General features: G+C 35.4%; 3 protein-coding genes across 3 annotated transcripts; 1 reads left to right on the top strand and 2 right to left on the bottom strand.

Annotated features, from left to right (window-relative positions):
• Positions 1–39,169: 39,169 nt before the first annotated feature.
• LOC121412267 lies at positions 39,170–40,395 on the bottom strand. Its single transcript, XM_041605166.1, has one exon. The coding sequence runs from the start codon at positions 40,393–40,395 to the stop codon at positions 39,373–39,375; it is 1,023 nt and encodes a 340-aa protein (XP_041461100.1). The 3' UTR covers positions 39,170–39,372.
• A 5,542-nt stretch (positions 40,396–45,937) lies between these two features.
• Positions 45,938–55,569, top strand: LOC121411696. Its single transcript, XM_041604525.1, has 8 exons — positions 45,938–46,142; positions 48,805–48,956; positions 49,960–50,194; positions 50,606–51,443; positions 51,997–52,893; positions 53,659–53,882; positions 54,490–54,561; positions 55,300–55,569. Exons 1-8 carry the CDS (start codon positions 45,975–45,977, stop codon positions 55,429–55,431), a joined length of 2,718 nt encoding a protein of 905 aa, XP_041460459.1. The 5' UTR covers positions 45,938–45,974; the 3' UTR covers positions 55,432–55,569.
• A 6,857-nt stretch (positions 55,570–62,426) lies between these two features.
• Positions 62,427–125,317, bottom strand: LOC121411695 (endosome/lysosome-associated apoptosis and autophagy regulator family member 2-like). Its single transcript, XM_041604523.1, has 24 exons — positions 124,997–125,317; positions 117,074–117,197; positions 107,107–107,287; positions 104,682–104,829; positions 103,894–103,983; positions 102,943–103,121; positions 101,928–102,010; positions 99,588–99,676; positions 98,470–98,650; positions 97,809–97,913; positions 96,047–96,332; positions 94,036–94,140; positions 93,195–93,284; positions 84,770–84,837; positions 81,252–81,399; positions 80,313–80,448; positions 79,193–79,293; positions 78,266–78,385; positions 77,524–77,630; positions 76,096–76,140; positions 73,791–73,932; positions 72,877–73,044; positions 71,895–72,063; positions 62,427–68,287 (listed from the first exon to the last, which is right to left on the bottom strand). The coding sequence occupies exons 1-24, from the start codon at positions 125,153–125,155 to the stop codon at positions 68,201–68,203; spliced, it is 3,111 nt and encodes a 1,036-aa protein (XP_041460457.1). The 5' UTR covers positions 125,156–125,317; the 3' UTR covers positions 62,427–68,200.
• Between the last annotated feature and the right edge of the window lie 1,602 nt (positions 125,318–126,919).

Here is a 126,919-nt window from a genome sequence, read left to right as displayed (position 1 = left end):
TATGCTTACATTTTTAAAACAAATTTAAACGGATGTACTTTATGAGAAGCCGCTTAAATGGTATTTTGTCAATAAGACAAATATCTTATCATTTAAAAGAATATATATTTTTTTTACATGAACATCCTTCTTAACGTAATTAATAAAATAGAATGAAGTACCGTCTGATCCAGTATCGACTCATTGTAGATTGTGTCGATTAGCCCACAAAGTTTTCGATGATGCCGACAATACAATTGGTGATTTCAAGTTCGATGTCGGTGTTGGTGTTAGTGTTGGAGGCACATTTTGGATTGTGTCTCCGAGCACCCAAACCTATTCTGAGTTGTAACAAATAATCCAGATCACATTATTGACAGCTCAACACCTAAGTGAGTGACTTTTCAGGACCATCTTCATTTTATGTTTGGTTTTATACTCATGTAAAAATTGACCTTATACCAACACCATGAGGTCAACACTGAACTTTAAAATAACCCACTGCAGTCTCCTACCAAGATCAATCATGCCAATTAATTGCTCTTATGCCAGTGCCCTTTTTATCCCTGATATATTCCTATTTGACCCAATCTACGTTGTTGATAAGACGCATAGTTATAAATTAGGCATAAGGTCTTTTTAAATTTTCTTTTCTAATTTTCCCTTCTTTGGCCCAAGAGTATTTAGTTTAAACGCAAATTAAATGAATCAAGCGTCAGTGTAAAATGAAGGATTATGATTGGATGAAATAGAATTGTGAATTATTTTTTTAGTTATGTTTGATGGTACCTCTTTCTTGAACGGACCCCTGATTAGTATCTTGCTAAAATTGTGCAAAACAAAACAAATGAAACAAAAACGGACATTTATGAAACTATCAAAGATCAGGGCCCAGTCTTACAAAGAGTTACGGTTGATCCGATCAGCCTCAAGTTTATGGAAATCCATCAATGTCATAACTTTTCTTTAGGAAATTTGCTCATTGTCCTTTGAAAACTAATAGAAGCATACTAAATTGTCAAGAAAAAAGTGAATGTATGAATATACGCCATTTCTAGAAAATATTTTGAACAAACATGTATTTCAGATGTTGACGTTGCTGGCTTTCCATAGTTGCGATTGATCCGATCAATCGCAACTATTTGATAGACGGGGCCCAGATCCACTAAGGGGTAGAAACGATGTGTTATGATGAGAAGAGAATGCAATAGGATCTAAATAAGTCTCAAATTGGTAACACAGAATTTAAGGACCCATATACCTCCTCTTTTGGTGCTCTTCTCCCCATTTTTATCCTTATTTTTACTACTACTTGATAAATCGGGAGGGGGGAGGGGGTGATTGCCCCCACCCCCAGTGAACAAAAATAGAATTCCCTTAGATTCTCATACACTTTGGCAATTTACTTCTCCGAGCCGAACGTCAAATTCCGATTGAGGTTGCTTTTACGGAAATTTCTATCAAAACAAAAGATAATGTATGCACTGGCATAGCAACGCACAAGGCTCGATGCATAACAATTTGAAAGTGTTTTAATTCTTCTATTAAAGCCCGTGCATTTATGGACCACCATAGGTTATATTGATTTGGAGTCGAAATCGCTTTCTCACTGTGTTAAGCAGGTAATTTCACAAAATTTTGCCTTTGTATCATATGATATTTTTTTATTTTTACGATGTATTTTCAAGTCCAGTCAAATAAGCCATACAATTTTTTTTACTTGGACCGTCGCTGATAAGTAATGATCATTGGTCGTCTGTTTGAATGATCCATGAACATTTTCACGAAACAGGTAATAACACATTTTTTTAATAAACCGAACTTCAAAATTTTATAATCAATTCCTTCTTTTGCCACCGTTTAAAAAAAAAGAAATTTCAATGTCATGCTCTTGATTATTTTCATTCAATTCAAACCAATGTTTTATTGGAATTGATTTTTCCTTTAAGAGTCACATAGATCTTATAGAGATATACTACAATCACTGCAATATAGCATTCGTAAATTGTTTTGAGTATTTGGGTACTTCATTTGTCACATTATAGCTGGGGGGGGGGGCGTTTCATAAATCTGTCCCTCCATCGGTATTTTTGACTGGACTTGTTTGTTATTAAATGACTCTGTCTGATTTCGCCTCTGTGTATTTATTTGTTGTTTATGTAAAATTATTCACCTTGTCGTGAATTTTTAGTTTTTTTTTTATTAATCACTCTTCATTCTCATACATTTGGCACTCTCCATTCACTCTAATGCTCATCTTTACTACACGTTCAGCAAGAAACTTATCCACATTGTGCTGCGCTCAACCAAGGTGAGGTGAATGGGTACCTGGCAGGAATTTATTCCTTGAAATTCCTAGCGCTGGAAAGGCTGCATGCTTGAGCTCAGCCGGGTGATAATATCCAAGTTCTTTGAAAGCGTGTGGTGGACGTTATTCATAATGTTGTTATGCGCTATACAAGAATGATTATTATTATTAATATTATCATTATTACTATTTTTATTATTATAAAAAATATCTCAGTTCAGATTTTACCTCGAAATTAGATAATCTTATTTTAGGGTCACATCCTAATCGCGTCAAAATGACCAGGGAATTGTGTTGCAGAATTCGAGCGGCTATATCTGATCTCGTCAATAATTTTTTTTATAATTTTTCTTTACTAATTAATTACCATTTCAACAACCATATACCGATATGATGATATGATTATTGTTCAATTTATCTCAGATATTTTCAAAATTTAAAAATTTCGAGCAAAGTATGTATAAATATGCGATTTGCTCATTTTGGCTTTTCATTTGTTCATTGTGATACTGTTTTCTTATTATAGTCATCGAAATAAACAATTATGATTCGTTAATAAAGCGCTCAAACGATAACAAAGAAGTATATAATTCGCTTTAGGCTATATAGCTTGCAGAAGAAATGTGCTTTGACTTAAAATCATTCAATGATTGCGTTTTCTTTGTTTCGAATCGGTATACTTATTATAAAGCCATCGATTTTTTAAAAAGATGAGTACATTTTTTTTTACGGAAGGTAATTTCAACTCTGTTGAAAATGTTTGGATTTTACCCCCCCCCCCACCATTTACACATTTTGGTAAGGAACCATAGAAATGCATATACAAAATAAAATTTATCAACATTGTATGAGCATGCATCTACCATGATTTATTTCCTTCAAATACATATGTGCTGTAAAAACAGGACAAAATATTAGGATTTGTGATACCGTGTTTGTAAGGGATATTAAAACTGCACTGCAGTCAGGACCTTATTCCCTCAATCTCTTCATTACTCATCCCTTTATTCTCCATCAAGTTGTTGTCATACCTCACTCTTTGTCTTTGGCACACACCTTTCTCTTAGCCCTTTTATTCTGCGTCCGCTCGCACACCTTATCTCTGCAACCATCACATTGTATACCTTATTAAGTAAGTACGTTGAATGACGAGAATGTTCCCAAGAACGCTAATTAATTTCAATACGAATATTGATCTATATAGAAATATAGAAACAAACAGATCTACCAAATTGATTGCTATTCTTCGTATGTGGCAACAATATTTTCTTTGTAATATGACTTTTTTCCAGACAAAATATCAAAAGCGGTGCCAAAGAGCTTTAATCTTTTACCTTGCATGCTGAAAATTTTGAATTTTATATATTTGATTGCTCGATTGAATTCAATTGTAAGGTATTATAGCCTGCCCGTGATTTGTGTGTGTGTGGGGGGGGGGGAGTGCCTTCCACCAAATTTCGCACATCTTTCGAGACTAAATTTGCAACGCTTGGGTCCGCTGATCCGAAATAACGCAACATTATGTAAGTGAATGAATGTCCAAACTAAATTGCTCAAAAACGTGATATCATAGACGAGTCAAATGCCAATTCTGGATCTAGACATATTCGTAAATCAATATTTCTACTGATTAATTAGCAATTTATATATAAATGAAAAGCTGTTGTTCAGGAGATTTAAGATGATTTGCAACCAAATTCTGATTATATGCATTTATCAATTAACATAATCAATTAGAAATGAATTCAAGTTATTTTGGAAAAATACAATTTTGCCGATTTTTGTCGCAATCACGTGACCAACAGCTGAGGGTGTGGCATATCAGCGCCGGCCTCCGGGTTATGCAGTTTAAAAAAATACACACTCGGGCTATATAGGGCAACGTTCTTCGGAACATTACTGTCAGTGAAAAAAGAAAGGGAAGGAAAAATGGTGAAATATAAAGCTTCTTGAAAGATACTATGTCAATCTAACTAATTAAATTTTCTTTTTGAATTTTCATTTTAATGAAAAATTCTAAATCGTAAAAAAAATGTATAATTTTCTCCGAATTCAGAAAAGATAGATCAATCATATTGCACCATTTTACCTTCCATTTTTTTCTTGAACTTTTTTGTGACCTCACATGTGAATATTAAGCTCCACTTTGTTTTATTAATTCCAATGCAAATTTCTCAGCCAAAATCTTTTTCTTTACAGTGTATGTCGTCACATTGTTTCTCGCATGCCTTCTGAGGAAAATATTATTTTCATTATGGGACTTTGTGCAGTTTTTACTACATGGATGATATATGGAGGAGTTCACAAGGTCACAAATCAAAGCTTGAATAATTCAAACCTTCTTAAGGCCACCGCACACCTTACGACTGGTCCACAGTCTGATTTTGGAACAATCGTATTTCGTTTATTTTCATAAAATGTTCAAAATAAGAAAAAAATCTCTTTATTACAGATCAAAATAGCTGAAAGATTACAAATATAACAATTTCGGATGATTGCAAGCCTTCATTTTGTAGGAAAGGCAAAATTGGTTTAAAATCATAGCCAATCGTATCTAGATATCAATTTAGCTTTTATTCTAATACGGATTATAGCATGGTGACATATTATTGTAACATTCGTACGGTGATTTAGAACATTACGCATAAAGATATTCCACGTTTCAGTATTAGCATCAAATTCTCGCAAGTTTTGTTCCAAAATCAGGTCGCAGACCAATCGTAAGGTGTGCTGTGGCCTTTAGGCTTATATTCACTAAGGAAGGTTAAATCATTATATTAGGCTCATTATTCACTAAGGGAGGTTTAAATCAGGAGGGGGTAGAAACCATGGACTATGTAGATTTAATGTATAATTGTTTTAATTCAGCTCGTATATAGCACCCTTCTAAAAAAAGGGGATATCTATGAGAGGACCTTTCTCGGAGCACATGCTGAATCGGGCACTTTTCTACATGAACCTGCATAGTCCATGTTTTGTCAGTGGCAGCACCAGGCATCCCCCCAAAAAAAAAGACCCTTTGACCTTAACAGCTCCCCACACACATTTTCATTGCCCCTTTAACCGCACCTCCCCCTGAAAAATCCTGGTGTTGCCACTGGATTTAGTCCTGAGGGGGGGGCAGTAAAATGTATTGCTGTACTCATGAATGACCAAATTATTTCCAACACCCCGAAGTTTTTTTTTCTCTGTGTTCAAAATAACCCCCTAAAACAAGTTTTAAATATTTTGGAAAAAAAAACATACCCTAAATACATTCATTGAAAGTCTTTCAAAACCACCCCTTTTTCTTGAAAATCAGTGTTTTGGTACCCTTGACGAGTGCATGCGTGGGCCTTGTCAAAACTGAAAAACACATTTTGGGGGTCACACATGTTTACAGCAATATATTTGACTGCCCCCCCCTGGGATTTAGTACCCCTCTTGGTTTGAGCCTGGTGAATTTGAGCCATATTTCTCACATTCCTTTTAAAATCCACTTGGTGTCGGGGTGGACTTCCCTGATAAACCATGGTTTATGATATGCAAACTAAATCATAAAAAAATGGACAATATTACAATATCAAATAAGATTTTATTAGATTGCAAAAATCATATCAAAAAAAAAAATGGCAGCCCAGAAGATTTATTCAAGTGAAACTATCCAGAGCAAGTGACCTTGATCTTGGGATGGCTGCTGACCCTCACAGATAGGCTTGCTGCCCGGTCCAAGTTGTAGTCTCCCTTCCAAACTCACCCATTTTATGACATCGCTATCCAAAGAAGCCCTTTTTCATAATGCACAGAGAGGTGTAGATAACCCCACCATGCATGATGTGCCCCCTCCCCAAAGTCAAGTGCTTCAATTGTGATTCAATAGTTGCTAAGAGTATAAGAGACAATGCAGTAAGTTACCTTGCAATGGTCGTTACTGAAGGCGACAATTACGATATGTCAAATTCTCTGTTCTCCAAAGCGTATTTGAGTGGTTGATGAAGTCACATTCTGATCAATTGGTCCCCCCCCGGTGATTTGATTTCCCCTCTTAACATCCCATCCATTCTCCTTCCCAATCCCTCTGATTATTCCTCCCATTGTCCCTCCATCTGTCAATCTCTTCTATTACTCTATCTACGCCATCCTCTCTCCCATAACCCTCTAAATCCCTTCTCTTTTGTTACCCCACCTCCACAAATCTCCCCCTTATCCATTCCTACATCCATGAATTGTTTACCCTCTGTACCTTCCTATACTACCAAATCATCTCTGCTTCATATCTCTCCATTCCTTCCTCCACAAATCCATCATGACTGATATGTTCTAGCATGTTTTATTTGTTTTTGTTTTAATTTGTCTTGTTCTTGTTTTGGTCTTTTAAGTTAGTGTGTCATAGTATCAACTTCAAACAATATTTTGCCTATTCAATACACTCTTTATACATGTCATGATTATGTTGCTAAGAATTCCAATGGATGCCCTGTCTTAGGATTATTAAAATTCATAAAACATCTTTTTTAAAGAAATATCAAGCAACTGTTTCTGTTTGTTTTGGTGTGGTTTTGCTTCTTAGTCATTTACTCATTTGGTATTGCAGGATAACCCAATGATCGTGCAATGGAACAGCATGATTCATTCCCACCCCGTAACTCAAGGAGATAATAAGGAATATAACACCGGAAAAATAAATACAGCTCTCACCATAGGCTAGTCCAGAGCATTGGTACTACAGATTCCATAAGTAATTAATAAAGCATGGTACGTGTATCAAGCGGTGAAGTGCAATGTCATATTTGCGCAAAGCATTATGGGGGAATATAGCATGAAAGCAACTGGCACGACTTTATTTTGAAGTGTCATCTTAGACACTTTCCTAATCCTTGGTATGTGAGGTACTAGAACACCAAAAACCTTGAAACACAGTGTTCATTCACAGAAATATCTTCTGAAAGAACAAAGTCCCCAAGCATGAAAATGGTGCAAGAGTTCCTAATTCACCACACATTTGAAAGAACGACAGCAACAACCCTCTCACCCAGGTCAGGTTTCACAGGCAGATTCAACTTCATACCTAGCATAAATATCCAAATCTTAGGACAACAGGAATAGCCAAGTCGAAACAGGTTTCATGGGCAGATTCAACTTCATGCCTAACATAAACGTCCAACTCTTAAAACAACAAGAAGAAAGGTCAAGTCGAAACAGGTTCCATGGGAAGATTGAACTTCATGCCTAGCAGAACTGTCCAACCTGACAAAGTACAAACCATTACACCTACAGGTGGATCAGTCTGATTCCATCAACCATCCTCTAAACACATAGAGTGGGTCAAAGAGTAAGCAGAGACACATGAACTGTGATGCCTGAGATCAAGGTGGTCCTTCACAGAACGAGTAACTTGTTCCAAAGTTTCAGTTGAGCGCTGTCAAGACCAAAGTTGAAAAACTGAGTGACTTGGAGAAAGACACTGGGAATAAAAGGGGATGTTTTACCAACTAGAAAATAAGCTGAATTTCCTCAAACTTTCACAGCAGGTTACATGTCAGATACATGTAATATCCCTGGTAAGTGTTTCATAAAGCTGTTCATAAGTTACGAGCAACTTTATGAACTGGTGATCCTTTCTTAAGGTTTATCATTCGCACCAAAAATTTAACTGGTGTGGATTTTGTTCCTGAGAAAGGATCAACAGTCGTTTGTAAAGTCGCTCATAACGAACAGCTACATGAAACATCCACCAGGTAGAGCAAGACTATCGACGATCTTCTTGTCTTTATGATGTAAACCACACCCGCACACAGACTGCCAGCAAGAATAGAAGTCAAAACCGTAAATCAATGACATCTTTGGAATATTTGGTTGCAAGGATGGAAACCACTGCTGAACCGAGGCAGTAAAAATTAACATCTATCCTTTTATCAAAAGGGATGGTGCAAAATGCCTTCTTAACACTGGAGAAACCATAATATACCAAACAGGCTCAACCTAACACTAGAACTTGAAGATGTTTGGCAAACGACTGTTCTTAAACAAAGCAGGGGCCAGTTTCCTATGGAGATACAACTAGTGTAACTTTGCAATTATGGCAACTACCATGGTAACTGGGCTCAGTAGCCAATCACAATCAAGCTATCAGGGGAAGTTGCAATAATGGCAAATTTACAATAGTTGGGACTCTTGATGAAATGGGTCGAAGTGTTGACATCAGGTGTTGGTGTAGGGCCATTATTTTTACATCATCCACAGGAACCAAAGAAAAGTATTCACTGAATGGTAAAGACACTTCTAGTCCAGGATTTGCGGGATCCCAGGGGGACATATACTCAGAATTGGAAGAGTCAAGGCATCAGTTCCTAGATAGTCAAGATGGTGGGTTTCAAGTGAAAGTGATGTCAAAATGCTGCATCTAAAGCATTGATATTATAGAATATTTAGTATTGCAGGAAATGAGATGGTATCTTGAGTCCAGAAGTCTGCAAGAAGCAATGGAACAATATTAGCCATGAAATATTGGGCCAGAATCCATCTACTCCATGAACGACATCCAAGTTTGTACTGAATACTTTGTACTACACAGATTAAATAGATCTCCATTCTTGAGGAGGAGTATACCAACATGGAGAAGTCAATACGTACTAATTTGTATGCCATTGACACTGACATTTGCATCCTACCGGGTACCTCAGTGGGTTGCAAATTCAAGACCTTCTGAATGCAAGGGGAGAGCAGGTCACTACCACTACAGTAAAAACCTAAGTGATAACCAAATGTGAATTGTTGCCTTGCTAAGGGACGCTAGAGCCTCAGTGGGCGGCAAACGTAAGACCCTCTGATTACAAGGTGTGATACCCAGGAAGCGTTGGGTCAGAAGTACTCCAAAGACAATCTCAGTTTTGACTCAGATAATCGGCAAAGAGGAAAATTTGTAGAAGAGCCAGGCTTGCAAGCTTCGCGCGAAACTACTACACATGACATTGCACTTCACCAAGTGTTACACAAATAAGAGTTCTGGGTAAAATTGATGCAAAATTTTACATTTACATAAGGGAATCATTTTCTAAGCACTCAATGCTCATAAAGTATGTGGCCCAATGCATTACCCAGAAAATTTGTTTCTTTAATTTTGACAGACAAGCCCATATAGATTGAGCATCGACCCTAAACACTAACAATAAGCAATTAGAGAGTATTTACGTTCCAATGCCTTAGTTTTACAACTTCACTCCCTACTCCCTTATAGAGTATGAGGATACTTGAAAGATGAAGTTCCGAACATCGAAATTACCCTGCTTGAGACATGAGCAAAGGACCAAGTTTTTTGTTTTGGTTAAAGTTATCTCAAGGAAAGTATTTTATTGGAATTCGTAGGAAGACAATCATAACATGTTTGCAAGAGAGTGTGTATTATGAGCAAGATGGTATCTTCTACTTATTTTTTTTTCTGAATGATGAAAACCTGACTTCATAGAACATTTGATCAGTCATGATGGATTCATGATAAAAGGGCATGGAGGGGGAGAGTGGCAGAGAGGGTTGGTGGCAGAGCCATCTTGTCAGAGTTCAGTCAACTCAGTTGCTTTTAGGCACATCATGGCAGGTACAGTGTGTATATACCATGGTGTGCCCAATAGGAACTGGATTGGCCAAAATCTTCTAATCAGGGGCTCGGGTGAATAGCACAGGAAGGTGACGAGAGATTGCAATCCATGGATTAAGAAATGGAGAAGAGAGCGAGAGAATAAGTAAATGTGGGAGAGGTGGATAAGACAAGGTAACTATAGTGAAAAGGGCCTTGAGGATTCTGAGAGGGAGGGCGGTATGAAAGGAGTTACAGAGAGATTGTGAAAGACTGACAGATGGAGCGAATATTCAATGAGAAGATGAAAGAGAGAATGCAGAGGAGAGTCTGGGTAAGGTAATGAGATAAAGAGCTGGTTGGGTATTATCTGAAGAAGATCAAGACAGAAGGATGATGAAGAGTCAAGTGGGAAGATTTTAGGAAAGTGTATCAGAACAAGTGTCTGTACGTACAAAATGTCCCACAAAGTTACTTGTTTGGTCATTATGTAAAAGCCATCCAATAAATGCTACCCATATTTCTTTTGCTACATGTACTTTATGATCAGAATATGACACAGACCTAAATTAACCATCCAAATATGCTCTGAAAGCTAGAGAATGTGAAATAGTTACTGTTGAGGACAATTCTATTCCACAATTGTAATTGTCGCCCTCTGCAACTGCACTGCTAAAGGAATCTTAATGCATTGTCTCAAATACTCAAAGCAAATGATTAAAATCACAATTGAAGCACTTACTTTAGGAGTGGGGTGCATCATGCACGATGGAATCATCTACTCCTCACTGGGCATCATGAAAAATGGTTCCTTTGGAAGTGAAGCCATAAAATGGGTGATTTTTGAAAGGAAGACCACAGCTCAGTCCAGGCAGCAATCCATATCTGTGAGGGTCAGAGTCTATCCCGTCGATCGATCGGTCGGTTGCTCTGGTGTGTTCCACTTGAATAAATCTTCTGGGCTGCCATTCAAATAATATATTAACAAAGAGATAATTAGGACATAGAATTATACACTGTTGATATAAACATGTACATATATCATCTGAGCAATTTCAAGTGTGGTCATAGATGCTACTGTTGGTTTGATAGGATAATTAGGGGACCTTTACAAAAAAATCAAATCTGACAAATTTTGATGAAACACTCCCCAGGTTGCTTTGCTCCTTCATGATCAAGTTTAGGTGTAGAAAATTTGTAGCACCTTTTGAATCTCAACACCAAATTATATTAATCTAAATTAAGTCCAAAAACCAGCTTAATAAATATTGCAGCTGGTGCTTGTTTTGACACAACACCAACGCCAGCTCTTAACACCACACTTGATATCACCCATTACATCAGATGTTTGTAAGCCTAAGGGCAGGTCCAAGCTACAAAAATATCACATATGATATACATGTGTGCAAAATAAGTCAATACATGGATGATAACCAAAGGAAGTTAGCATACCTCTTGTAAAACATATCATACGATATGCAAAATAGATCAATACATGAATAATAACAAAATAAAGCATACCCCTCATTGAATAAAAAGATACAATTTTCAGAAATGTGAGTTACACCAAGACCTAAATTAAACCAGACATCAAAATATGGTCTTTAATCAAGAAACTATCCAACCCAAACATTTTCCATCAAACACACCTCATGGCAAAGTAATATTTATGATATTAATGCAATTCAATTTTATGTTGCATCATAGTCATTATGATTTCCTAGAATAAGTATTTTTCTTGTTCTTCTTTCCAAACAATATGGAATTAATCAGGGTTTTAGATATCTAAAGTACTTTGAGCAATCCTGCATCTTTTGATCCAAAAATTAAAAAAAGTTGATTTTACAAATACATTAAACAATGGTACTGTGTTTTCACAATACACACAATCATTCGAAGATATTTTGTATATCTCCGATAAACTCTTCCTATATATCTTTATCTGGTGGTTACTTTCAACAGTCTCTAAACCACAACAGAGTGAAAGTTTGAATAATTATTGCCAAATTATGATAAAGATTAAGAAAAAAAACCCATCAAGGATTGTCAAATATATATTGTACATACATTGGAATTCAATAGAATTCTCCAATAGAAGAATAAATTTAGCTTGGACCTGCCCCAACGTTAAAACATGTGTCTTACAATACAAATGAGCATGAACATGCAAACAAATAATAACATACAATAATACAGGCTTTGAGAAAGTATAGAGGGAATTAATTGGCTTCGTTTGGAGTGGCAATATTTCCAAAATTTCCAGTCCAACTTCGCACAAATAATTGCCTCTTTACTTTCTAAACAAACATATATATGTTATATTTGTTATTGTATTCTATTTGTAAACTTTCTCTGTTGAATCATCCCCAATCTGGACCACAATAGTCTAGATTGTGCACTGCGCTTTCAAAGCCTGGGGGGTGTATAACAAAGATTTAAGTATGACTTAGAGTCGCACTTAAATGTCTAGTTGCGCGTAGTATAAAAGGCATGACAGCATTGGTCAGATCATGCCAAGATGACGTGCACTACTGTGTATTGATCAATAACATGACACGTTGCATATCATGTACGCTTCCATATTTAAGTGCTACCTAAGTCACACTTAAATCTTTGTGAAACACCCCCCCTGGTTGTGCTTAACTGATGAGTTCACTGCCCTAAAGTCATTGCGCTCAGTGGAATTTGATTAATGTCTGTGTTGATGCATTTCAGGTCTTGCCAAAGAAAGACGGCTCACTGACAGGCACTTCGATCTATTCTAATCGAGAGGTCTAGAATGTCCATTTAGGTCGATTTGGTCGACATCAGGTCCAGATTGGTTACACATCAACAACAACATGTATTGTTCAATAACTGCTAGCTATTAAATGAAGGGATATAAAACAAATTCAGGCATTTCTTTTAAACAGCATAGTAGGAATTGCTAATCCTTGGTTGGAATTGCAACATCACTATTTTAATTTGAAATAGAAAGTGCCAGACCATCCTTGGATCAATAATACCCACTACACTTTCTAAAAACCTGATATATTTGTATACAAGAGTGGATTCATAACTCAGAGTGCTGCCATTGGCAAGCCCTTGATTTTTGTGACTTGTTGGTTGGCATATACACATATTCAACCAGGGAAACACAGCAAGGAAATGGCCAGTTATCAAATCTTCAGCATGATAATAAACATTGTTGGAATATTTCTGGAATCCACACAAAATTTCACCCTGAATATGAAATTTATCAAAATCCTCCCAACCAAAAATGATGAGAAACAAAAAAGACTTTCATTGCATTTGCAGCTTTCTCATAATGCATCATGAGAACTCTCGTAAAGCTGTTCCCTACTGGATCTGGGCATTCCCCATGGATACAGTGGTAAAAATGAACCATGGAATTTAGAAAACAACAGATAGGACTAGTGTTGCAGGGCAGCACTGTGAATAATGAATCCACTGCACAACATTTCATTAAAATAACATCGAAATAATTTCATTAAAATAACACACCTCTATTCTCAAAAGAGGGAATAGTACCATGGTACAAACCAATGTTTATGCAGCTTTAACATATTATAACGCTTAAATCATGTGCCCTTTTTGCCAACAGTGTGCATCTATGATTGAACTTTCCTTAGCGAATGCAATTAGACAAGTGTAATTATTTCCACAAAGCTGCATAATTCATGGTTTTGTACCATGGTGCAATTGAACAACTCTTCTGAGAATCCAAGCCCATAGTCCTGAGAAATGTAAAGTTAACAACCCTGGGATCCTGTTTGATGAAAGCGACGTAACTCCAGCACAAAGCGATCTCTATGGAAAGCCAAGCTAGACAATAATCGTTTATGAATAGACTATGTTTTCAAGGTAAAAAGTCCATGCATCTGCATTTCGTCCATTCATTGTAAAGTTTGGCTTTCCATAGAGATGGCATCGAGATGGAGGTATGATGCTTTCAATGCAACAGGCCCTTGAAAAGCTACACTTTCTGTACAAGAATGTATGCATTTAGCACCTCAAAGAAAGCTTAAATCTATGAAAGCAACTAAAAAGAATTTTTTCAGGCATACTACAATTTTGGAGAGAACAGAAGAAATGATGGACAACTGTAAGGTTCTAATACATGCATCCTGATTCTGAGATATGTTTTGCACAAGCTCTTATTTTTTGGGTAGATTACTTGGTGCAAAATAATTCATGTGAGCACCCGTTTTTTTTTAATTTTTATTTCATTTCATTTGTGATCCCAAATGGTTGCCAAAGATGTAATACCTGATTTTGAGGTTCTTTGAAGTTACTTTTATTAGGAGTGGGCTATACATGGGTCAAAAATACTTTTTTTGTAATTTCATTATGGGAACAGTTTTTTTTTATTCCTTGTAATGTATCTCAACATGAAATGACAATATTTTTTGTCTCGGGTCCGAGAAAAAAGTGTGCCGGGCCAAAATCCAAAATGGCCGCCAAAACCACCCAAAATCACAGTTTTGGCCACAACTTCTTTATTTGGTGGTCTTTTTCTTTGGTTTTGGTGTCTATTCATATGTATTTGGGGGCAGGCAATTTGTTTTTCCTATAATTAGTACTTTTAAACCATTATTTGTAGAGTTAAAAGGTAATTATACCTAAATTTTTCAATTTTTGTAGCCTTTTTTCAGCCAAAAAGTAGATTTTATCGTCCTGGGGTTCTTGGATATTAAATGGTACGTGGTCATCAATAGCAAGCAGCTTCATAGAGCTATATCGCTTTTATTCCTCTACTATGGGTTTTACGGATATTTGTGAAATATATCTTAAATTAAAAAAAAAGTTAATTATCCATAGGGGCTATACAGTATACAATGTACTGTACATACTGCACTGCATAAATGCATTGGCCACCATGACAAGGCATGTATAAACTATAGTGTTATACATGTAGAAATGAGCTCTTAGGTTTAGAATTAGATGCCTCATAAATTGAAGATATGTTTTGTCTCAGAAACTGATGACATGTTTTGTCAAATATGCTAATTCAGGGGGGGGGGGGGCAGGAGAAAGGTAATCAACCCCACATCATGGCATTTACACTGTAGATATTCTGGGCCCCGTTGCATAAAAATTTACCATTATGTTAACTTAATGGTAACTTACAATGTACATGGAATCCTTGGCTCTGATTGGCTGTTGATCAACGTTACCATGATTATATAGTTACCTGACCCCATAAACATAGGCCAGTTAGACACCACAACCAGGTAAAAAAGCCTCCAAATGAAGAAGATATGGCTACATGTAGATATGTGATGTACGTATATGATATGTGATATTTTATGTGCAATTTACGTTGCTGGTTTCATCATGTACATCAGCTGACAAGCTATCAAATTCACAATCTAATTTTAAACCTTAAGAGCTTATTTCTATGTCCACTAGTTTATATACAGGCCTTGTCATATGTCATGGTGGTCAATGCATGGAAATATGCAGTGTAGTATGTACAGTACACATTGTATACTGTATTGCCCATATGGATAATTACTTTTTTTTTATTTAATAAGATATATTTCACAAATATCCGTAAAACCCATAGTAGAGGAATAAAAGCAATATAGCTCTATGAAGCTGCTTGCTATTGTTGACCTCGTACCATCTAATATCCAAGAACTCCAGGACGATAAAACCTACATTTGGCTGAAAAAAAGGCTGTAAAAATTTTAAAATTTAGGTATAATTACCTTTTAACTCTACAAATAAAGGTTTAAAAGTGCTAATTATAGGAAAAACAAACTGCCTGCCCCCTAAAACATATGAATAGACACCAAAAACAGAGAAAAAGACCACCAAATAAAGAAGTTGTGGCCAAAACTGTGATTTTGGGTGGTTTTGGCGGCCATTTGGATTTTGGCCCGGCACACTTTTTTCTCGGACCCGAGACATTCTCGACCCGAGACAAAAAATTTTGTCATTTCATGTTGAGATAAGGTAAAAGGAACACAAAAAAACTGTTCCCACAATAAAACCAAAAATCACCCATTTATAGCCCACTCCTACTTTTATACATTTAGCCTTTTGCAAATTACAATCAAATACAGGTCAAGTATATTTCAGATGGTACGCTTGAATGCATAATGTAATACCAATATACATACATCTATTTCACCATCAAGGCCTATTCAAATATGGTGAAACAAATTCCCTCCAACGATTCTCAGTATGTTCACATACAGAAGTGCATCAAACCACCTCAATGAAGTTAGTGGATGCATATTAAAACATCCACCCTTGATTTTAAATGTTTGTCCAAAGTTACACAGATAAATAACATAATATTTGTCAGCAGAGAGTGATCGATCTTGAGATTTTTGTTGCAAGATGGCATAAAAATTAGTCATTTTAGCTCACATGTTTTAGGAAGAGTATTGTTTTGAATGTTTGAACAGGCTTTCCTACGGTGATCAGACCTTTGATCTACCAACAACTACTCATTCATTTAAAGGGGCAAGTCAACCCCTAGAAAAAAGTTGATTTAAGTAAATATAGAAAAAAAATCAAACAAGCTTAATGCTGAAAATTCCAACGAAATCAGATACAAAATGTTTTCACATAACTGTTATATACACAACATATTGATATGCAAATGTGAAAGTTAATGTCACTCACTCACTCACTACTACTTTTGTATTTTATTACACAAATTATACCATATTTTATACTTTGCAGGTGTTTAAAGTAATGAAACTCTTCATCGAAGCAAACTAGGTTGCATCAATGGCAATTCTAAGTGTTCAGGGCAGTATCATATTTTGTTGCACATCATAATGAGGAAAAAGTTAAAATATTTCACATTTCATATGATAAAATACATATGACATAGTGAGTGGTTGACGTCATTGATTTCCTCAATTTGATCCCCCCTCAGATCTCAGCAGCTTTGCATGCGTATAGAGCCAGATGTTAACTTAAAGACTGTATAGTATTTTCCAATTACTTAATTATGCAAATAAGCGTATGAAATTTGCCCTAAATTTGTGTTTTTGTGTATGTTTTTGCCTTTAACTCAATTTATATTGCTAGTAGAATGCTAATTTTAGGTGAGAGTATCAATTTTTACATTTTGGACAAATATCTACAAAAGATAATTAATTTCTTATGTATTTAATTGTTTTTTAAATTCTTATGTATTTCTTTATTTTTTTAACCTTTTTTTTATTGTTTTTTCCAATGAAATTAGTCAGGGACCCATTTGCTATCTTAAATAGCATAAAATAAATTCATTTAAACCAACAAAAGTAAAAATAATCATTCATTTATGATTTTTGGTTGAAAAACATAATTTGCATTGACTTTGTAAACTGAATCAAGTTTTTGAGCAATATTGGGTCTGACATGCACTTACAAAATGTTGTAATTTTGGAACCGCTTACCGGGCGTCGCAAATTTGGTCTCAAAAGATGCGCAAGATATGAATGTAAAGAGTCAGCGAGCGGCGCAGTCAAAAACATTCACGCAACGGCATAGTGACAAAATTTGTCATTGCTCTTAACTTCGCAATTAATGGTGACATCATGGGATATCTTAATAATTATGTAAAAATGCATAAAATTTACCAATTACTCTTTTTTTTGTTTCAGAAAGATTCTTTAAAGGTCACATCCACTCCAACAAATAGTTGATTTGAATTAAAAAAAAGAAAATCAACACAAGCACATTGAAAATTTTATCAAAATCCAATGTAAAATAAGATATTTATTACATTTTAGAATTTTGCATATTTTTCAAAAAAAACATTTATATGCCAACACAGTGATATGCAACTTTTTTTTCTTGATTGAATTTTACTATATTTCTTTTTTTTTTGCCAGATTTGACAATAACAAGACTTATCATTAAATCATTATATAACAATGACAATTCTAGATGTTCAGGAGAATTCAAACATTCTATTACATTATAATAAGAATGAACATATTTCATACTCATATTATAGAAATAAAAAAGAAATAGTGAGTGGATGGTGTCATCAGTTCCCTCTCTGCATACCAGCCAGAATGCACATATAACTGTTTTGTGATATTAAGCGAAATTTCAAAATATAACTTTCTTATTTAAAATCCGACTTTGATTTTCGGTATTACGCTTGTTTGATTTTGTCTTTTTATTCAAATTAACTTTTTGTTGTAGCGGACTTGTCCTTACGAAAGCTGGTCTCATGGTCTCAATCTTGATCTCTGATGTTCTGTTAAGCCAACCGCACACCATGTAATCTATCTGCGACCCAATTTTTTAAAACATCATATTTTTGCACTGAATATGGAAGTTGAAAAAAGTAAAATGATCTTATAAGAAGTTTGGAACAATGCCAGGAATATGAAATCAAAATATTGTTTCACTGCAAGCCTCGTGGTCAGAGTAAAATCCAAATTGGCTTCAAATAGTAGCCGATGGTAAGATTTGTATGCATCGCTACGATATGGAATTGATTTATTGGAATTTGATTTATTCCTTCAAAGGAGGCTCATAATTGATCGAAATTTCAATTTCTAGATTCGTTGAGATTTGTAAGTTGTAATGTTAAAAGATCAAACGCTATTACAACTTTTTTTTCCAAAATTGGATCGCAAAAAATTGTGTAGTGTGCAACAGGCTTTGTTGATCTGGGGCCTGTTGCAGAAAGAGTTGCATTTAATTGCAAGTCAAAATATCAAGCGCAAGTCCCGAAAACGGGTACTTCATTGACTGAAAATCAAGTTGCGAAAGATTTTTTGAGTTGCGTTTGATCGCAATTCTTTCTGCAACCGACCCCTGGAGCTGCAAGGCATGATCTCAAACCTTCTGGTCTTTAACAGAATACTAGAAGTTCTCTTGGAAGGGATCAATATCAAGCACAAGGAGAGCACCTTCCACGCAATCTATGTCATCTGTCGCAACCTCCTGTTGATCCTGAGACATTGTATCTCTTGTCATCTGTCGCCTCTAGAATGATGTGACGTTGCCATCCTTGTTGTCCGGTAGCTTCGCATTCAGCAGTAGACCTCTGTTAAAATGGAGAGATATTGGTAGGACAGGAAGTTTGCTAAACATGCATTGAAATATGAAACATTTTTCTCTATTTCATTTTTATCTTTGAATATACATATGTAATAATCCAAGGCCATGAAAGGGCAATGTTTTGGATGCGCTGTTGACTGGGAAATATTGACCTTATATCTTTAAATGACATACATGTACGACCTTGAAACTCGTAGGCCCGAATTCACAAAAGTGGTTTTTAAACCAACGGTTGAGTCCATGGTTTATGCAGATTTCCTATATACATTACGCTTATTTTAGCATATCAGGCATGTGTATAAAATATTCCAATGCTGATGCGCGCTTTTGTCACAGTGTGCCAAATTGATGCTTGTTACCATGGTTAGATACACTATTTTATTCATGAGTCCACTGTTTTTATGACTGACTGATCAGTGACACTTGATTACCCTTGTGTCAAAAGATTACGAAATAGGTCCTTGTATTTCCAAGATATGATGACATTCTAAAAACTCAACCTTGGTTAAAGGGAAATGAAACCTTTGGAATAAATAGGCTTGTGTCGAAACAGAAAATCAAAGAATACGAACAAAGAAATTTTGAGAAAAATCAGACAAATAATGAGAGTTACATGTATGAGCATTTGGATATTGCAATCACTAATGCATTGGAGATCCTCCAATTGGCAATGCGACAAGGATGTGTGATGTCACATGTGAACAACTTTATTACTTATGTATTGGTATATATGCACATAAAAGTTGACCAGCAGCACAAGCTGAAAGGGCCAATTTACAAAAATTCATGAAGTACAATATACAGATATAACAAAGCAAATGAATGTAAACGTAATCACATGTACCAGTATACTATATCAAATCTTAGATCCAATTAAAAGATGTCATCGTAAAAGCAGTGATCTGCTATGCAGGCGAGACAAAACTCAGGTATTGGAGGATGAATGAAAAAAAATTATATATAACACAGGCTTGTACTTTGTATATGTATGGCACAGTCAGCGGCCAAGAGCTGAAGTCCATGCGCCATCAAGGATCCCCCATTCCTCAATTTCTCAGTAGCAGCCAATCTATTTACAGTTAAACTCAACATACCTCTCATTGACGAATTCCTTGGCAGCATTCTCAGATTCTCTACTCTGCATGTACAGGAATGACAGGTGAGGTTTGAAAGTGGTCTGTAACTTGCATCGTAAGGAACTGCCTAGCTTGAGTGATCTCCCTCATGTGTTTTTTGCACCTCTACTGGGTCCCAGAAGTATAGAATCACTGATATCCTGCACACATGAAACATTGCCAAACTTGATTCTATGTACAACTGTAAACAAAGGTTCTCTGGGTGGATAATAATCTCATAAAGGGAAGCCAAACTTGAAAGAAAGGAATCAGGAAATATATGACATGAAACTCGTACCAAGTGATCAGAGGAAATTGATTACCCGTAAGACAAGTTCAAAATCTTATCCTTGTTTAAGATTGATGTTGACGCTGCCGACAGAAAAGTGGTATCTATTATCTTGCTCTGATATTCAGGTGAGACAAAAATCAGATTCTGGAGGAAGAATTACCAAACTTATTATAAAATACAGAATTATAGTTTGTATGGCATTGTCAGTGGCTAAGAGCTGAAAACCATGTGCCATCAGAGATTCCTCCAACCCCCCCCCCCCCGCCAAATTTCTCAATTCCCTCAGTCTTAGCTGATACATTTACACAGGGCTCCACACTAACCCATTTTTTCTACTGGTCCAACCTATTCATGTCGGACCAGTAGATACCCAGTTTTTCAAATTTTTACTGGTCCGAACCTAAAATCTACTGGTCCCAATAAATAAAGAAAACATTAAAAAAGGTGCATGTTTATTTTTCTAGCCTTTCGTTGCCCCCCCCCCAAATATAAAGGAATGAAGGACAAAAAGAAAGCAAGACAGAAAGGAAGAAGGAAAGAAAGAAGGAAGGGAGGGAGGGAGGGAGGGAAGGAAGGAAGGAAGGAAGGAAGGAAGGAAGGAAGGAAGGAAGGAAAAGAAAGAAAGAATAAAAGAAAGCAAGGAAGGAAGAAAAAAAGAAAAGGTAAATGTGAAGGAAGGAAAAAAGAAAGAACTAAAGAAGGAAAGGAAGGAATAAAGAAGGAAGAAAGAAAAGAAAAAAAAATGAAGGAAAGAAATGAAGCAAGCAATACAGAAATAAAAAATAAATCCAGAAAGTAGTAAAGGAAAAAAAGAAGAAGCAATAAAAAATAGGGTAAAAGGAGAGATGGAAAGGACAAAAGAAAGAAAGAAAGAGAGGAAAGAAGGAAGAAACAAAGGAAAGGTAAAATGATAGATAGAAGGAAAGAAGCAAGCAATATAAAAAGAAAAAGTAAAAGAATAGATGATAGGAAGAAAAAAAGAAAGACTGAGAGACAAAGGAAGAAAAAAGAAAGACTGAGAGACAAAGGAAGGAATGAAAGAATAAAGGAGAGAAAGGAAGCAAGCAGTCAAAAAAAGAAAGGAGAGGTATAAAAGGATAGATTTAACAAAGGGAAAAGGAAAGAACAAGACAGAAGGAAGGAATGAAAGAAAGAGAGGGCTGAAAGAAGGAAGAAATAAAAATACAAACAAGAAAGGGTAAATAAATGATGGATGGAAGGAAGAAAGAAACAAAGAAAGTAACAAAGAATGAAGGAAAGAAAAGGGTAAAAAGAAGGAAGGAAAGAAAGGAAGAAGAGAAGAGATAAAATAGGATGGATGGACTCAAGAATTAAGGAAAGAAAAATATCAAGAAAGAAAGAAAGAAAGGAAGGAAAGAACGAACTAAGGAAGGAAGGAAGGAAGGAAGGAAGAAAAGAAAAAAAAGAAAGAAAGAGAGAAAAAAACAGAAATAGAGTAATTTTTTTTTTATAAGGATAGAAAGAATGAAAGAACAAATTAAAGAACAAAGGGAAAATAAAAAAGAAAGACAGTAACAAAAAAAATGAAAGAAGAGAGGAAGAAACAAAGAAAGATTGAAAAGAAAGGAGGAAAGAAAGATAGGAAGAAAACAGAAGAAGAAAGCTAAAAACTATCATAAATAATTAATCAGTATCTTTTTGGCTCAATTAAAATACCTACGAAAGAAAGTCAGAAACGAAGTGTATCAACACACACATAAATGCATATGTGGGGCTCATCTGTATTCAGACGATATCACCCGAAACCCGATCTGTTTGAACCAAACAGAAGTGAAAATTTATCCTTTTACTGCTTACAAATGACAGTTACTCCAATTTTTAGGAAATATGGACATTATAAGAGCCTTTCATGAGTATGAACCATGAATTTTGACAGTTCTGTGAGAGATTTCTGCCAGAGTTTAGCCAAGTTTCGTTCGCGCAGCCAGTAGAGAATTTACCACGAAGGTTGTGTGGCTGGCTATATATGTACACTGTATCTACTCACGTGCGATTCATTCTGTGTGTATTCTGTGTGTGAATGACAGAATTTGTCGGGGGAAAATGTTTGCAGTGAATTTGACCATTTCTGGAAAAGTTATTGGCCCAACAATGGTTTTAATTACTGGTCATGTCGGACCCTTAAAATCTTGCTATTTTGGGAAAAATTACTGGCCCGACAATGATATTTTTACTGGTCATGTCGGACCAGTAAATCTACTTGTTTCTGAAAATCTACTAGCCCGACAGTGATTTTTACCGGTCTGGGACCGTCGGACCGCCGCTAGTGTCGAGCCCTGATTTACAGTTAAACTCAACGTACCTCTCATTGACAAATTCCTTGGCAGCAAAGATAAAACCCATCTTTCAGTGCAAAGTGCATGGTAATTGGTTCCAGAAATTCTCTGAGTGCACAGGAATGACAGATGGGGTTGGAAAGAGGTCTGTAGCTTGCTTCATGAGGAACAGCCTAGCTTGGGTGATCTCCCTCCTTGTGTGTTGTCTTGCACCTCTCCAGGGTCCTAGAAGTTTTCAGTTGAATCTCTGATATTCCTGCACACATGATACCATGCAAAATTTGATATTATGTCCCTTGCTTAAGAATGTTGTTTTGAGAGTGTACACAAGGAGAAAACAAATAGCTTAACTTGGAAAAAATGTTTGCCATGAAACTACAGCTTCTACATACCATAGCTGAATTTTACATCAGCTGCTCATGCAAGGTATCCTGGAAGCATGAAGTAGGTTCCTCATTTCCTGTTCATCAAGGAGTCAGGCAAAGGGAAGTACTTTTCCCCATCCTGCTGTACACTTCCTACATCAATGACCGTATCAAGCGTCTGAGCGTCATCTTGGCTGTATGATTGGTAACCTACATGTATATGTTGGGGTCATAGTCTTTGCTGATGATATTGCACTCCTTAATAGCAATGAGCATATGAGACAAAAAGAAATGCTGAACAACACATTTCAGTATACCCGGGAGTGGAAGTACAAGATCAACCCGAAAAGAGTGTCATCATTGTACTTAATCAACATCTTCAAAGAAGTCTTAACTGCAAGGTTAGTATAGCATACTAAACACGCAGTGGTCTGATTGGTTAAAAGGTAAAGTTCATGCTGCTTTGAGAGAATAGGTCACACAGAGGAATCTCCCAGAAATCATCTCTGAAGTATTGGAGGGGAAAGTCTGAACTCAAGTTAGAGGTACTGTATCCTGCCGGTCCAGTCCAGGATGGCTTGAGACAAGTATTGCTACTGTATATAGAGCACAGGTCCTTTCTGGGACATAGGCCTATCTAGTATAGGAAAGAAGATGCAAGATTGGAAAGAGTGTGAACTCCCTTTGTCCCCTCTGAAAGCTTGAAAACGAGACACCTGAACAACTTATAGCATCCTACATCTTTCTTGAAGCTTTTAGAGATGATTTCATACTGAGTCAAGGAGATACTAAAAGATTATTGTTGGTATTTGGAGCATTTTTCTAATAGAGCAGCTGATAACTAGTTACGACAACCTATTGGACATGAAAAGAGTAATATGAATCAAGAGCAAGAGGCAAGTGAAGGTGCTGCAAACAAGCAACAACCTGAACATGATGCAGAAGAAATGCAACCAGGAAATGCAATCATAACACATGACCAGATTCATGGTACTGTGGTAAAAGAAACAAAAGACTTTGCCTCTGAGAAACTGCATGTAGTAACAAATCAAGATATCCATCCTCCTCTTATGCAAGAAGGTAATGGGAATAGAAAGAGCAGTCAACCTAAATAGGAATAACATTCCCAAACACTCCAGCGATATCAAAAATTGAAGGATGGGAGATGTAGTCACCATCCACCAAGATTCCTGTTAGGAGTGATGTTGCCCCGTACCTCAACACGTCTTCAGACAGTGTTGAGGTCCTGAATGCCATCACTCATTCCCACGAAGTGCATCGATGCACGAGAATAATCTTGAAATTACCAAAACATGGATAATAAAAAAGAAACCCAAAATACGACAGCTAGGATTGACCTTATCTAAACAAACTGGGTTCAATATATGTTCTCCATATATTAAGAGAATTCGATGGAATTGTTCAATAGAGGATCCATTTTTGGATTTCGTTCGAATCGCCATGTTGAAGGAAATGAAAAAGATGTCTGTGTATGCGCACATGAATATTTATTAGATATGGTCATTAAGGTTTATTGAATATGTATTCAGTTGCAGACAGGGTCTGCGTTTAAAAAATAATTTTTCTCATTTAGAGATGTAGAATCTAGGTCAATATTATCAAGAGTCGACATCGACGCCAGAAACAAAGTTCACGTGGTAAATATGGAGGCTGCCGGAGTACAAGAACTTGAAGAAGAGTTTGGAATCAAATTAAAGGTGCCCCAAGAAAAGCGCTGGAAGAGGCCAAAAGAGGAAAAGATAGTCTAGTGATTCTTCCTATGGGATTTGGAAAAAGCATGTGCTTTGCCCTCCACCACAAGATAATGAAAAATTAATAATCACAAAGAAGAACCAGTTTAAACTGGACCAGTCTGACCAGCAGAAATTCAACTGGTAACTCTGGAAATTGCAACATCGGTTACTTGTCTTACTGTTTATATTTGTCCACTTGAAATTAGACTGGATACATGCGTCAAAATTGTGTTCTTATTTGTATAACTGTTTTTTTTTCATTTAAACAGATTATTTGCTGATCACTCACTGATTCAAATTAACAAATACATTCCTTTATATGTGAGTATTCATTCTTTTCTTTGTTTATTTACCTATTAATTCCAGAGATTCTCTGCATGCACAGGAATGATGTGTGATGTGTGAGTCTTGAAAGTGGTCTGTAGCTCGCTTCATAAGGAACAGCCTAGCTTGGATGATCTCCCTCCTTGTGTGTTGTCTTGCTAGTACTGGGTCCTAGAAGTATTTTAATTGAATCTCTGATATTCCTGCACATATGATACAATGCCAAAATTGATACTATGTAAGTTCTGTAAACAAAGATTTTCTGGGTGGAAAATGATCTCATTAAGGGAAATATTTTTTTAAATTTGACCTTAATGACACTGAACCTGACCTGAAACCCATTCCAGGTGATCAGTGACACTTGGTTACCCTTAAGCCCACGTTAAAAAAAATTAAACTTGTTTAAGATTTGATGCTGTCATCATATAAGCAGTGCCTAAACTCAGGTATTGGAGGATTAATAACAAGCAACAGCCTGAACATGATGCAGAAGAAATGCATCCAGGAAATGCAATCATAACACATGCCCAGATTCCTGGTACTGTGGTACAAGAGACAGAAGACTTTTCCTCTGAGAAACTGCATGCAGTAACAAATCAAGATATCCATCCTCTTCTTATACCAGAGGAGTCAACCTAAATAGGATTAACAATCCCAAACGCTCCAGCGATCTCGAAAATCGAAGCATGGGAGATGTAGTCACCATCTAGCCAGATTCTCCTGTTGTGAGTGATGTGAGCTTGTGGCTTTTGTCTAGAAACTCAAAGCATGAAAAACAGTGTAGAAACTGAATGAATAGATATGGAAGAAAAACGTATTGGTGAGTTTGTTTAATTATGAAACTGAATGGCAAATCCACTGACCTTTGTTTTTTGATGCATCCAAAGATACTAGAAAATTATTCTGTATTTGAGAACATCGAAAGAGAGAATGAAACAAGGATCTGACAATGCAGATATTGAATCTTCTGATCTAGAGACAGATAGTGACGCATTCTCAGAGGATACAGACAAAGAGAGTGAAAGAAATTCGGATAACATCAAAACAGGCAATGAAGAAGACTTAAATGATACAAAGACAGACAGTGAAATAGGCTCAAAAAATAGCGATAATCTTCTCAATAAAATGGATGAACTGTTATTGTTGAAGAACATAAACATGATATATGCTGCTATATGCTGCTACTCCTGTTCAGGATATAGAGAGTGATTTCTGTGAACAGATAAGTGAAGAAGTAAGAGACTACTTCAAAAGTTTGCAATTCAAGAAGTTATTCAAAACTTCCTTGGGAGAGGCTGTACATAATGAAATGATCAAGCTCCAAACTCGACTGGAAGAAGCAGAAGGGAAAGTCTTGGAGATGGAATGTAAAGTGGATGAAAAGTCAGCTATCATTGAGTCACTACAAATACAACATGAGCGTGATTCAGAAGACATTGAAAAGCTGAAAAGAGAAATGAACGATGCAGAGCAGTATTCGCGTCGTAATTGCTTGCGGTTGTATGGAATCACTGAGAAGCAACATGGCATGCATGAGGATACTGACCAAGATGAGGATACTGACCAAGAGGTGATAGACCTAGCAGAAAAGAAACTGAACATAAAACTTGAACGACATGAGATTGACAGGTCGCACCGAATTGGAGCTCCAAGAAATGCACGAAGTACTGAAGGGAAAGCACCATCACCGAGACCTATCATCGTGAAATTCAGCACATATCGTACAAGAGATGTCATCCTGAAAAGTCGAAAGAAGCTAAAAGGAACTCACATCGGAATAGAAGAGGACTTGACGTTGACGAACCGCAACCTGTTGAACAAAGCAAAAGATGAAGTGAAAGCAAAGGACAGATTAGTCGCTGCCTGGTCTACTGACGGCAAAGTCATCGTACTGATGAAGACGTCGAATGGATCAACTGTAAGGAAAAGAGTATCATCAATAAGTGACCTGAAGAAACTCTAAATGTTAACTGAGAAACTCGAAATGTGAACTTAGAAGTCAAACAATAGGAAAAGCTATGACTATGAATACCAACGTTTAGCTACAATTTCTTGTTGCACCCTCATTATATATTGTGGTATTATTATCTACTGATATTCTACTTGTTTGTAATGTCACGTGAATGTAAATGTTTTTTATGTCGCAGGCATCCAACTTCTACTTGTGAAAATTGTATATTGTGTAAGAGTACATTTCAAGATGATTTCTTGAATGATGACAATGATCATTGTTATGACTATACTCCTTATGATAATTATCGTCCTCAGATACATATTGAGAATGAATACTATACACAAGACGAATTTAAAAGTGATGTTTTAAAACATTACAACCGATCCTTTTTTAAGGCATATCACTTCAATTGTCGTAGCCTAAAATCTAACTTCGATGAATTTGTAAGTACGGTTGATGTCATACAAGACCCAATGACCATAGTAGGAGTGACAGAAATTTGGCTAAGGGACAACGAGACGTTATACTATGGCATACCCAATTTTGAATTTGTTGCAAACTGTCGCCAGGTCAAACGAGGTGGTGGAGTTGGATTGTATATCCACGAGAATATCAAATTTAAAAGGAGACAAGATCTTGATGTTCTTTGTGAGAGTCTGGAAAGCATTTTTATTGAACTATATGCTAAACATAAAAGATGTGTAGTTGGTGTTATGTACCGTCCACCAAATAGTAACTTTCAAGATTTTCTAGAGAAAGTTGTTCAAAACCTTGATACAATTTCAAACGAAAAAAGGGAATGCATTATTATGGGAGATTTTAACGTAGATATAAATAACAGTAACAACCCATTTATGTTTGACTTTCTTAATACATTTATTTCTTACTCCTTTGTTCCACAGATATGCAAACCAACTCACATTACAAATACATCTTCTACAACTCTGGATAATATTTTTTATAATAATTCTGATATTGCTGTGAAATCTGGAATTATCACAACTGACTTCAGCGATCATTTAACACCCTTCATGGTCACTGAATTTGATAATGTACCAACCAATGACACCCATAGTTACACTAAGCTTGATCTAAGTGAAACAAATATTGCTTTATTTTGTACCAAACTGGATTCAATTAACTGGGAATTCTTGAACTCTATACAAGATGTAAACAGTATGTACGATACCTTTATACTCATATATAAGCAATTGTATGAAGAATGTTTTCCTGTTATTACAGTTCGCAATAGATTGAAGCACTGTAAGAAATTTAAGCCATGGATATCAAAAGAGACTAAATTATTGATAAAGCGTAAAAATAGGATATTTAAGAAGTTTGTAAAAAACCCTTCCCCAGACCTGCATGAAAAATACAAAAGTTGTAGAAATTGTGTGAACAGCAAAATAAGAAGTGAAAAGCGCACTTATTATTGTAATAAATTCGCCACCGCTAAGCGTGATATGAAAGCAACTTGGAAAAGTCAACGATGTCTTAAACAAAAGAGAAACAAAACAGAACAGTATACGAGAAGTTGAAGTTAATGGGGATAATATTTCAGACAGACTCGACATAGCTAATGCCTTTAACAATTTTTTTGTACGTATTGGACAAACTGTCCAAGATAAACTCAGTACTACGTGTACAGAAACTGAAAATGATACGCATATTAATATTTCACAGTGGTTAAAAGGAAATTATAGATCCTCTGTATTTATCCAACCTGTTGCTACTAATGATGTTATATCAATCATAGATAAGTTAGATCCAAATAAGAGTCCAGGATACGACAATATTCATCCAAAAGTTCTTAAAAAATCAGGCTATGCAATTGTTAAACCTTTGTGCAATATTATCAATCTTGCCATTGAGAAGGGCGTCTTTCCTGACTCGTTAAAGATTGCCAAGGTGATACCTATTTTTAAAAAAGGAAACAGATTACTTTTAACTAATTATCGTCCAATATCAGTTTTATCAGTTTTTAGCAAAATATTTGAAAAAATAATTTACAATAATTTGATATCTTTTATTGATCAAAATGACATTTTATATCGTCGACAATATGGTTTTAGGCAAGGTTATAGTACTTTCCATGCACTTATTGATTTTACTGAAAAAATTGCTCAATCTTTTGAAAGGAAGAAATTTTTAACTGGTATATTTTTAGACCTTTCTAAGGCTTTTGATTGTATTGATCACGGTATTTTAATTAAAAAATTGTATTTTTACGGTATAAGGGGTATTACTTTAGAATTAATTACAGATTACCTAAATAATCGAAAACAGTTTGTAAATATTGATAATTTTAATTCTTCTTCCTTAGACATTTTACTTGGTGTTCCTCAAGGATCAGTACTAGGACCCTTATTGTTTCTTTTATATGTAAATGACTTGCCAAATGTTAGCAATATTTTATCATTCATCTTATTTGCTGACGATACAAGCCTTTTTCTTGCCAGTAATGACCCTTCAAACGTAGGTTTTTTAAATCAATTCTGAACTAAGAAAAGTACATTCCTGGTTTCTTGCCAATAGATTATTGATTAATCTTGAAAAAACTAACTATATAATTTTTAAAACAAAAACAGGAAAATTAACGAAGACTTGATTAAATTGCATATTAATAACAAAGAAATAAATAAGGTAACGTCATTAAAATTTCTTGGTGTTAAGATTGATAATAACCTTACATGGAAAGATCATATTAATGAAATATCATATAAAATGTCATGTGCTGTTGGTGTTATGAGTAGACTAAAGTTCACATTGCCACCTTTTATTCTCACTAATTTATATAATACAATGATCTTGCCTTATATAAACCTATTGCAATATAATATGGGGAAGAACCGCATCTTATTTATTACAAAAAATATTTTTAATACAAAAACGTGCAATAAGAATAATCACCAATTCAACATTTCTTGCCCATACAGACCCATTGTTTCGAAAGCTTACAATTTTGAACATATATGATTTACATCGCTATTTTGTTGCTTGTTTTATGTATTCTTATTCTAAAAGAACTTTACCTGATATTTTTAATAATTTTTTCACCCTTAATAGTAGTATAAATATGTATTCAACAAGAAATATCAATGACTTTTATCTGCCAAATTATACATATAATTTTTCTAGAACTGTTATTGGATACAAAGGACCTGTCATCTGGAATGATTTGCCATCTGAAATTAAAACTTGCCCCTCATTATTGACTTTTAAACGGAAATATAAATCATATCTTGCCAATTCACCGTCAGTTTTTATATAAAAGGGAGCCTTGTGTTTTTTTTTCTTTGTTTGTTTGTTTTAATGTTTTTTTTTTTTCTCTTTTGCCTGTTTATGTTGATGTTATAACTATTTAATCGCTATTAATTTGTTTTATTTTAACCAACGCGCGGAACCAAGGGGGATTGGCCTCGATAGGTCTTTGGCCTTTGCCAATCCCCCACATCCACCGCATGTTGGTCTTACTTTTCTATTTTGTAATCATATTGATTTGTTTATGTATTGTTTTTTATTGTTCATATAATATTGTATGCTGTATATTTTTCTTTTAATGGATGTGAATAAATTGAATTGAAATTGAATTGAATATATCTGTTTGTGAAAGCCTTCTAAAAATGCACAGTTACAGTAAACCAACATCACACAACTTCCAGATAAACAACTCTGTTGTCTTTACAAATATTGGAGAAGAAAGTGTGCATGGAATTGTCACTTATGTTCATGAAAGCTTTGCAGATCAGGTTAGAGAAGTCAGTTATGATACAAATTTCACTGAATATGTTTGGGTCAAGGTGCAACTGAGAGGAAGAGACTTACTGGGAAGTATCTATCGCAGCCGAACTCCTCTAGACAGTAGAGATGATGCCAGCTCAGAAAATTTGAACGAACTACTTCGGGAGGTCACTGATACATACCGTAAGGGCACTACATGTAGTATTTAACCCAGCATAATTCAAAGATTTTTACATATTTCGGAAAGTATTTAGAAATAGGGAATTTATCTTAATTTCATACCTTTGTTATTTCCAGGGTAACTGTTGTCGGTATTTTCTTTATCAATCTGTCGACTGTATGCACAGAGGATCGAATTATGCCGCGATGGCCTTTTGCATTGAAAGGCACTAGTATTCAACCTAGTGAGGATAGATAGCAAATTTCAAAAGGGTTTAGATTGCTAAATGAGATCTAGATGTAGATGTAAGTCTCTGGCTTTGATTAATTCCGTTTGGTTTCATCTCAAATGGTCTAGTCCATAGTCGGATGGGACAAAGGCAGATTGAGAGACAGGGCCATCTTTCATCGCTAGGTTGAATACTAGTGCGGACGGATTGAATACTAATGCCAAAAATCATCGCCGTATAATTTGATCGCCCGCGCACACAATCGACTGGTTGAAGAAAAAAATTACGCAAAAAGAATAACCAGCATTTGCTCTTGGAAATAAGACGGGTCTGAAATTCAGGTAAATTATATATTTCTATTATAATTAGGAAACTCTCCAAACGGGTTGAATACTAGCGCCCTTGGCCTTAGAGGGTACATAGGCCTACTTGTAGAAATCTCTCTCATCTTCTAGTGATGACTCATACATGGGTGACTCTACCTCGAGCGAAGTTCGTACAGGCTCCACTCCACTTCACTACCGCTATACTACGCTCCACCTACCCGAACTTCGAGATCGTGAACTCGATCTGATATTCCGAGTGGGATTTTATGGGGGGAAAATATAAAATTCATGCAACATCACGATCTTTAAAAACAATTAAAACTAATATTCTTACTTACAAAAAGTTTCACTTCTTATCCATGCTTCTATCAGTAGAGGCGCACGGCCAATAGGGGAGACAATCTCCCACATTGGAGACTTGCTTTGCAAAAGGACAAAAGAAACAACACCAACAAAAGCACAATTTTTTCCACCCAAAAGTTTGTCTTGCTCAGGTCAGAAGCCCACTTGTTTTGTGTGTGGATGACAACAAAAATCCTTATCAAAAAAAAAGTAGACAGTGAAAAGCTGTAAATTTTCATGAGGAATCTGCTTATCACATTTTTATTTGCCGCCAAGGTAATCCTTTTTCCGCAAATGTAAACAAAGGAAATTAGTCTCCAAAACTGGAGACTGTCTCTGAAGTTGGAGAGGCCTACCCAAATTCTTTATAAAAGTCTCTGATATTGGAGATAATCTCCCACATTGGAGACAGTCTCCAATATTGGCCGTGCGCCTCTACTGTCTATCATTCTCAAAATTGGTGATTTAGAACCAACATGAAGTTCCTCACACATATAAATAATTCGCTGCTCCTCTCGCATAATTGTCGCAAGGCCTAGATCTAGGGGTCTAGGCCTAATAATTGGATTTTTTCACTGGCCACACTGAATTGACTTCACATCGTTTGGTAAGTTTCGAAGGACGAGGACTAAGGAGGACTTCATTCTGTAAGTCCTGACATGTCTGACTTAAGTCTTCTTAGTCTACTCTTACTTCTTAGGCCTATTAATTTTTCATAAGTTAATGGCGTTTGTTGAAATGCGCCGTGCCTTCAATTTTCCTGCAGTTGGCGGCAGAGAATGAGATAGGGTAGCCATGGGTGGGTTGTATCCCATGATTTATTTTTACAACTATTCTAATTCTTGGGCGAGATCTTTTAGAAGGAAAGTAGAAATCTCGGGGAGTCGGGGGCGACTGTTTAACTTTTTTTCGCGGCAGGCCTACACGCACATAGATGGGGTTTGGGACAAAATCCCTGGCGTGCACTCGCGCAGAGTTACTGCGGCAGCCCGAACACGTGTCGAGGTCCCCGGGCGGCCCGGGGCAAGCGCAGAGCCAGAACAGAGCCCGGCTGGCAGAGGGCGAGAGGCGAGTGACGAGATGGTCGGACAGAAGAAATTGCGAATTGGGACTTACTTTATCATGTATAATAAAATTATTTGCATTAAACTGAGATTACCGGTACACTCACCTCTAAATTACCCTCGTATTACAAGAAAGAAAACAGTAAAACAAAATTTTACGGCTTCTGGCAAGTCACTGATCTAATTCAAATCTGGCGCGCGGCGCTTTAAATCCAACGTACCGTACCGCGCCGCCGAAACGTCAAACGATGTTCCAATTTTGTTCACGAAGCGGACGAAGCCCCAATGGCCAACAGCACGCAGATTCTCGTGCAACACCTCCGCCACCGTGCACCACCATCATCATAATCATTTTCTTCATCTTAATCACTCTATGATCGTCATCATTTTCATCACCGTCATCATGATCATCATCATCACCGTTGTGATGATGATCGATATCATCATCATTATAATCATCACCACCACTATCATACCATCATCACTATAATCATCATCATCATCAATATCATCATCATCATCATCATCATCATCATCAATATCATCATCATCAGCATCATCTCCATCACCAACACCATCATGATCATGATCAGTTTCCATGATAATGAAGATGATGATCATCATCATTATAATGATTAAATTATGATGCTCATCTTCATTATCACTATCATCATCACCATCATCACCATGCACCACCCCAAAGCACAACAACCCTCCTTCCCCCTCCATTATCATCATCACCATCACCATTGTTATAATCAAAGTCATCACCATGGTGATAATAATGACATGATAATGAAGATGATGATCATTATAATGATTAAATTATGATCATCATCATCATCATCACCACTACAATCATCATCCTATCATCATCATCATCATAATCACCACCACCACCACCACCATCACATCATCATCATCCTATCATCATCATCATCATCATCATCATATCATCACCACCACCATCATCATCCTCATCCCCGGTCCCCACACTTTCCTCTGTTGACAGTTATAGTAGAGTTTGATTTTATTAATTGGTTAATTTAATAATTTTTTTCCCGATTCAGCACACAAATTTGAAAGATATACATGTACATTCAAATCAATGAGAAAGAAAAAAAAACCCGATGAACTTACAGATGTTAATGGGTAATGTCGAAGAAACACAATCATAATTCCTCAAGTATATAGAATTATACATTGAATATTTTTGAAAAAAAAACATTTGCGGTGATATATCATCTCTTCATCACCACCACCCGCCATCATGATTATTTCTGCGCTCCCAAATATTAAATTTTCATTAATCTCAGAGAATATTTCTTTTTCCAACATCCTCTCTGCTTCAACCAGGCGACTGGCAATGAAAATCCCCTGCTTCAATTAACAGTGGAAACTTGTAGTGTCTCCTCGACCGATCAGTTAATAAAACTGCAAATAGAATTTGCTCTTTTAGTGAAAGATACTCGGTATGAATATTGATTTCATACATTGTTGGAATACCAAATCAAGCATCTAATCTGCTTGTCCAGTCTATGTGATCGATATCTTGGACCCTTCATCCGAGGTCCGAATTGAGTATGGCTTTTAATTTGTATCAATCGATAAGATAAAACACTGACACTGCATGGCAGAAAGAGAGAGAGAGAGAGAGAGAGAAGGGGGGGTGGGGCGGAGGGAGGGAGGTAAGGGGGGATGGAGGAGGCAAACTAATTAAATTTTGTATGCCAGAACAATAATCTACACAACTTTTTATATAAAATATAACAACTTTTAACAGATCGCTATGAGAGGTCTATAGAAATATTATCAGCAAGATTTTGAATTACTAAGATATCTTAAATTCATATTATTCTCTGTAATAAAAAAATGTGGGCAGAGCTTCCCATCCCTCCCCCATACCATTTAGTCTAATGCCATTCCGTCCATCAACATCTTCATGAGATCATTGAGATATTGATATGGTGATGACTATGATTATAAAAATGGTGATGGTGATGATGATAATGGAGGAAGTGAGTCATGTCATGTGGACTAACAATCTTGTGAATACAAATAATCAATATCAATATCTCAATGATCTCACGAAGATGTGAATGAATTATGACCAGTTTTGTCCAATGGGGCACGAGGAGGTGGAAAATTTGGTAAATTCCCGATTCGTCCACTGCCAACTCGTCCACTCACCACATGGTCTACCTTCATTTAGTCTAATGCCAATCCGTCCATCAACATTTCGTCTAACAACCATTTGATCCAATCATCACTTCGTCTAATTACCAGTTCGTCTATTGCCATTTCGTCTAATAACCCGTTGGTTTAATACCCACTTTCTTTTCATTCACTTTGCACAATTAACACTTCAGTTTGATTAGGCCAAATTGTATATAGTCTGTCTATTGGACCAACTGGTTATTGGACGGAACTTCTTAGACTAAGTGAAAGTAGACCATGTGGATAGTGAGTGACGAATTGATGTAGACCAAATGATAGTAAAGTTGGCGATTGACGAATTGGCATTAGACGAATTGGAAATAAACCGAAAATTAAACAGACAAAGTTTAGCATCAATTTAATGCTGGCGATCGAGACAGTGGATGAATGATAAAGAAAGGTCAAACTGAGAAGAAGAGAACTTTTACATTTTATTTTAATGTTTATACAGTCCCGGTCTACAGTGTTCAATTGTTCGATTTTGTGTTTAAATTAAATTTTACCGTTTTCATAAAAAAAAATCTTGATTTGAATAATATATAATCAGTGGGAAAACTTTTTAAATTTTGATTTGATTTGATTGATTGTTTTTTTCCTGCATTTTCATAGCATTCGTGTATAATGCATTTTCATTACGAAACAAACACAATATATTGGTTATTGTTTGGGGGCATGAATCATGAAGAAAAAAAAAATGACTAAATAAAATGTCATCCTGAACAAATATGACCTACTGCCAAATAATTTATAATTTGAAGGTAAATTATTGTCATTATGAGCAGATTGCTTTAAAAATTTACAACCCAGGATTAAAACTCATTAAATCAAATAATACATTCATAAAACAGAATGGTAATATTTGTTCATAATTCTAAAGATGAAGATGGAGATGATATATGGTGGTGACAATGGTGAAGATGAATGCCATGGAGATAATGATGGCGATGATGGTCATGGTGATTAAATCAACCGAAGAGTGATTTAATGATTAACTGAAATACTGACACAGAAAATTTACTTCAGATATTCTGATAATAACATGGATTTAATGTTTGCCTTAAATTAGTAAAGAGAAGAGCATGTTTTTACAGACTCTGGTAAAGAGCATCGGCGGATCCAGTGGGGTGGCGCCGAAAGCGCCGCTCAAAATAAAAAAATAAAGAAAATTAAAAGAAAGAAAAGGCGCTGCTCAAAAAAATTATACGCTGATATAACATTAGAAACAGTAAAGAAAAGACTATGATAGAGTTCCATGAATTATAAATCTCTGTGCAATAAGCATTTCGGGGGTAATCAAATGAAAATTCGAAGAATTACGCGTACGGTATGAATATTGATGTGTTCATGGTATAAAAATCGTGGAATGAAGATGGAAACATGTTATTAACGTATTTGAACATCAGCAGTAAACTTTGAAATGAATTCATATCAAATATTGTTAGATTCTTTAGTTTATGGAATAATGGGTTTGTGCGTGTGATAAATCAGTTCAAATTCGACTGGCTTTTTTTCTGTGATAAGTTTATGGAATTATGGGTTGTGCGTGGGTGCGTGGGTGACCCAACCCTACAAGCATATACTGCTTCCATGGGCATCCAATTTTACTAATATGTATAATATAAAACGAAGTATTTTGCATTTATTTGAAATTATGATACGTCATTTGTATAATGACTATTTTTTGTATATTCTTGATTTTGCATGTTTTCTAATGGAAAATAAATGAATTCAATTCACTAAGTACATTGCATTAATTTTAGTTTTGCACAGGTTTTCCAAACTATATTGCAGTATATATTAATGAATAGTAAAGTGTGACAAAGGTAGTTTGTGGAAAAAATATTTTCATTTGGTAAAGTACATCCGAAGTTTCTTGAAATACTAGTAGTTAAACCACATTGTCTAAAAAACATATAGTTTATTAGAACTGATAGGAATTCCTGTCGTTATTTTTTCTTCTCAAACAAAACCTAGATTTCCTCTATATGCGATCAGAGGGGGGGGGGGTACATAATCATGAATATATTATGTAGGGCCTAATGTAGAAAATTATCCTAAAAAAGGTTGAATATAATTTTTTCCGTCTATGCAATGCATTCACCCATTCATTTCATCATCAGATTTAAAAGAAAAATGGTTTGCATTTATATTTATTCTTGCTTTCTAATCAGTTGAAGATGTTGCATGCTGACAGTCTAAGTGCTGACATCAATGACAATTAAGACCTCTGCATGTGGTTTAATATTCAGGTATATTTTGATATACTGGCAAAGAAACGGCTGATAATACAAGCTAAATGAGTCATTGGTATGGCATTTTGAGTAATCTTCCTTAGATTAAAAAAGTCCCGATTTTTTTTTTCATTCAATGGTCTATATTCTCTCTTTTTTTATCCTTCTTTATAGTATTAATGTACCATGGATAGAGAGTAAGAATGAGAAGGGGAGTTATGGAGAAAGTGGGAGGGATAAAGTGAGGGGAAGAGGGCGATAGGATGGGAAGAAGAGAGAGGTGGGAGAGAAAGGCAGGGAGAGAATGGTGTGGGTGGGAGGGAGACGGCCAAATTAGATACGACGTACTGTTTTCAACAACACTGCGAGTGAGCAAATCGAACAAGCAATGAATATCCACATGACTTATCTAGCCATGAAATAACAGTTAACCATCGCACACTTTTTCATATTATAGACTGATTCCTTATAAAAAGTACCATGGTTTTACTATACTACTTTTACAATGATAATACCACAGTATTACCATGGTAAAAGTACTATCATATTTACCATGGTTTTACCATAATGGCAAAAACATGAAGGCAGTACATTTACCATGTTAAATCCATGGTAAATTCCCCATTTTAATACCATGCTATTACTGTGGTTGTACCATAGTATTACCATGATTGTATCATTCATTACCATGGCACTTCCATGTCATGAGTCATGAGTACCATATTCCTTCATGATCCGCGTGGGTTGGCCATCTGTGTTCCATGCGGGTTCATTAATAAATAATAACTAGTGTCAAGGTCACTAAAGCACATTTTTACAACTCCATTCTCTAAGCCATATCATCTCATCCTATCCTATAATCTTACATAATTCTAAATCCTATCCTACACCTACACCTATCCACAGAGACCTGTCATTGACTTCTATATTTGAGCGAGTTCACAAAACTTGACAAATTATGGTTAACAATTTTCCATATCTAACCCTCAATCATTCTTCCAAAATCAAATTTCACGATTATGAATAATACGATATTTAAACCATATACTTTTTTTTGAAAGTTTTCGTAGTGGAATCATTGCATAAACCATAACACATTAATTGATATAGATATATTAGCTAAAATTTTGATCACTTATTGATGTAATGAATATTCTTGAGTCCAGATCAAGGGATACAATAGTAATACCATGGTTACTATGATAATACCATGGTACATTTTTACAAAGGATTGCGGTAGCAGTAGCATTATGACAGTCAAACAAGTACCGTACCATGAACGTACCATAGAGGAGTGTGAAAGTACCATGAAGTACAATGAAAGTGTCCAAGAGATCTTAAGTACCATGATGGAGTACTATGAAAGTATCACAGAGAACCATGAAAGTATTATGCAGTACCATGAAAGTACCATATTATGATAGAGGAGTGTGGAAGTACCACAAATTGCAATGAAAATGTCCAAGAGAACTAAAGTACCATGGAGTAAGCCTACTATGAAAGTACCACAGAGAACCATGGAAGTACTATGGAGTACCATGAAGTATCATGTGTGAGGATGGCACTCTGTTCAGTATAGTAACATCAACCATAATCATAACAAATCATTTCATTTTATTGTAATACCGTAACATCTATATATATGGTTCATTCTTGGTAGTACTAACACTATATGGTCCTTTGGATTTTTAAATTGTACTTTCATATTCTGTACGGTACTTTTGTAATAGTACTATGTCCGTACAACAGTACAAATGAATTTACAATGGTTACTATGGTAATACCATACTGATACCATTGTACTTAATGTTACTTTTTTGTTTACAAGGGATTGCCTTGTTTTGGTTTTCCAAGTCAAAATCCGAAGACACGAAAAGACAGGTTACTAGAACATACCCGAATGTGTCAGAAAAAGCATGTTTGAAAATGTTTTTATTTTCCATCTGAATTAAGTCCCACTATAATATTTTTCTCGATCGTCCATTGGTCAGAATGAATACAAAGATATATACAAGAGATGTTACAACAAAAGAAGTTATAGCAGGTGGTAACATTATTCTTCAGCATTTGAACATGAGGAGGGGGGGATGAATAATTAAATTCGAGTGCATATACCTCTAAAATCCGACCAAACTTTCTTCGATACACTTCTAAATCGTCCATTGGTCATAATGAGCACAAATAGTTTCCACCAGAAGCTGCTAAGAGACATCAAATATAACAGATTGCCTATTATAGCGTGGAGAATCTCTGTCACCAGGAGTGGATGGACCGCAACGAACAAAGCACTGAAGATGACATAAAAGTACGAAGTGATGACAAGAAGGATGATAGTCTTAATCCCACGAAAACGCGGTCCTCTTCGATTTCCTAAAACGTTGTCTGAAGGTGTTTCGTTGCTGGAGATCGCATCCTGTGCAAGAACCTTCCTCGAATGCGATATGGACACTGCCAGCAGACGGACGTTGAGGAGGGAAGTGATAAGGGCCGGACAGGCGATGCACGCGACAAGGATGCCGAGATCGACCGACAAAGACGGGTTGTCGAAGATCCCATCGCGACAGAAGAACAAACCACGCGACGTGTAAGGGAATGATGGGATCGGCAGGAAAGTGGCGCAGTTGAGAGAGAGGAGAACGCAGATTGATAAGGTGACGGCGAACCGTTTAACCGTCACCAGGTTGGGATAACGCAAAGGATGTGTCACCATGAGGTACTTGTTAGTAGTGATCAGACACTGCAACCAGATGGACAAGTTGGCAGTGTAGAAACAGAAGAAGAGCAGAAGCAGACACACCTCGGACGAAGGTTCCGCATGATCTACGAAGAAACTTGGTTCAGAGTAAAGCTGAAAGGTCGTACTTGCACATCCACCGAAGATATCCACGATGGCCATGATCCGGAAAAGAAAAATATTCACTTCCCCGATGTCCTCGATATGAGGATGACGGAGAACAGCGAGCATGAAGACGTTGCAAACCACGATCAGGACGTCAAAGAGGACGATGATGACAGCCGCGATGACGCTGATGGTAATTAAGGCAGGTGAGTCGTGGTCATGATCGTCATCGTGATTAGTTGAGTTATCAGAAGTTACGAAATCGCTATAGTCTTCCATCCTAAAGAGGTTCTGAATTGTTTTCTCTTAAAAAAATATTTTAAGACGTATATACAGTGCTACACCTCAAACGATGCACAAACTATGCAGATCTTCAACATATAACATTCTTGCGCTGTTAACGAATTCTGAAATTTGCGTTCAGTGTTGATGTTGCTTAAAAGTAAAGTCATCACGCCCCAAGCCAAAGTTGCATTTGTTAAAGAAAATGTCTACAAGTACATTGTAAAGATGACTTATCAGAACAGTCTGTCCTTGGTGATCATAAGATATTTGACAAAATAGATGGAAACGAGAACGACGTATCATGATGTCGCGGCGTCTCTTAAAATAACCTCTTGAATAAGAGTCATTTTCAAACTTGATAGAAGTGACTCAATTATTGGGTGTCCATCCCGGGGGTGTCCATCAAAACTGATTTAAAAAACCTCAGTGCGCAATTACAGAAAATGTGAGAAAGTCAACACGGATCCATTTATATATACATACACACACCCAAGGCGCTAAACTATTTTCTTTATACAAATAGGAAGTGGGTCACTAATAATTGTAGAAGGCAGAAAGTAACAGCTATCAAACGCCATTCTGAGTTTGTTTGCAATCAAGCTTGGACGATCTCACGATCGCACATCTGACTGACATTTGAAAAAAAAAATTAAGTGCACAAGCGTTGAAGCAAACACTTGGCCTCCTTAAAGGTGTCTATAATAGGCCTACTCGTGACAGATGCATTTGGTCACACCCATTAAGAGCGAAAATGGATGCTCGAATAACTGCATCTTCGTTATGTCATTCTTGCTCAATTGCTAATTGGTCACTGGGTTGTATTTAGGGTATAATAGACAACTCGCAGATGAAACTTGGAAGAAAAACTGAACGAGGCGTGTTATTTCTGAGGTTGGCGTATATTCAGCTCAATATCGAGGTCTAATCAATACAGAAGGGACTACGTTTTTGAAGTCGATTTTTATACTGTATTTTTGCAATCGAATTTCAATAGAGGTACACACCACTTTCTTCAATTATTATTATTATTTCATATATTATTGTTATTATTGTTATTATTATTCATTTATGCATTTATTTATTTATTCATTATTTTGGTAACGTAAAACTTATTATTTACAAACAGTTTAACAGTTCAAAGATCAAAGAATGAACAATACATAATAGAAATAGAGCTTAGCCACTGGAATGTGGTATAACTTTTTTTTCTACAGTCGTATTTATAAAACGATGTAAAATAGCAAAGAGTGATAATGGGAAGGTGAATTGTCACTGGTCATTATCTTCTCTTCCATCACAAAGTTGCTGGGTGATAGCTTTTATAATGATACAGAAACATTTTGAAGTGAATGTTATATACAAAATCTTCAAAATAGGGATATAGTCATGGCCAAGTTCAATTTTTATCTCAAGTAGATATGAACAAATCGAGACAATTTTATAGCACGACAAATTGTAGCCTCGATCGTTGCCTCTAATTTGGAAGAATTATATAAATTCCTTAAAACTTTCTATTTTCTTCAAGTTCTAAATTGCAAATATTCCTTTTCATACTTTTGTAAGCTACATTTCTGTCTTTAATTAAAACAATGATTTCATATGGTTCATCCATTTTTCAGTTGATTGCTTAATTCTACCTCTTTCAGAGGTGCGCTCATATCTATATACTATTGGTAAGAATATAGATTTAAAAATTGCCCAAGCCATATTTATCATGTTTATTTACATCGTTACATTCAGTTACATTGGACCGGTCTGATCGGGATAAATAAGTTGAAATTATCTACATTATAACCTTTTAATCTCCTAATGGATACAGTTCTGTGGTGCCCACAAATACGGGCCTAACAATCTTTTTTGAACAATAAATTAATAAATGATCACCTATATACCTAGGTCAATAACACCACTTTGACTAATATGCTCTACTTTACTACTTGATATGTGATCTCTCAGGGAGGAAGTTGTCTGAGTTGTGCGTGTGGGCAGCTTTACAAGTTGGCTTAAACCACTTAGATTAATGATAAATTCCAGTTTAACGATCTAAAAATGACTTTTTACAGAATCTAATATAATGACCACCCAAGTGTCTGTTTGTATGAATAAAAAATATGTGCCAAAGGATTCTGGAAGAAATTGTGTAATTGCAGAGAAATCAGCAAAATAAGCGCGGATTCGGTCACTTCCGTCGGGTCTTTATTCCAGCAATAATAATACACTGTCCCACGTGTGCCTATCTGTGTTGGTTATCTTCAGTGTGAACATTTTTCAGCGTAGATTTTAAGATTTCACAAAGTTCAGTTTATGTAACTGTACCAGATCTAGATCCGCGATGATAAACTGACAATTAAGCCTTGTTTTACAGACTTTCTCATGAAATCAGTCTTTACTGCAACTACTGGCATTTCTCTTTAAGTATGTATTCTCATATTTCTAATTTAGTAAGGGAATTAGGAAAAATAAGAACTTTATATTTGCTATTCCACCTAACTGCGATCAATTACGGAAATTACTTTCTCTTTTGCATTGAAATGGTATCGTATAATGCTGCAATTCAATATTCCCACTTTTTATTTTTCCTTTAAAACTGATTTGTACCACCACGGAAAAACGCACACGTCTTGATCGATATACATTGTGAAAGTGGGTTTCGGTAGTCATGGTAATGCTTTATCAACAATTATCATTTTCATGAGTTTGAAGAGTACTAGTAATTGATTTCTATACCTTTATTGATCTACCTGTACGGCGCAAGTCTCCCCAGACAAACCCGTTAATGAAATATATTTATTTTTCTCTTTCGTGTCTAGCACACATTAGTTCAAATTTCGTTAATGTTGTGAAAGCATTCTGAATAGAGACGGTTCATTTCGCGGATTCGACACTTTCAAAGGATACTCCAAGACCTATTTCGGCTTTTTTTCTCAAGTTTTTAATTGCCATCAATCCGTCTCCCGTTTTATTACCATGCAGGCCTTGGATATTATGAGACCGTCTACTGGACTGCTGAGTATTGATAGGTGCAAGTTATATAGTGCAAATCCATTTTAGTAAAAGTGGGTGTGGCATACAACTCCAAATACCTCGGCTGGCCAAGAAACAGAGAGGAAGGAGAAAACAAGGGAGAAAGAAGAGAAACATATAGCGTGGAAATTATAAGAAATATATTCTTTAAAATAATGTTATGAAACATAATTTGCTTATCACTCTGGTGCTCGCATTGTTTGTTTAAAATAAATAATCTCGTTCAAGAGAATTAAATGGCACAACTGACCTGCTAAATGTAAAGGAACTAATCTAATCCCTATAAAGCTTTTAGAGTGGAATAAGGGACCAGTCCTGATGGAATGAGATTTCAATCTTTTAAGGGTGAATTTGTATTTTTTTTAGTTAAAGTGTAAAAAAGATGCACACTTTCACTTCAGATCTGAATATCGAAACTTTTCAGCTCTCAATCCGCGCTCGCATATGGTCGCATCATTATAGTTAGTGAAATATGTAATATGATCTTAATGAATTCCTACAAGAAATCCTTAGATTGGCTCTCTTCATCTCTTTATATACAGTGCGTCCCAGAAAAAACGAAACCGAGATTAAGCGATGATTTATCATAACTTAATCACAAATACAATAGACAAATGACCTACCAATGTATATAAAGCTTAGAATCTCCTCTTTCATCTGATATTACTGAAATTATTCCCCATTCACGCATGAGTGAGCAAATACAATTTGAAGAAAGGATACCAAAAACCCATTTGGCGGGGGTATCTGAATTTCAAAAAGAAAATCACATGCCTAAAAAGTTCAATATCTACTCTTTTATTTGATACCTTAATCACAAAAAATGGTCAAGAAGTAAAAAAGTTATGTTCCCTCGAAACAATGCTTGTATTTCCATAATTTGCTATCGCATGGTTAACAAAAGACTTAATGCATGGCTGATCGTCAACAAAACAGAGTGTTAAGTGAGTTCGATCTAGAACCTCTTAATTTTATGAAATTATTGAAATTCAAGCCTTATTTCAAATGACCATAACTTTGTGCTTTCTTGACCATTTTCTGTAATGGAGGGATCAAATTTAAGAGCAGATATTGAACTTTTTAAAAACGTGGTTTTCTTTTGAAACCCATGCAGATACAGCCCGCCAAATGACTTTTGGTATCCCCTCTTCAAATTGTTTTTGCTCACTCATGCGTGAATGAGAAATAATCTAAGTAATTTCAGATGAAAAAGGAGATTCTATAAGCTTTACAATGGTGGGTAATTTGTCTATTTTATTTGTGATTAAGTTATGATAAATCATCGATAAACCTCAGTTTCGTTTTTTTTGTGGGACGCACTGTATATATATATATATATATATATACAGTGTTTATATATTTATATATATATATATATATAAACACTTCACGCTCGGAATACTTGATTGGTGAGATACGTATCACAATTTTTACAAAAAGTGCTTCATGTGTTAACGTGTAATTCTAAAAGAAAAATATAACTTTTGCTAGTATATATGTATGATTATCATGAGGGTAAAAAATCTTAAAGTTCGCGCTTCGCGCTCCAATCGTTTGTTTCATTATCATCATCTGTTAAAGTACATGTCCACCAGGTTGGTGTATCATCGTACTTGTTTAGTGAGATATTCTATGATTATGTTTTAGGTCTGAATATCAATTATTTCCACTCGCGAGTGTGTTATTTGGTTAGTGAGATACATATCTTGTTTTAGGGCACCGTCAAATATCACACAAACCAAAATATCCCAAAACACTATAATGTAAAAATAACAAATTCCGTTAAAACACTACTGTGCCCCCCTTTTGAAAGTGAGGACTTTTTTTTTTAGCTTGTCAAATTTTTTCGTTAACGAAATGTACTATGTATTCAATATTTTGTTGAAAATGTGTCCCCCTTTGGAAAATTTTGGATCCGCCCCTGGTAGCAACGATTGTTTAAACTTTTAAAAAAGTTGTTTTTTAAAAAGTTTAAACAATTGTTCAAAAGTTTAAACCTTTAACAGCGTTTCTTAACATTTTTAACAGCGTTTTTGCCCCCACCTGATACCGCCCATGGAATTTCCCTGAAATTTACTTTGCATAATATTTTGTTGAAAATGTGCCCCCCCCCCCTTTGGAAATTAAATCTTGGAACCGCCCCTGCTAGCAACTTTCGTTTAAACTTTAAAAATTTTTAAACAGTTTTAAACAACTATTTAACAGTTTAAACCTTTAAGGGCGTTTCTTAACATTTTTAACAGCGTTTTTGCCACCACCTGATACTGCCCATCATGAAACTTGAACCCCCCCCCCCGCAAAATCAGGAAACTTGGAAAAAAATCACCATTTTTCTTGTTGATTTGTGTGGCACTGGCAAGTCATATTTGACTTTTATTTTACAACCCATTTTTAAATACACGATTCCTATGGCTTATATATGCTTATATATGTGCTGCTTTTAGGTTAATTGCTGGTATTTATTTGGAAGAGAGAGCTGAGAGAGAAACAAAGATATGGTATCTTAATGTGGAAAATAAGAAAGTAATATTTTTCTCGCATGCGGCGTGATGTCTGCTTCTACGAAATCCTCGATCAAATGTCAAGCGATGGAACATATCAGGGGATATGGCAGTCCGAGAAAATGGAATGTGCGTTTTAGTAAAGATCATGGTATTGCTGTTGTAAATTGTGGCTCAGATTCTCTCTTCATATACGACAAGGAGAGTAAAAAATTGGTGAGTTCAGTTGTCGGGGGCTAAACGGGACACTGGTGTGGGCGTACCCGGGGAGAGTCGGCAGCGTTGGTAGACAGTAATCCGTTAGTCACGACACGTTCATCGGCGAGAGTGTGTCTTTGTATTGTAATTCTCAAACTCTTTCTGTATGACCCATATACCTTCAAGCATTGTTTGGGTCCACAGCCATATATGATTTAAAGGTCAAGTCCACCCCAGCAAAATAAGTAGAGAAAAATCAAACTAGCATAACACTGAAAATTTCATCGAAATCGGATCCTAAACCTAGGGATAAGTTTCTGAATGTAGGCATGTTATGCCGCTGTATTCAGTTCTAGGTTTTTTCTCCTTATTTTTCACAAAAAAGTGATAACTGATATGCACATCTCAGTGACATGCAAATGAGTCAGTCGATGATGTCCATCACTCACTATTTTGTTTTTTTATTGTTTGAATTATACAATGTTTAATTTTTTACAGATTTGAACATGTCCATAGCATATATATATATACTATAGCCTAGGGACCGACTTGACTGAACCACATACTGGTAGTATTTATCAATGCTAAATCCACATGTTCAGGGAGGAATCGATCACTGTTTCACTTGACTATGAGGAGAAAATTAGAATATTTCATATCTCATATAATAAAATACATAAGAAAAAGTGAGTGGATGACGTCATCAGTCTCATCATTTGCATACCGACCAGGATGTGCATATTACTATTTTGTGAAATTAAGCGAAACTTTAAAATGTCATAACTTTCTTGTCTTACATTCGATTTTGATGAAATTTTCAGTGTTATGCTTGTTGGATTTTTCTCTTTTTATTCAAATCAATTTTTTGTTGGGGTGGACTTGTCCTTTAAAGATTCATTAATCATCTTTTAAATATCAATTCAAACTCACTGCTTGCTTAAACTAGTTGGTAATAAGAAGTTCTTTTGTCCACTTTGAGTTTCACTTCTAATGGCAATGCTAGGGTGTCTGTAGACAGCTGGCAGCCGTCAGTTTCGGGGAGTTTTTTAACATTTTTAAAAATAAATTTCTCCTCGTACACAGACGGCTCGCTATTGTGCAGCCACCATTAGGGGGGTGAACAAATGCAAAATCCCCCCGACGGGGCTCATCGATTTTTGTCTTTATTTCATAAAAGAATATTGAAAAAGAATTGTACCAACATAAATATTATTATTCTGTTTTGGCCTGAAAGTCAACAAAACCGGGACAAATAAACCTAAAAGTGGAAAAAACAGTGACTTCGGCTGTCGCGCAACTTCACTTCCCTGTTTTATCCTAACTTAATACATAAACATATGGCCATCGAGTCCCTGTACAGATCAAGCTAGAACTTCGGTCTCTGTATTTGGTGCTGGTGAGTGGAGCTAACGGAGTTCAGCGGAACAGCAAACATAACAGAGAACAAAGCTTTTGGTCTAGGGTGTCTGAAGCCACACTGAAAAGTGTCAGCATAAAACAGGCTGATTTAGGGGAAAATATGGCGCATTATTTTGGAAAATTCAGGCTGCTAAAAAAATGTGATCTGAATTGATTTTTAACTAATGTTTGGGATGTATAGAAAGAGAAAATTCAGGGACTTCTTTTGACAGTAAGGACAAGTAAATAAGGATTTAGAGATAAATTGCAAACCCTTATTTGTTTGTGTGTTGAGATTGCCATTTCCCCATGCGTTTACTACGGGAAAATGAAATTTCTGTTTGGCACAATTTTTTTCACTGTGTCGCAATTTTTCATTGTGATCTAATTTCCAAATCTTTAAAAAATCATAGAATCAGAAAGAGCATCAAATTCCTAATAGGCACTTTATGGACAGGTTTTTTGGCATCAAGAATAAATTCATAATGGCTCTCAGAACCTAAAAATTTGGATTTGTGTGTGTCCATTTCTTAACTACACAGTCTATGGCAGGAAAATGCTGAAAATTGACCTGATTTCATTCTTCTTTTTTGCAGCCATTAGGCCCCTAGATCTACAAAAATTTTACATTTCTGTTAGTCTAAAGGTTATTTTTATTCAAATTCACAAAGAAAATGTGATATTTTCTTGAAATAAGAAAAAATAACTTTTTTCTCCAGACACAATACTAATGCACGTCCATTAAAATTGGGTCTCTAACGTGTGTTAGATCTAACATTACTTAACTTGGCTTTGGGAGTTTGTTTTGCTTCTTGCAATGGGTTAACATGGTAGTGGTAACCAAATGTGATAAGAATTCACGAAGCATTAAGCAGATTTCTTTTGAGAGAAATTACTTTTTTCCCTGTTTACTTAATTTCCTACCATTAACATTTTTTTTGTGAATGTGAGATCCACATCCATAAAGAATTAAATGCAAAATGGGCTTCGAACATTAATGAGACACAATATCCTTGTTGGTGTTTTTTCATCATTTTGCAAAGCAAGACTCACCCGGAACTATTGACAGTGCGCCTCTTTTCAGTCTTTTGATAGATTAGTAAACGAAATATGATCATTATTATTGTTGTTATAGCTATTATTATTATTATAATTTTTATTATTATTATCATATTATGCATTTATTAATTGATTATATTGATGTTATTGCCAAATACAATTATCATCAAATAGTAATATTGATGCATTCATTCCAGCTAGATTCCACTCTCTTTCTCTTTAGGGTACTCTTAAATTTCCTGGCCAGTGTCACTGCCACGACCTGGTTTCCCACCAAGGTCTGTGTTCGTTAGTGTGTGGACTCCAAGACGGAAGAATCTTCAGCTGCAGCCTGCAGGAATGGTGCCACCAGAAAAAGAAGAAGAAACATAAAAGGTTGGTGGAAGCAACAGGATCAGCCCCATTACATGGAACACATATTAGGGGGGGGGGGGGGTGTCACACCAGGCAAAAGACTGATTTTACATTTTTTTTATTTGGGGGGGGGCGACTTCTCTTAACCAACTAGCTAAATCTACAACAGTGGGTTAGCATAGCATCACAGTGAATGGGGAATTTCTGGGCTGGTTTTTTTTTCAGGGCTTTTTTGAGCATTTTTTAGGTTATATCATCCATATCCCCAGTGTATTTCTTTTTTCTCTGTGACATACCTTAATGTTTGAACCAGTATATGACAACTTGCATATGGCAAGAGTGTTTACCATTTAATCTTTTTTTTTCATTGAATTCTTGATTTCATTTTTTTTATATAAAGATAAAGTTATTTGTATTGTTAACAAATTGCAATTCTTGATTTCCAGAAATTGGATTAAATGATAAATAATTTGGCGTACTGACTTGTATGTCGGCATATGGTATGTTGAATATTTAATTAATCAGGGAATAATTTTGCTCAGCAAATTTGATTAGCAAATTTGTTCATTTGATAAAGGTTCTCAACTGAGTTCTGAATCGCCCTGCGTAAAGTCTGCTACATAAAGACTTTTTGTATAGCAGTCTTTCGAAAATGTGGAAGAAGAAGATACATTCAAACTAGACCAGGCCCCGTCTTACAAGGAGGTACGATTGATCCAATCAACCATAATTGTATGAAAATCCATCCATACCATAATCTTTTCTACAGGAAATTCGGTAAACAAAGAGAATCACACTGAATCTTGAAGAGAATGATGGTTGTATGAATATACATCATATCTAGAAAATATTTTGAACAAATTTGCACTTTACTTTGTTGATTTTGCTGGCCGTTCATAGTTGTGATTGATGGGATCAATCACAACTCTTTGTAAGACCGGGTGCATATCTCTTATTAAAATACATTCCTTTGTGAATGAATTCTGAATGTAGCAATCCACTTCTCTTTTTTTTGAATCTCTAGCAAGTCCAAGAACAAGGCTGGAAGTACGAGTTCAGAAAGCAAGGCAGCTGTTGCAGGTGACCAAGGTCTGAATGAGGGAAAATGGGAGAAGAGAAGGTTTGATGGAGAGGATGATATCTTCAGAGACCTGCTTGGAGGAGGGGATAGATCTGGCTCTGCAACCAAAGATTCTACCAAGGATCCGACAAACATTCTCTACCAAGAATTCATGCAAGCTGTTGATCCAGTCACCAAGGTAATATTCCAAAGTGAATTTAGTCTGTTTCGAGGTTAAAGGCAAAATCTCAGATAAAATAGTTCTTCCCTCTCCAGACGACTAATATCAGCGCAGCCCTTCCCCGCTTGGCTCCTGCCTTGGGTAGTATACTGGAAGAAGAGCAAATCAACACAGATCACATTGAAATCTGTAATGCAGGATCATTCAAATTGTTTCCAATGTGTCATGAAAAAAATAATGTCAAGGAGTGTTCACAAAAATTTATGTCAATCTAAACATACAACATTAAAAGGGAGTTATTTTGAAGGAGCAGAAAATGTTTCAAAGTGAAACTTGAACCTCAACATTTTGGAAAATGGCTTGTCCTTCACACCTTATATTTTGTTTATCTTAGAATGATCTTTCCATACATTATGTCTTTGGTTTCAGGTTGATGAGCAGAAGATCATACTGCGAGTGGACAATCTGGAAAGCTTTGTGATGGTCAGTGACAGTCTGGTAACCTGCAGCAGGGAAGGGATCGGATGGAGGGTTTCCGTTCATTCCTGTCAACTGAACAAGGATTCTTTCACCTGTGTCAAAAATCCCCTGTACTCTACCCTCATCTTTGGTGCTGATGACACCATCCCCCGTGGACAAGCTTCATTCCAGAATCCAGGAGTTGAAACCAAGGATGAAGTGGAGGCAACAGTTGGTGTTGGTGTGTATGGACTGATGTCATCAAGTTCCCATGGCAACTCGGATGTGACGATGCAGTCTTGCGGCATTCTTGTGACATCGGATGCCCTCTTCAACGCCATGTGGGGGTCAGAAGCCAATCTGGTTGACTCACCAGTTATCGTCATCACCTTACCAGATGGTTGTGTCTATTCTATCACCTTGAAAAGCTTCCTATCAACATCCTTTTCATCAGCAAAGAGTATCAGACTTTTATGTCGCTCCCTAGAACCAGTTATTCAGGTCTGCATCACCAGTTACAGTATCCAGTCTAATTTGGCTGGATCTAGTTTGAACTGCCTTGTACTGATTGGTGCTGGTGGACAGCTCATGACTTTTTATGAAGATCCATCTGATAGCAATAGCACTGAAATCAGTAGACTTCACACAAGTTCACCCATTGCAGCTGCTCTTGTGACAAAGGACACTCTTATATGTGCCTCAAACTTTGACCTTAAGTTCATAACCTTTCATCTTAGAGATACTGTTCTGCAGATGTCTATGAGCAGTTGCAGCATGCCCGGTATAGCATCAGTTGCACTTTTGAAAGGTACTTGATAATAAGTCATACACTTACTATATCTTGAGTAATAATCTTTATCACATGTGGGCTTGATGCATAAATTGTAAAAAAATAAAGAATGAATTATATCTCCAATATCACAAAGGAGGGGAGCATTCCAACTTATGCATATATACTTAAAGGTCAAGTCCAGCTCTGAAAATTGTTGATTTGAATCGATAGAGAAAAATCAAACAAGCATAACGCTGAAAATTTCAAAATGTCATAACTTCCTTATCTTAGATTCGATTTGATTTTTCAGTGTTATGCTTCTTGGATTTTTTTCCTTTTATTCATATAAACTTTTTGTTGGTAGGACTTGTCCTTTAACCACATAAAACAGATAATTTGTCAAATCTTAAACACATTTATGTTTGAATTATCTGAATTGGGGGTAAACACTTCAGACTTTAAATTCTTTAGTAAATTAATTAGTTATAAGATTATTAGGTAGTAAATCTTTCAATTACTTTCTCTTGCTCCTATTAATGCGTTCACTGTCCTATATTTGTTGTTTTCAATTCTTCATTTCTGTGTTCAGGTACCAGCTCTTCTTACAAATTCCTAGCCATCAAGAAAAATGGAACAGTACTCCAGCTGTTACTTCCATCAGAACACACTGCCGACTCAGATCAAGCAGGCATCAGCTCCACAGCAGCCAGACAGCGAGTTCATGAGGCTCTTCGCAACATGCGGGAGGTGTCGTCCAAGATGGCTGCCCTCACCCGATTGGGCAGCAGGCAGAGGGCGGTCCTTGAGGAGCTCAGTAGTGCCCACCACATTGTCTGTCAAACCTGGGAGGCATCGGGTGCCTTTGAACTTGAGACCAGAGTAGAATGCTTTTTTGAGAATGGACAGAAGAGCACTAAAGTCTTTTGCAAAGTGACAAACTGTACCTCTTGGACAATATCACATGGATGGACCCTGATTGGTACGTTGCTGAGTGATTGCCAAGAAAGGTCAAAGGTCAACAGGACTAAGTATCACAGGACTAGGAGTACTCCCCTTGTAGGGTTTGCGCCAAAGACTGCTGTAATGCTTAGCTTTGTGTTGGATGAATCAGGATGTGCAGAGTCCTGGCCACTGACTGTGCAGTGTTCCCTCTGCTTTGATCTCTCTGCTCTCCTTGAGGATATCCCGGTGAAGGAAGACCTTGGCAAAACTGTGGAGAGTTCTGTTGCATTGGATGGAGAGGTGAAAGGTGCCGTGTTCCCCATCGGAAGCTCTGAGGTAGATATCCTGGATTCACTTCAGGAGAGAGTGCGATGCTCAACAGGGTTAGAGAGAAGGAATCAAAGGCATGACTGGACCAAAGCAATCTTGAGTAGATCATCTGAAAGTTCAAACCCCCATCGGCAAGTGTCTGCTGCTTCTCAAAGCCAGATGGCCTCTGCAACCATTAGGCTTGATAGGAATCTACTCTCGAGACCCTCTAATGGTAGGATGTCATCATCAGGTCATCCTATTTATTCAAATGTAGAAAATTTGTACAATATTTCAAAATGCTTTGAATGTATTATGAATTTTCTTTTATAGTAGTGGTAATAGTACAATTTTCTTATGATATTATGAATTGATAAATTCATTTTATTACAAAACAGTATTTTCAAGAGGTTGACTTCTTAGATTAAACCCATAGCCAAGTATGATTACTCTTATGGCAGCAATAAATTACGGTTGACACCATTCCATCAGTAAAGATTCCTCTTAGCCATGGGCCAAGTCAAAACTCTTCTGGTCTGAAACCCCCCAATTTTCAAGTGTTTCCTCCATTACTGAAATGGCTATAGTGCACATTGTGGATGAGAGGGTTAGAAGGGTATCCTGAAAAGACGGGTGAATTCAGGTTGCATGATCCACAAGCAACTAGATCAATTTGAAAAAAAAATATTATTATACCATGAAATAAAAACTGCACTGGGGTAACACAAAGATTAGCGATTAATCGTACACTTGATTTCCACGACTGATTGTACATTGTAGTCGATGTAATCAATCATACAGATATTCTTCTATGATGATTACTAAATTTTGTGTTACAGCTCCCATTTTAGTACATCAGCTTATTGCAATGAAAAAGTAAAAAGCCAATCAAATGAATCCTAGATACATCCTGTTTGACAGTATCAAGTATCAATGTAAATCCTTATATTCCTGTAACAATTATCACTTGATATTTAGTCAGTGTTTTTCTTTATTTCAGTTGCAGACAGCAGCAGGGTCCTGACAGAGCAGGTGCTTCAGTGGCTGTTGCCTACCAACCAGTCAGTAGTCATCAAAGACTCCTGCATCGAAGCAGTGACACCTTGTGGTTGTCTTGTCTCAATTCAGGCTCTGGAGCAGAATGGCGAGGTGTCCCTTCAGATCACTTCATCAGACGAGGAGATAACAAGGGCATTGATCGAGGCAATACATAGAAGAATAAAGGTGAGGATCATTTCATTTTAGTCAAGAAAATATCAGTCGAATAACTTCATGGTGCCTTCAAATCTGATAATGTAAATATGATTCGAGTAACATCCTTCCATTAGTCATACATGTATTAGTTGGCTTGCAAGGAGATTTTCTATCAAAAAAGTTTATTCAAATGTCTACTTGATTACACACTCCTAGGAAGCCTGGAGAGCATTTCATCGACAATTCTTGTCTAATAATTTATTAGATCTGACAATTTGATTTTGCTCAGTTTCTTTTGTAACTGTCAGATGAAATAGGACTTGTCAGTTAAACTCCCAATAATTCCTTCCATGAAATGCTCCACTAAACAACTTTTAAAGACAATACTCTCTTTAAGTGAAGGCTACTTGGTATTCAGTCATATAATGTTATAAAGGGATATACATGTACATTGGTTTAACTTGAGCTAGAAAAAGTTTAACAATGTTGTATTCTTATAGACCTTTATACTCTTGTAATAGTAATTTGGGCTGTATTATAAATAAGAAATTCTTTTTAATAAGTCAAAAATGGGGGTGGGGGGATACGATTTCCCTTTTCCACTCATCATTTGCAATTGATATTGTTATATCCGTAGAATTCCAAACTTGTGTCAGCTGAATTTAGGGTGGACTGTGAGAAAATGAAGAAAGAAGCTTCTTCTGTCAAGGTAGGTATTATCAGAAGGGTGTTTCATATTAGATGTAAGTCTGGCCAAAAATTCATACTTTAAATTTCATGTTGCATTTAGTGCATAATATTTTCACACACATAGCATTCCAAACTTGTGCCTGCCAAGTTTAGGGTAGAACAGGAGAAATTGAACAGAGTAGCCTCTGTTAACACATCGCCATGATAGGCAAGATCATAGCTCATGGGATGTGCGCTCTACTGCATATTGATTGTGTGTTAATTATGATGTACACATTGGCAAATGAGCATGACTTATCAAACTTGTATTTTGTGAGACATCCCCTGGATGTCATAAAAGTTCCAGAATGATTTCTAGGTTAGGAGTCCCAGTTGAGTGACGCTTTTGCTGTTCTTCTTGAAGCCCCCTTGGCATGGTTGCCATAACATACAGTGCTCTGAAGTTCATCAAATGCCACTTGAGATATCTTTAAATCTTCATTATTTGTTTTCAATTATCATTGTGGAGCGTTGTGGCCCAGTGACTTCTGACTTTGAAACAGAGGGTCGTGGGTTCGGATCCCAGCCATGGCGTAATTTCCTTCTACAAGAAATTTATCTTTGAGCGCCTAGTCAGCCCAGCTAAAGCCGGAGTAATAATCATAGTAGGGTCCACTGTGAGAACAGTTTTCAAAACTGAAGTGGCTTCCCTGGGTAAATAATAATCATTATTATTATTATTTGTGATTAAAATGTTTTTTTTTAAATTTATGACTAGATTCACCTTGGGAAGCTACTCTCAATTAGTGATCAACTAACCTCTGCTAAATCAAGAGAAGACCTTACCATCCTAGCCAAGGAACTGATGCATCTCCATGGTGACATGAGAAGACAGATAACAATACATTGACCACAACCAAACACACCAGGGTCTCATCACCCAAGACAAGGAGTTTAAAAAGGTCTATGGAATGGACTATCCACTATGTTTTCCAGATAAAATTGTGTAACACATAGAGAACTAGAGACTTATATTTGAAGACTGTCTCACAACTAAAGGAGTTTAAAGTAGATGGAATGGAATATTGAATAGTTATTTTCAGATAATATAACATTGATCAAACTAAATTAAAGTCTCATCACTCAATACCATTTCAGGACTCAATGGTCTGTATTCTGAAGTTTGGTTTAATTTAAACCCTGTTCTAAAGCTATGGTTTATTTATGGATAGCCAATTTATCAGTTCTTTTGATACTTGTATAATTTTATAGAATGATAACTTGAATAGTTCTATTCATCAATAAAACTTGAGGAAGGAGTCAAGTGAAGATAAGAAACATATAAAATAAATGCAATTTTGACATTTGGGGCTTCCCATGATTTTAGCTCAGAGTAAGACCGTCCATTGCACTTGTGAACATTCATTATTTGTACATGTACCGTATATTAAAGTTTTTAATTATCCCTGAATTCAGATTGAGCCAGGGAGTTGTAATTCAGTAGACAAAAGACAATGGAAGGATGCTTTTCTTGACAGTTATCGTCCACACTCTCTTGTCTAATGAAACTAAGTCCACTTAACAATATTATCTTGCCAAATGTTGAATGCAATCATGATTCATTTATGAATTTAAGGAATATTATCACGACAGTAAATTTTAAAGAAGACATTCACCATACAAACTCTTCCTTATGAGAGCCATAGGCGGCGGAAGGGGGGGTGATGGTTCCTGTACCCCCCCCTAAATTTGAGGTGGAGGGGACAGACCCCCCCTTAAATTTTCTGTTGAAAACCTTTTTTGTTGCTTGTCAATTTTGTTTCCTGCGCCTCCCCCCCCCCCTTAATTCAGGTGGAACTACCCTAAAATTCTTGTGGTCCCCCTAAAATATTGGTTGATAACCTTTTTTTATTTTGCTTGTCAATTTTTTACCTGTGTCCATCCCAAAATTTCAGGTGGACCCCCCCCTAAATTTTTTGGCTTCCACCACCAATGATTAGAGCTATGTTGAACTGAAACACACCCAGTTGTGCTTAAAAGATCATTCTCCTTTGTTAAATTCTGATATAATGTTCCCAAAATATACTTGATATAGAATTATAAAGATATCAGACCTATAATATGTCATCTGACATCTGCAAGAAAATGAATTTCTGAGAATCTCATTTCTTTAGAGAACTTTGTGAAACCCCAAGGTTCCTGTGTGAATCTGCATATAACCTTACTGATGTGTGTGTGATGTACATGAAAAATGAAATTCAGAATATACCCATATGTTATTATAACAAATCAATTTTGTAAGTTGTCTCTTGTTTTGTTTTCTCTTTCAAAGAAGTATCCCAGTCACTGTAGTAATCACGATATCATATGTTGATACAGGTTTGATATTTAATACAACTGTATCAGATTACAGCGGTGCTAAAGTTAGTGAGCCCCAACAGAAAATGAACATATTGAAAAGTGTTAGTTCTACCATGTAAACAGATATTTAATTGCGAAGTCAGGTGATAAAATACATTCAATAAAGTTTGTTTCTCTTGGCTTGCCAAACATTGTAGTGTTGCTGTCTCCATTCAACACTCGGCATGAAGGATCGCATATTGTGGTGGGTTCACCAACTTTCTAGTGCCACGGTATATATACAAGTATATATATATATATATATATATATATATATATATATATATATATATAATATGTATATATATACACAACAAAAAAAGTAAGTCCCCCCTAAATCAAATTGCTGTAACTTTTGAACCGAATTATTTTGAGATATGATATTTCATGGGTGGATTTATACACTCATTAGGCAACTCCTGGAGAAAAATGAGATTGATCGGTTGAGTCATGCATGAGTAATTAAAGATTGAATTAAAAATGACCATTTTTGAAAGTCACAAGAGTCGTTTTTCAGATTGTGCAAATACAAAGTTGGGCCAAAAATTGTTTTTAAGGTGAATATTATGGTGTTATGCTGTTTTACTATCCATCATTTACCCACTTCAGACCAAATTTTGATATCGTATGTTCATGGTTGATTGAGCATGATGTATTGCAGGGGCCGCGGAAGCGGGGGGAGGGGGCTGGGGGCTTCAGCCCCCTAGTTTTTTCCATAAGCAAGTACAAAAATGTAATACGATTGTGATTTTTGGCATGGTCAGCCCCCCCCCCACTTTGAAAACTGCTCTGCGGCCCCTGTATTGTGACGTATCATCATAGGGTTTTTTGGTAGTATCTTCTACAACTTGTTGGATCATGTTAAAATTTGAAAATGTTGATGGCTCCCCCGATTATAGGCCCCTCCCCCATCTAAAATTCTGGATCCACCACTGATCTGTCCATTCATTTAACTGATCCTGAGAAATTATTAGGAAAAGAATACATTTATGCAGTATAAAGTGTATTCATTCCTAAGTTTTCGAATGTGCTCGCTCAACCATGAAATGGTTAAAGTTCGGAAAGTGTTTGGTGATAGAAATGATGGATGATAAAAACTACAGCAATTAAAGACACATTTGAAACCAAATTTGCCCCCAATATTCACTTTATTACCCTTTAAAATGAGTCTGTGACATTGAAAATACCAATTTTCCCACTTTGATGCGTGCTCACTCATCCATAAATAAACAAATCGATTTCATTTTTGCACAGAATTCTGCCCATAGGTTGATAAACATTACTGCCAAACGACATTGCTAAAGACAGCCTTGAAAAAAAGTTCCACCATATTGAACAAGGGGTTACGTATGCTTAAACATATGCACCAATAATGTACACAAGTCTATGAGAGAGGAAGTCAAAATTTTAACAAATATGAAATGAGGGTTTGTTTCATGGACGGTTTTTGTTACTTCTGCCAACAGTTATTTCATGAAACTTCGCACATGGCTTCAGAGTAACATTATCCAAAAGGTGCGCACACCAAAATAACCATTCGATACGATACAGAGTGGGGCCAAGGCCTTGAACTTTCTTCTCATTTGCATAATTTTTTAATATTGTGTGCTCACTGATGCATTAAACATCGGGATTTTCATGAAAATCAAATAAAATGAACTGTGCAAGGAGTTTTGTGACAGATATCCATAGTTACAAATTGCATTTTTTCCAATAACGTAAAAAAGAGCTAATCACATTCCACATGTTCATTCAAGCGTAGATGTTTAATTTGACACCTTTGAATCATTGAAGCATGATAATTGGTCATGAACATAACGAAAAAGTTGAGAAAAGATCATTTTTAGTTACCAAAATGAAGCAATACTCGCCTACGATATTTGAAAATCGCATTTTTTGTTTCCAATAAATGTTCATTGAACCGTGAAACGATGAATATTGTTGAAGATAGTCTTCCCCAAAATATCTGTCATCATATTCTAGCATTTTATTGATAGAAATGTGTAAAAACCCAATTATAGCAAATTTGGACTTGAGTTTATTCAACCGTGAAATTTAGCTAAAAAAGTTGTATCGTCTTTTAGAAAGTACTTTTTACAAGCCTTCTGACTATTTTTCATGGTGAGAATGTGGAATTAGTTCCAATAAAATGGAATCAAAGTCATGATATTTTGCTTGTGACTTTTGAAAAGTGACATTTTTTACTTCTAACGGTGCTCATTGAAGCATGACGTAAGATACGTCCACAACATTTACTCAGAGGGTAGCTTATAAAATTACCTACACGCTCATGTAAAAATACATTAAAAACTCGCATGGGTTCGGAAATTATTGATGTTTGTTTAGGGGGGGACTTACTTTTTTTGTTGTGTATATATATATATATAATATATATATAATATATATATATATATATATATAGTACAGTTAAATCAAAGTTTTGCAAGCTTTGCAGAAGTGTTTTATCCAATACTGCACTGCTCAGTTAATGTATGAACGGAAAATAGAGTGCCTTTGATATATCTTTTTGTTTATTATTTTTCTTTCATTTATTAATCCATTCATAATTTATTGATTGATCCCCTTTATTCATTGATAAATTTTACATTTGTTCTTTTTTATATATTTTTGTATATTTATTCAATGTATTCATTTATAAACCAACCTACTCATCAGTCTATATACATCTATCAATCAGTCCTTCCATTTTCCCCCCATTATTAACTTAATCCATCTGTACATCCATCTATCCTTACACCTATCCATACATCCCTCCTTTAATCCATCTATCATTTGTAATTCCTTTGATTTGATTGTTTCACCCCCCCCCCCTATTTCACAAATTTTTATCACCATTTTACTTTCCTTTTCTTTCCATTTTGTAATGATGTAGCAAGTGGTGTAGCCCCATATACATGTACAGTATAAAACACCCCGTTTCAAGAAAATCCTTATGAATTAAGACCGCTTTCTCATTATACTTTCTGAACTAGTTTACTAAAAACCTGTTTAGGAAACCAGTTTGGAAGATCACTTTGCTAGCATTAAGGATATTTTGTCCACGAAAAATATTGACAAGCAAAAAAAAGGTATTCATTTTCGAAAGGGGAGGGGCACACTTCTGTTTCTGTTTTAACAGCATTTTTACATTACAAATTTTAACTGTGATTCTCAAAAGGGGGGGGGGGGGGGGGGGGCACGGACCGGCTTTGCCCCCCCCCCTTGATCCACCAGTGCACTAGACCATGATGCCCCCACACTCCAATGGTACATTTTGATGGCGAGCCCAAATATGCAGGTATATTACAGGACTTTGAATGGCTTTTTAAAGTTTTTGTAAACTCTCTGTATCTTAATTATCTTTGTGAGTTTAATTTTATGTAGTGGTTTGCTGTGTTGTAATGTAGTTCATTATTTGATTAAATTATTATATTTGAAGTTATTTATGTAGAATTTGAAGTGATTTAAAGTCTTGAAATCTTTTTAAAAATCATGGATTTCAAATTAATTTCAAATTTCTTTTATTATTTTCTTTGCTTTTTTTATCTACGTATCGCTCTGAAAACATTCCGATATAATTCCTTTTAGCTCCTCCCGTAAGCAGCTTTAGAGAGGGGAAGAATACATGTACAATGTAGAAACTGATCTTTACAATCCAGCTACATGCTATTTATTAATTGTGGAATGAAAGTCCCATTTCAATATCTTTTAATTCCCTGTGGTATTACTGCATAACTGTACTCCTCATATCCCTGTCCTTGCTTGATGCTACATAACAAAGGACTTGCCGATGAATTTGTAGATTAGATGAAAAGAGCATTATACTGTACTTTAGACCTCGAGTGTCACAGCATCGTGTGATAAACAAGAAAACCCAGTGGTGGATCCAGGAAAGGGGGGGGGGGAGCATTACCGGCCCATGCCCCCCCCCCTTTTCGAGAGTCATTCTTTTTAATGTAAATATGTCGTTCATACACAAGTGTGCCCCCCCCCTTTGAGAGTCACAACATATTTTTGTAATGGGACTGTCGTTAATACACAAGGCCCTATTATAATGTGCCCCCCCCCCCCCCGTTTGGAAAATCCTGGATCCGCCCCGAGAAAACCTTTCAGTATACATGTATGTACAGTACCACAATGTATCTTGCCATTAATCATTGTTTGCGCAAGAACCTTGCTTCTTATTAATTGCTCCTTTCCATGGAAACATTTCTATGCCTCCCCTCTTAGCATAAACATTCACTCGATTGTTTGAACATACATTTCACCACTTCAGTTTTTCCAGCGCAAACCTTTCTATACAATTCTTCATTCACCTCTCTTGGGTTTTTTTATTGGTGTTATTTTTTTAGTGAGTTTGCTATTTTTTCTTCATAGAAGTTAGATTCAAGATGAATTTCCTATATATCCTCATATTAGATATTTTTTCATGCATCTGTGTCATTCTTGTTTCTCCGTCTGACAGACGAGGGAGCGCAACATTACATCAATTGAAATCTTTTCCTCCTACGCTTTTAATTTGATAAAACTTTATTTCGAACCTCTAGTGTTATTCGATTTCCTTTCGAAAATTAATATCCTGCAGAGAAAAAATTTCTGACATCGGTTATTGATTTTTTCCTTCATCTTGATGTTCAAGTCAATAGTTTTCTGCTTTGGAAGCATGCTTTTGATTGAACTTTAACTTTTATCATGTGTCTGTAATACTTGTTCACATCTAAAAGGTGAATACAAAAATATTTTATGTTTGCTTAATGTAGTGTTTACTGACTGGAAATAGTTGAACCAACGTCTGGAAACATGTAGAAGGAAATAAATGGCTATCAATTGTAATTGAAGCGATTTTTTTCAGCCCCACAGGTTCAAAATATTTTTGCTATTAATAGAAAAATAAATAGCAAAATAGCTTGTGCAATGAATTTGATCAGTTGGTTTATATTGATCAATGAGCAATAAAGGTACTCTGAATGTAATCAATCATTTTTTCTTCATTTACGTCGAGACCATATTAGTACATAATAATCTTTGATTCAAATTCGTATTTTTATCACTTCTGCTGAAAAAATAAAAAATAATGAAAATATTACTTGTAATAAAAAGATAAATTGGCATAAATGATGACAAGATGCATAACAGATTGATATAAGGGAGAGAAAGAAGAGGTAGAGGGGGGAGGGGTTTGAAAGGAGGATGGAACAATACAAATTCAAATGGAGAGAAAGATGGTGAGGAGAAAGAAGATAAGAGACAAGGAAAAAATAGAAAAATAAAAAATGAATAGAAAAAAAGAGGAAAGAATGAAAAGCAAGATTGGAAGAAGGAAAAGAACAATACGGGAAAAAAATCATTACGGAACTGAAAGTTGGAGAGAAAAATAAGAAAAAGAAACAAAGAAGTGGCAGTGAAAATGAAAAGGAGGATAAAAAGAAGTTGCTCATAATTAATATACATTCCAAAGTTTACTTGAGTGCTTCAACAAAAAGCAAAATTACAATGGGATGAGAGTATTGTGTGATGTCTTATTTATTTTCATTAGACAGTTTAAAAGAAAAGGAAAGACATGTCCCTAAATACACATATGCCCTTGACAATGATATGAATATAGTAGTTTTATTATGAAATACACATAGCTGTCTTCGTACAATTCACAAAAAAACTTACGAAAAAGACACATTCTTTTCAAATGTCAAGAAAGGAATTTGTACCAAATTATTTATTGATAGTTCCCAAATGTAGTTTTGTTGACATACATGTATTTGATCATACTTTGTGCTATTTACTTTATAAGAAATATTGTTCACCAAACTGAACATTGAACAAAACAAGTGTGATTTACAGGTAGTGTATTAGAATTGAACGATGCACATTTTTACATCAGCAAAACAAAACCTGTAATTAATAACCCTGCTTTACTAGTGATGTTTAAGAAAAAATATAGTGTTGAGATAAATATTTTACACTTATCATAACACCTTTCAAAGAGACATTAAGATCAAGGCATTTATAACATACATATATACATAAATACATACATGAATAACCGTACATCCCTGTTAGTCAACATATTAACCCTCAACACAAACAGATACCCAAATAATAATTAAACATATTAAAATACTCAATTTTTTGTTAGATTGCACATTTGAGAAGACATTAATGACATAAAGATAATTGGATTGAATACAAGCAAGAAAGGATATTTTTTCAACCATTGCACCAATACGAAAATATTAAGCTTTGTTAAATGTTGTATGACATGAACAACTTTGTTGCAACAAGTGTTGCGTGGTTAATTGTTCCACTTATGAACTTGAAAAAAAATTTGCACCTCTTGTAAGACTGTGAGCTTATTAATTCCTACAAGGCTCAATTTAACTTTTGATGCAATGAGATAGAGATGGTGGTGAGTTTTTTTTACCTGCTAAGAAAGCAAGAATGCTTGTAAGCAAGCAACCAGGAGACTGATGGCATTTGGTCCTCTTCGAGGGACCTAGTGATGAGGATAAAAGACTGATCGAAGGTCACTAGTGCACCAAGTGAGAATCGAACCCGGGTCACTGGATTGCGAAACCATCGCTTGACCAACTGAACTTTCACACAATAGAAGTATCACTTTCCAGTTATGGCAAATAGTATTCAAACTAGACTGCCCATATTCTGAACATGGGTTTACATTAAAACCTGGTTTAAATTTGTTATTTAACTATGATGAGCCAATTGGAACACAAATCTCTATTAGTACATGTTCAATTTACTAACTCTTATGGCGCTCAAATCATTTATAACTGTTTCAGAATGATTACTGAATTATTATCTTCATTATGAAAGCAAAGTGAAACAAAATAATAAATATCAGAAATTTACAACATAGGCAGAATTTTTGAGTTTTTGGCTTCCCATAATTCTAGCACAGGGTTAGACCGTGGTCTGACTTAAACCCGACTTCAGAATACAGGCCTTATATTTGAATATTTGGACTAAGCTTCTATGCCTTCATAGTCGTCTTTCATGACCTATAGAGGCATAAATAAGACTGTTCATTTGATAGATGATGAAAAATCATGACCATGGTATATAATAATTAATGCACACTTACTGTGTATCAGATCATACCTGGCTGATGTATGCATAATATAAATGATCTTGATAATGAAATCTAAGTGCATAATTATATTCATATAGCATTTTTTCATACATGTATAAGCATGTTAAGCTTTAGCACGGCTACCCCGATAAGGTACTCCAGTATTCAAGGAATTTCATCCTACCGGGTCCACAATTACTACACCTGGGTGGAGAGTTGCAAATGTAGATAAATGCCTTGCCAGGGATGCAAAGGCAGCACAGAGATTTGAACCCTGGACCTTGCCTACAGTGCATAATATGAATATTTGCACATCATGGGAAATTTGCAACAGCAGCGGCTGTTTGAAGGCATATTATGAAGTGAGCTTTTTGTTTCACACCTTAATAAAGCATGCTTATATTCATCAAATATACCATAAAATGTGCATTCGAAGAGAAAAAACAAATGATCTCGTTGATTTATCTCAACTACAGCTTCAGCAAAAGCAAATGCACTCAACAAGCTCTATAGCTCACCTGCAAATATTACAGCACTGGTACACCCTAATCCTGAGCATGCACAATGCGTATAATAGTAAAATTGCACTAATGAATTGATTGAATACCCAAATAAATACTGATTCATTTCTTCCCACAGACTGAAATAAAATTCATTGATTCCCTAAACTAGCAGATTAATACTGTATAAGAAAAAAATAACCTCTAATAACCTTTATTAATTTGAGTGACCACAAATAAAAACATCTGAAAATGGCTGAAATCACAAAAACTCCTTGAGTTTCGTACACAGGAAATTCACAAAAAAGCTGAAAAGGCATAAAAAGTACTTAAAATCAGCTTCATACTTGAACTCTCACACCCATGCTCAAAGTGTTAATAAAAAAGAAGAGAAATCAAACCACTCACCATGCTCATTAATAAACCTCCTTTGCCCCCCCCAAAAAAAAATATATAAAAAGAAAAAAAAAGACAAATGAGGTAAACATGTAATCCATTCTTCTTTTATATTTTCATCAATGGTTTAAAACTAATTAAACATACACATTAAAATCATGTGCCCATCAGATGTACATGTATGCTGCACTGAGCTGCACAGGGGCATTATTGCAGTGTCTACAATATCTCCACATGTTGAATAAAATTAAAACCAATTTAGTATCCTTGCCTCTTCTTCGGGATCCTCATCAATTCCTGCCCTTGTATGAAAAACAGCACATACTCAGATTAAGAAGTACCAAACGGGCAGATCCAGGATTTTTTGAAAGGGGGGGCACACTTCTGTTTTAACATCATTTTTACATTACAAATTTTAATCGTGCCTCTCAAAATGGGGGAGGGAAGGGGGCACAGCCAGCCCGTGCCCCCCCCCTCGATCCACCAGTGGTACCAAATATAAAGACTTGATCAGATATCAAACTTATTTCCTGATCAAGAAGCAAGCATACAAAATAATAGAAGAAAATAATCACTGATGTTGTTGGCAAATGTGTGGTTTTCATTCCATTCCAGAGTTTAAGAACTTCTCACAAAACTAAAAAAACAACAACTAAAACTGCAGATTTAGTTTTTTTAAATATTACTTGAAATAAAACATGAAAATAGAAAAAATAGTAAATTACAAAGTAAAATAAACCATGCACTACTCCACACAAATGACGTTTCCTTTGCATCACAAACTCAATGGAGCCCCTGAAATAAGAGTGTAAAAGGGTAGGGCGTAAAAAGTCCATATTGTATATTTGTTCATATCTACACAAAAATTTCACACCAAAGCCAACTTCTGTTGCCTTGAAAAAGTAATTTGAACAGCCATATAAGCACTTTGATTCTATTAATCTGAAAAAAAAAAACTCTCACACAGAACAAATGCTTAGTCATACATGTATCAATTAGAACTTGTACATGAATAAGAAATTGGAGACAAGGAAATGAAAGCAATTGAAACACATCTCTCTTTCAAAAACATTGTTTTGAATTTCAAATAAAGTTTGTCTCATCGCTATCCCATCATCAACCATGCAAGAAAACACTGAACACATACCATCAAGGCACACAGTGGAGTGTTGCATAACATTAGAAAAAGAGTGTCTGTTTTGCTGAAAAGTCAAATTAATATAAATAAGACATTATTAATCTTTTTTACATCAAATCAATAAAACAATGATGAAAAAAATTATTTCATTTTTCCAAGTAAAATGATACAATCAAATAACTTCTGCTGAAATATTTCATCACATCAATAAAAGTCAATGATATTTTCAATATTTTTTATTTATTTCAATATTGTCACTCTGCATGTATGAATCTAAACAAGACTCATAAAAAAATCAAATCTCCTTTGATGAATGGATCATTACGTAGACTTGCATTCTATTTCTATACTTAGTGCTTACATTTTTCTTTTATACAGGATAACATACATACATATGGATTCGACTGAAATTGGAAACAGCGTGTTAACATATATAATGTTTTAAGTTGGTCATATTTATAATCTAGCCTAATTACTTTTAAAATTAAAAAAAAATCCTTTGGCTCAAGGTTTGAGTTGTCATTAAAACAAAGAAACACTATTGGAAAAAAAATATTTGAAGCTGCACAGGTTTCATACAAATGATTTATGAGACAGTTTTAAACTATGAGGGAAGCAATGTTCTTACATGTAACTTTGAAATTTGGGAATCCTCTGAATGAAATAAAAAGACAGTTTTTTCATTTCTAAAATATTTCTTCACTCAAACCAGAAGAATTGACGACAAAAAAAGAAAATAAATGTAAAGGGTAATAGATTATAGATAACCCTTTTTTTATCAAATAAATAATTCAGCAAGAATTTTCATTGTGCAAGCTTGGAATGTATAGAAGCCTTGGCCTCTCTATATTCATCCACTGAATACAATTTCTGAATCAAATTCAAATTGGGCCAATTTCTAACTGATCTACATGTTACATGTAAATGTGAAAAGGTTTTTGAAAATACATTTGAAAAAATACAGGAATGATTGAATTTCAACATGCAATACTGCTTACACCAATGACTATCAGTATGAACATCAGCAAGTTTATATTCATCAACTGAATATACAATGTGAGCAATGGAGCTCTGAGAAGAGTCACTTAGATTTCAAAAAGTTGAAATTTACTACTGATATCTAACTGTGACATTTTTAAATAGTGCTAGTTGAGATATCTTTCCAATCTCATTCCGTGTCCCTAAATCAGGCATGTGACGAAGAATGATCACTATCCTACATACGGAAGCTTTAAAGTGACATCCATTTGATGAGTATGCGACATCAACTTATAAAGAATTATATGTTATCATGCCAAGATACATTATCTTATCAAGTCGATTTATAGATAAATAGTTGAATTTGTACATGACAAGAAATCGCTGCCTTCCTGCACAAAGGCTGGTAGCGCGCACTGTGCGTCGCCTTCCCACACAAAGGCAATTAGCGCGCACTGCATGTCGCCTTCCCACGGAAAGGCCTCAATCGTGCCGTGAACAGTGTGCACTAACGGCCTTTGTGCGGGAAGGCGACAAAATCCTCTTACGCCAAGTGTACTTTTAAAAAGTCAACATGCAGAGATACTGTTGGTAATAACATAACTGTCAATGACAACACTAACTTTTGGCAAAATAATGCATCTCACCATGTCAATGGAAAACACTTTCAAGTTAACTTGGCAAGATCATGCGTCTCACCATTTTCACATGCTAAGGCCATTATTAGGCATGACAAGACAATTTATTTCGCCATCTAGTCAGGTCGATATCACTTTAAAGCTTCCATATTCTAACATTCCCCAAAACACACAAATAATCTTCTGCTATGTTTAATCAGCCTGTTAAACATTAGCAATTTAAAATAACACATGTATGTTGAATTCAATAAAGCAAAACAGAAAATGCTTCCAGCGAAATAAATATTCAAAGAACAGTTCATAATATAGAAATGAGTCACTTCACTACTTAAAAAATCTAATTCCTTCACTGTTTCTATTATAATTACTACTACAACTTCTACTGCTACTAGTACTATATACCATTACTACTACTATTAAAACATAGATTTAGTACAATTTCTTTTTATTATGTGTGCAAAATAGTACCTTAAAATAATAACATCTTAACCTAACTAACTAAAATACTGTGAATGAAATGAGATGGATTTGTGACCTGGCTATCATCATGTGGTTTCGGAAAGTGGAGTCATAATTGAAGGTTGATCCTTCATACGGAAGGCTTCCATGTCTGGCCCATCCAGTAATCCTTGCTGTTAGGGGTAATGGATCAGAACAAGAAATAGGAGAAAATCAGACATTTGGTTGTAAAAACACCATTAGTGCTCAAACAAGTTATAAAAAAATAAATGAAAATAATAATAGAAAAAACCTTAAAGGAGATGGCAGTGAATTTTTGCGTAGTTGCAAAGAATTCATCATCTTATAAGCTTGACATTTGTGATATTACAGTGAATTTTGTCCATACATGTACCAGCATAGTAGAATACCATGACAGGCTTAGATTACAGTCATCAGGATATCAATCTAAAGCAATGCAATACAATGCAAATGCAACCCATTAATGAAATAATAACACTTGTATAATTAGGGTAAATAAGCCTGATATATATATATTTTAATCTGTACGCAAAAAAATCATTTTATTCAGTGCAAAATGATAAAATCTTAGGAATCAGCTGTTTCCATATTGTCATAATTGGTGCATTTTGTAACACCCAAATGCACCAATGACAACTACATTTATACGTTAAGTACATGTACATTTCTGATTCATTTTGAGTGCCCTAACCCCTTTTAGGGTATCTTACTGCACCAAAACCTATTTTACAATTTCCCTCAAAAGGCATCATGCAAAATCTACCAATGTTTCTAAATGGTGCTGTGAATAAAAAAAAATCCAGCGATGAACATTATACGGGTGTTACATGAAAATGAAAAATGAAAATCCATATTTTATTGTTCGAAATAGACATGACACAAAATACTCTGAATATTTGCTCTGCCCAATTGATCATGGGTCCGGCAGCCACTGTGCAGCGCCAGATTGACGAGGCTCTATCCCTTTCATCGTTGAACGCCAAACAGGGTAACAACAACTCCCATCTTTTAATGTCTTTAGGTCTGACGCTGCCAGGGTTTGAACTCCCGACCTCACGGCTGTGAGATGGATGCTCTACCAACAGAGCCAACACACCGGTTTGTACACCAAAGAAGAATGTAAACTTGAATATTCAATTTTTCATTCGCATTTAAGGCCTGCCCTTTTCTTAATTTCAAAGCACCATTTACGGTGAAAGTAAATAAGCTTTTATTTTCCTTCCCATTTTCACACTTATCATTGATTTGTTAATAAAATTATCAATAAACATAACAATGAACACATGATGCATAAATGATAAGAATGATCAATTATCGGGGGGGGGGGGGGGGGGGAGTGGAGAGAGAAACTAAGTACATCCCCTTCATCACCAAATAGAAAACATTACAAAAGCTTCTTTAAGATCGCAAACTAAAAAGAAAATAGAAAACGGTGTTTATGAAATGAAAAAATAAAGAAAACCAAATAATAAAGTACTAAGAAACCATGCATACATACTGGAGCAACTTCCTTTCTATAAAGCTACATGATCACTTATAACTAAAGTTTTCTGTAACACAAATGTTAAAATCAGTTATTTCCAAAATGCATTTAAAATGAGTCAAATAAAATGTTAAAGAATTTGATCTTGCAAATGAAAATAATTTTGAAATAAGTAAAAGCTGTTAGAAACTGAACAATTGATCAATTGTTAGTGAATAAAAAAATGGACATGCATGAATAAATTTGAGTTTACTGTTTTTCTAGTGCATGGCCAAAAGGGCATCCTCCATGTATGCATGTTCCTGTAATGATAGGAAAGGAACAAGGAAGGATCAGAGGAGACATGAAACCATAGTAGTGGGACTGTATCATGAAGTTCTTCATAAAGTTACATGACCAATGTAACCATGAAGTGCCAAATGAGACAAGATAGTAAGATATTCTATAAACTATGATGATTTACAATTTGAGCATTTCATAATACATGCGCCACCAACATCGATTATCATGAGAGGATTGTTGTTCACTTTTTTTTTCCATTTTTTCATGTGTAGTATGGACATATACTACTGCTGCATTGTTTCAATAATTGTATACTTGTACAGTGTACAGTATCTCCATTCATTTGTATTTTACCAATTTTATTCTTATTTTTCATGATTCCAATCTTGTAAATACATGTATGTCATCATGTTAATTTAATAATAAAAATAGATATAGTGGACGCTGTCTTCGAGGCCACGAATCACATATTTTCGGCCATATCCTTGGCCACCGGGCCGAATATGCAAATATATGGGAAGTTTTCTCCAGCAACCTTGTGACAGTACTAGTACCACCCTCAACTACATCCCTATTAAAACAAGTGGAGAGCCTCTGGCAGTCTCACCTGCATTACGCGATTCAATATAGCAGCAGTGTTGACTTTGAAATCGACTATGAAATAATTATTCTCAAAAAACACCATTCATATAATAATATAACACTACATTCACTGACCCTAAATGATATTTGACGTTGATCATGTGACCTACGATTCGTTCATAATGATCAGTGATTACCCCTACCTCCATATTTTCATTAACTATATCCATAAACTTTCAAAGTTATGATGGTAATTCAACACATACCTCCAAAATGATCAAAGTTCATTAACCCTAAATGACCTTTGACCTACGTCATGTGGCCTGAAATTGCACAGGATTTTTAGTGATACTTGGTTACTTTTTTGTCCAAGTATCATGAACTAGATCCATAAACTTTCAAAGTTATGATGGCAATTCAACAATTACCCCCACAATGGCCAAAGTTCATTGACTCTAAAATGATCTTTGACCTTTGATGTGACATGAAACTCAAGCAAGATGTTCAGGAATACTTGATTACCCTTATGTCCAAGTTTCATGAACTAGGGCCATATTCTTCATAAGTTATGATGACATTCCAAAAGATTTCGATGTTGATTTCCCAAACATGGTCTAAATTCATTGACCCTAAATGACCTTTGACCTTGGTCATATGACTAAAAAATTCAGGTAGAAAGTTCAGTAATACTTGATTACCCTAATGTCCAATTTTCATGAACTAGGTCCATACATGTATACTTTCAAGATGTCATTTGAAATACTTAAAGGGTCAAGTCCACCCCAGACAATTGTTGATTTGAATCGATAAAAAAAATCAAACCAATATAACGCTGAAAACTTAATCAAAATTGGATGTAAAATAAGAAAGTTATGACATTTTTAAGTTTCGCTTATTTTTCACAAAACAGTTAAATGCACAACTTTTTTTTACTGTTTGAATAATTCAATATTCATTTTTTTTAGATTTGACAATAAGGACCAACTTAACTTAACCATAAACTTTTAAAATAATGGTAATTCCACATTTTCAGGGAGAAATGAAACTTTGTTTCACTTGACAAGGAGAAAATTAGAATATTTCATACAATAATATACAAAAGAAATAGTGAGTGGGATGACGTCATCAGTCTGCCAATTTGCATACTGACCAGGTATTAAGCGAAACTTTAAAATGTCATAACTTTCTTATTTTACATCCGATTTTAATGAATTTTCAGTGTTTTGCTTATTGGATTTTTCTCCTCTTTTCGAAATTATCTATTTGTTGGGGTGGACTCGTCCTTTAACCTGGGTTAAGTTTTCAATGTTGACGCGACCACTGCCATAGGAAAAGCGGCGCCTAGAGTCTTGCTCTGCTATGCAGGCGAGACAAAAAGATTATTAAAACAAAAAATTAGGATGGAGCCCTACCTTGTCTGAGCTACCACGAGACTTGAACTTGCTGAGGAAGGATCTTGAGTTCTTACTTCCATCCTCAAAATGGACCTCGTCCTCGTCGTCTTCATCGATAGCGCAGGAGTCTGCGGCAGGAAGCTCACCCGATGCTGAACTCACCAGCTTCTGGTATTTGTATTCAAGTCTGTAGGGGAAGTATGAACAATATCAAATATTTAATCAAATAATTAAAATTCATTAATTAATCTACATCTGCCGCTCTCTAATCAAATTTTAGTTAGGCATAGAGAAGGAAGAATCCTTGGATGCTACGAGCAAAGCAAATCGAATAGAGGAAGATTTTATTTGATCTTATTCAGTGATTCATATATCATCTTGCATGAATTCTGGGCCTCATCTTGCACAGAATTGACATTCAGATCAATCTTAAGTTGTGATTGATCTTAATTTGTATGGTTAAGAAATGACAATTGTAGATCAATATTCATTTGAATGTGATTTTAATCTATTGCCAATGTTTGTGAGACTGGGGCCCTTATGTAAATATTGATGTTATCAAGCAATTACATGTTTACATTTTTACAATCAAATGTACTTTTGGTAGCCGGGCAAACCCATTAAGTATGCAAATTGGAGCCTGTACATGTGGGACCTCCCTGAAATGACCCACCTCTATTTTTCTAATTCAGTTTACATGAAAAGTTGTAATGCTCTCACATCATCATGGCTGGAACAATCCATGAGCAAGGGCCCATTCCATAAAAAAAAGTCATAACAACAACTTTTCAATAACAGTTTAAAAGCTACTGAAATCCATCAATTTGACTGGTTGATTGTAAAATTGCTATAGAAATGGTGTATTTGTTATTGTAACACGTCTTCATGAAACGAGACCCTGAAGTAAAAATGGAGAAACATGGGAGTCAGACATACAAAAAAAAAGAAAAGAAAATTATTCTTTGGAATTACCATTCTGATATAATTCAAATGTACTCACTTTCTATTTTTCTTCCAGATGCAGACAATCATAGCGCAGAGGAGTATGGCACACCCTACGAAGGCTGCTATGGCCACCTGAGCGTATAAAGGAACTTGGCTGTACCATGGGGGCACTACGCATTCTGTTATCTTGTCTTCGGGTAACGTGATACCACCAACACATTTCCTGCAATTGTAAAAAGATAATGAAATTGTCTCAGAATTATATGACCATCTCTGAACCTCCACACATGCTCGTCCATTTTCCTTTTTTCTATCATTCTTCTAGAAAGGTAAACACTTTATAAACGCTTTTGTTTAGGATTGTTTTCCCTTCTGTATGTAATCTTCTTTGTATGTTGTATCCCTTCCATGTCCGTTATTTACTGGGCTGGGACTAATAAGAGCTATCAGATCTTTGCACCAGTCCATATTTCTTCACGTAACTTGTATAGTTGTTATTTGACGAGTGAAACTAAATTAATTGAATTGAATAGACAGTGTGCATGGACCAGCTGGTTCTAGTAAGCAACGGATTGAAATAAAGAGCAATTTTTCACAAAACAACAAAGAAAAATAACAAATCTAAAAGTGAGGAGGAGAACTATAACTAATTTTGAACTACAGGGGCTTTTGTAATTATTTCAAGAGCTCCTTTTTGTGGAACAGTTATGCGGTAAATACAATTTGGTATTCTGCCATAGGTAGAATTTCTACTAAAATTTATTTTTCTGAATATTCTTGAATATTGTTTGTGGCAGATGCTTGGGCCATTACAAAAGATAGTCACCCCAAACTTAAAATATAAAACATGCCATTTGGAGGATTTTAAAGGCAGTTTTGGCTTTGATAAACAATTATTTCCAACACTGTCAGAGACATGACTGGAACAAAACATTGGGTCACCTACTTTGACCAAGTACATGTACTTACACTGTATCATTCCAAACATATTTGGTGACCTGATGGCCGTGCTTACACTCCTGTTTGATAGCCACTATATCATCATTGGTGCAGACCGGGCAAGCGTACTGACTAGTCCACAGCATGTGGAATGTACATCCATCACAAGTACCTGGCAGGGGATACAAAAACAAACAAATCTTTTATTACCAAAGGATGAAGTAAAGGCTCAGTGGATAAGTCTCCAGACTTTGAACCGTAAGGTCCGGGGTTCAAATCCCACCACAGAGGGAATTATTTGTCTGAGGTGAGGGTTGGACTGGCAATAGCTCTTCTATGGAGGAGTGAAGCTCCCAGGGGTAAATAGCTATATTGCCAGTCCATCAGAGAATGACCAATTCCCTCTTTACTTTAAGAAACCTTGGTCCATTTTTGTTTTCCTTCCTACTTAGAAATCAGAATGACAGATCTCGATAATTTAGTCATTAACTCATCCCTGATCTAGAAAATATCGAGATCATGCGCTGCGCTTGCAGCTTTTTGTTCAGCGGAATCTAATGCACTGACGCATCACGGGAATTCCTAGAAGAGAAAACTCGTTGTCCAGAGGTGCACCTGAGAGATCGCATGACATGTGACGTCAACGATGGAATGATGCACCATTCCATCCCTATGATGCCACAGCCCAGCAAATTTTTATCATGGGCATTTAGTTTTCACCATTATACATGTAGCTGGAATATGTTTGGTCACATGATGCTATTTGGAGCAATAAGTATTTAGGATTTAATTCGACAAAGAAAATGCAATGTGGGCCTTCAGGTCTATTAATTTTTTTCAAACAAAATATGCATGATAAGGACTAAAAATATCTCTTACTCTTTACAATAAATATGTTCATGATATATGCAGCTATGACGCCGCAGTAAAACCAAAAAACAAAAACAAACTACATTTACCTCTACAGTGCTAAAACTTGGGATGTGCAACTTTGTGATAATGGCATGCATTTCAGTAATAGACATGTGACTCAAGGTATTTGGGCTTTTCGCATAAAGGTATAATAAAAAAACACAAAACTGTGGGATAGGACAAACTGTATGCATTATTGACATCAGCATTTGGTAAACTAGTGTAACGAGCTTTTTCTTCACTTTCAATCTCTGAATTAAGTGCAAACTACATGTACCCCAAAATCCCCTAAAATGTGTAAGTTATCACATCTACATGTACATGTATGAATGAAGTGCAATTAACAAGGACCCTACTAGCAGATTTGAAATGATTAGTAAAACGTCTTTTCAGAAGTATTATTTTTTTTTTGTATTTTGATGTTTGTAGTAATGATGGTAATGATATCACATTAAAAAAATGTTCAATAAATAAGATCCATAAAAAATCTGAAATACAAGTAAATTGAAGAAGTGTCATGTCTTATACACTTAATAGGTCTTCAAACATATTTCTGCTCCCCCTCCTTTCTGTATGGGAGTTTATTAAATCAACAAATTAAAGTAAACTTTGTAAGTATAAGATTAACATTCAACAATTTGAGAAAAAAAAACAATGAACAAGCAAATCTTTTGTAAAAACCACAAGTTAATTCAATTTCATTGGATTTTTTTCCACAAAATCATTGCATATTTCACATGCTTATCATTACAGGGAAATGAGATAGAATCTTGACAGTGGGCTGTTACAGCATAAGGTTCCACTTTGCTATATATCACCTACATTAGGCAGAGGCACGTGAAATTGTTGCAGCATCCAATAACATGCACATGTTCACTAAACCATGAATATATTGTATTCATATGGGAACATACATGCACAGCACGCATTACCATTGGATTTGGCCTCATTTATGAGAACAATTACAGCATACGCCTTGCATAACAAAACTATCACCAATGTCACACTTCAACTCTGCTAACACCAAATACCATGCGTGGGGATGTAACGAAAGATGTTTGGCCTCATTTTATGAGAACAGTTACAGCATACACCTTGCAAAACAAAACTTCATAAATTTCACACTTCAACTCTGCTAACACCAAATACCATGCATGGGGATAAGATGTTACCATAAAGTTTGGCCTCATTAATGATAATAACAATTATAAATAGCAAATGCGAAACAAAACTTTCACCAACATGTCAAAACTTCAACTCTGCTAACACCGGGAATGTAACGTAAGACGTTACCATTAAATTTGGCCTCATTTATGATAATATATAGCATATGCCCTGCGAAGCAAAACTTTCCCCACCGTAAAACTGTTGGAACTCCACTAACACCAAACACCATGCATGGGGATGTAACATAAGACTTTACCTGCTTGTGCTACTGTCGTCTCTCTCATATTGTTACTCTCTACGGCTGCACAGAACATTTAACACCACAAAACAAAATCACAGTTTCAAATAAAGTTCATAATAAAGCTCAAAGGTAAATGATGAATTGCAGTGTTGGAAGAAGAGAAAGAGAAGCCAAACCATAAAAAGTGGTCCGGTTCCTTTTTCCTAAAAGGGTTGTTAGTGAGATTTACTAGGCCGTTCAACTTTATATCATATAATAATGTTATTCGAAAGTGTGTGGACCAGAGGGCCTGTTTCATGAAAGAATTGTAACTACAGCTAGAAGTCGATATACAAAGCTAAGCTGGATGATGACTCCCAGTGTACTCTTTCCACGAGTCTGCTTTTAGAACAGATGCGTGCAAATTCCATGCATCTGGACGTTGTCCAATCAGGCGTTCATCGAAACTTAATTATAAAAGCCCACAATTTAACCCATCTACGAATTTCACATGTCTGATTAGTGTTTTGTTCTCATATTTGTGTCGTTTGTACCTAAATAGGATATTGGTCCGATAAAATCTTGTCAATATTTAATGTTATTTTCAAGTCCACACATCAAAGCAGTACATTAGCAAACATGTACGTCTCTAGACAGACGATCATTGTCCTCCCGCTTGGCTTACTATACGGATGACAATTCAATGAAAAATGCCCCTGGAAGAAAGCTTTTAATTAAAAAAGTAGCATGCATATTACAGCTATAGTGTCCCTGACCTCCCAAACATCAGAGAAAAAAAACTGACAGGAAGTCATGCAAACAGTAATAGCACTGGAGATGATTTTTACATTATTGTTATGTGTAATTCCACTCTGAAGTAAGTGCACAAATTATTCACAGAAGTGGAAATTTATACCAACATAGGAATGCATGTTCCAAGTGCATGATTGTGATCCACGTATAGTCAGAAATGTTTAATAATTATGCACAGATTTTTCTTTTAAGCAAGCTGTGCAAATGTGTAAAGGCATGGTCACGGTGATGATTTTTTCTCTCCGCTCCACGACCGCTCCAACAACGCTCGGGCGGTGTGACCATGCCTTTAAATCACAAGTGTAGAACTGCAATTACATCCGATTGTATTTAGGTGGACAAATTAGGTCTGTAAAGTTGTGGTCTTATTCTTCTGTTGATTACCAGTACAATAAGTATATTTTGAGAAGCTGTACAAGTGCTACTTGAAATTATGACAAAGAACATTTTTTTTCCTTTCTTGTCCTCTCCTGGAATACACCATACTAATGAGAATGTGAATGAGAAAAAGAATGTCTGGGCCCTCTAACACAAAGCTTAGCAATGATCATAGAACATTTTTTTATGATTACATTGACTACAATGTACAATTACTCATTTACTCGATTAATCGCTACCTCTGTGTTACAGGACCGAGATCAAGGATCTTACCTATTGGGCAAGCTACAGGCAATTCTATATTGTTTGTTTCTTTTTCGCTGGGATCACAGCGGAGCGTTACGATGGTGGAACGTCCATTCGGGCAAGCTTTGGTTGTCCTGTTCAAAAAGAAAGAATACTCTGACTTATTGACGTTTTGGTATACTTGTGTGTGATGACATGTGCATGGGTTCATATTCTATTGTACATTTATTTTCTTACATGTATATATGTACATGTATCATATTTCTCATTTAAATGCTTCTTCTAAATGTTTCATTGTCCTCCTTTTCTTGTTATAATAGTTTTTGTAGATTAATGCAGAATTTTATGATCTTTTCTTTCATTATAAAGAAAAGAATTAATCTGAATCATATTGAAAAAAAATTGAATTAAAATTTGATTAGGGCTTCGGAATATTGCAAATTAAAAAATATGGCAAAATACCATTCCCTTCGATAATTGTCATATAATGTCAAACAATATTCACATCCCACTTTCTTCTTTGGCGAAAACCGACATACAGTTCATATAAACAACAGCTTCAATAGGTGAGGAACAAAACTGATAGGGTTGATATTTTGACACAAATTTAAGAACTAGACCCATGAATCTCAACAATTTTTTTAAAATCTCATCTAAAATTGAAAAAAGCTAGGTGTAATGACTGATCAAACTCTCAGAAAATTTATTTCCATCTCACTTAAATTTGATTTTAGTTGTTAGTGAAACAGGGCTGTGTGTGATGACTTACTGTGGTGAATGGTAGTAGAATTTGAGATCCTTGAGGCCCTCTTCAGGTTGAAGAATAATGGTATCAGTGATGTCACCAAGGCTATCTCCATCGTTGATTCCAAGTAGGGTATCTCCAAGGCTACAAAGTCATATAACAAATAAAAATGCAAAAAAAGACATAAACTAAATGTATACATGAACAAAGTCACAATTAAGAAAATACATCATATTAACAATAATTTGTCATATTTACATGCTTTTAACAAGGGATTCAAAGCTCTTTACAATGAAATAATATTGGAATTATATCCATGATATAAATTACTTTTTTCATATAGAATTAAGCTTGTATTGAAGCAAATCAAACCAATTACAAAAAAATACATGTATTTTACAAATTATTCAAATGAACATAAAATAACAGAATGAATGTTATCATAAATCTACATGTGATCATGAGACATAAATGGACAGCAATACCATACACTGAATGCCATGTAAAAATGAAAGAGGGGAAAAACCATCCGAGCTGGTTAAATACCATGCATTCCTCATGTGACACATGTATATACTATTAAAGGGGGAGTGAACTATGTGTGGTCTCTCATAACTGTGTGTTATAAATACATAGTCTTAAAATATAGATATCTACTAGTACTACAGTGAATAAATTGAGATTTGTGTATAGAGAAACTAAAATGTTTTGAGAGGAAAAGTGATTGTTTTGCTACTTGGTAACATAATTATTGCAGTATAAATGTATTGAGTACATGTAGTTAATTATTATGTTATCATTCCAGTGGGTCTATATTAGTAGACTACACTAGCATTATGGGTCAGGAAATTGGCCAGGTATGAGTAGTTGGGGGCTCGAGATGGCGAATGGTTCGTAACTGCTTTAATGCACAAACACACTCTAAGAAGAAGTAATTGATGAGATCGTTACCTGATGGGTTTGATGGCGGTCATGTATTTAGAGTCATCGCTACCAGGCATCATCATTGACCGACACACCCAGGAGTTCACCATTGTCCCTTCATCTACAACCTATTAGATGAGTGACAAAATGAAACAAGGCATTAGCAATATTGTGCCCCGCCCACTTGTGAAAATAGAAATAGAAACATTGCGATCTCCTTTGCCACCCAACAGAATTGTATCGAAACCTAATTGTGAAATATCTGGTATGGAATATAATACTAATACCAAAAAATATTTGAGAAGGGCTGTTTCACAAAATGCTACTCCCTTTCACCGTTCCTCTGCACCTACCCCACTCCTTTGATATGAATGACATCATTGCACTGATATTTTACATGTGTGAAGGTTAAATATGTTTACAGGTGCAGTAAAAGATTTGGTTACATAATGATCTTATTTAGATAAAAATAATAAGATAACAGAGTTTTTTAAATTTGGTTGAAAAGTGAGACAGAGTTATGTGTCATAAGAGTGTCTTGGAACTAAACTTTAACGTTAGACCTGGAATGACTTCAGGGGAGCGTTTCATGAAAGGACTTGTCAGACGTTTTATCCGACAAGTCCCATTTTATCCGACAGTTACCATGTGACCTCTGACTGCACCATAACATGTAGGTCCCCTAAGTACATCTACAACCCAAGTTTGGTTTGAAAGTGACTTATGGTTGCAGAGTTATGTGTCATAGGAGAGTCTTGCATGTATACTATAACGTTGACCTCATGATGACCCATGACCTCACCGCGTGACCTCAGAGTGCAGCATAACATGCAGTTCCCCTGAGCACATCTCCAAACCAAGTTTGGTTGATAAGTGTCTTCCAGTTGCAAAATTATCTGTCATAATAATGTTTGTGACGGACAGATGACATTTGGATCCCTTTGTCTCACCTTCACATCTGATGGGTGAGACAAAAAGGTATTTCCGGGGGATGTTTCACAAATATTATATTGTGACTAATGGTCACACTTCATTTCCCATTGCATGCGTTATATAATGCATTGTCGCATTGGTCAGATCTTCTCCTTTTTTTTAAGCAGGTGTTTCTGACTACCATATTGTCATAAGCTGACAGTTCAGTACTCACTTGTCCAATGGCAGAGGAATTGTCCATGCAGGAGGCGAGATTTGATTCTGCTTTGCCACACAGACTGAAGTTGAAGTGATAGTAGAAAGCATTGCCCTCGGTCAGGAAGCTTGCTCCTGACATTACAGATTGTTGCCTGATGGGAGAGAAGAGAAAATCATCAATGATGACTAAATAATTTGACAAGAAATATCAAAATGAAATAAATCAACAGAATGAGAGTGTCAATGCGGAGGACTTTTTAGAAATCGGGGCTCTATTACCAAAAAAGGTTTGATTGCACCGTTTTTGAGAGACATTCAATCTTCGAGGTTAATAAACCTGCAGAAAACTTGAATACAATGCTGTTTTAACATACACATCTTAGAGTGCAAAATAGTCATTTGAACATAGCAGATAGATTATGTCAATAAAGCTAGACCTAAGGCATAAATATGAACCATATTACATTAAAAGACACAATTTTAAACAGATTCCAATAACAAAACATTAAATATTACAATTGATTTTGAATATTGATTACATCTATTCATGTTTTAGGGGCCCTAATTAAAACATATTTATAATAGCTAAATAACCAAACCCAACACATGACAAAGCTTTAGGATCTCAATCTTCAAGTCTTGTATTGCATATTTTGTCTTTTCATTCATGATTGTATTTATTTCCAATCCAATGAATTCTAATTGAAAGGAACAAGAGCTATGAATTCAAATTCAACAAATCAATTTATTTCCACATCGCAATACACTCAATACACTGAAAATTAATTCAATAAAATAAAACAATGACAATTGTAAAATTAAGACAAAATAACAAGAAAATAAAGTAATGAATGGGATATGAAGGAGTAGCAAAACGCCATTTGGCGTATCAAGGATACTCCCTGATTATGAATTCTGTCAATGTGCAATGAAATTAAAATGAAACTGACTTTACCCTTGAAGCAAGACCAGGTCATAGTGCTTTTCGTTGAGTCGGACATGGCAGTTACTGTAGCAGCTTTCACCCCTATTGCTCTTCAGACCCGATGGGCATTCCAAACAAGCTGCCTTTCCTACAGGATCACTCGCTCGAACATACGTATCTAGATGAGAGATAAGAGAGATGGAGAGAGAATAAGCTTTAGCATGTAGAGATAACAATAAGAAGAGGGGAAATTAAACATTTACAGATCAAATATATATATATATATATATATATCCGCTTTTTTATCAAATAGAATGAATAAATCTTGAAGTCTTGATTCATAATGTTTCAAGATTCTGTGCTTTCCATGTAATTACTTTGATATACATGTATACTGCTTTCTCAATGCCATAAAGTCATTATATTATGCCATCAAGTTAAAAATATTTCACATTGTTTGTGGATTTTTAGAATTGTCCTAATGTGCGAAGGAATGTCTGAATTACACTCTGATGACATGTTTTCTCTATAAAGAGATGGTAAATTTCATTTATAAATATTCTCAGTAGATTACTTACAGTTTTATGAAATGGGGCACTTGGTATTCTCAAGAAAATTTACAAAGAATGCTTATTTTTATTTTCTATCATATTGACTAAATTTTCTCACATAGTAACTCCACATCCATCAAAATGGAAAGTAAATGTTATGTGACCATTGAGTTTCCAACCTTCAAAATTCCGGTTTTATAAATACATGTATTTGCAATAAAAATGATTACTTGCACACTTGATTATAACACAGATTTGTTAGTATCACATACATAATTGAAACACACACAAAGAAGCTGAACCCATTTAACATTATTTGATGTCAACAGTATACCATTTTGGCAAAGATCCTCGCCTGGGTTTTTATTCAGGCAGGCATACATGTATGTAGGGTTCAATGGGTTTTAAATCATCAAATATAGGGAACAAATAGTGCAAATTATTGTTAACAGAATATTTAAGTATAAAATAGACTGGAAACAAGGGGAGGAAAACATCCCATTACACAATATACAACAATGTACATACATGTACATGTATAAGAATAACACAATACAGTACAAACGATAAGACTCACAGAGAAAGTAAGATTGTGCTAAACAAGAAGGCCCACAACACTAAATTCTTTCTTTAATTTTGGTTACAATTTGTGTTAATGTAATCATATATTATATATCCGAATGTCAATCCGACCATTACATGTAATTCCTACATTGTACCCCATTGCAAGAGTTCCAGTGATGACTACAATTCTGCTATTTAAATCAAGAAATTGTTCTGGACAGATTCATTTTAGATCATATGAAAACTGGAGGAGCTGGGTAATGTGTATTAATTTATACTGCAGGTCTTTTATATAAGAAATTTACGTTTTGTAACAACCAAGTAAAATGAATTTTTAAGTTGAAGAGGCATACCAGTTATCCATGTATCAATGGAAGATGGAGTGTATATACAGTTAGAATTTAAAAAATATCACTCACTATTAAAATTTACGTTTGGCAATATATTGAAAATTTAACCAGACTCTAAAACAATTCTCCTTGGAAATAGTAATCACAAATAATCTCACTGTGCATATTAAAAAAACAAAGAAATCTTTGGCTGAAAAATTGAAATGATCTGCATTACTTGGAGATGTATTCATAAATTAAGTTCCCTATACTGCAAGATGTCAAAGTGTCAAATAATTATTTTGCTTGCATTCTGTGCACAATATCGCTTGAATACAAAATAATGTGGCTATTTTATGTTCATGTATAATTTGCATCACACAAGAGTAAATAGATCCTCACCCCTTATACATGTAGTTTAGATAAAGAAAGGAGCTGACCAAACAAACAGAACAAAACAAAAGATATAATAATACAACAACACAGATATCACACATGGGCCTGTTTTGACAAAGGTACATTTGAAAGTAATACCATGATTTGAGTATTTGATATATTTAAATGAGAAGAAACAAAATATACAATTTGTCAATATCAACAAAGCTGAAAAGATGAATATATGAATTTACAAATTATTCAATTGATGTAATTAATGCAAATAGAATATAATGCATTAGCATATAATGAAATAAACACTGAAAATAAGAAATAAGAAATAATAAATCTGTCAAATATTGACTTTTGCATATTTTGGTAATAAATTTGTATGCACCTATCATCAATATGCAATGATTGAACTAACAAAAGAAAACACAAATTCATCAAAATCTTAAAAGATAATATTATAGCATATTTTGAATCATTTAGTTACCATTTGTTCTTATCATTAATATGCAAGGAGTCAACTGATGGCATTAACGATACCTTGTCACAAATTGATGGAGTCTCAAAATAACATGCATTTTCATTTGTAGTTAATTTTGAATCATTGCAGTGTACAGCTCCAAACATGTGAACAGAACAGACCCCTATTTCAATATGCAGGATTTTCATTGATAAAACCTACAAGGTAGATATTCTTTTAATACGGATGTATATGTATGAAAAGTGAAACGATAAAATTTCAGAACATACATGAGCAAAGGGGCAGGGAGGGATATAACATTTCATTCATTGCACACTAATGAATACAAATGTTTCAATCGTTTAATTTATATAAATATATGAAATTAAAAAAATTCTCATTTGATTTAAGAGAGATTTTCAGTGTTCTGTTTGTTTTTATCACTCCATTTATTCAGTCCTTGTAGAGGCCAGAGGAACCTTTAAGTTTAAGCTATAAAACCTGAATACCAGCAAACATGTAATAACATTATGTATGGCAACTCATTCTGTCAAACTTATCGCACCTTTGTCAATACATGCCTTTATTAGGAATAATTGAATATACATGTAGTCACATCAAATGTAGAAGTGGAAAATTCATGCAGTTAATTATCTACACTCAGACTAGTTTAATGTAGTAATATTTTAGGGTTTTGGGAGGCATTTTAAACCAGATTATCAATCTGAATAATACAATAAACATTTACAGCAGTTTATACTTCGTATTGCAAGAAAATGACACTTAATTCTACACTGTAAAGTAATTGTATTGAATTGAATACATTTATTTCAGACTGGGTAACTCGGGTTTGCAATTCACAAATGTAAACAGACAAAATGATACAAAATTAAAAATTTGTCTGGTGAGCGTATAAACATGTAGGGGAGACCGGGGTTAGTTGGAACATGGGGTAAGTTGAAACATTGTAATTTTCTTTAACGCCTGTAAAGTAAATGTATGCAATACTGCCCTCAATTTGTTATGGATGATACAACAGTTGTACTATTAATAACAATAAACTGAGGGCAGTATTGCATAAATTTACTTTACAGATGTTAAAGTAAGTTACAATGATTCAACTTACCCCATGTTCCAACTAACCCTGGTCTCCCCTACAGTATACAGTATTTGTTGTCATTGAAATTAAGCAAAATATTCCACTTTTACAAATGATCTTTCTACCGAGATATCTCTTCACTACTCATCCCAACAACTTACCTTCGGGGCACTTTTCACAGCGCTTAGAATTTTCATCAATATACTGTCCAGGCCCGCATGGAATGCAACTGAGCAGAGCAAAGCATTGGTGTTAGAGGCATACATGAACATCATTCAATCAATCAAAGTTAGAATGGAAGGAAGAGGGAGGGGAGGGTGAATCATGCATGGAAAACTATTAAAAGAAAAATCGGCAATTGATATTTTGAGTGTTCTATGTGATTCCATGTATCTGGGTTTGGTTTCACAAAAGTTTATATCATTACTGCCAAGTTGTTATTCAAAAACAATATTTTTTTTTTGAAAAAAAAGGTAAACAATGGTTTTCATGGGGATAACAGACATTTGGTGTCGGTTTTGAGGATGCGAATAAATTGAAAAGTCCAACATTCACATTTCTCACCAGTAAAAGCTTATATCTACTCCAAATGTATAACGTCTCCAGTGAACAGATTTGCAAAGCTTCCAAACCTTACATGTAAATACCGCTTTTGGTGCACATTTGATGCACGTTTTTCAAATAAAATACTAATAACGGACCTTGTCATTTCTTGACAATCATGTCCATTACAAAAGGTCTGTGAACTCCACGAAAACCAGGCTTTAACATGCTTCTCAGCTGTTGAATCTTGCCATTATTTCATTTTCTACTTCTGACATTACCCTACATATACAATATATATGCTACACATTTCATGAGTTACAATGGTAATGATTGCAATGTGTCCTCACTGTCAAAAGGATAACAAAAGAGCTTGTAAATACATGCCAATGATAACAAATTTTGATTTTAAAAAGAAGCTTCAACTTCAACTGCAGATTTTTTTTCAAGGGGTTTTACATATCAAAGTAATTTCAAATAATAACAATGCACATATGGAATTAAAGTTTTTTTTTTTCAAATGTAAAATATATATACTGTATATAAAATTTGATAAGATTTTCTTCACCACACATGATACAAATAATAATTGATGAAAAAGGAAAACATATGAATCAAAGAATCAAAATTGTGCTAGCATTTGTTTTGTGGTGATAATACATTCAAGTAGTGACATTTAATTTTCATGCATTTAAGTATCCTCTTAAAAAGCCAATATCAACTAAAAATTGAGTTGAATAAATAAAGATAAATAAAACAAGCAAAACATTCAACAATTTATCAAAGTATAATGACCTTCCATTTACATTTTCAATTTCAGTTAGATGCACACAACCGAAGCAATAATATGCACATCAATGGTCGTATAAAAATGGCAGAGCCCATAACATCCCACACTCATCATATCTGATTTATGTCATTGTTTTTAAATATACATTTCATTTTCCCTCCAATAAAGTAGTACTTCGTTTTATTGCTCATGGAACATTTCAAGTCACCTTTTTTTCATTTTTTTTTTGTGAATCAGTAAGAGCTTGTTCATCCCTAAAGCTATATTCATCAAAAACATAAAACAGAATATAATATATAAGGAGTGTGTGATATCACAGACAGACTCCCCTGAAACTGTGTAATTTTACACCAGACTTTCTGAAATTTTCTTAGTTATGCATTTAATATTTTTCTCCATTTATTCAAATTGTGTATTCATCAGACTGTATATACATTTTAACTGTTTAAAGACATATTACTAAATGCATGGATTCGTGCTGATAAATATGTCATTTATCTGTTATACATGGCTCCTTGCTTTTGACTCCTTTTGTTATTCTATATATTTTAGATCCAATTTATTGGATTTACATATTATGGATACAGAGCCTTACATTTTTTTTTTTAATTTTTATTTTTATTTTTTACATATATGAAGTAAACTTTACCTTCTATTTTCAGATTGTCAAACTTGTTATTAATAATAAACTCCTGGTGGTTCTTTTAAACTGTACACTCTCCTTGTTATCCTTGTTTTTTGCTTATTTTTTGTGTGTATTCTGTTTTGTAAATGTTTTAAATATGCCTGATGTTGAGTTATATAGACTATGGAAGCAGGAGACCGTCAAAAACACGGATATACGTCGTGTCGTAATTCAATTTACTACACGACGTAAATAATTACGTAGTGTAGCAATTCGAATTACTACACGACGTAAATAATTACGTAGTGTAGTAATTCGAATTACTACACGACGTAATTCCGAATTACTGCCCAACGATTTAATGTCATGACGTTAAATGAATTAGTGTCGCTACATCAAATAATTAAGGTCGTGTAGTAATTCGAATTACTACACGACGTAAATAATTACGTAGTGTAGTAATTCCAATTACTACACTACCTAAATAATTACGTCGTGTAGTAAATAATTACTACACGACGTAATTCCGAATTACTGCTCAACGATTTAACGTCATGACGTTAAATGAATTAGTGTAGTGACGTTAAATCAACCAATGAGACCGTTCGTTATATGAGCGCAATGCGAAGAGCTGAGACTACAGAGTATTGTACAGGAACGTACCGGCAGGAAGTTAGTTGGATGTTCGACATTTGATATTCAAACTGTGAAGTTGGTTTGATATTCAGGTTCGATATTCAAACGCCTGTGAAGCTGGACCAACATTCGATATTCAAATATATTCAGGGGTTTTACAGGTGCAGCACGTCTCGGGCAACCATAACAACACTGGCGTGCCCAAGTACGAGGACATTTAGGGGACAAACGTCAGTGAATAAAAGGGCAAGAAATTTTATTTTTATTTTTTTTTTCGAGGGGCCCCCAGGGATACCCCGACGGCCTAGCCGGGGTAACACGTATCCTAACTTGTAGAACTCGACTCGGGCAACCATATAAACACTAGTTTGACCCGGTGCATGCACATTTAGGGGGCTCAAATTAACAAAATTAAAGGAATAAAGGGCTATTTATCGCATTTTGTTTATTTTTTTTCCAAGGGGTCCCCAGGAATATCCCGACGGTCTATCCGGGGTAACCACCTACCCTAACTTGTAGAACTTGACTCGGTTACCCGGCGCATGCACATTAACGGGGGGCTAAAATTAACAAAACGGAATATTTCAAGCATGGGGAACCACGTTCCTGACTAATCTCTTGGTGCCGCCAGTGGATAGAGTAAAAAAAAAAACAAGGAAAGAGAGAATACATAATATGAGAGAGAGAAGCGAAAGGGGAGATTGGAAAGAAAAGGAGGGGGAACGGGAGAGAAAGAGAAGGGAGAACGGAGGGGTCATATCATTGTATGAACAGGATGTTTTATGATTGTGCCCCGAGCATTAGGGCGAAGCTCAATGCGTGATAAGAACAAAAAGAGGGGGCACACAATGGCGCATGCAGCAAAAATTTGCTTCGTAATAAGTCTCGAGCCAGCGAGAAAAAAAAACCTTTAACTTTGAGATTGATTTTGACATGGTATGCATAAAATAACGTATCTTTCATCTTTCTTTCCTTTCTTTCCTTTTATCATTTCCTATTGTTCTCGGTTGTAGAGCATTTTTTTTTTGGGGGGGCAGTACTATGCGGATCGGGTCCGTGGCAATATTGGTCCAGCTTCACAGGCGTTTGAATATCGAACCTGAATATCAAACCAACTTCACAGTTTGAATATCAAATGTCGAACATCCAACTAACTTCCTGCCGGTACTCAGCTCTTCGCATTGCGCTCATATAACGAACGGTCTCATTGGTTGATTTAACGTCACTACACTAATTCATTTAACGTCATGACGTTAAATCGTTGAGCAGTAATTCGGAATTACGTCGTGTAGTAATTATTAACTACACGACGTAATTATTTAGGTAGTGTAGTAATTGGAATTACTACACTACGTAATTATTTACGTCGTGTAGTAATTCGAATTACTACACGACCTTAATTATTTGATGTAGCGACACTAATTCATTTAACGTCATGACATTAAATCGTTGGGCAGTAATTCGGAATTACGTCGTGTAGTAATTCGAATTACTACACTACGTAATTATTTACGTCGTGTAGTAATTCGAATTGCTACACTACGTAATTATTTACGTCGTGTAGTAAATTGAATTACGACACGACGTATATCCGTGTTTTTGACGGTCTCCTGCTTCCATAATCGACAAGCAATGAGTAATGATAATTTTATTCATATATCCAAGTTTTTATCTCCAATTGATAATGATGAACATAATTCTTATGGTCCCCAACTAAATTGTTTTATGCCAAATGAATTTATCACGTTTCTGCATGAAGAACAGTCTAACATTGATTTGCGAAAAGGATTTTCTTGTCTACATGTTAATTGTAGAAGTATAAAGAAGAACATTGATAATCTTGTTACCTTTTTACATGGTCTCGACTTTAATTTCTGTGCAATAGGTGTAACAGAGACATGGCTAAAATGTAATGATCCTTGTTATAATATTAATGGATACAATTTCATTGGTAACTCCCGCCAAGATCGCCGGGGTGGTGGTGTAGGAGTTTTCATCAGAAATGATTTTTACTTTGTACATAGGTGTGATCTAGATTTTTTTTCGGAATTTATGGAATGTATTTTTATTGAAATTAAATCATCATTTAAAAATGTAATATTTAGCGTAATTTATAGACCGCCAAACTCATCATTGCCTAATTTTTTAGAATCTCTTACTACAGTACTAAATAAAGTTTCCAAAGAAAATAAATTATTGTATGTTTGTGGTGATTTCAACCTTAATTTATTAAATGCCGATTCTTGCCCACAGGTTAGTGAATTTTTAGATGTATTTATAACCAGATCGATTTATCCAGTCATTCATATTCCAACTCGAGTATCCAGACAATCTACTACTTTAATAGACAATATATTTACAAATGATATAAACAATATCTATTCTGGTATTTTTTTGGTTGATGTAAGTGACCATTTCCCTGTGTATTGTATTCATAGTCATTATATCAGCAAAAAAAATACAGTATCTACGAGGCGCAAAATAAATGATGTTAATATAGATGATTTTATTATGAAATTAGAAAGGATTGTATGGAATTTTGATAGTAGTGATCCAAACATTATGTACAATACTTTTTTAAATCAATTCTCAAATTTATATGATGAATGTTTTTGTAAAACTAATGTCAAATGTAAACGCCGTAAAGATAAACCATGGTTCAATGATGACTTGAGAATTATGTGCAATAAAAGATATTTGTTATACAAGAAATTTATCAAAAATCCTACTACATATAGAGAAAATAAATACAAGTCTTATCGTAATAAAGTTAACTATAAAATAAAATGTATAAAAAATGAGTATTATAGAAAGGTATTTCTGGATGCCAAATACAATCTTAAAAAATCTTGGAATATTATTAATACAGCAATGGGTAGAGTGAACAATAAAACTGTTATTGAAAGTATAAATGTTAACAATGATAAAGTAGTTGGAGATTGTGATATCGCTCAAGCATTTAATGATCATTTTGTTAATATCGGTTCAACTCTTTCAAATAGTTTGCAGTCAACTACCTGTACTAGACAGAATGATTTTGTGCAATATTTGAACAGAAACAATAACACTGCTTTTTTTAATCCCATCACTCCGGATGAAATTATTAAAATTGTGTGTAATTTTGATAGTAATTCTGCTGCTGGGTATGATGAAATTAGTATGTTAGTCATTAAGAAAGCAATTCACATTCTCTGTTATCCCTTGTGCAATATTTTTAATTCTATTTTAACTACTGGAATATTCCCTGATAATCTTAAAATAGCACGTGTTGTTCCAATTTTTAAAAATGGATCAAAGTCAGAATTATCTAATTACAGACCTATATCAATCTTGCCAGCATTTTCTAAAATTATCGAAAAATGTATATATAATCGCCTTTCTGATTTTTTAGATAAACATAATGTAATGACACCGTCCCAGTATGGATTTCGTCCGGGGCATTCCACATCCCATGCTCTAATTGATTTGGTTTATAAGGTTTCTCATGCTTTTAATTCTCGATTCTTTTTATTTGGTTTGTTTTTAGACTTAAGTAAAGCTTTCGATACGCTTGATCACTCTATTTTGTTAGTTAAGTTAGAAAGTTATGGTATTCGTGGAATTTTGTTAAAAATGTTTGAAAGTTATTTGGCTGATCGAAAACAATTTGTAACTGTAAATAACACTAAGTCTGAATTGAGGAAAATCGGATGTGGAGTGCCTCAGGGATCTATTCTGGGTCCACTTCTTTTTCTTATTTATATGAATGATATTTGTAATGTCTCAGATAAGTTACAGTTTATTCTATATGCCGATGACACTAGTGCTTTCATGAGCCATGATAATATTAATACTTTATGTTTGAATTTTAGTATTGAATTGCAGAAAATCAGTAAATGGCTAATCTTTAATAAATTGATTTTAAATGTAAAGAAAACACAGTGTATGATTTTTACGAATAAGAAAATTGATTATAACGATTTGAATATTAAGATGAACAATGAAAATATAAAAGTTGTACAATCTCTAAAATTTCTTGGTGTACTTATTGATTCTAAATTAAATTGGCATGAACATATTAGTGAGGTCTGTAATAAAGTTTCAAAATGTTTAGGTGTTTTATATAAATTAAGATTTTTTCCTAGAAATATTTTATTCATGATATATAATGCTATTGTTACTCCGCACCTAAATTATTGCAATGTTGCTTGGGCATCTTCCACCAATTACTCGATGTTAAGACTATTTCGTTTGCAGAAAAAAGCAGTTCGTATTGTCTTTCATGCCAGTTTTCTTGCCCATACATCACCTATTTTTCATGAATTGAAATTGTTGAATATATACGATTTGAATAATTTAAATACAGCTATTTTAATGTATTTAATATCTAAAAATGTTGTACCTATATCTCTCATGTATAAGTTCACTCTGATTTCTGAAATAACTTCTTATGATATGCGAAACCCGTTAAATTTTTATTTACCTCTTTTTAAAACAAATGTTGGCATAAATTCAGTTTTTTACAAAGGACCAAAAATTTGGAATGCTCTGTCAGAAGAAATGAAATTAAGCCCTTCGTTAAATGTCTTTAAAAGGAATTATAAGAAATTACTATTACAAAATTACATGTAAATTATCAGGCTCATTTTTATCTTTGTGTCTTTTGTTATGTCTGTTTAGGGTTTGTTAGGTTTTGTAAACTGCTTAATTTATTTTATATGTATCATTTTGTTATTCATTTGAAATATGCTCTCTTTTCTTTTGTTTGTATATTACTTGGTTTTAATTGTTTGTATTATTGGTGGCAGCATTTTATAAGACTTCAATGTTCTTCCTAGCTGTCTCCACATTCTATTTTATTTGTATATATATTTTTACCTTGTAATTGTTTTTAATTTTGAATGAAATAAATTGAAATTGAATTGAATTGAAATCAACTTATTATTGAAATGGACTTAACAGATAAAGTGGTTCTGGTTCTGGTCAGGAGGTTCAATTATCGGAGAAACTGCCTCAAATTATTTGGAAAATGCTGATTATAATAACACACTTTAAGAAAAGTATATGCTGTATGATAGTGGAATCACCAAAATGATAAAGAATAATAAAAATACATATTCGTGCATAAATTTTTTGAATTTATGTGAAAATACAATATCTGCATATTTCATTTTTGTTCTTTTAAATATATAAAGCCACTTCAACGCAAGGAGTGTGCTGACAAATTCAGGATATAATCTTTGACTGTAGCTTTTTATTTAGATTCTACAAACCTCATGTGCATTGGATGATTTATGGTGGATTCATTAACTAGACATGGTTATTTTGTGTCAAATCCTGGAAGATATCTACGTCAAATTATTTTAAGATAGGATGAAAGAAAGTTAAGAGAATTTCAATGAAGTCCATTTTCAGAAGTTGGACCAATTTTATTCACTGAAACAAGTATATACTAGAAAATAAATGTGAGGAAATTTTGCTTCTACCCTGTCTTATTTTACCTTTATATCACTGACAGTAGTGGTACTGGTACATGTAGGTGTATAAAGTACATACATCTATTTGAAGTCATGGGGGGGGTCTTATTTTTATTTGGCAACCAGTCAAATTTGACTATTTTAGCCATCATATTATATTTTTTTAACGTATGTTTTCTTTGAAAAAAATAAATGAAAAAAGTAAAATTCAAATATTTATTTCTTTTCCTTCTTTTTTTTTCTTTTCTATATCTTTTTTTATAGGATATATCTATATATATATCCATGTACTCGGATTTAAAGTAAAGTAGGTGTGTCTCTCAGTTTTAAAATCAGGGCTTTTACTGAAAATATGTTATTCTCTACTTGATAGTGTCTACTTGATAGAAAAGCGTTCTCTACTTGATAGTCTCTTTTCAGAGTTGGAGTGGGTGGAGCAAGGGGGGGGGATTAAACAGTACATACAAACACTTTGCAAACTATTGTGTATATGTGCTCATGCATGAAGAAAAAGAATGCAATTCTTTCATACATACCCAGTATGATCACTGCCCAGGGGGCAGTCTTTACACGACGCTGCTCCTCCGTTCACTGTGTTTGTGATCGTTATATCATAGATTTTCACACTAAAAAGAAAAATCATTGATAGAAAAATGATGGTCATGGACTACAACTGTTGAGAAAAAGTTATTAAATCAAACGATTTTCACACTATATATGAAAACACAGATTTATTAATGAAAGTTGTTGACAAATGTTGAGAAATTGTTATCGAATCAATGCTTAAACAAATTCGTAAGTCTGTCTATATTCAATATATTCAACTGATTTTATGGATTAATTGTTGAAATTCTTTAACAACCACATAACAATTATGACAAACTTTTAAAGGATTCAATCAGATACAATATTGCTTTATACAAGGGCATTTAGAAAAGGTGAAATATCACCATTCAGTTCAAAATCAAAGGGCCAGGCACACATTATCTTGAAGATATTTCCTACATCAAGTCACATACATGTATTGAGACCACTTTCAAGAATATTGTGGAATGAACTACATGATGTAAAAACAACATTTCCATAATTTTCACTTTTCAGCTAAAGATGAAATGCAATCAAATATTCCTGAAGCACAAGTACTCAAATTTAAAATCATTAACATTTTTATTATTTATGTAACAGTCCTGATGAAAGACGAACATTTTTTAACTATTACGAGAAAAATTTACCAGAATTTATAATATACATTTTTTTTCACAATATCTCACATTTCTTTGAATAGCATTAAATGAAACCATGAAATGAATCACCATGACTTTAAGTTTGGTTTAATCTGACAAACTATTTTATGAAACAACCCAAACTGATACTTACATATCATTGGGAAACCTGTGGTTGTTATCATAATCCAAGTTGTTCACATCCGTCTTTTGGAAAGCCCAAGTAAAGCCTCTCTTCCCTGGGACGGTCACTGCGTATCTGTAAGGTGAAATAAAAATAGCAAAAGTGTAGCATAACTAAATAGTTTGATTAATTAATTTATGTTTTGATTAATCAAAGTGCAACTAAGGGGCCTTGTCCAAGTCTGTGCCACGTTTTTAGCAAGTATTCCGCTATAAAGGCATTGTGTGTTTTTTCATAGCAGCTTTAATGCATTACCCATTGATTTGTGAATAATGAAGAGTGAGATCTGGTAATGAAGGGCCGCTTGTGGGTTTCCAAGTATAAAATGTGGCTCTGACTGTTGACAAGGTACCTCAGGAAAAAGTCATTTTGCAAACATTCAGTAGCATGACGAAAATCTTGCGTTTAAGAGCAGTATACCCCAAGTTTCCCTTATCATCAAATCTCTTCTCAAAACCCTATTGCCTTCAAGCATGAAATGTATAGAAACACCTGTTTCTTGACCTCGGTCCGAAGATAATACACCCCAGCATCAACGGTCACAGCAGGGGGCCACACACGATGGATTCAATGTGTGTTCTGGTGAGTGCATGGAGTTCCATGTATACACGCGTTGATAGAAACTTTTTTCAATTCTTGCTTTTTCTTTTTCTTCTCCCTTCCTCCCTTCCTTCCTTTCTTTCGTTAAGACTGTATCGTTGCTCGAGTGAACGGCATGCATCCCATATTTTCTTGCTGTACGGACAGAAACTAGATGGGATGCATCGCGGTCCTTGCATGCTAAGCATACCGTAATTTCTATTCGGCATACTTTCCTTATTTCGAGGTCGATTTTCTTCGTTCGAAATTGAAAATGGACTAGTATTGGATGTCTGAATGTAATATGCCTTTGAAAACGTGATTAATATCGAATACAATAATTTCATTCCGAAGATCCTTCTACAGGCAGACAAGTCTTACGTAATAGCACAGCTGTTGTTTATCATTTCGTCCTTGGCTCAACGCTCATTTAGCTGGCCCGTGGTGGTGAAATCGAGACAAGGGGATTACCTGGCCAAGATGGGTTTATCGGGGTTGGAAAAGTTGTTTGAGATTTCCCAAACGCAAAACGGGGTATGCAACCGCAGTTTGCAGTCCGAAGTGAGGTCGAGAATCAAACGGGAAATTTTCGTAATGGAAAAGGGGGGGTGCGGTCAAGGGCACATATACCTATATTTTGTCTTTCCCTGGATCCCATCCAAAAGTCAATCACATTTGGCTTCATGGAGTTCCTCTAGGAAGTACAGGGTACAATGGTGTGTGTTGGAGGGTGGGGGGCTTGGTGTCGAGGTCAAGGACACCTTACCTGTATTCCTGTCTCTCCCTGGATCCCATCCAGTACTCAATCACATTGGCCTCATTGATTTTCTCCAGGAAAAAAAAGTTTACCATTTATGGTGTTTGTTGGAGGGGTAGAGGGAGAAGAGGGATAGGGTGTTGTGGTCAAGGACACTCTACCTGTATTCCTGTCTCTCCCTGGATCCCAACCGGTACTCAATCACATTGGCCTCATTGATTTTCTCCAGGAAAAAAGTTTACCATTTATGGTGTTTGTTGGAGGGGTAGAGGGAGAAGAGGGATAGGTAGGGGGATAGGGTGTTGTGGTCAAGGACACTCTACCTGTATTCCTGTCTCTCCCTGGATCCCATCCGGTACTCAATCACATTGGCCTCATTGATTAAAAACACAGTGCACGATTTATGATGTGTGTTGGAGGGGTAGAGGGAGAAGAGTAAAGGTAGGGGATAGGGTGTTGTGGTCAAGGACACTCTACCTGTATTCCTGTCTCCCCTGGATCCCATCACATTTGGCTTCATTGAGTTTCTCCAAGAATAACATGGGACAATGGTGTGTGTTGGAGGGGTAGAGGTGGGATTGGAGAGAGAGAGAGAGGGAGAAGTATGTTGGTGGGGAAGGGGGAGGGGTGTCAAGGACAAACTACCTGTACTCCTGTCTCTCCCTGGATCCCATCCAGTACTCGATCACATTGGCCTCATTGAGTTCCTCCAGGAAGAACAGGGTACAATCCTCGGATTCGCATTCCATACTGAAGGCAAAGGAGATGGTACCGAGCTCCTCTGCCTTCCCGTTGAAGTAGCTGGCCTCCTTGAGGAACCCTTCGACTTCCAGATCGAGGATGAGGTAGGCATCGTCGGAGTGGCCGTGGCCAGTGTGGATGTAGGATTCGGCGAGGACCCAGCCCTCTCGAGAGGCACAGCCATAGTCGTCTATATAGAGATAAAGAATAGATAATTTAAGGCTATACTGATCACAGATTTTCAAAATATTTTTTTTGAAGTTAAGTGCAAACCTAGTTACCAAGAATGCATATAGCATTTTCATTTATTTGAATGCAGGATAAAAGAACATTGCCGATTAAAAGCCTTGCTCATGGGCATAGGTACTGCAGCCGGGATCAAACCCTGGACTTTCCATGTGTAGTCAGGCGCCTTAGACCACTCGGCACCTCTACTACGGATGTCCACGCAGGCAAGAGTTTAACTGTCAAACCAGTGGATGCATGTACATGTGATTGTAGGTTTGGAGGTGATGTCACTACTTACAGTTTACTGTCGATGTGCAAATCAAAAACTCCTGATGTAGAGACACAGCAAGAGTAAAATAAGTTTTTAAAAAGACAGGAAATAGCCATGTAATTCGATTAATACAGAAATTCTGTAAAAATGCATTTATATGATCATATTCAGGGTCCTTAATTACAAATGCATCAATACAATTCTAGGATAGATGTTCCCTCAGCCAAACCAATCCAAGGATTTGTGGTATATAACAATGTCCTGTTACTTTCCTTTAACCCTATCTAGTCCGGGGGGGGGGGGGCCTCGGAGGCCCCCTCAACAAATTGCGCAATATTTTCGCCGTGCGAAATTTTTTGACCGCGCCCCTAGCTGACTTTTTACTTTCAAGTCTTGCGCAACTTTTGAGACCAACTTTAAGTCACCCAAGTACGTGGTTCCAAAATTACATAACATTATGTAAGTGCATGTCAGACCAAAAATTGCTCAAAAACGTGATTTCGTGTACAAAGTCAATGCAAATTGTGTTTTCAACCAAAATTCATAAATGTATGATTATTTTTAGTTTTGCTGGTCTAAATGTATTTATTTTATGCTTTTTATGATCACAGAAGAGTCCCCAATAAATTTCATTGAAAAAAACAATGAAAAACAAAAGGTAAAAAAAAAAAGAAATACATAAGAAATTGCAAAAAACAATAAAATACATAAGAAAATTATTTGATATCGCAATATTTTTCATGTACACTTGCTAAGAACACCACAAAGAGTTTCTATACCAAAAATTAGTAAATTTGGAGCTTTATTTAGGGAGTTAGAGGAAAAAGTATGATTTCGCATACTAATTACGCATAAATTAGCATTATCACTTAATAGCGATTCGGATGAAATAAATTACTAGACAATCTAGTAGATTATGTCCCAGGCAACCCGCGTGCCAATTTTCGGCGCGATCGCACGGTCAACGGCCAAGATCATAGGGGGGGGGGGGCCTGGGAGGCCTCCCCCCCGGCCATATGAACTCCCAAAATACCCCGGCCTAGATAGGGTTAATAAAAGTGTGAAAGAGAGATAGGGCACTGATTAAAAAGTATGAATCTTTCAGATTAAACAATTAGGAAATAATCACACAACGTTGTTTGTTTGTCATTTAAATAGACCACTCACTTGTTGTAGCCACACATGATGCATGCATGTTGGGCGGAAGAGAGTTCCAGTAGGAGAAGGTCATCCCATACTCTGGTGTGGTGTTTGGAGGACAATCCTGACATGCTATGAAGCAGAATAGAATACAAGGTGTGGTAAATTTTTTTATCTATACTTTAACGTGGCACATTGTGACCAAGAGGATCACTATCTGGACTTTGAAACAGAGGGTCATGGGTTCACAACCCAAAAGATTCCAAAACCATCTACAGAATGGACAAAAATTTCACAAAAACATTGCTCTCTGATCAATATTTCAGTGAATGTCAGTCTCAAAAGGTTCAAAACAGTGTTTCTGCAGTCACATAGCAGCATTTCAACAATTTTTGAAGATCAATATATAGTTTTTGTTTGGAAGTTTCTATCAAAAGAAATGCCATGCTTGTGAAGATCACTAAAAAAAATCAAGTAATCGTAAAAGATGATGGAAACCCCACAGCAACTATTTTAAAGACCCTGACAGGGCCCTAAAATAATGAAGGCAAAAAAAAAACAATTGTAATCTTATAAACTTTGAAACAGAAATGCAAGGTTAATGCATTGCACAGCTTCCCAGTTGAATATTTTGCTTCGGAATAACTCCAGTTATCTGTAAGCTGTAAGGACTAAACAAATGACTCACGTTTTGTCCCATCACTGAACTGGTTGCTTGGGCAATAATCGCACTCGGTCTTGTTGCTAATGGACATTCCAGGGTTGCAGGGCGGACAGGCCTGGAATTTACCAGAGGTGGGAAGCTGCACCACTGGAGGGACGTTTGGATTACACAACTGGGGATCAATCCATTTATACTTCACCTGGGTCTGGAAGAAGTAGAAACAAAGAAATGGTAACACATGAATACCTATATTTTTTTTAATTTCAATATAAGATCTACTTGATAAGGTACAACAGAGAGCAACCAGACTTTTGCCTCATCTCCAACATCTAGACTGTCTTGAATGGCTGAAGGCTTTCAAACTACCTACTCTATCTGAACTGATCCAGATATACAAAATTTCAAAAGGACTTTGTCAAATAGACCTAAACAATTTCTTTGAGATTGATGTTCCTGGTAGAACCAGAGGTCACAGCATGAAAGAAAAACAGATGCAAATTGCAAATAAGGCAAAATGCATTTCAATTAGGAGTGTAAATAACTGGAATGCTTTATGCGAGGAAGCAATTTCTGCATCGAGTGTCAATATGTTCAAATCAGCTATTCAGATGCACTTAAAAAACCATCCACTAAAGTTTTTACCCTATACCAGAGACTATATCCAACGTGACGAGGGGCAAACAAGTTACAAGCTTTACGTCTCTACATCCAAGTAACTCCAAGTAAGTAATAAACTACATCACTTTAAGAGAAAATACTAAAATAATATATCACAATCTAGAGGACACCGGTGGTGCAACGGGGATTTGAACCTGGTACCTTGTGGTTCAAAAGTCTGGAAACTCATCCACTGAACCACAACAACTCCTCTTGTTAAGGCTAATAATGCTACACATGAAATCACTAATTGCAAACAGTAGATTTCGAAGAGAATAATCATAATGAGAATCATAATATAAAAGAACAATGATGAAAGAGAAAAAATATAAAAAACTTAACATTAATCAATGTGCATATGTATCTTTCTTAAATGAAAAGTCCTTAAAAGACCCTTGAACTTTTTTTGCAATCATGTGCTTATTGTCTTTGTCTTTGAAGCCTGTAAAATGAAAAGCCCCCCCCCCAAAAAAAAAAACCCTTACCTGGTTGTTTTCATTGCAAGGGGTATGTATCTTGTAGTAATCATGTTCCGTGCACGGCTTCCTTGTGGTGCAGTTTCTTGATCCAGGAACTAAATATTGCATCAAGATAAATATAATATATGACAATAATAATAATAGGCATTTGTATAGCGCCATCTACAATCTAGAAACAATCTATTCCGAGGTGCATTATTATTATTACCCCGGCTTGAGCTCGAGCTGCTTTTCAGCGCTCGTGCATTCACAGAATTAATCCTCGCGGACACCCATTCCCCTCACCTGGGTCGAGTGCAACACAGTAAGGAAAATTTCTTGCTGAAGGAAAACACGCCATGGCTAGGATTCGAACCCACGACCCTGTTTAAAAGGCGAGATTCAGAACCACTAGACCACGAAGCAGCCGCGCATATATATAATCTCTCAACAGTTTTATACCACCTTTCATACTAAGAAACAGTGTACCGGTATATGAAACAATAAAAAAGGATAAATAATGGCTAAAGTGTTTTGAAAAAAGGTTTTGATGATGGAACTGAAGTCAAATTTTCTTAAATAACTCATAGCGTTACATGAAAGTGTGAACATGTTCATATTTAGCAAGGAGCAAAAATGATTTATGTCAATATCCAAGCATATCAAATCTCAGATTAGCATTTATGTAGAATGTTATTATCAGTACAGGCTCCAACTAGCCTGGATCATAATGGTTATTTTTACTGATGCCCATCAGTGATTCTCTATTTCTGCTTTCTTCTCTTTCTACATCTAGTTTGCATTTCATTAATTCCATGAAACAAATGCATTTTCATGATTGTCTACCATGGTAATAGAACAGGGGTTCATTTCATAAAGCTGTTTGTAAGTTAAGAGTGACTTAAAGAATGACTGGTGAACCCTTCTTACGCGCTAAACCATCGCCAATTCAAAATACCATTTACCATAAGGAAGGATCATTAGTCGCTCTTAACTTATGAACAGCTTCATGAAACACCTACCGGTTAAAAAAAAACACTTCATGCATGAATGATCATCAACAAAATGAAGTGGAGAGTCAGTATGACAGCCAAAACTGTTGACACGTCTTCATATAATAAAATTATAGATATTCAAGCATTGTTTTAAAAATAACAAATGGAAATGTTACTCTGTAATTTTTTTTCTGGTTAATGTTTCATATCAAAGAGCAGATATGGAGCTTTTTGAGACTGATATTTTACTTTGAAATGCAAATACTGACAGCCAAACATTTGTTGGTAGCCCTTCTCGAAACTGTTTTTTACTCACCCATACACCTATGCATGGCATATGTATCATATGAGTAGCACTGAATGAAAGATGAGACTCTATAAAGCTTTCAAACAATGTGTCATTTGTTCAATCTATGTGATCAAATCAAGTTAAAATAAATCAATTATCAGTGTCGTCTTTTCTGGGACCCTAACCCTATCCCACACAACTACAGTCCTTCACGTTTATAATTTCGTGGAGCTCAATAAATCGCTCTCCTTATTTTTTGAGGAGCTCAATTGAGCTGCTCAGAATCGCTCTCCATGAGGAGCTCAAATCAATTCATTACAATACATGTACGATAAATTGTATATTTTTCTTAACATTGTATATATGCAATAGCTGTGTTAGCTATTAATTAATCTGTGGTGAAACTAGGCCTGGGTCACGTCAATACGTTTACAAGATGTCGTACACGCTCCTGCTAAAAAAAAAAAAAAAAAAAAATTGCTAAAATTTCACATTTTACATCTTTAGATCAATGAAATGGCCTTCTTTTTTCCATAATTCCTTGAAATTACTTTGATTTAGTTGAAAACTGTCAGAAAAATGAAGAATATTCACCTCTTTCCCGACTCTGATTTGAACTTACCTTGGTAAATTTTGTAGTCCCACATGTAGACTTCCATGGTGTTGCCATGAAAATCTACATATGGGACTACATGGGACTGCAATATTTACCGAGTTTAAATTAAAATCAGAGTTGGAAAAGAGATGAATATTCTTCATTTTTCTGATAGTTTTCAACTAAATCAAAGTAATTTCAAGGAATTATGGAAAAAAGAAGGCCATTTCATTGATTTAAAGATGTAAAATGTGAAATTTTAGCTTTTTTTTCAATTTTTTTTTAGGAGCGCGATTTTTGGCTCTCGTTATTTTTTTTAGGAGCACGGTAGGAGCGCCGGCGCAATCGCGCTCCTCAAAAATGAAGGTCTGCAACTAGCAACTCAAGCATGACTTTAATAGTCATAATAATTAAGAAACCTTCAGAAATTACATAATTAAGTTTTTGAGAAAGAACCTAGGTCATTTGGAAAGTTCTGGGAACCCTACCTGAATACGTGGTGGCAGTATCGCAGTCTGTGCAGCTTGAAGCCCCTGCTTCAGAATATGTGTTTGCTGGACATTCATTACAACTGTAGAAAAGGAGAGCAAACGGGACTCAAGATTGAATACACAAAACACAATGGCAATACAAATATTGAAAAGCTAACTTCTATTCGCAAGCCTAGTCCTGACAATATCGATGTGCTCTTCAAAAACCAATCAATGTCCAATGTCACAGTGTCATAAAGATGAATTGTACATGACTGAATAGCAAGGAACAGGTGGAAAAGTGCAGACAGTCGCTATACATGTATGTAGTACATTTACATATTTGCAATCAATAAAATCATGCACACAGTGTCATACAAATAACGATTTGCAGTCATTCTTAATCAACAATTGCATTTGATGTATATGATACTGATAAAGTGGAACACCTCTGGCAGTCTCACCTCCAATATGCTATTCAACATACATGCACCAGCATTGCTGACTTAACTATCAAAGAATCTTACTTTTCATTTTGTATCATTTGTGATATATCTAATAACCATCTCATATATAAAGTTTCACTAAGTTTTATTGAATATGATTTAAATATATTGATTCTTATCCCAGTTAATTGATTTGACATGACCTTTGACCTTGACCCAGTAACCTGAAATTACACTTGATCTTTTTTCTATCATCGGTCATCCATTAATACCCATGTTTAACCTACTGTAATTCTGACTGATAATTTCAAAATTATCTTAAAAATTCAAAATCCTAACCTTTGGTTAAATTTTTCAAAGATAATATCACTTTATTGACCCTACATGACCTTTGCCTAGTGACATTTACCTGTTTGCCGATACTCTAAAACCATTATGCAAATGTTTTATGGAATATGGACTTATTCTTTGAAAATTATCTTGAAAATCAAAAATCTTAACCTTGGTTAGGTTTTTGACACCGATACAACATGGTCCAAGTTTATTGAATCTTTCCAAACGTCGGTGTGCATGTGTTTAGTGTTTACCTGGAAGAGCCTTTCTCTGCAGCGAATGTACCCGCTGGACACTTTGTACAGTCCGAGGTATACTGCAGTCCCATTACCTCAATACTTCTGATGTACACTCTTGGTATCTTGATACCAGTCCCTATGTAGAGTCCTTCGGATTTCCAGGTAATCACGTTAAGACCGGCATCAAGGTTCAACTGTAAAGGTAGATAGAGAAAAATAAAATCACGGTATCTTAAACTTGTTCCATCTCTAAATTCCATTATCCTGTAGCATTCAATCAGTCAGCTCTTACATGCATGTAAATCTACTGGCCTTTGCATATGGAATTCCCTTCCTTGAAATGTCATTTCCAGCATTAATGTAAATGCTTTTATTAATCAAACTCAAGAAGTTAAATAATAAATATCTGTGCTAAATAAACACTCCACATAATTACTTCTGACACCACCATTTCCCTAATGCCCCCCCCCCTTCCCGGTAGATTTAGTGGCCCGTATTCTGAAGTCAGGTTTAACTTAAACTCAGGTTTAAAGTTGAGGTTTAAGTATGGGAAGCCAAAAGCGTCAAGATCTTTATTAAGTTGTAAGTTTCTTATGTTTACTGTGCTCTTCCCTGATGCATTGACGGTGAAGACAATCATCTATTTATACCTCCTAGAATATTATGAATGATTTGAGAGCCAAATGAGCTGAAATATGATATCTCTATCTATTGTTAGTGATTTATGTAACGATTGGCTGTCCATACTTAAACCACAACTTTAAACCTGACTTCAGAATATGGGCCAGTGTCTTTAGTTCTTCTTTGAGTTTGTACCCTAAAAGGCACTGCCCTATAAAATGAACTCATTTTCAAGATTCCCAAAACATCCGGTCATTTCCTGACCAAAAAGGAAACTCGCCTCAACCATTTAACTAAAAAGATTTTCTTCTTTTTTCAACATCTTGGTACTCGGAACAAATTTACCTTCACAGATTTCCACTCTCCTTCTCCCGTAGCTGTGACTGCCTTACCCCCTCCACTTTTATGACCTCTCTGACACAGCTCATTGTGGACCTAGAGAGACAAAGAAAAGAAAAGGTCACCATTGACATTTTAATTATTCAAAAGAGACTTCAATAAAGGATCAAAGTCCACCTGCTGCTTCCCTCAAGAATACATTTCAAAGTGGATTTCAAAGGCAGCACAGATCAAACAGTTTTCTTTTAAGGTTCCATAATAAAGACATACAGGTACAGTGCAAACACAAATATGAAAATTATTTGCCGTATATTAATATCGACTCAAATAATGTTATTTTCACGTTCTGAGGTAGAAACACAAGTACAAATTTACAGAACATTTACAATCAGTTAAAAGAACATTACATCAGTATCAATATCATTGAGACACAAGTTAGAAGCAAACATATATTGCAAATATTGCAACATATTTATCTTTAATAGGCATTCATTAAGAACTGAATATCATGATTATTGTTATTATTATTCCTGAAAAGCCTAATTGGAATTAATCATTGTCAGATTGATATCAGAGCATTAACTGCATATTTTAATACTTATGTAAATTTCTGTATTTTTTTAACAGCATTCGTTGTGAGAGGGGCATATCATAATTTCTATTTTAAAATTGGCTCTTTGTGCTGAAATCCTTGATTTGCCACTTATTTATGATACTTTTGTGCCCAACCATGATTTCATTGAACAAGCTTTAGGAAACATAAATATACATGTAGCTGCAATGCATTTAGCTACCTCAACAGTAAAATAGTTGAAGTCGGTGGCGAGCGAGTAGGTAAAGTTGACCGAGCCCTCCTTGGCTAGGTTTGCTGTGTAGATAAGCTTGGAAGAACAGGTGCTATCTGGAGACCTTACAAAGCTACCGATGGGTTCCCAATATGACCTGTAATGCAAATATTGACAGATGTGAGGCAAACATTACTTGAAGGATGTGGAGGAACAATACCATATCAATTACATAGAGAAGAATCTAACCCAAATAAAAAGCTGATTTAACCCTAAATAGACTGGGCTATTTCGACGCCTAAGAAGACGTGGGAGGGGGCTGATTCAGCACCCCCTTATTATCTCGGCCATCGATCGCGTGATCGCGACGAAAATTGGCACGCGTTAACCGTGGCATTATCTACAAAACTGTAATATCAAAGTCTGCGAAAAATCTCATTGCTCATTAATTATACTAATTTATGCGTAACAATTTGCTCTAATTAATAAAATAATGCCCCTAAAGTGCTAATTTTTGTTTCACATACTCTAGAAAGGCATCTGATCAAATTTATTTTTCAAAAATTTCAACATCACGTTCATTTTCTATTGTATTCTATTGTATTCTAAATTTCTATATATTTCTGCTTTTTGACTTTTTGTTTATTGATTTTTAATGGAAATTGTTGGGGACTTTATTTGACCATAAACAAGATCAAATTAGTTGATTTTAAGCAGTTAAAGGAAAAATAATGATACATTTATGAATTTTGGCTAAAACACTATATGCATTGGATTTGTACACAAATTCATGTTTGAGTAACTTTGGGTCTGCATGCACTTAGAAAAATATTGCGTGATTTTGAAACCGCATACTTGGGGTCACAATTTTGGTCTCAAAAGTTGCGCGAGACTTGAAAGTAAAATGTCAACAAGTGATGCGGTCAAAAAATTTCGAGCGGCGGATTTATCGCAACAAGTGGAATGCCTCTGGCCGTCTCACCTGCATCACGCGGTTCAATATAGCAGCAGTGCTGACTTTGAATACTACTCTAACTCGCACAAGATGTTCAGTGATACATGGTTACTCTTACATGTATGTCCACTTTTTATGAACTAGACCAATAAACTTACAGAGATATGATGGTTATTCAACAAAAAACCCCAACATGGCCAAAGTTCATTGACCTTACATGACCTGTGACCTTGATCATGTGACCTGAAACTCGCACAGGATGTTCAGTGATACTTGATTACTCTTATGTACAAGTTTAATGAACTAGACCAATAAACTTTCAAAGTTATGATGGTAATTCAACAGATACCCCCGATTTGGCCAAAGTTCATTGACCCTAAATGACCTTTGACCTTAATCATGAGACCTGAAACTTGCACAAATGTTCAGTGATGCTTGATTACTATTATGTCCAAGTTTCATGAATCAGATCCATAAACTTTCAAAGTTATGATGGGAATTCAACAGATATCCCCAATTCGGCCAAAGTTCATTAACCCTAAATGACCTTTGACCTTGGTCATGTGACGTGAAACTCATGCAGGATGTTCAGTGATACTTGATTAACCTTATGTCCAAGTTTCATGAACTAGGTCCATATATCTTCTAAGTTATGATGACATTTCAAAAACTTAACCTCAGGTTAAGATTTCGATTTGATTCCTCCAACATGGTCTTTCCTTTCCAACATCCCTAAAGTTCATTTTGACCTTTGACTTGAATGTACATTAATTCCTAAAGGATGTTCATTAATACAAAAAACATTTATCCAACACTTATAACTTTATCTTTTACTTTCTTTAAAATAACAGTTAACCTTTGCTATTCTTTTGAACGCCGCCCCGTCAAAAACTTAACCTAGTTCCCTTTCGCGCTTATACAACGTAAAACCGTCGACCTAAACCCACACTCAGCCCACCCCCCCCCCCCCCGTTTCTCTTAGGGTTAACAGAGGAAAATGGAAAAAAAAAAGTTATTAAAAGTTAAAATACTTCATTATTCTGTTTTACAATTTATTATTTATATTCCATTTCTCTCACACACCATTTATGCGCTTTGTTCCAAAATTGGATCTTGGACCAGCTGTAAGGTGTGTTGTGGCCTTTTGCAGGACTGGTGACCACTTCTGAAAAATGAAGACCTTCGAACACAAAGTTTGCTACCTTATTTACAGATGTACATGTACTCTGTACTGCAAAATACATTTTTACACACAAAAAACAAAGGAAACGAGTTAAAATATTATCCAGCAGCACGCAATTTTTTTAATCTTTACTTTCAGAGGCTACTGTTCTGAACCTACTAAATCTGCACCAGTGCAACATTGGAGAAGCTTTTGCAGAGAAGGGGATTTCCAGGGCTGTTTTGAGCATTTCAGAGGCAAAATCCCCTGGAGCCCCCAAGTAACTCATTCCCTGTCCAGCAATCAGGTATACTCACTCATTACAACGCTCATTGTCTTCTGTGAAGTAGAACGCACTTGAGGAAACGGTGAAGTCTGGAGGGAGCTCGGACCATTCTGTGAATTTTTCACCTCCACCCAAGGAGTACTTTCCTTTCGGGCATCGCCTGCAGCTACCTGAATCAATGTTCAAATATTCCCCAGCTCCGCAAGAGAATCCTAAATCATGAAATTCAAAGAGAATAATATTTGTGTGATGATGAAAATCATGACATTCCAAGTGAATATTTTGTGTGGTTCATGTATTTCAATTTTGGAATAATATCAAGAAAATACGAACATATCCCTTAAATATTACATGGGGGTGGGGGGTGAGTCAGGTTGAATTCACCCCCTAAATAAAGAGCCATGGGAAACTAAGAAAGGCCCCCACAAATTCCTACAGGGTTCAATATAAACAATAGCCCTAAAAAAATCTTTTAAATGAAAAGACTAATAATTCTAACTTGTGAGCGAACTATATGTGTTGTTAATTTATTAAAAAGATATTAATAATAACAATTATCAGTAATGATAGTTAAAGAAAATATTTGAATGATTTCTAAAGAACATGAATAGAAATATCAAATATGGAATAATTCCAAATGAATATTTATGTTTTAGTATTTACTGTAAGCATAAATATTCTCATAATTCCTAGTGAAAATTGGGTTGCAATAAAGAAAAATTAAATTAATAGTGTTTTAACTGAAAATTCATGTGGCCACCATAATCTTTATTCAGAAATTCCAAGACAAAATTTGGGTGAAGATACTAGTAATCGTGAAATAATGCTCAAACAAAATCTTCAATTAGGAAAATACAAACATTTTTCAGGAAAGAACGATTTCTGAAGTGAATATATACATGTACATGTATACTGGAATAATAATTCAAAAATAATATCTATTCTTCACAAATCCAGATGAATATTAGTAACAGTATTGAATCATACAAAACATTTTTGATAAAATACTTCTGAGTGAACATTTGTCTATATGAAAATCTATGAAAAATCAATGCATTATCATAAAAAATGTTGTTTTTTCATGTAATTCATAATTCAAGGCAATAAGGCATAATGAACATTCTACATGTTCTTGACAAAAAGAAAAATGTTGACGTTGAGGAGAGAATTTTAATTAAATTCCTAAGATCAATACCATGGAGAAACCTCAAAATTCAATTAAAACAAGAAAACAATGTACATGTCCGTAGGAGATGTATAATGTAGTACATGTATGTCGATACCATGGCACAATGCTTAAAACTGCACATCACTGGGTACAATAAAAGAATTCAATATGTAAAGAGAACATATGAAGTTTTTTAAAAATATCTAAATTCTCCAAGGAAATAATTTTTCAGGCTAAAGATTTGTATTTAATCTCATCACTATAGTCATAAGGTGGTTTCAAACCGCCTCGATCACAAGAATCCCCGTTAAATTACGAGAACTTTCTAAGGCTAAAAAATACCCGTTAATTATTCCTGCATTCACACCGCCCCGAAACACATCCTTCGGGATAAGTTCCCGAAGTTACGAGCATGCGCAGTATGGTCTGATAAGCAGGCAAGGCGCGAGATTCAAAATCACTAGCCCAGCAGCCACCCACGCCGCCGCGCCCAACGACACGCTGGGCTAAAAGTTCCCGTAATTTGCTTTCACATCGCCAAAATACCTGCGACCTTGGAAAAATCCCCACGAAAGTTCTCGTAATTTCGCCAAGTACCTACTATTTAGCGGGTATTTTCTTTCGGGGAAATTACGCGTAGTTTGCTTTCACATTACCAAAATACCTGGTATTTTCTAATCGGGGTAAATTTCCCGATCAGAGAATACCTGGAACTGGCGAACTTCGAGGCGGTCTGAAACCACCTATAGTGTAGCAACAAAATTTATCAATCTTTTTCTAAACATTTACTGGAAATCAAGCCGATCTTCTTGAACAAGGATTTACATACATGTATACAGTGACATGGTGATTATGTTTTTAGAATTAGTCAAATCTCCAAATAACAAATTGAGTTTAATAAACACTACATTAACTATATAGTGTATGTACATGTACCTGTATAAACATCCAACATCCACTCTTAAAGTAAACAATAGAAGAAATTAACTTGAAACAGTCCTAATCAAACAGAGTCAGAGATATTGATCCTATTTTTTTCATACTGCACGAGAGTGTGTGGGACTGAAAACATGTGTTTACAGATATGATATTTACAGAGTGTGTATTCACTATGCATAATATTTTGAGTTCGTTTGCATTCATTATTATTACAATCTGTTCTCCTGGGAGTTTTATGTGTAATTAGTCTGTGCTGCTTGTTCTGCAGGAGCCATTATGACTGGCATTATTTTGCAGGACTTTTATAGGAGCAGAGAAAATTTACAGGAGCTTGGTTGTACAATGTATTAACCTCCCACCCCCCCCCCCAACAAAGAACATACGACATAGCTAGGATGAAAGTTGGCAAAGTAATGATCTAAAAAACTCCTTAAATTCACACAGGGTCCAATGTAAACTATACATACATGTAACACAATGTAGCAGAATTGAGCTGATGTCTGATGAGCTAATAAATTATTATTTTTTTCTGAATAGGAGAGGTGCTTGTTTCCACCCCCTCCCCCAAGTGTGTCTGTTAAAGGGATGCTTCGGGCTGAAAATACATGTATTATGATAAAGGAAAATCAGATACACCAAACAGTGAAAATTTAACCAAAATCAGACAAAGAAGAATAAAACTATTGCATTTAAAAGATTATTCCGGTGAAACCATTCTAGGCATGACTTCATGAATATTCAATGAGCAAATTGATGATGTAATAACCCCACTTGTTCTTTTGGATTTTATGAAAAATTATATTCAAATTTTTACTACCAAGAACTGAAAAAATTGGATTGACAACTGATTAATAGTACATTATATTCATAAAGGAGACAGATTATTCACAACTGTGTGAAAAAAATGAAACAATTGCTCCGCTATAAATTCCACACACTAATCGAACCAACTTTAACCCTGGGTTTAACACTATACCCTACCCTAAACCTAACATAAAACCCTAATATTGCAACCCTCAGTCCCAAACCCTACAAATTACATCTTAGACAAATTGAACCCGGAGCAATTAGGAGCAAATGTCGACCACCCAGGGTATAATATGAAAGCCCATACTGTACAATGTATGAGCACAGCACCAACTTGTAATCGGGGGGGGGGGGGGGGGGGGGGCCTTTACTGTAACAAGTGGAATGCCTCTGGCCGTCTCACCTGCATCACGCGGTTCAATATAGCAGCAGTGCTGACTTTGAATACTACTCTAACTCGCACAAGATGTTCAGTGATACATGGTTACTCTTATGTCCACTTTTTATGAACTAGACCAATAAACTTACAGAGATTCACCAAAAAACCCCAACATGGCCAAAGTTCATTGACCTTACATGACCTTTGACCTTGATCATGTGACCTGAAACTCAAACAGGATATTCAGTGATACTTGATTACTCTTATGTACAAGTTTCATGAATCAGATCCATAAACTTTCAAAGTTATGATGGTAATTCAACAGATACACCCAATTCGGCCAAAGTTCATTGACCTTTGACCTTGGTCATGTGACGTGAAACGTACACAGGATGTTCAGTGATACTTGATTACTCTAATGTCCAAGTTTAATGAACTAGACCAATAAACTATCAAAGTTATGATGGTAATTCAACAGATACCCCTGATTCGGCCAAAGTTCATTGACCCTAAATGACCTTTGACCTTAATCATGAGACCTGAAACTTGCACAAAATTTTCAGTGATGCTTGATTACTATTATGTCCAAGTTTCATGAATCAGATCCATAAACTTTCAAAGTTATGATGGGAATTCAACAGATATCCCAATTCGGCCAAAGTTCATTGACCCTAAATGACCTTTGACCTTGGTCATGTGACGTGAAACTCATGCAGGATGTTCAGTGATACTTGATTAACCTTATGTCCAAGTTTCATGAACTAGGTCCATATATTTTCTAAGTTATGATGACATTTCAAAAACTTAACCACAGGTTAAGATTTCGATGTTGATTCCTCCAACATGGTCTAAGTTCATTGACCCTAAATGACCTTTGACCTTGGTCATGTGACATGAAACTCTAATAGGATGTTCAGTAATACTTGATTAACCTCATGGCCAAGTTTCATGAACTAGGTCCATATACTTTCTAAGTTATGATGTCATTTCAAAAACTTAACCTCAGGTTAAGATTTGATGTTGACGCCGCCGCCGCCGTCGCCGCCGCCGTCGCCGCCGCCGTCGCCGCCGCCGTCGGAAAAGCGGCGCCTATAGTCTCACTTTGCTTCGCAGGTGAGACAAAAATGGACCAGATCATACAATAACACCCTACACTGTATTCCGGCCTATTATCACACAGGCAGGAATAAATGCTGTAAAACTTGGCCCAAATGAACAGATAAAATTCTGTTATAGGACTATTACTACTATTAAAGCGCAAGTCCAAGAATTTGCGCGCGTTATGTATGGGACATTTCAGAGGCTTCAATGACCTGAAAAATAGTGTTAAATGACTTTGATTAGATTGAATACCCTCATGATGGTAGACATCTAGGAGAAGAATAATCATGCAAAAAATTGTGACATATGACCTTGACCTTTCAGAGAGAAAAGATGTGCCGTTACGTATGGGACGCAGAAAAAAGACAATTTTTAATACATTTTTTTCAAGTTGAGAATTCTCTAAAAGTATTTCACTTGACAACTTGAAACTTAGTGTGATAGAAGTCACAATACTCTAGTATATTTATGGCAAGTTTCATGTCATAAGCCAAATCCCTCTAATTACAGACTCTAATTAAACAAATTAATGACATGTTACGTACATGGGACAGTTACGTATGGGACATTTTGTCCCCATAGAGAACGTACACAATTTTCCCCATAATTAAAAAATTGAATAATTTAAAATATGGAAATAACAAAAGAGTTTCTTCCTTTTAAAATGTTCTACTGAGACATATTTGATATGACTGAATGGGAAATTAGCCATTTCAACATTTTTTTCCCTTGTTTTTCATAGTTTCATGAATTTCTTATTGGGTCGCATTTCATAAGTTGGGTATGCAAAAAGGGTGGCGTATGAACAATTTTCCACACGGTGCCATGGATAAATTGTTGCTACATCACAACATCTTGACCAAATTTATTGAGTAATATGACATTTTGAAGCTAGAACTATAGGCTCAATATGAAGTAGATCAATACAATATCAGGAACAAAAACTATAGCACATTAAGTATGAAGTAATAGGGGTGGCGGAGCCGGTGGATGCGGAGCCAGTGGATGCGGTAAATGATAAAATATTCATTAAACCTAATTAACAACTTACTATAATATGTAATATGACTGTTATCCTCATATTTCTGGGCGTTTTAAAGCAGGGAACAACTAAATGTCCTAAAAATTTGACAATTTTGAAAATATGCAGCAATGTCAGCTCTGATCTGCAACCTAATCAATTAGTAAACCGGAGAGATTTGGTTAATTATCTAATTTGTAATCTTAATTTTTATTACAAATGTTATGTATCATTGCAACAAACATTTCTACCCATGATGTTGTCATTTTGCCAAGCATATTAATACAGTGACAGGTATTTTAGGGGCAAAAATGTGAAATTAAATACTGTTAATTAATTAGTATGCATACAATAATAGATAACTATTCGATTTTTGGTACAGATTTATTTATTGATGTTTCAAGATTATACCTGCAATTTACTTGGGTGATCCAATGTTGCATTAACTTTTGACACCATTTTATGTGCAGCAGGTCCAATATGAGGAAAATACATTTCAAAATTCACATTTACATTGACGTCTATGTAATAATTAGATGTTAATTAGTCATTTTAAGGAAAAATAAAGGTATTCGAGACTTAAAACTTTTCCATTATTTAGAGAATGGTAATGGCTAAAACATATCAAAAAATATATTTTTTGACCATTTTTACCCTGTTCATGAAATTGGACCACCTTATGACATGCGACCATGTACATGTATTTCTATTGTTTTTTTTTATTTTTTTCATATTTTTCCATTTTCACAATTTTTTGCTTTGATTGTTTTCATTAATCAGTATTCATAACAAATCAGTCTTTAAAAACTAAAGAAAAGGTAAATAATCACTTTTAGAGCACTCTTGAAATTTGTTTTTCTCCATTCACTTTGTACACAAATCTCCCCATTGACATTGTGTGTAAATGTCCCATACATGTACGTAACATGTTGTCCCATACGTAACAATTTTTTAATTAACTTTTAATTAAAAAGTAAACTCAATTTTTGAAACTTTTTGTGGTATAACATTTTCATACTTGATAAATTAGAACTTCCCAGAGATGCAACAATACAAGTATTGTATTATGAGAAATAACTTAAAAAACCTTCCTCAAAATGTTACGTATGGGACATTCCATCCTTGGACAAGACCTACTTTGCATAATTAATTAGATGACACCACTTTTTCCCCCCAAAAGTAATAAGATGTTAGGGGGTCCATGTCCCACCTATGACTAAATCTCAGAAGTTTTGTTTTCATTTTCTATGAGTTTTTATAATTGTCCCATACGTAACGCCCATTGTGCCCCAAATTAGCATTTACATGTACAATGTAAACTATGCATATTATCAAAATTTTCTTAATGAAATTTTTAAAATTCAGCATTTGGGCTTTCTTACCCCACCAAAGATAACTTCTAAAATTAAAGATGAAATTTTGCCTCCTACATGTAGGGTGACCTTTTCTTGGACTTGCCCTACATTGCATAAACAGGGTTCTCAGCTTTTCAAGAAAACAAAATTCCCTGATTTTCCCTGATGAAGTTAAAAAATTCACTGATAATTATTTAAACCCATTCACAGTTTCGCATGAGTTGTTGCAGTGAATTACATGTACATGTATTTTCAGTATAAAAACAATAATATGTAAAACTAATTAGTACCACCATAACCAATCATTCAGTGGATGTTGTTTTGATATGCAACAAAATATAAAAGAGTCTGACTGACTTCATGTACCATGTTTTTTACTTTTGGGCCGATCAATTTTTTCCCCCTCATTTGATGCATTTTTTCTGATTTAAGGTATATTTTATCAAATTTTTATTATTTTCCCTGATTTCCCTAATTGGCTGGGAACCCTGATTTATTACCACTAGCAAAATTATTAATAAGTTTCGTATGAATTCAGTAATGAGTCTGCCCTCATGGAATTAAATACATGTACTGGTATGAAGACACGACGCATGTTAGTCTAATACCCTTTTTACACAGGATTTTCTTAACCCCGGACTATCGCTAACCCCGTACTATCCTTAACCCCGTACTATTTTTTTTTTCCTTTTCACACATGCCAAATTGTTATTGCTAACCCCGGATAAGGAATACTTGCTTTTTACACACGAAACTCGCTAACCCCGGACTAGTGGTTTTTGTCGATCATTCGTAGTACAAGTACTTCACTCGTACACTTTTTACACACGCTAAAATTTCCTTAACCCCGTACTATAGGTGGGGCTAAATTGCTATTTAGCCCCACCTATAGTACGGGGTTAAGCTTAGCCCACTTTCGTTTTACACTAGCGATCTTAACCCCGTACTATCGCTCTTAGCAACGCAATTGCTGGGATAACCCTGCTTTTTTGCAGGGCCAAATAATCATGTACTATAGGTGGGGTTAGCCCACTTTGCAAAAATGCTGTGTGAAAAGAAAGTGGGCTAAGCTTAACCCCGTACTATAGGTGGGGCTAGATGGCAATTTAGCCCCACCTATAGTACAGGGTTAAGGAAATTTTAGCCTGTGTAAAAAGGTTATTATAGACCTGAAAGCCTATAAAATGTATACAGACCACACATGTCGTAATTACTCGATTTTTACAACCATTACTATGCATACAAATAAGATGGCTTTAACTCTTTGTGTAAATATTATGAATACCAGTTATCTCATTTGTCAGTCCTCAAATCAAATTAAACTGTGCTGTCATAACAGAACAGGGTCTGTGATTACAGACTACAAATCAATGTATAAAATCTCCATAATCACAGGACCATGCACATGCCATATGGTCAGATACAAATCTACATTGCCTTTGTTTTGAAATAAAAATCTATATTACATGACAATTTTTAAAACAAAAATAATCTGAATGTAACTTGTTGTGTATGATCCCTGCCTTTATGTACCAGTAAATCCTGTGGGTCAGTTGAGGAAAAAAGTGTTAACGAAAAGGACAAAAGGACTGTATACTAAAGCTCTTCAACTCCGTTAGAAAAATGCTTTCTTCATGCAATCTGCAAGGTTATTACTACGCCTCACACGTACAAGTTGATCTACAACTGATACACAGTACACCCATCTATATTATTTGGTAACATTAACATCTTATAAAATCAGCTGTGCATATCAGAGCGTTGTATGCAGCAAACGCAAATTATTTGTGTACCCAAACCACACATGCAGTGAGTGATGACTTGTTTATTCACTAAAGACAGTGGAGAACGCAGGTGAAATAATCATGTTAAAAACCTCTGAATTATTTATGAGGATGAATCCTTCTTTACCGCTACAGTGCCCTAATCGAACAACACTTTGGTTTCCTGATCCATTTCTATGGCTTTGAGGAAGGAGCTTCCAAGCTCCTTGCTTTGAGGAAATGGCCCTTTTGTGACTATTAAAGTGGAAAGCAGAATTTCTCTATGTTAGAGATAATTACCTACATGTATTAACTTTTGCATGAAAAAAAAGATGCAAAATATGATATAAGTACTATGATAACTTCAAGGAAACAAACACAATATAGACTAGATACCAGCAACTTCACAAAAATCTCAGCATTCATACTCGTTAGGTTAATTTTGTTTCAAGCACGAAGCTCATATTAAATGTGAAAGGAAACAGTGTGTCTGTGAGTGTATGCATATCATACAGCAGAAAGGAAAGTTGCATTTTCACTTGTTTATGAGCTGTATACTAATCAATTTCATAACACTGTGAAATTCAACTGCATCTTCCTGCATTGGCCAAGCATATAATTCATAAAATAAAATAAAATAAAATACGAAAGAAATAGTGAGTGACGTCATCAACTCTCTCATCATCATCACTGTGTTGTGCCAGTACTTTATTTTGTAAAAAATAAAATTTCTTATTTTATTATTCATATTGAGTTTGCGCTTCTTATTAAATATCATCAAATTTTTGTTGGGGTGGACTTGACCTTTAATCTTCTTGACAACCATCTGGTACCACAATTGACATGTGGGCTACATTGGTCATTACATTGCTTATATGCTGCAGATGAAAGGGGGCTTACTAAGAATGGATATTTTTTTTTATTCTATCTTAAACTGACCGTCTAATCCTATTTGACAGTTATCAATACAAAATCTATGAAAGCTAGGGCTGCTATCGTTAAGAAAATTCTCTGTAGATATATATCGCTAAAAATATTTTACCGATATTGATAACTACATGTATGATGTATCGACAAGAGAACATAATCAATAGTAAATACACATATTTTATCCATTATAGCAATGCCTCATACTCGTATCAAACTGGTCAAAAGTTTTATCTGCCAGTGTACCAAGAACACTTTAAAATTTACATTCATCGGATGTAAACGATTACATAACATCTTTTAACAAACAAATCTAGCATATAAACTACATGTACATGGATCCACACTTTTCACGTTATTAGCATCATTTTAGGGTTGGATGAAGTTTATCGATAATTTTGGGGCTTTTTGGACATCGTTCTGAGCAGTGATGTGCTACAAGTTACAACCCACATAGTTCCTGTATGGAGCAACTTCACATGAAAGTCACACTCATGTGAACACCACTATTACTATATTTTTAAGAAAGAATACGCACCACAGTCAACGGCTCTTGTCGGCGCTGCCGGTGCACCTCCTATACATGTGTCTGGTTGAGGAACCTGGACTCTCCACCTTACCCCGTTCTCATCACATTCCGTCATGGCATAATGAAAGTCATCCTAGAGGAGGTGAGAAAAGAAAACACAAATTTAGTTTGACTTCTTGATATTGGGCTATGGGGCAATAATTTACTATTGTCAAACCCCCATGGAAAATATTCAAAGTAACTTGTGCAAAGTATTTAATAGATATGTCCCTACAAAATTACCTCCTCAAGAAGTGGACTACTTTTTGTCTGAGCACGTCTTAGTTCTATTAAGTTGTGTCTTATAAAACAGAAAAATCTATAACAATATGCATACAGTGCCCCTTGTCTAGACCTGCACGTACATTATACTTTAATACGCCTATCTGTGGGATACATATCAAACAAGACATGCAACAAACACACTACTCATATGTTATCCAATCAAAAATTTGAGTCAAAATGGTGGAAACTATTCAATCATCAATGTATACAAAAAAAGCCTCAAAATGCAGTCTTCCTTTAGAAAAATGAGAAAGTTTGAGTAAACTGAACGAGTGGGTAGCACAGCTGCAGACCTGGGCACCATTGCGGTTTTTTTTAATCCCAATCAAAATGACATGAGCTCTGCCTTACATAAACAAATATTTTTGTATGAATTATAATTTTTTTTGTAATTTTGATGAGATCTTTGGCATACTTCATGGAATATGAAATGAACAAAATAGAAATTCTGTGAAATATCCCCAAATTATCTTGTTTCAATATTAAGTCCTTTCTTTATAGACGTGTAGACAAAGATTCCTTTTATATCCATACAAGTACCATTACATATAGCCAAGGCTCGACATTAGCGGTGGCCCGGTGGCCCAGGGCCACCAAAAATTCATCTCGGGCAACCATTATTGAAAAAATGTTAAGTTTTGGTGGCCCGAATCGGGCAACCAATAATTTTCAAAGTAGCGCAATTTTTCTCCCGATTTTACATGCATTTATCAACTTTCTACAGTTCAAATTTCAAGTCAATTCGTCATGCGCCTTTTTTGTTAATCTACACACAAATACACACACACAAAGATTGCACAGTCATGACAGTATGTAGGCCTACCGCTAGCATACAGTATACAATTAATGCACATTCATGAGTGTGTTATGACGATGCAGCAAACTCGAGGGTATTTACAATTATGCGAAAGCAAGAGGCGCTTGCGCCGAGTGCTTTTGCATAATATTGTGAATGCCCGAGAGTTGCTCGCATCGTCACTAACATCACGAATCTTAAAATGTGCATTAATTGTTTTATAAAACGGGTCGGCAAAATGAATTTTTCATGGAAATCGTGTTCAAATCCCTCCAACTTGTGTACGATCGCGATCGCACAGACGAAGAGATCACAAGACTGTCAATTATGACATCACAGGCGCGTATCTATGTGCGCCTAAGTAAGCGCATCAAAATCCTAGCCAGCCAGCCTCTTTTACTGAACGCGTATCAGTTTTTACGCGCTATTGGAACTAATGCTGCACAAAAAATGCACAGTGCTGCACGAAAAATGCTCGACTGGAAGGTTGCGCATAATTAAAGCATGAACACGTGACTTGAATACGCACTCACCATTGGCTACATCCTTGAACCCGTTTTATAATAACTAATATTGCATGTGTGAAACCACTGCAGCTGGCCGGCTGTGCGCTAGCAGACTATTCAGACTCAGGGAGCTGCGATGCGAAATGTTACTGCTAAGAAATCTTCCCCAGAACTTTGAAAATCTACATCAAAGTCACATTTTACACCAATGAAATGCCCTTCTACAGTCCATATTACTGAAACCTGATAATTCGCAAGCATTAAAAGGAGGAATTATGACCTCTATTTTGACTCAAAAAGACCGATTTCCAAATGCATTAATACACATAAAACACAAAGGTGAGTACATCACAGTCCCACATGTGCATTTGTATGTATGTTGATATCTGGTTTATTTTCGAAGCTGTCTTGAAAAGACAGCTTCTTTCTTTCTTGTTTATTTATGACTTCTTAAACCACTCTTAAGGAAGTAAATACTTGGGAAGGCATTTTATTGATATGAAATGTGAATTTTTTCCATCATTTTGTCAAATATAGGGAAGGAATTTTCTCACTGTTTTTTCCAGATAACTTGCCGTTTTCTTATTTTTTTCTGTCATTTTTTTTACAGTGATTAAACCATTTATACCCCTTCCCATTGAATATGCCTGATTAAAGAACATGTTTCTACTGAATAATAATAATAATTTTCCCCATTTTTTCTGATAATTTTGTCTTATTCATTTTTCTTACATTTTCTTTTTTTTCTCAATTTTTTTTCTTTTATTTCTTTTATTTAAATTCTTTTATTTTCTTTCAATCATTTCATATTAACAATGATAGAACAATTTATATATTACCACAAAATAACAGCAAGCACGATTTACATACAAGATGTGCAAAGAATAGTGGTACGTGGTAGTGACTGCAGAATATTTCAGTTTGTTTTATTCATTTTTAATAAATGTTTTTCTTAAATATTTTTCGGGCCACCAAACTTTACTAATGGGCCACCAAAAAATTTTTTTTGAAGGTTTTGGTGGCCCGAACGGGCCACCACCAAAAAAAGTTAATGTGGAGCCTTGATATAGCATTCCATTAAGTGGTGGGTTATGGGGGAGGCTAGTATCATTATCAGGCCCAATAATCATAATAACATATCCATCTCGTTAGAAATGCTCAAGGCGCAAGTGAAGGGGGAGCAAACAAATTAACACAGAAATCATTGATAAAATCAGTTATAAATTTTAGCTTAATCTAAAATGTTTCGACACACTTGCTATTACAAAAAGAGGGAATTCCATAGCGAGGGCCCCACATAGATAAATGCCCCCCCCCCCCACTTTGTTAATTACATTTTGGAGCTGAGAGAAAACCAGAGTCACTGGAGTGTAGAAGTCTACATGTAGATGCACAGTAAAAAAAATAGCACATTGTTTTAATAAGCCTGTCACTTTGATTTTGATTTTATTTAGGCACTTTCAAAACGTGCCTAAAGTTTTCAACAGCGTTTTTTACAGTGTGATGTGTAGGTGTTGATGAGAGCAGTGTTGTACCAATCCTTGGCTGTACTGTGGAGCAGAGCCATGAACTGAGTATACCAGCAAAAAGAATTTTGAATTTGACTTGCTCACTTTATGGGCAAACAATGTACATGTATGTAAAGATTTAAGAACAGGTGTGAAATGGGTAAATTTGCTATGAAGAGTCACAATATGAGCAGCAGGTTTCTGCAGTTTTTATAACAAATAATTAGGGAGTGGAGAAGATTTTCAAAAAAATTAAATAAGAGTGTATATTGCCAAAATAAAGACAAGATGAGAATGAGATCAATGAATGATCAAATGAGCAGAGAGAGGCCGGTACAAAAGGTCAGTCAATACAACAAATATTTTTCCTTCCCTCCAGACTAAAACAAGAAACAAGACCCATGGCATGGGCCACAGCAGAAGGGGAGAAGGGCATTATTTCTGTTTATATTCAATTGCAAAAGGAAAGAAAAGTAAAAGGGTGATATACATGAATGATATTTTTTCCGGATAATATGTAAAAATCTATCACAAGCTTGGATTTTTGTAATAAACATGTCAAAATTTTTGCTTGCTTGCTTCGCTCGCAACTTATCAATTTTATGCGATATACCAAATCGAGCCACTCAAAATTGTTGGCTGACTTTACGCCACTGAAGCAAAGGTACATGTAGAAAACTCATTTTTCATGAAATTTTTAAGATGAATTCAAGTGGTTGAGTTGTCCCATCCGGAGCCAACCCAGTCAAGTTGTTGACAGGCCATGCAGTCCCAGATTCAACTCAGAAACACAATGCCATTATTAATGAAATAAATGAAATGAAAAAATGAAATGAAATGAAATTATTGTGACATCACATTGCGTTTCAGCCAGGGTCGTTGGTTAAATTTGTTATTTTCTCTTTGTTGTTACCTGGATAGAGTTAGATGCTATTCTAGGGGTTGAAATCTTTCCATTGACGTGAAATCTCGGTTTTTGTGATCATCTTCTTAATGTATGTCTACTTTTGTAGCCAAAATATTTCAAGATAGTGACAAACAAGATAAATTATTTTGGCAAAATTTTTATTTCTTTATATTATGTAGGTAAAAGTGTATACATGGTGGAAGTTTGATGAACTTTATGAGAACATTGTGTTTGATATGATTGAATTTATGAAAAGTATTCCGTGGTGGAAATACGATCCACTAAAAAAAACATTCCCACACTAGACTAACTGGGGGGGGGGTACTCAAATTATTATATGGGGGTTTTGCCTCATGAAACTCAGAAATGGGGGTCTAAGGAACTGACTAAAAGGGCAAAGTATGGGGTCTTGGGAACTAGATTATATACCATACCGCGGTGTGTGAAAAACAGGGTCTTGGGAACAGGATCGCATCACTATAGGTACATTGTAGAGCAGTGTGCATGCGCTCGCCATGCTTGGAGCAGCTAGTTATTATGTACATGTAGGAACTTGTGAAGCCGTATACTGTACATCTTTCGCATGCTCACGCGCCTGGGCCAGGAACTGAGACTGAGATGTTTCAAGGGATGGTCCAGGCTGGAGATATTTATATCTTAATAAATAGAGTAAAATTAACAGAGCAAAATCCTGAAAATTTCGTCAAAATCTGACAACAAAGAACTAAGTTATTGAATTTTAAATTTGATCAATATTTTGTGAAAACAGTTACATGCACATCATCATGAATATTCATTACATGTAGGTGGGCTGATGTCACATGAAATCATGAATGCTTCATTTTTTCATACTTGTGTAAATGATGTGTCTCCATTATGATGAAATAAGTTGCGGCAATAAATAACTAATGTAATCAGTTGTCAATCCAATTGTTTAAGTTCTAGGTAGAAAATTTTTGAATGAACCTGATTTCATATAATACAAAAGAAAAAGTGGGGATGAGCCGGATGACATCATCAGCCGACCTAATGAATATTCATAAACAGTAGAGGCTCACAGCCAATATGGGAGATTGTCTCCCATGATTGATTGAGAGATTATCTCCAATATCAGAGACTTTTGTAATGAATTTGGGTATCCAATTTCAGAGTCTCCAGTTTGGGAGACCAATTTCATTTGTTTACATTTGCTTCAAAAGGATTACCTTGGTGGCAAATGATTCCTCATGAAAAATTACCCCTTTTCACAGTCTACTTAAAAATTCATCATTTACTTTTGTTTTGATAAGGATTTTTGTTGTCATCCACACACAAAACAAATGGGCTTCTGGAAAAAAATTAAGCTTTTGTTGGTGTTGTTTCTTTTGTTCTTTAAACATTTGCAAAGCAAGTCTCTATAAATGGGAGATTATCTCCCATACTGGAGTCTCCAATATTGCCTGTGCACCTCTACTGACAAAAGACATGCTGAGAAATGTTTCACCGGAATCTTTCTTTTGTTTCTTATTGTTTGAATTATTATTTCATTTTTTACAGATTTGACAATAAGGACCCACTTGAGTCTTGACTGAACCAGTATTAAAAATGCTAATTCCTTATTTTTCGAGAGGAATTAATCATTGTTTCACTTGACGAGGACAAAATTTGATAATTTCTTATTTCATACAATAAAATACAAAATCTATAGTGAGTGGATGACATCATCAGTCTCCTCACTTGCACACTGACCAGTGGCAGTGCATGTTTCGTGTAATTAAAGGAAACCAAAACCCAAGAAGAGAAGCAATCTTATTGGGATGAGTAAAACAAGAGGAACATTTTAAAACAAGTTTCATCAAAATTCATTATGAAATAGGCAAGTAATGGATGTTTAAAAAGTCTTGTTGAACTTTCTATGGGGATCCTCAAATTGGCAAACATGCTTTAAAATGGCAGATTTTGTGGACAGCTCTCCATTGTACACAATTTTTCAGATTTTCCCCAGTCTTTCAAACTACATATTGCCTCATCCAATGTATAATATTCCGGGGGGGGGGGGGGCACTCAGTATAGTGGGTATGTGCCGCGGAGGGGACCCCCATTTTCACACTCAAATTTCCGTTCCAAGACATAGCATTTTTGCCTTGTTGAGAAAAAGAACAAAGAAAGCCACTCCAAGGCATAGCATTTTCTTCTTATCGAGAAAAAAGAAGAGAGAAATCCGCTCCAAAGCTTCGCATATTTTTCGTTACGCCGCTCCGATCGCATTGAATGAGCCGCAATTTTGGTGAAAAGCGGCCGCAGAGCTCCCCCGGCGCATTATATACTGAGTGCCCCCCCCCCCGGATATTAGGCGTTAATGCAGTTTCGCACCGGCCGGTTACCAGCATACCTCATCACCAATATTTGTTCCCAAATGTCATGACAAGCCTCTCAGTCACGATCACATTTCGATGTCAATACGGTATATCCACCACTTTTCAAAATATCGTGATCGGGAATGGCTGTATTTGGCTTCGATCTCAACGTCGTTGATCGACACTAGACATCGCTTCGCGGATCGCTTGGATTCACCGTGCACCGTAATGTTGATATGAACTGAAGTTAGTAACCAAATCATGCGAACATAGATTCGCATGAGGCATGCTGGCAGTTTGTTCGCCACATTTTCGCATGATTTGGTTGCTAACTTCAGTTCATATCAACATTACGGTGCACGGTGGATCCAAGCGATCCGCGATGTCTACGCCGTGTCGATCAACGACGTTGAGATCGAAGCCGAAATACAGCCATTCCCAATCACAATATTTTGAAAAGTGGTGGATATATTGACATCGAAATGTGACTGAGAGACTTGTCATGACATTTGGGAACAAGTATTGGTGATTAGGTGTGCTGGTAATCGGCCGGTGCGAAACTGCATTAGCGCCGATATTATACTTAGAATGGGGCAATCTGTAGTTTGAAAGACTGGGGAAAATCTGAAAAATTGTGTACAATGGAGAGCTGTCCACAAAATCTGCCATTTTGAAGCATGTTTGCCAATTTGAGGATCCCCGTAGAAAGTAGACCTTTTAAATATCCATAACTTGCTTATTTCACATCCAAATTTGATGAAACTTGTTTTAAATTGTTCCTCTCAGAGTCGAGTCTACTCTTTCCAATAACTAACTAGATTGCTTCTCTTAATTCTTGGCCAAAACCAAAGGCTTGGGTTTTGGTTTCCTTAAAGTGGAAGTTCACCCTGACAAAAAGTTTATTGTAAAAATAGCAGAAAAAATAATAAAAAATATTGCCGAATGTTTGAGAAAAATTCGTCAAATAATTTAAAAGTTATTAGAATTTCAATTATATGATTTGTGACGTCATATGCGAGCAGCATTCCTACATAGCGAATGGTAAAATATCAATGAAATGTCATTTTCTCTGAAAATTGAAAATGGTTATCACTGTACCTTTTGTATATCAATAGACAAACCATTTCACACCCGATCATGAATAGAAAACAAAATTATGTCTTCAGGAACCATACAAAATTTGACATTCATGCATTTTATATTACATAACACATGGGACAGCTGCTCGTTTATGACGTCACAAATCCAAAACTTTGAACTCTAATAACTTTCTTAGAAATTCTTACTCTTTAACGGATTTTCCTCAAACCTTCACCAATATTTTTTACTATTTTTTCTGCTATTTTTAAAACAAAGTTTTCTTCAGAAGTTCAGGGTGAACTTCCCCTTTAAGCGAAACTTTAAAAATGTCATATTAACTTTCTTATTTTACATCCGACTTTGATGAAATTTCCAGGATTATACTTGTTGGATTTTTCTCTTTTCATTCAAATAAAATTTATTGTTGGGTTGGACTTGTCCTTTGTTTAAAAGTCAAAATAATCGCAACACCTACCGGTTGGCAGGTCGGCAGCGAAGGCTGCGTTGACGGGGATGGCTCGCCGGAGTCCTCTTCGGCGAAACCTTCGCCAGCTGTTCCCAGTAAAACTATCGTCGTGCAAGCACACGATAAAGCAACGTACCACAGCCACAAATGCATCTTGTTCCTCATCATCTGTCCAGCATTAGCAAACAAATTATTCTGGTTTCAAAGAATTAATATCGAATCTAATGGTGAGATGTACAAGTATTTTTCGAATCAGAAAAATTTCTGCCAGCGGAGCCAGAGCAGAATAGAATTGCAGCAGATGATGATACGCGCGAGACGGCGAGAGATCTAGATAGTGTATAGCGCAAATTATACGAGATGCGTGTGCGATGAACAGTCTATGTATTTGAAACGCGTCGTAACGTCCCATATCTGCGCTATAAATGCATTGTCTCCTCCATCACAATCATGTGCCCCTCCCTCCCTGGCCCTGCCATAATCGAATCCACTAATGCTAGCTAGCACCGTGCGTTGTTTTTTTTGTCCGTGAGCAGGGGAGGGAGGGGGGTCTCTGACCGTGAAAAAAAAAATCATACATGGCCATGGGCGTCATGTGGCCTGGGTATAGAGAGGGGAGGCGGCTATTTTGGGGCCTTGGAGGGGGGGGGGGAGGGCGGAGAGGTAGCTAGACTCGGCGGGGCGTGGAAGGAGGAGTCTGGGAAATATAGTAGGCCTACTTATTATTTTTGTGTGCATGGAGGGGGGGGGGGGGGGTGTGCGCCGAATGTGCGGGTGTGGCTTTCACTTTTTATCTCTTTTTTACTTTCTGTATGAAAGGCCTATTTCTTAATCTTTATTTCAGAGAAATGGAAACATCGAATGGACCAGATGAATTGATTTATCACCTTTTATATAGGCCTGCATGTTTATAAATTTCATATTTTACTGGTAACTTGAATACAATTTATATAAAGCTATTTGAATATGAAGTAATTTTTCATTTTATGTTTGCAGTTTTTCACTCTTTAAAAAATAATGTAAACAACGCTGTTTGCTGCGTGAATCGCACATTAGTTGTTTGAAAATTTTAAACAAGTGCTTAAAATCTTAAACAACCATGCTTAAAAGAATTATTTGAATATAGACTTTGTTGTTTAAGATTTTAAACACGTGTTTAAAAAGTTTTAAACAAAATGCTATGCGATTCACATAGTAAACTGTGTTGTTTAAATTATTTTTAACACTGTATTAGTATTTCACTGCTGTTGTAAATGTCCCTGGAAGAATCAATAAAGGAATACTTTGAACAACAACAAGCCAAAAACAACTGATTTTATTTCTATCTTATGCACATTAATATGACTGAAAAAGGGGCCCCCACTCCCAGTTACGTGGCTTCTTTCGGGGTTCAGTTGGGTACTGGTCTGCCGAGTCCAATATACATCTTTAAAAAAACACCCACTGAGGCCATTTATATTATACCCATTCAGGGTCGAATTAAACAGAAGAAGAAGAATAGGGGAAAAATAATAAAGGTAGAAAACAGATCCAGAAATATCAATATTTCCCACGATTATATTCATTTTACACTACTTAAACCTAAAATAAAATTTAATTTAAGAAATACAAACCCAAACCCAACTCCTAATTCCTATCTTTTTTTATAATCCGTCCTTCTTAATTCTCTGAGATTGAGTTTTCAACCTGAGACTGTAATATTTGTAGACTATGAGATTTTCTTCTTAAATATGAATGATTATATACATTTCTTTCTAAAATCGTTGTAAATTATTTATTCCTTTATCTATTCACTCAACTAGTTTCCACGAAATAATGCCAATGAACGTAATAAAGTAATAGCTCCCTCTAATTTAGTGGGGGGGTTCTATCAATGAGATTTATGATACTCAGTAGTATATATTTTATACCGAATACTTTCGTTTATATGTT

The sequence above is a fragment of the Lytechinus variegatus genome, chromosome 3 (assembly GCF_018143015.1).
Source record: "Lytechinus variegatus isolate NC3 chromosome 3, Lvar_3.0, whole genome shotgun sequence".
Classification (NCBI taxonomy): Eukaryota; Metazoa; Echinodermata; class Echinoidea; order Temnopleuroida; family Toxopneustidae; genus Lytechinus; species Lytechinus variegatus.
This window is presented reverse-complemented; position numbering and strand designations above follow the sequence as displayed.

What these genes read in the sequence shown, in the direction of transcription:
- LOC121412267 (XM_041605166.1), bottom strand. Translation starts at nt 40,395, where the DNA reads ATGGAAGACTATAGCGATTTCGTAACTTCTGATAACTCAACTAATCAC.
- LOC121411696 (XM_041604525.1), top strand. Translation starts at nt 45,975, where the DNA reads ATGTCTGCTTCTACGAAATCCTCGATCAAATGTCAAGCGATGGAACAT. An exon ending in AAGAAGAAGAAACATAAAAG is followed by an intron (nt 48,957 to 49,959) that starts GTTGGTGGAAGC and finishes TTGAATCTCTAG; the next exon opens with CAAGTCCAAGAACAAGGCTG. An exon ending in ACTCTCGAGACCCTCTAATG is followed by an intron (nt 52,894 to 53,658) that starts GTAGGATGTCAT and finishes TCTTTATTTCAG; the next exon opens with TTGCAGACAGCAGCAGGGTC.
- LOC121411695 (XM_041604523.1), bottom strand. Translation starts at nt 125,155, where the DNA reads ATGATGAGGAACAAGATGCATTTGTGGCTGTGGTACGTTGCTTTATCG. An exon ending in GACAAGAGCCGTTGACTGTG is followed by an intron (nt 107,288 to 117,073) that starts GTGCGTATTCTT and finishes TTCATGATTTAG; the next exon opens with GATTCTCTTGCGGAGCTGGG. An exon ending in CTTGCAATGAAAACAACCAG is followed by an intron (nt 98,651 to 99,587) that starts GTAAGGGTTTTT and finishes TACTTCTTCCAG; the next exon opens with ACCCAGGTGAAGTATAAATG.